The 144179-nt window shown below is 45.6% G+C and overlaps 2 long non-coding RNA genes across 2 annotated transcripts; one reads left to right on the top strand and one right to left on the bottom strand.

Moving 5' to 3' along the window:
* Window positions 1-74968: 74968 nt before the first annotated feature.
* LOC146821175 (uncharacterized) lies at window positions 74969-131960 on the top strand. The gene is made up of 3 exons (XR_014963124.1): window positions 74969-75051; window positions 93026-93173; window positions 131310-131960. It is a non-coding gene; the product is annotated as an uncharacterized LOC146821175 (long non-coding RNA).
* LOC146821176 (uncharacterized) lies at window positions 96977-102095 on the bottom strand. The gene is made up of 2 exons (XR_014962675.1): window positions 102066-102095; window positions 96977-97018 (listed from the first exon to the last, which is right to left on the bottom strand). It is a non-coding gene; the product is annotated as an uncharacterized LOC146821176 (long non-coding RNA).
* Window positions 131961-144179: the final 12219 nt, after the last annotated feature.

Raw genomic sequence — 144179 nt, 5'->3', positions numbered from 1 at the left:
CAGGTTTCTAAAAAAAGTTTATCTTTACACCAATGTTAAAAAGTGTTTTCCAGGATGGTACATTCTGCATATTGTGACAGCGATATACTGCAAATTCAACAGGCAGTGGAGGCCTGTCGAGGGTCAAAGGCAAATATGTGTTAGGATGGGAAGCAGGTTTGTGCACTGTTTCAGTATCATGCTGTAGTTCCAAAATTAGAACTAGACTGGGCTGTCCAGAAGAATACAGGGAAACCATTACAGATTCTCAGAGCACAGATGAAGAATGCCTTGGTTTCTTCTTTTTCCCTACAAAAGCTGTTGTGGCTGAGAGGGTATGTAGAGCCACCCAAAATGATAAGCTTGTCATCCAAGTAAGCATTGGTGCCACTCATGGTGTATCTGTATATGATGCAGCTGGTTTTTAAACTGGTGCTGGCTGGCATGGGAAACCTGTGGAGTTCTGTCAGGGTGTGGTGTAGTGGCTCTATTTCTTCAGGCCCTAATGAGGCGTGCTGCCATTTGTAGGCAGCCCTTAATGGTTGTTAGCTTCCCAGATACACAGTGCAAGGTAAGGTGTGTGGTACAGGTGATTTTTGAGGAAGAAAGATATGGAAACAAACAAAACAGTTGAAAATTGCTTGACTTGTACTGAAGGCATCTCTTAAGTGACTGTAAAATTAGGCAATAGGATCTGAGATAAATGTGGGTGCTGTTACGTTTACCTTTTTATTTCAAAGACTATAAAGCACAGGTGAGGTCCAGGAAAAGGGCAGCAGAGTGCTGTACAATCAAAGCATTCTTATTAAGGATTTATTTCAGACAGCAATTAGCATTCTGGTGTTTTCCATCCCAAACTTTCATTGTTAAATATGAAACTTCTAAAATGCAATGAAATGTAAGCTAAAAGCTTTTAACGGCATATGCCCATAGCCATAGCTACAAGACCCATAGCACCCTCCCCTGCTGCTGCCTTTAACATTTACAATAGTAATTGTTAGTATAAACCTACAATTAGGTGGTTCCAGGGTACATTTGCCCCCTCTCCTGGGCCCTGCTATGCTGGATCAGGGCTGTGCCCTGTTTATATAAACAGTCATGCCAAATAATGTGATACTATTGTGGACATGTGATCAATTCATTTATTGGTGATAGTAAGTAGTTGATAAAAATACAATAAAAAAGATTGTTTACCTTAAAAGTATGGATACTGTGTAAGACATTTCCGGGTCAGAACGTAAAGCACTTTACATGCATAGTAGAAGAAATACAGGTCAAATGGGATACTTTCATTGTATTTTGGTTTTGATTAATTTCCCTTGTCCTAGACCTAAAATTATATTTATAAGGGGTACCTTCCTTGTTCTATGCTTTTTTGCAACCCCACCTGCCCGCTGTGCTGCCTCCACTTAACTCCATTTTGCCTCCCACACCCTTCACTGGTAATGAGAAAAAAATGCTCTGATAGCTGCCTTGTTGCATATGTTTTTTTAACTTTTAGCCGTGTTGCAGAGTGCTGCTGCACAACATGGCTAGAAAACATTGACAAAGCCAATATCTTGCGTAGGCGAGACCTATTGGCTTTGCCAATGTTTGTCCTCATTATCACATAAGTGTGATGTACAATGACCTCTCTTGTGTTTGATTTAATAAACTCTAATGTTGTCTCATGTGTAATAAGAATTTTGTCCAAATATAAAGTTTACAGACAACGAACCTGCCTCCTGGTTCACTTATGGTAGGGCAGAGGGCATGAAAGTTTCCAAGTACATGTTTAAAAAATAACACTTTTAATAAATGCCAAACATGTTCATGACTCGGCTTGTGTACGAGCTCCGAGAGCCAAGCCAGACACTTGGCTTGCCTCTCCTTGTTAATTTGTTGGCTAGGCATTAGTGCTGCCATCTGAAGTGGGAAGCTGCCGCACTATGAACTCTCCATGATTGTGAGGGTCCAGGAGGAGATGCTCCCTTTCTCTGCATCTCACAGCCATTTTGGAGAGGTGCGAGGCCTATGGGAGAGGTCAAGTAGCATTGCAAGGATGCCAAGGGACTTGATGCAAACTAGGAAAGTGGCACCATTTGACTGCTGTTGGGGTGGTAAAATACAGTAATCATCAGTGTTCATTGTGCCCCAGTGCCACTGCACCTGCTGTACCAATAATAGCTGCACCCCTGGAGAGGACTCCACCTTCCCTGGGGCTCACATCCATGGTCCAGTGCTGAGAAGACCTGTGGAGGGAAGTCCTGAGAAGGGAAGCTCTGGGGAGGGCCCCACCATCTCCTGACCTTCACTGCACTACACCAGGACTGCGAGGCCCAAGGTAGGTGCCCGTCATCTGGCCTTTGCAGCCCTGGGGCAGTGCCCCTCCACAGTCCGCTTCACAGTCACAATACAGTGCTTGGAGGATTATGAGAGGGGACCCCCTTCTCTCGCCCTTACAGCCCTGGGGCAGTACCCCTCCGCTGCTCCTCCTCAGAGTCATAGTACAGTGCTTTGAAACTCAGGAGAAGGGGCCCCTTGTCTGGCCCTTGCAGTCCTGAAGTAGTGCCTCTCTGCTGTTCCTCCTCTAAGTCATAGTCAAGGCTACTGGAATTATACGGCATGAGAGGGCCAAATGATGTGGTAGTGTTGAGTAAATTATGCAGCAATAAAAGGCAAACTATACAGCATAATGCGGCACATTTTGTAATTTTTTACTTCATTATTTTGTCATTTTTTAGGTCGAGCCTAGAGGAGCACGCATGCGCTGAACTATGGGAGGCTTCTTGTGAGCACTCCAAACTTCTCTGTGTGGCTAGGACTTTCTCCACGCATTAGGTTGGTTGTTGCCTGTGTTATTTATTTTGCGTAGCCTGCAAATGGCTCAAGGTGGGCGCATGTCCCACCTCTTTAGCAAAAGTTCACTCCCACAGCGTTTTGCTTACTGAAGTGAGCAGCAGCGCGCAGGGTGGCAGCTGCATTCCTTACATTCCTTGCAGTGCTCGTGTACCACTCGCGGTCGTCTTGTCTTTCTCTCGGTCTTCTTGTCTCGTTCCTTGCAGTGCGCACGCACCAGTCGCGGTCTTTTTGTTTTCCTTACCGTCTTCATTGATGTTTCCCTTCCTCTGCATGTTCTCTTCATGCTTCACCTACAGACCTGCCAGTGCAGGCTTTCCTTCTCTTGTAGCCAGAATCTCTGATGTTTCCCGTACTCCACATGTTCCCTCCTCCTCCCTCCCTGCTTCCATGTGATTTCTAAGTATGAGAAAAATATTCCTGCTGTACCAAAAAACACTGCTTACAGTGGTGTGAGAAGCGGGAGTCTCTGATACACTGTATACATGCTGATGTGGTGCTCCCACAGCTGTATTACACTACGTTCTCCACGCCCTCCACTCTTGGTAGAGCTGCGCCTCATGTGTGACAAGAGGTGTGTGTGCATCAGAGGCAGTGCTAATATAAGTGACAGCGACATTAAAGATCTCCCGTAAGCAATCTCATCAGCAGCCAAGCTTCTCTAGACTTGGTGTCTGTGCGTATCGCTGTGAGTCACTGTGTCTGTTTAAAATTGTCTGTCAGTGCGCACTGGCTATTACTTGTATTGTCTACTGTGTGCTTAATGTGTGTCTCTGTGTCGCTGGGTTCGTTTGCAGCGACATTTCTCTGTCTTTCACACTTACTTAGCTGTTTACCTAGAGAATTGTCTGTTTATTGTGTGCCTGTTTCCGTGAGTCGCACCTTCACACTGATTACCTGTCTTCATATGTGTGTGTGTTCATCTCTTTGAGGATCTAGCTTGTGCAGGTGGTGTGTCTGTCAACCCACAGGCTCATCTGTTCATTCCCGTGTGTGTCTTGGCGCGACCAACAAATCCATACTGCTCTGCAGCAATGTCTGCCTCACAGAATGAGCGGTGTTTACAAAATGTTTATCATTGTAACCACCCACTGAATTACACACAGCAGGAATTAAAACATCTTGGCAAGGACACGCAACATCCTGTGATTCTGGGCAAATTACTTAATCTTCCCATGCCTAATAAAAAGAAGCATTTGCGATGCAATAGGTCTCGCATTTGCCAGAGTTCGAGCTATTGGCATTGTAAATGACAATGCCTTTTATTTATATGTTTTGAGAACCTGCAAGTGGTGCATAAAAATGTACTTTTCACTTATAATCGCTGCTTACGAGAAGTAAGGATTGCAGTAACTGAACCTTTTTTACTGCCAGCCTTGCTTTTCGTAAACCAAGACTATAAGTACAAAGCGCGTGTTTACACACCGCTTGCAGGTTTCCAGATCTCATAGTAAAAGGCATTATCATTTACAATGCCAATAGCTCACACTCTCGCAAATGTGAGACCTATTGCATCGCAAATACTTGTTGTTTGTGGCGGCCGCCACTGATGGTGACTCACTAGTGCAAGCTGCATATGTAGTCTAACGGTCCAAGCTCCGTAGGCAGCCCACTAGTGCTCACTTTTCAGGACATCCAAGTGCCAGTTTGAAACATTTGTCAGCAAGTGGAGACTTTTAAACCTGGCCACGTTCCTAGCCCACGACTGTCAGTTTCTCACAGTGCAACCAATGGGAGCTTTTCATGTGGACCGTGCAGCTATGCACATTGTTCACATGTGCAAGCTTCTCACACTGTCTAGCAATCCGATCTTTCCATAACAAGCTCTAGTGCCAGCTTCACAAGAAGCACACCATTGCAAGCTTCTCCCACTGCACACCAGTGAGTTCCCTCATTGTTCACAAGTGCCACCTTCTCTTTTCCTACAATTGCAAACATCACATGCCTCCCTGCACCGCAAGCCTACCATATAAACTTATATTACGAGTGTCACAGCCTGTCCGAGAGTGCCAACTTCCCACACTGCCCAGCAAGTCCAGTGGTGCCAACTTCTAACTAATTCCTCACTAAGTCCTCTAGGGAAGAAAATTAGCATTTGATCAAAGCAGGCCCTACCTGTCCGGATCCGCATTATCGCGCTTCCTCTCTTGCCGTTGTGCCTCCTTGTGTAGCAAAGCACTGAGTGCCAGAGGCGTCCAGAGCTGCCGAATGCAACTCAGTTTCCGCAAGCAGGCAAGTTAACGTGACTTTCAGCCAATTTGTTTGTAAGCGAAGTCTTTCAATAGGAAAGAGTTAAATATCGGGACATTTTCGCCGAGTGCGGAAGTGAAAACTAAACCAGCCCATACGTCCTAATGTTATCGCCGAAGTGGGCGCATCCTTTTTTTCTGTTTATGACTTCTCTGTAGTAGTGGCGGCACCCGTGCTTTAGCTTAAACATCTTAAGCTAAAGTCGGGTGCCAAGATTGCTTAAAAAGAAAAGTATTGTCTATTTCTTTAATTTTGAAGCAATCTCTGCACCCTACTTTAGCTTAAGATGTTTAAGCTAAAGCACGGGTACCGCCACTACTACAGAGAAGTCATAAACAGAAAAAAAGCATGCGCCCGCTTCGAGAAATGACTGCCGTGTGCCACCAATGTGAAAAAAAAAGACTGCGAAAGTGAAAGCGCGCCATGCGCACACTTGGATTTAATGAGACGCCCGGGGGACTGCAGAAAATGCAATGCAATAGAAAGTGAAAGCATCCTTCACTTCCTATCGGCAGGCATGCACAGTACAGCGCTTTCTGTCTGCACGGGAAAATGGACACAATGTGAAGAGTGCTAGGCGAGTGGGTGGGGCCTAAGGGAGACAGGGCGGACACCAACCCCACTTCCAAAGAAGCCCGACACAAAAGCAACGACAATAGATCTCGCCAAGGCGATTCAGCGCATGCGCTGCAACGCAGGCGAGACCTAATGAATGTGCCTCATGTAACGTTACTGGTGCTCGTGTAAAGCGCTCTGATACCTGATACCTTTGGGTCAAGTTTGCGCTATATGAAACTCTCTAAATAAAAAAATAAAAACCACCAACGTTTCCATGAAATCATACGATGGATCTAAGAAAGTTTTATTCTTGTAAATGTGTTGCAAGAGGCAATAAACAGTAACTTCTCCATGCCCTACGCTCTTGCTAGAGGCTTTAAAAGGAATGCCGTTCTTACAGTAAGAGTCACTGAACGAGAAAACAAATGGGGCTGAGTGTGACCCTCACTCTTCCTCCTCTCATGTCTGTCTGTGTCCCCGTCCCTCTGACTCTGTATGTGTGTATCTCTCTGCCCCTAGCTCTGTTTTTCATTATATCTATAGCTCTCTGACCTCTTTTTGCCTGTTCCTCTTTCTGGGTCTGTCTCCTTCTGTGTTATTCCAATCCTATCCTTCAAACTACCTATGCCCCTGTTTTTCTTCCGGCCCCTTTCTGTTTGTGCCTTTATCTCTGTGGCACCCTCTCCTTCTGCCTGTCTGTCCTGCTTTGGCTCAGAGCTTATTTATCTTGTTCACACCATGGTTCTGTTGACCTCTTTCCTGGTACCTGTCTCTAACTCTCCACTTTCTTCTCTTTGTTACTTTATCTAACTCTGTCACGCTGTTTGTCTCCTTCCCCCCATCTTGAGTTTGCGGCCTCTCTCAGTACCACTGTCCCTGTTGCGTGGTTTGCTCTTGTCTGTCTTCCTGTCTTGATTTCCGTACCACCTTGTTCATTGTGCTTTATGCCTCTTGCATATCTATTCTTGAGTCTCTCTGTTCCCCTGACCTCTCTGTATGCCCCTCTGTTTGCACCCCCTCTATGTACCCGCAGATATTACGCCTCTTCTTCCCTATCACCAGTCCAATCTGAAGGAACTACAAATACTAGAATCCTTGCCCCTTGAAGCAGTAGTGCATTCTGGAGCGACTTCACACTCTGGACCAGTAGCTACCTCTGAGCACCACCACCAGCCAGTGAAACTGGAGCACCCTCGGCATCTGGTGAACTTACCACCCCGGCGCTCCCACGGCCTTGTGTGTAAATCTATACTTTCAGTGAGCAAGAGTTCAGACTGTGTTTGTAGAATCGCAGATCAGATCCAACTGCACTCACTTTTAGAGCCAGGATTCAGCAGTTTAGACACATTGATACCCATTTCTTAGCTGATTTGTACAAAGTTAAACCAGAAAACCTGGACACATTGTGGCTTCATCACTTAAATTGTGTTATCAAGCAAATTATTTATTTAACTAAAAATCTTTTTGTCTTCATTATCTCATATGAAAGCACTTACAGATATGTGAGTTCAGAGTACCAGTTGTACAACAATAACACTTTAAGTACTTCTCAATGCTGTGCTATAATGTACCTATTAGTGCTAAAGCGTCCACGTTAAAGAACAGAAGAAGATGTAGCACCCAGGATAATCTGTTACGTGGCTAAATACTTATAAGATCCTGTAGGCGAGATCTATTGGCTATGCCAATGCTTGTTTAACTTGATAGCACTGCCTGGACATTGGCTGCACCTCATTAGTATGTGTTTAATACCCAAATACAGCAATAAGCAACAGAAAGTTTACCAGTCCAGCTAGAAACAAAATAGCTTTTTACTAAAATCTGCAGATTAGGCAGTAAACAATGAATTCTGTGGCAAATGCGGCAATTCTATAAGTAAGCATTAATCGCAGCGGCCAAACAATTGCATAATTCAAGTGGGCCTGGTCATAGAACAGTGCTTGGAGGCTCAAGAGATGTGGTTAGGGCTTCTCTGGGCCTTGCAGCTATGATGTAGTGCCACTAAGGTTGCCATCTGCCGGTTCTTGGCACCCCCGGTATTTGATATTTTTAGCACTTATCTGAACATACTTAAAATAGCAAAAATAAATAGAAAACACTTTTACATGTGTTCCAGAGCGACATTAACGACCTCTGGCTACCAATTAAAGTAAACTAAGACAGGAAATTAATGCTACAAATGAGTACATTTGATTTTGTTTAAAGTCCAATTTAGTTTCATGTTCAGCCCCTGTAGCCTCTTATAACATCAACAAATGGCCGTAATCATTTCTTTTGGCAGCATTGCAAACCTAAGTGCTACTATGCCTGAATGAGGGGGCTGCCTCCCCTTCACCTGAATGGATCATGTCCTGGGGGCCCAGCGGATGAGGGCACCTCAGGTGGGCCTCGGCCACAATGGCTAACACAAAAAAAATTATGAAGCCCCCCCAGGAGCCACAGGCATTCTGGTTGCCTGGAAACCGCTCAGAAAATAGGTGCACAAACCTTGTTTCTCAACCCCAGCACTGCCCTGCCCCTCACCTCCCAAGCTGTGGATCTGTCTCCTCCCCCTCCCTAAAAGTTCACCACACACAGTTTGATGTGCATGGCCCATAAACATCTTGCTTTCAGAAAATAAATGGATGGGGGAGGGGGCACGAGAGGAGCAAGCTGCAAGATTAAAGAAACATCTGCAAATCATGTAGTCACTGCCATGGGGCCCCCTGTTGGTAAAGTGAGTGCAGGGCCCTGAGAAGCTGCCCACACTGCCCATGCCTAGGAACGGCCCTGCCTACCCAGGGCAGAGTAGCACAACGCAGAGATTTGCACTGCGTTGTGTTATTCCAGATGTTTGGAGCCACTTATACCCACGCTAAGTGTCTTTGCATGGCTTCAAAAATCTGACTTAAGGTTTGCATTGTTCTTGCAGTGACGCTAAGCAGGTCATAAATGTGGCCGTAAGTCAGTGCTTAATTTGAGCCAGTGGTTTCCGGTGCTCAGCACCGGCACTGAATCAGCAACACTGGCACTTTTCATGAGCAGTTAAGGACACATTTATGGTAGGTGGGAAGAAATTAAGTAATTTGCCCAGAATCACAGGTTGTTGAGCTGAAACAGAGACTTGAACCTTGTTCCCTAGCTCCGAAGCCAGCAGTTCAGGCCATTATGCCACATCCCCGCCCAACTTTCTTGTTTAGTAGTTGGTTCTGTTTTAGGGGCCGCTAACAGAAGATATGGGGGGGTGCAAGCTGTTTCCTGACTGGATCCTCGCCATTTATTTTCTTACAAATTAACCACGGCCCTAAGCCCCCGACAACACAGCGCAAACTCGGAATGGTGTCCCCACCACAACTCGTGGAACTTTGTTGCAAGCAACTCACCAGCCTCCTGGCCGGAAGTGCCATGATGCTTCCTTGCCACCAGGCTTCAGATCCCGCCAAGTTCTATTTGATGAATGAAGGCCTTTTTGTTTCTCTATGCTGCTGGATCGCTCCCATGCACCATTAATAAACACACACAACCCATGATTCATCCCTGCCCAGAGGCGGCAGCCAGCATGACGGTGTCCAGCACAATGCCAAACACACATCCATTTAAACAAACCCTGATCGGATTAAATACAGTTGCGAAGGCTCCGTTTTCTCAATTTTCTCTGTTAAATAGCATCACTGTGAAGCCGATCATTATCTCTGTGTGCTGGACGCCTCCGGGAGCCTCCCCGGGTTACAAAAACACCATTCAACAGGAAAAAGTGTAACAAATTAGGACTGACGGAGCAAGGAGCTGTCCCACAAATGCTTAAGAGTAAACCACATTTGCGACAGTGTCAAGTAAGTGAGTTGTTTTCTGCAGATTACAGGAGTTTCAGTGGTTCTGCAAATAACGTAGCAACCGATTGCCCAAGCGCCGTGTTTATCACTCTGCTGCAAAGATAACTAAGGGACAGGATTACATTGGATTAGGTTTAGATAACATGGGTAGGGCTGTGCTTCTTCTATACAAAAAACTAAAACAAAACAAGCATTGGCAAAGCCAATAGGTCTTGCTTTTTCGACGTATTGGGTTTGCCAGTTGCTTTCGACCTGCCAATAAACGAATGACATCGATACATTGGCGTGATAGTGTTGTAACTGCATGTCCACCTGACCGGCCTCTTTATTGATTTCCCCAGTCACACGTCCAGCCACACCACCGCACGGGCGCACGGGGGTGCAGCCTGTCAAAGCCCCCAGCAGCATGGGCAGTTGCACAGGGCTCCGCGCTCGGCCCACCAACCTGGGGCCTCGCACCAGTGTTCCGCTGAGCAGCGCCCGCACCCAATTATTCATGTATGCATTTTTATATAGCGCGAACTTTACCTGAAGGTGGCAGAGGGCTTTACAATAGAACCAGCTACATTACATAAGGACTTCAGAGTACATGAATAACATAAAACGTACAAACAGATAAACTCTAAACTCATATAAGAATCAGGGGCGTAACACAGGCCACCGCTGCCCCCGCGGTGCATGGGGGGCGAGCTTGAGGGGGCCCCCTCAGCACAGTACTCAGGCCAAATATCTCTGGATTAAATCTGGAGCTGGGGCCCCTCCGTGTACCTGGCAGGGGGGCCCCCTCAACTTTCGTTACGCCACTGATAAGAATGGTAGTAAGTAAAAAAATCTACTACAGATACTAGTGATTAGAGTTAAATATATACAATTTTCAAATTCACGCAAGATTACATTGTAAGAAGCGATTAGTGTTGGACAATTATAAATGACATATTTACAGAGCATGATCTTCTCACCGTCGTTCAGTCGGGGCTTTCAGGGTGCTGTTGCACTTATGGGTGGTGATCTTGGGCCTGAGGGATCCCCGAGCTGGTTATGGCCCCTAGGAGTAGAAGGCCGGGTGGTCGGAGGCGGCATGCTGGATCCCGGGGCTAATCTTGAGCTTGTGTTGGGCTCCAGCTGTGGGAAGAGGGAAGACGCTCAGGGCAGGCGGTTCCGTGCCACGAAGTCAGGTCTCCCGCCGGGCTCGAGCACCGACAGCACTGGGTCCTGACCTCCACGGCGTAGGGTCTGTCCTCGAGGCACCCCTGGGGGACACTCTTGCTACTTCATTGCTCCTGCCGCTAGTCTCATGCTCCAGGCCTCTCTTGGTAGCATGCCTCCGGTGCCTATGGTGAGGAGTGCCTCTCTCCTGGGCCTCGTCTGCATGTATAGCGCTGCTAGGAATAGGGGCAGGAGCAAGGGCCTACAGCCTCCTTTGGGCCTCGAAGCTCGGGAAATACAGCTGCAGGGCCCAGGGAAGGGGTCCCTTCTCCTCCGGGCCTTGCAGCCCCACACCATAGCTGTGAGGCTTATGAACATTTGGCAAGTTTGGCCTTCAATTTCTCATCCTGTCTAAATGCCCACTCAGAGGCACCACATGATTTTCCTGCATTTTGGTGGCTAAGCACTTGGAACTCCATTTTTTTAAAACTTTAATTTCGAAGGACAGGCAACACTCACAATTTCAGCACTTTATGAGCTGTGAAAGAGGTGCTTGCCAGTGGCAAGCAGCAAGGTGTTACAGCACAGGAGGGGTCCTGTGTCATGCTGGTTCGAGAGCACCAACAGCGTTGAATGAGTTAGTGAAACCTATTTTTGAAATTGTTTTTGCAGTTGTATGTAGTGCTGACTCAACCCAAAGGTATTGGTGTGCTTCACATGAGCACTAGTTACACTATACAAGGACATATTCCTTTCTTAGGCACGGGGAGATTAAGTGATTTGCCCAAAATCATGGGGTTGTACCTACGCTGAGACTTGAACCTGGTTTCTGAGTTCCAACTCTGCAGCTCTCCTGTAACACCACATCCTCTTCCCTCCTCTACCTATGACCAGGACCTGTCCAGGGATTACACCCATGGTATCTATTTCTTACATTAATCGTGTTTCAAAATGCAGCCTTATTGTCAGATCAGTGGACGAGGCACAGGGAGAGTATAATTTGCCCTGGATCAAACAGTGGTTAAATTAGCAGACCTAGGAGTGTAGTGCACTGCTACTTGGGCCTAAAGCTTTATGTTCACCACTGTATTGCTTTTTGGTGACAATACAATGTGACTAGGCACCTTTCTCCTGCAAGGTAATATTCAGTCCATTTTTGAAACCACACTAGCAGTTTTTACATTGAATTGAAATACTCCCAATCTTGCCAAAAAGGGAACAGCAAAGCAATACGTTCAGAAAAATGATTGCCCAAGAGAATACAAATTAGACAAATGTGAGGCTGGGATTAAAAGCCGTGTCTCCTCATTCCACATTTCTAACTAGTCCACTAGACCACAACTGAGCTCTGAGTGATTCTGATGGCATGGTGAAGAGGCTGCCCCTTCCAGGCAATTGTCACTCTGCTATGAGCAGCCCACCATAAAGCTGAGATTAGATGTAAGATATTTTAGTTCCATAGCTAAAACATTCTCACTGCAGCAGGTCCTGTAGCAGTGGGTAGTTATTGGACAGTGTGAGTGGTAGATGCTGCTATTTACCACTGGTGTTTCAAAGCTTAAGACTATTTTATTCTATTTGAATTCCAGAGTTTCTACTTCTTCATTTTGTACACTTATTGCTCAAAATGTGCAATAGCGCACAGTCAAGGCTTACTCCAGGAGGTAGTAAAGGGATTAGAATTCAATGACACTCGATAAACTGAATCTCCAGTTGTTATTGTATTACATGGCCTGCTTTAGAGGAAGTATTTAGAATGAAACTTTAAAACTCCTCCATGTGACTCATAGTTCCCGTGCTCTCCAACAGGCATCTTCGAATATATCTACACATGCAATGTGTCTCCTCACACACTGGTGTCTCTGAAGCCACAAATTATCCTGTGAAGTCATAATGGAAAATTACCCACCCTACTGGCTGAGCCATAGCTGGGTGGACTAGGGAAGGCGATTCTCCTCCCCTGGGCCTTGCAGCACCAGACCAAGGAATGTGAGACCCAGGGATGTGGGGCCACATCCCATGGCATTTGCAACACTAGAACACAGATTTTAGACCCAGGGGATGGGACCATTCTCACCTGGGCTTCTCAGCTCTGTTTCATAGCAGGGTGGTCCAGGGCAAGGAACATCCTTCCCCTGCACTTACAGTACTACACAATTGTTGCAATGCCCATGGAAGAGGTCTTCCATATTTTGGGCCCCCTTCGATTGGACCTCGCAGTGGACCTCGCAGATCTACACAAGGTTGCAAGGCCTATTGGAGTGGAGACACCTTCCCTACTCCTCCTAGCCAGTTTGTGAGCCAGTGTAGCCAGTGCAAGGCCTTGGAGAGGGCTCCCCTCCTCTGGGCCTCACGGCCATGGTTCAATGCTATGAGGCCCATGGGTAGTGAGCTTCCTCCCTTAATTCTCTCCGCGCCTCACCATAACTGAGAGGTCCAGAAGAGGGGTGGGGGCTCACGCGGCCCTGTCCCTGGCCCAACTGAAATTGATTTACAGCTCTGTACCATAGCTCTGTGCATGGGTACATGTCAGGTGCATAGCTGTCAGCAGTGCATCAGATGAAGTGGCACTTGGCCCAGAGGTATTAAGTGCCCAATGTTCCCAAATTGTGGCTATATTTTACTGTGCAGCTAGTGGAAGATGGTGAGGCAACAATTGTATTTTTCACAAGGGCTCATGGCACTATTGCTGTGCAACTTGATCCTCTTCCATAGACCTCACAGTCATGTTCCAGAGCTGTGAGGCCCAGGAGAGGCCCTCCCTTCTCTGGAACTTGAAGCCATGGTTAGACACCCAGGGCAGGATGCACCCACCCATGGGCATAGCAGTGCTGGACCATGGCTTTGAGGCCCACAGTGGGGTCTCTCTCAGGGCTCTAGCTACCAGTAGTGCAGCAGGTGCAGTGACACCAGGGCTCATGGATGTTAGGGACTAATGCACCCATTTTATGGCTATGTGTTAAAGTCTGGCATTATTTTCTTGCATTAAGGCCCATGAATACATAACTGTGTCATTGGTCCCTCCTCCCATGCACCACATAGTCATGATCTAGAGCTGAGAGGCACAAGTTAGGGAGTCTGCTGCCCTGGGCCTTGCAATACTGGCCCATGGTTTTAATGCAAATGGGAAGAGGCCCCTCTGAAGGGCATAGCTATCAACAGTGTATTTAGCATGTGCAGTGGGACCATGGTCTTGTGGGGCTAAGGACCTCATGCACCCAAATTATGGCGGCATTATAGTATACGCTCAGTGACTACAGGGTAGTGGGGAGGAAAAATGTACCTTGCTTGCACCAGGGCTCATTGCACCATTGATATAGCACAGGCTCCTTTATGCTGGATCTCACAGCTATGGTACTCCGCTGCAAGGCCTAAAAGTGGGGTGGATGGTCTTGCATCACAGTACAATGGCTATGAGGCCCAGGGGATGAGGCCCTTCTCAGGTACGCAGCTATTAATAGTGCAGCAAGTGCAATGACACTGGAGCATAGGGTTGTTATGGGCCCAATTTATCCACATTATGGATGTGTTTTATGTCCAGCCAGGGGACGGGGAGAGAGAGAGGCCCATTTACCTTACTTCACCAGCACCCATGGCACCATTGCAACACCACTCTCTCCTGGGCCTCACAGACATGACCTAGTGCTCTGAGGCCTACAAAAGTAGGGTGGCAGGGTGCAGGACTGTTCTTCATTTTAGATGTTCAACCTGTTTCGTGCAGCAAGCTCCGGCAGGATATCAAATGTCTAACTTTTTTTTGCTTGTCATGCAAGCAGGATAATTAATAGGGGATGTAAAACACACAATTTAGCTGGGAAGCTTGGAGTATTCCATCCCAGTGGGATGCTCCAACTCTGACTCTGGGAACAACTGCTGTGCAGAGGCGTGAGAGGGGCAGCACTTGCTAACATGGTAACTGGGAAGAAGGACTTGTACCACAAAAAGAAACCTACACAGGTCACTTTATTCAACTGTTTACATGTAGGGGATCTAAAAGGAGAGAAAACTGAGAATGCAATAGCCCTTAATGAACAGCACCGATTCTAAAATGTTTACTTTAAGATAATGGCCAGTCAGCCCCTGAGATAATGGCAGATAAGGAGGAAAACGTCAATTAAGAAAATGACTTGCCCAATATCAAATAATATGGTCAAGAGGGAGAACTGAGAATTCACAGCATGACTGCTTGTTTCAAGACTCATAACTTTCCCAGTATATCACATGCTTCACCAGTTAAGAGAATAGGGGGTCTAATTTATGACATGGTGTAATAGGATTAAAATACAAAAATGAAACCAGTGATTTTTGGTAATCTCTATGCAAACATCTTCTTGGTAAAACCTCAAGCACAGTAAGTGTCCTGCTTTGTAATAATACAAAGTTGGCTTTTTTCCTGGGGTGGGAGCCCTAGGGATAGGTGGGTGAGGGTGGAGCCAGTCCTTGACTTTTAGAAGTTAGGGATTGATTCTTTTCATCAAGGACTCCCAACCATGGCCCAGTGCTGTGACATCAAGGGGAGGAAGGGCTCTCCTCTATGCTCGCTGTGGTGGACCATAGTGGGAAAAGCCGGAACTTCCTTGAGCCTCACAGACATGGCCAAGTGCTACAAGACTCGCGAAAGGGCCGTGCTCTGGCCTTGCAGTGCTGGACCATGGGTGAGAGACTCAGAGGGGCCTTTCTCTCTTGGACTTGGCAGTCCTGGTCAAGCACTGCGAGGCCGGAGAAGTGGGCCTTAGGTTTGCTTTTGATTACTTCTGAAGTTCAATCAAAATAAATTCCAGTTACTTTCCTGTCTTCAAACCGGTGTTAATGACCCCAGATCCCAGTCCACCCGTGAAATGGCTAAATACATGTATGACCCATTATATAATGACCCGCTGCCACTATTTTGTTTCTTTAAAAGCACTGCAATGTTTTAATAAGCAATGTTTTTACCTTGCAGCATAATTAATGATTTTATTGGCCAGAGGCTGGCCCCTCGTGTTATTAATTGAGGTCCACAGGCGTGACTACCCCCAATTTTCAGACCTCTGCTCTACACCATTTGTCTTCATGTTTTACGCACTTCCAATTTCAGAGATTTTGCTTTGTTGATGAGGAAAAGATTTTTTTGCTCTTTATTGTTGTATCCCAAGAAGTTCTGTTGAGATGTCTGCTCTTTTGCTCTGGTTCAGAAAATGAAAATATTGACTGACTAGAGTAAAATATTCTCACCCCCTCAAGGTTAGAACAATGACCCACTTACCAATTTTTAAGATGGCCATAAAAAAATATCATAAATGTATTACTAAGGGTGGGCGTAGTTCGCGAAGTAGCACTTCGCGAAGCTTCGCAAAGTAAAGTTCGCACTACGCGAGCTACGCGTAGCACTTCGCGAACTGCGTAGTAACATGTTCGCACTGTGCAAGATGTTGTTTTCAATGATTGCACAGTGTGGACAAGCAACCGGCACTGTGCAATCATTGAAAATGGCATCTTGCACAGTGCGAGCTGTAGTTTTCTGCTGCTCGAGTAGATTTGTACTCGAGCTTCAGCTTTCTCAACGCGAACTGGTAGTTTCTCATCGCGAGCGGTCGCGAGCATACGCGACCACTCGCAATTAGAAACCTGACCTCCTTGCGTTGGGAATTTCGCCGGGAGGTTTATTTTCCATGCTCGCGATCGCCAACTTGCAGTTGCTGATCGCGAACAAGAAAAAAGTCTCGCCGGGATGTCATTTTGCTTGCTCGCGGTCGCCAACTTGACGTTGAGGACCGCGAGCAAGCAAAAAATGACCGCAGCACTACGCAACAATATGCTACGCGTGTTCGCACTGTGCTACATGCAGTTCGCGTAGTGCGAAGTAGCGCGAACTTCGCAAACTACGCGAGCGTAGCGTAGTGCTTCGCCCAGGCCTATGTATTACCAATGTTCTGTTGCGTAGAGTTTCTCTTCGAAATGCTGGATGCCGGTGCTAAACAAATAGATGAAAGGTCGATGAATGATTTCCCAGTAATTGCTGTTCTGTCCCTCTGCTCTGTGCAAGTGCTTCACACCACCTTCCTACAGCTAGCCTTGCAACAGTCCTAACATATGCTCTTCATACAATTAGCCTTCTTCCAGTAGCTGTCATGAAATATGTTTGTGCTGCTTGATATTTCCAACCAAGGAAACACACTTACTCCTACCTTTTGTTGAAGTTTGTTTACCTGTGTTCACAGCAAGGAGGGACCATGCAAAATGCTTACAAATACTCACAAAGTTGCACATGGCCATGCAAAATGGTTAGGACAACCACAAAGTAAGTAATGTGTGGGGTTCTCTAAATCAACTACAGCGAAAAATATGACAAGGGCCTTCCTTACAAGTGGGCAGGAACATTGTGACTGCTGCCCCAACACCTTTCGGAATTCTAGGTGAGTCGGGCTTTATTGCACCCTGTGATTACGAAGGGGCATATCAAGAAGGGCTTTATCTCTGCTTTTTTGGCTTTAAAACCCAAAAAAGGAGAGATAAAACTAGCGCCCTATCAACAACAGGGTGCTAACATGAAAATTTGCATGTTAGCACCCTTTTACTCTACGCTTCCCCTTGCATCTCTAATGAGATGCAAAGGGGGCGTTCCAGAGTAAAATAATAGGAGAAATGTCGCTAAGCGACATTTCTCCTATTATCAAGAATGTCGCTAACCCTGTTAGAGACAAAAAAAGCAGCGCTAACCGCGGTCAACGCTGCTTTTTTACGTCTGGTATTTTTCAGACTTAGCCATGATATCCTATGGAAGAAGGATATCATGGCTAAGTTTGCCTGTCCCTATCAACAAGGTAACGTGAGATTATCGCTGGGTTTCCAGCGATAATCTCACGTTAGCCTGTTAGCGTGAGGATTTTTATCGCTATTGAGATAAGCGTTGCTAATAGCACGCTATCTCAGCGATAAAAATTCACGCTAGCCGGCGATAATTATCCTAGCGCTAAGTGCGCTTAGAGATAATTATCGCCGGTTGTTGTTGATATGCCCCTAGGTGAGATAAGCTACCAACCCATGATGTATTTCCTCTGCTCAAACCTTTTGGAATTTAACAGTGGCCTGAGGCCTACAACTGTCCGAACATCCAGATTGTGGTGCGGGAAGCACCACCATCTGCATATTGTGCTCTATTTTCAGTACCAACACCATTATCAAGCATAGCAAAACATTGGCAAAGCCAATAGGCTATGAGGGCTGACTTTGATCTGTTTTTACATGGAAACATAATACTCATGTATTCCTATTGCCAGTGAGAAAATTCACAGTCCCCCAGCTGCAAATATTTTCTGAGGGATCCAGTTTTGGCATATCGATTTTTGAGATGAAGGGCTGTAAGCGTACAGTAGATAAAACAAGGAGAGTTCTACTGTTTGGAAATGTCAAGTGAAAGCAATAGACACCCACAGGCACAAATATCCATTTCCAAGATGCAACGGAAATACATTTAATTTGCCTTCACTACATACACTGCTCACCATTTCGAGTGGAAAGCAGTGGTATCTGGCCACCTGGAATATCCACCATTGCCCATTTTGGCGACGTAGCTGTGATATATATTACGCTTTTATTACAGAGAATTTAGTACATCTCTGCAAGTGGACATTTATTGGACAAACTCAATTACATTTAATAACAATATTGATATTTAACCTAAATTGAAAAATCTATGCCAATCGATGGAAGTCATGTTTTTTTTCCCTGTAATTAAATACTCCCACTCACGGTTTACAGCATACGGGTGTATGTAATTGCTGGTTCTATTAACTGCTTGATTTGTTTATGTCTCGTAAATTGCCAAGACTGTAGTTTTCAAATAACTGGAACACGTTCAAAGCCAAGAAGATGGCTCTTTGAGTTCAGGGGGGCTGCTGCTGGTACCTTTTGTTTTCAGAAAGTCTGAATTATAGCAATACCAGCTCAGCATTTCATCCTTCGCAGATTAATAAACTAAATATCTTTAAATTGGGTACAAGTAATGTCTGTTATTTACAGCACAAAGAACAGCTAGAACTGCAATATAAAAAGACATTGTGGTTGTAAAGCCACCGAGCACTGCAGCTTGGTAACGTTTGCAGCAGGAGTAAATTATTTACCGCAATGCACGGATTAGCAATGCTGTGCTATCCTGAATCCCAGACTGTAAAAGGTTATATGAAAACATGCTGCAACCTTTCCTCTTTACTCATTTGCCGCACACAAGTGTGGGCAATAACACCAGTTCAAAATAGTTTGTTGAACCGTGACTGGCTTCTGCAGGATATTAAACAAGCATTGGCAGTAAAAGTGCTTCGTCAGTGAGTGTTGAGTTTATGTGCATGTATGAGTGAGTGGATGAATGCAGGAATGAGTCAATGTTGGAAGAACTGATGAATCAGTGTATGAATAGATGAGCGAGTGAGTCCATAGATGGATGGGTGAAGCTGTGCTGGGTTGAATGGGTGGGTGAGTGAGTACATGGATTGATGAATAAGTGCTTCGTAGGATGAATTGTGGAGTGAGCGCATGGAGGGATGAAGAAAGGAGTCTCAGTATAAATGTGTACATAGCCTGGGACACGGCTTTCTCTCAAAAGAGCAATATGTAATGGGCCTTTTTTCTCAGGCCATCAAACATTGTTACAACCCACCATGTATAGATGTATTTGCATACAACAGATAGTGTATGTGAATGAATGCCCAGAATACGGCAGGAATTGCCAGTATGAATCCAGAAGTCAGAACCGTCATGCTATAGATGTCAGGGCCAGCAATGTGCTAGCAGTGGGCACCACGATGCCCATAATGTGCAAACAATAACTACCGCTGTGGCAGGGTCAGCATTAGCCAAAAGTGGGCTTCATCATACCATGAATGCCCACAGTATGCCAAGAATGAATACCACTATACAAGCACCACCATTTAGTCAGGGATAGTATTAATTATATCTTGGAATGCAACAATATACTAAGAATTACTGCCTTTTCCGGGCCCAGAATTATTTAGAGGTGGTTGCCATTATGCCATGAGTGTCAAAAACATGCCAGGAACAGTATTGCACTAGGAGTGGTCAGCATCATGCCTTGGGTGCCCACATTCTGCTCAGGAGTTATCATCATTATGCCAAGAAAATAAAATTGTGATAGAAACCTGCAGTTGTGTCTCTATAACTGAACTTAAAACACCCACACAACACACCCACAGACCTCTCTCTCGCTATCTCTCTCTCCCTCTTTCTTTTATCAGAGTGTGAATTAAACATTACTAAGGTCTGCGGTCTTTGAAGCGTCTCAATCTCTCTCGATCTCCACTTCACACCATTTTCATCTGCAGTTTCTCAGTTAGACACCACCTTTTCTCGCAATATCTTTCTGAAACCCTCCATCTGCATATGTCACACCTCATCTCCTTCCCCCTCAGCACCCACTTTTCATTCTCTCCTGCATCTACTTCTTTAGCTCTCCTTCACTTCACCACCCTCCCTCACCCAATGCTCCTACTCACCTGTAAGCAATGCATTTTCTTTAACTTTCGCTCTGATTTGTTTGGACAACTGTGAACCTTCTTCACACATTTTCGCACAGAATCACAATTACAATTGACACACCTGACTGAACATTGCTATGTAGGTGCTGCAGGGATTTTATGAGCATATATTCTGAACCCCTTTATTACCCAGTGAACTCTGTAAGAAATCCGCACTGCCTTTCCATACTGGCCCCTTATCACATTTATCCACAACCTGAACGCGCACACAGGCACTTAGCAGTGACTCTTCTCATAGAACACACTCGACAAGATTACTATGCTGCACAGAAAACTACAGAAGCACAATATCTCATACCTGCCAACTCACACGGTGCCACCGTGTGACACACGATATTGGCTCTCATCACAGGGTCACCTGGTGAGGAGCCAATATTACACAGTGACAGAGAAAACAAGCTGAAAACCACTATAAATAGTGGGTTTCCAGCTTGTTTTCCGAGGCTTTGAACAGCCGGCGTCCATTAAGGAGTGTGAAAACACCCCAGGACAAGGGCACTAGCCTCAACAAGGTTTTTTTTTTTGGGGGGGTGGGGTTGGGTGCAGAATGGGGTTAAAAAGTGCCTCTTTTGGACCCCATCCATCGGGGGTTTGGGTGCAGGATGGGGTTCAAAAAGGCCTCTTAGGTACTTCTCTGGATGAGGCCACGCCCCCCTATAAGGCCCGCCCCTCCTAACAGTAAGATTTTGATTCAGGTTGATAGGTATGATATCTTATTAAAAAAACAAATACTCTTTGGAGATTCCAGCTTAAGTAATGTAAACAGAACCAATATCACAAACGAATTTGAAGTTGCCAGGCTGAGTGGGTGGTGTCTGTTTTCCCAGTGGTGGGGTACAAGTGGGGGGGGAGGACTTTACGGTGGGGCACCAGTCCCACCCATCCCTTCCCCCTATCCAGCGACTATAGTAGAGACATGGTAAGCTCCATGCTGCTCTTTACACTTCACCTCCAGTGCTTGAATTGAAATCAGCAGGGTGGCAACGTCACAGGCGTGTGCTAAATCAGCAGGCCATTAACAAAATCAAGGTGGCTCTTACAGAAATGATTAGCTAATACAGGCAAAAGCTGTTACATATCATAACACATGCAATCTTCATACTTTGTTGGTGCTGTGCCCCCGAATATCGAGGTAGGAATCTTGATGGCACCAAATATCATGAACACAATGGGGCAGATTTATGTGGGACTTGTGCCCCTTTTACGCCGCCGTTGCGTCACTTTTGTGACGCAGTGGCGGCGTAAACCCTGCGCCACGTTGTGCCCCATTTACATCGTGACGCATCTATGGAGATGCGTCACGGTGTAAAGCCCTGCACCACGTGAAACCTGCGTCAGGTTTCATGTGGGCTTTTCGACACAGGGGAGGGGCGTTCCATCGCAGGAACGCCCCTGAAAAGTGACTCAGTGAAATCGTTAAGATTTCACGGAGTCACTTTCCCAACGCTGCGTCAAAACCCTGCGCCTGCTTGAAGCAGGCGTAAGACTTGACGCACCATGTTAGGGATAGGGTAGGTTGGAACAGTGCTGGAGTTGCGTCATGCTTGCGACGCAACTTCAGCACTGCGCCAACCTTACGCCGGCAGATGCGTCACGTATCTGCTTGTCCTTGCGCCACGATGCACCTCATTGTAAATGCGGCGCATCTGCGGTGGCGCAAGGGCAAACTTGCGTGACGCATCTTCCCTGGCGCATCCATGCTGATTTGCAGGGATGCGCTAGGGAACATAAATCTGCCCCAATATCTTTAAAAAAAAAATATTTTTATTAGAACAGGAAAAATTGATAAAATAAATAGTTTACATGTCAATTTACATATCGATAGCAAGACCAGTAAGTTAATCAAACATAATCAACAGTTATAAAAAAACATTCCACATTACAATTTCTCAATGGTAACCCATAAGGAACCAGACTCCCACAGTCTCGAACTAATAAATCCTGACTTAAACTTTTAAATAATAAATTATTACATTAAGCAGGATTAATAAATAAAGTGCAAAGTGCCAAGTGCAAATAATTTTTTTTTTTAACAAATATAGAGATACCATAATTTCTTCAAAGTGCCTCGTGCATATATAACCTATTTTTAACTAAATTATTCTTCATCATCATGTTTCATCTATGAACCCATAGGGGAAAAAAAGATCACCATATGCCCCTGAATCTTACCACAGCTCCTGTATGTTTGGCATAGGCCTCTTCTAGTCTACAAGTCCTGGTCATTTTATTAAACCAATATTCAATGCTAGGTTGTGAACTGGTTCTCCAGTTTTGCACAACAAGTGATCTAGCAACTGCGATAGCAATTAATATAAAATATTGCAGATTTTTTGTAAAACATTTCCCTTCTCCTGAAGAACCAAATAACACCAGCATGGCTGACGGACTAATTTCCAGAGATAGAATCAAGGAAATTTCTGCAAAAACCCTCTTCCAGAAATATTGTAAATCATTACATTCAAAAAATATATGTAGCCAACCCCCTTCACCCTCTTTATTACAGCGAAAACAATTATTCGGGCAGGTTTGAAACATTTTAGACAATTTCAGGGGTGTAAAATATAGCAACCATCTAGATAGAAAATTCATTCTTTTAAAATTGGCACCTCTGAGAGCTTTATTAGCAAGATGACTAAGCTGTTTCCACTCTCTGGTATTTAACTTACAGCCTGTCTTTGAATGATTTTTTTGGAGCTCTTTTGTCAGGATCTCTTCCGAGTTGGCTTTTTGATGAAGTAACTGATACCAACAACAAACCCCTACCATTTTATCTACGATCTGTTTAACAATTGGCCGTACCGTCTCATCTAGCATTGTGTAATTAATTTTAAGGAAGTTGGATATTTGTGCAAAGCTCAGGGCCAACGCGGTATTCGGTGTAATGGCCGGGAAATAAACCGTTTCCCAGTTAATCAAAGAATCATGGTTATAGAAACCCCCGAGCTGGAGATAACCCAGATCTTGCCAATCCTGAAAAAGCCCTCTGGAGAGTTTGAGACCGCCTACTACCCCATCCTGTATAGTGGTGTAAGCATGAAATAAAGGGACATCTCGTGATTTAAAAAATAACTGCATTCTTTCAGCCATTGTGAAGATAACCTTATATCGCATTTTTAGGGGGATTTTCGCGTAGGAACATGGGGAGTCCAATGGCGCTTTCATTCACATACGTATCAATTTTTTAAAAATCAAAAACAGAATTCTCCTTATCCAATTGGGAAAATAAATTAAGTAAAGAAGCCTGATAATATGTTAAAAAATGTGAGAGTGCTAGTCCCCCTAGAGTTACATCAAGTTGCAATATAGAGAACTTAACCCTAGGTTGTTTATTATTCCAAACAAACTTCCTTATCAATTGATCCAGCTCCTTGAAATAATAATTCGGGACTTTCATGGGCAGATTAATAGATAGAAACAAAAACAGTGGAAGGACCGTCATTTTAACCATTGAGACCCTCCCAACTAAGGACAGTTGAAGCAGAGACCAGTTATCAAACAGCTTTTTGACTTTCATGAGCAATCTAGTGTAATTCAAGGTAAATAATTGCTCAAAATCATTAGTGACATGTATCCCCAAATATCTAATTGGGTGCGGAGGATTTAGATGGATGGCAGGTGGTAAATCCAAAGGAGTCGTATTAATAGATAACATTTCGGTTTTAGCATGGTTAACTTTATATCCTACAACTTGCGTAAAGTTTTGAATTTCATCCAACACATTCTGGTGGTTATCTGCCCCAGCTTTCAGATATAGAATAATATCGTCTGCATAAAGCTTAATTTTTGCAATACCATCAATGGGAGGGACGATTATTATGCTCTTCCGGATCTTCTCAGCTAGGGTTTCGATAAACAATGAAAATAGGAGAGGAGACAACGGGCACCCTTGACGGGTGACACGTTTGAAAGTAACCTTACCATTTACTAAACCGTTAATCATGATTGTAGCTTCTGCCCCTCTATACATTTCTGTTAACATCCGTATAAGTTGTTGTGGAAAACCGAACTTCCGTAAAATAAAAAATAACGCACTCCAGTCTACCAAATCAAATGCTTTTCCAGAATTCATCATCATAATCACCCTATCAGTCTGATTTATAGAAAAGTAATCGATGGCTTGCATTAAAAAATACGTATTCGATGCCAATAAACATCCAGGAATAAAACCATTTTGATCACTATGGACCACCTGTTGTGCACAGGGAGCTATCCTTTTTGCCCAGATTTTCATAAGAAATTTATAATCTGTGTTTAACTGACTGATAGGTCGATAAGAGCTTGGATCCAAAGGATCCTTATCCTTTTTAAAAAAAAACTATTACTATCAATTCCTTAAAACCTTTGGGAATATCTATACCATCCTTAATTTCATTAAACAATCTTACCAAAAAAGAAAGTAGTTCATCCTGAAAAACCTTATAAATTTCTAGAGGAATCCCATCTGCTTCACTAGCCTTGGTATTAGCCATACCCTTTAGTACTATTTTTGCTTCAGGGATTCCTATTTGAGAGCTCAATGCCTCTGAGAGCTGTTGCGATAGCAAAGGAAACTCCAATGAATGAAAATATCGCCCAAGGTCTGCCTTATCCACCCCCTGCGTTTCTCCATAGATATGGTTAAAATGTGCACAGAACACCTCGCCTATAGCCTGCTTATCATCTTCTAGGAGACCTGTTGCTGGATTTTTTATTTGAGAGATTAATTGTGCAGCTTTTTGTGATTTAGTGGACCAGGCCAAGAATCTGCCAATCTGCTGGCTCCCCTCGTAGAGTTTTTGTTGGTAAGCCTTATTCCTACAATTTCCTCTATTAAGAAAAAATCTTTTAGATTCTCTTTTGCCCTAGCTAGCTCTTGCTGCTGGGCCTTTATTATGGGCGCTGAAGAATCTGTAAGAATTATCTTTCGTCTAGCCCCCACCCCGGTTATTTGAAGTGTAGCAATTTTATGTCTCCATAGGTTATTAATTCTTGCCTTATAAGAAATAACCTGGCCTCTAAACGTGGCTTTAAAGGCCTCCCATACCGTAAATAAAGGGGCCGTATTTAAATTGTATTGAAAAATCTCCTTGATAAACCCCCTGGTTTCTGTTAACCAGATCGTATCTTGTAGGAGGGATTTATCAAATTGCCATCTGGGTCAATTTTTCACACTCTTATTTAATAATAATGTAAAAGAGACTAGAGAGTGGTCTGAAAAAGAATTGGTGACTATTTCTGCCAGACCCCTAGCAACTAATTTATCCACTAAAAAATAATCCAAACGTGAGGCCGATCTAAATCTACCAGAGTAACAGGTAAATTGCGAGAGAGTAGGATAAACTAATCTCCAGGGATCGGATAGTGAGAAATCTTTTGTTAGGCTATTAAATAATTTTGCAGTTTGGGGTTTAAGTTGACGCTTCCCTTTATTTGAAGAATCCAAGGCTAAATTCTGAGTTAAATTAAAATTACCGCCCAGAACTAATATACTTTCAATACTTATTACTAATTGATAGATTTGGCCGAGTGCTGCTATATCATCCTCGATAGGGCCATAATAATTTACCAAATTCAGCGTAGTTTGCTGCAGCTTAACTTTTACCCACAGCCATCTGCCTTTCCCATCTCTTTGGGCATCCTTAACTTGCCATTTAAGTGTGTTTGCAAGTAGAATCCCTACCCCTCGAACAGCTAAATTGGCAGAAGAGAAAAATGCCTGTGAATACCTTTTGGGAAATACTATCTTTGGGTTATTAGATCTGAAATGAGTTTCCTGTAAGAAAACAATCTCAGGGGAAAGAGAAGTAACCCAATTTAAACAAGCATTTGCAATGCAATCGGTCTCGCATTCCTGAAAGTTAGCGCTATTGGCATTGTAAATTACAGTGTTTTAGTTGTTTTTTGGATTCCAATCATTTAACACTGGTGTTACATAAGGTGAAGCACTGGAAAAGCCAGTAGATCGGGCCTGTTAACTACAGCGCCTTGATGTTTCCATCCATGCTCTCACTCAATTATCTGTACATTGTGCCCCATGCTTGACCACACATGCCAGGAACATGAACTCCATGTGATGCAGAATCAGCAGACTGGAAGCAAGCACCCCAAGAATGAAACAACTGTTCTTCCCATAAAGGAGAGCAATTCCACCTACAGTCTTCAATGTTTAGAATAGACAGGCTCCCTTTGGTTTACCCATTTGAGTGAACATTAGACACGTTAATGAGTCCTTTATTCTTTTGCATGACTTTTTCTTACACAACCACAACAGTTTGTCCTATTTAAAAATGAGAGCATGGGATACATATCAACTAAAAGGCAATCCTGGAACTCACCCGACTGAAGCTCAAGAAAACAAGTCTCAAGTGATTGCAGAAAATATGGTCATGAGGAAAGTTAGCTACGAAACAATGTTGTTTCTCATTTCTGGACAACACTAACAAGTTGAATGCCAAGAGATCAAAGTGAAGACCCGCCTGGAAGAGAGAAACGTACATGGCTATTAATCTGCATCAGAAAACTGCCACGCTAAAATACAACACAAGTTACGCTTCTCTCAGGCACGATGTGCAGTTTCAGGTTGAGGAATGTTAAATTCAGAATGGACGTTCACGAGGTTGAGTTTAGGTTAATAAATTTCAAATTGCTTCACAGGTCAAGAAACGGAGGATATGCTTTGTCATTGGACAGGGAAGATGCAGAGACGAGCAGGGATCAGCCACAGTGCCCTGGTGCCTTAAAGGAGCTAAAGAAGTATAAAGAGCTGCAAGTCAACATGCACTTGAGAAGCAGAGAAAACCTTTTAAAAGCATCATTTTTAGACAACTGCTAGACACAAGCAGCTCAGGCAACGCTTCCTGTTTCTGACTTCGCTATCATGCTATACTCCTAGCGGTAGTGCCGATACACAATGAGTTTCTACACATGCTATAATAAAATCAATAACCCGATTTAGTACCTGCAAGATGTGCTAATTGGATTTAGCGGTGTGACCAAGGTTCCCGCTCCACGACTGCAGAAGGGACGGCCAGAGGCAGGCACTATCTTCTGGATTTTAATACGGCACCTGATGTGTTTTGCTATTTGTGCGGAACATGTCTGGAAAAAAATTAACAGATAGCAATCCCTCTGCTTGCATGGGTTCTTACTAGAACAATGGGGATATGAAAAAAGTAGTGGTGTGCGCGCACCACATAGGAGCGGGGGAGGGAGCGCGGCAGCGAGGCGAACGCGCCCTGCTACACGTGCTGGCCACCAACGGGAATGGGCATTGCAAAGGCGGGACATGCGCCCGCCTTTGCCCAATCACGTGCCTTTTTAAAAAAAAAAATACGTGAAAGCCTGCTCACACGAGCAGCTTTCAGAACCCCCTTACAAGAGGTCTAGCACTGCGCGAGCAGTGCTACGCACTGCAACGCTAGGCGCAAGACCTAAAAAGCATCACTTTTCCATGGGTTAAGTAGTCCATTAACATTACAGGATACAATTTTCACATTCTGCATTTAAACATTTCATCTGTAATTCTAAATATTCTTTTTGAAAGACCCAGGTAACATGGCCTGCATTGAATAAAATAAATCTGTTAAATCGATTACCTTTCTCATGTTCATTTTTTCCTGTATCTATGCACCTCCCACAAAAAAAAAGCCAGGAACCCTGAGCCAACCCCCCCCCCCCCCAGAAATGTGGTCAACCCTTCTGGCCCCGCATCCCACATCTCTCCCTCCCTTAACCAATGGGGGGCCCTGTAGCTACACCCTAGGTGATCTGCCCCCAACCCAAACAACAACAAAGGAGACCTAAGTACCCCAGTGAACATAAATCAAACATAGATCAAATTAAACAAAAAACGACACAAATTCATCTTGACGTAGTAATCTCACTCAATAACTCCTGAGCTTCTACCCGCGAAAGCATATGGCTCTTTTCTTTAGGCAGCACCCTTAGTTTAGATTGTTGTGCAATGGATGCCTGCGCTCCTTGTGCCTTAAATAAATACAAAAGTTTAACAAATTCTTTACGCCTGCATACTGCTCCTGCAGACATGTCTGGGAAAATTCGACAATTAGTACCCTCGCCAATAACAAACTGTCTCTGCTGAATAGCTTTCATCAGGATGTTCTCTTTAATTCTATAGTCAGCAAAGTTAATTAGAATTGTGCGGGGGTATTTAGAGTTAGGGATAGGATAGGCTGGGACCCGATGAGCCCTGGTTAATGTCAAATCCCCAGTAAAATCCGGTAGCACTTTTTATTTAAGGAGGGTTTGAACCCAGAGGAGGGTATTAGTCCCCTCACTCCCCTCTGGCACTCCCACGATTCTAAGATTTGAACGGCATGAGTGATTTTCCATGTCCTCCAGCTTATTCTCCAGAGCAGTCTTCTCCGCCGTCACAGTATTGATTTTCTGAATTGTAGAACTCATCTGATCCTGTAATAAGCTATCCTTGATTCTGCCTCATCAAGTCTAACGGGAATGTCAGAGCGATCTCGATTTTTTCAGCCTAAGATGAAACGCGGCAGTCTCGAGTGCCTGGGATTTTTTCATATCTCTGATCTCCTCCAAAATGAGATTAAGCAAAGTCTTAATTTCCACCTGTTGCGTGTTACCCCCGGTAGACGAGAGTTGCGGTTCTTCTTGTGGAATTGAAATCTCCACATTAACGGCTTGACCCACCGATTCCGGGCCTTTCTCCATTATTGCACAAGAATTTTCCGATATTTGTTGTAAACTCTCTTGAAGCTGCTCCGAGATGGATTCTGCAATGGAGGCCTGCTGGGGAAATGAATGCTGAACAAATAAGGCCGATGGACTTGCCTGGGGGATCAATATTTTTCCCCCTCAGGTTAGAAGGGTATTAAAGATATCAGAGATGTTATTAGGACCTGGGAAGGTTAGGAAATATTTAACCTCTCAGAAGGAGTTCCTGCTGACTCTTCCCCTGAGGTTACTGGCAAGGCTGTACTTGGACATGCAGAGTCTTGGGTGGCTAACGGCTGGGTACTCTTCTTAGTAAATAAGGGAAAATCTTTAGAAACTTTTAGTTGTGTCTTTATGGTTCCAGGCGTGGTCTCACTCAGTTCGCAGGACTGGCCCTTTTCCCCTTCATTAGGACCATCACTCCTTCCCCCTTGCTGCGGCTGTAGCTCGAGCTGAGGTCTCAGAGCTTGAGTTTAATCCTGAGCAATTATTCATACCCGACTCTTTGGCCAGAGTTCGTGCACCTTTTGTTTGTACCAGGCGTTTTTTGGCTTTCAGCCCAGTCGCCCCATCCATCTTCGCTATGGCATTGGCTTGTTTCTGATGTCTGCCCATCTTATAGATATATATATATTTTTTTTTTTCCCCTTTTCTCAAAAGCCTCAAACCCCTTGTCAGCCAACAAGTACTGCTGTTAGAACTAAACAAAACAAAAAACCGCACTCTCGCCTCTCTGGCGTTTCCAGTTGTTCCCAGTCCTTGCTAACAGTCCTTATAATCTCCTTCAAGCTCCTTACCAACAGTCCTTATAAGCTTCCCAGCAGTAGCTTAATGTCAGAAAAACCCAGCACTGCTGCAAAATCTTTTGTGCCTAAAGTGCCTCCAGCAAAAATATAAATTTAGACTGAGCAGCGCATTTTACGCTCTTACCGAGCACGGACATAGCAGCTGCCACCTGCCAGCACCCACCAGCAGCCTCCGGCAGTTGTCACGACTCTCATACCTCCTTAAAACTTGAGGAAATTCAATCTCTGTATGCCCAGGCTGCCGTATCATCAAAGTCCCGACATAGCAATTAGGCACCGTTAGGCTCCTTAACACCAACGCTCAGCTTGCATTAACTTGTTTCCGCCTTTCCAGACCGGTAAAAGTCCCGGCCGCATCTCGGAGCAGTCCACCATTCTGTTCGTCACTGCCGTCTCCTCTGCAGTGGGCGGGACATCAATCACCTGCACTAAGGAAACGCGGGAGTCTCCATAGCGGTGATCATCATGCACACAATATCGAAGAACAAAATATCAAAAGCTAAGTAAGTATAGATTTTCTCTACCTAATTCCATGTATATGATCCTTGGTGATATATATATCTTCAAGCTATATAAATATGGAGTTAAAATAATAAAATCTATTCTTCTCTATATACGCTTATCGTTCCATATTTTGTTCTTCGATATTCTGTCCTCAACATTATTGTATCACGATATCCCTAGTCTTGATATGCCATAGTACAATCTTCAGTGCCATATGAATTTGCAACAGTACGCTACAAATAGATAAAAGAAATGGTTCATTGAAAAACTACAAGAAAAAGTATTTGCAGCAGTAAGTATACACAATTTTGAAAAATACATATTTTATTTGCTAATTCGCCTAAAAAACGCAAATTTGAATTTTTTGTGCAGCTTCACACTCTTGGCTTTTCCAATAAGATTATGGAACTGAAGCTCAGGTAGCAAATGAGACTGCCAGTCGAAGGGCACAGACCACCCCACAACTAAGACTAAGCTGTACAGTAAACAAGTACATAAGGCAGAGAGAGGGAGAAATTCCCTGGAGAACTTAAGTATTCAGTGAATGCATGCCAGAGGTAAAAAAGGCTAGGTTTCATGAGTTCTCAGCCCATCACATAGGCTCGGCGAAACCTTGTAAACCTGGTAAGCACGCCTGCTATGCCAATGACGTACCCTTGTTAAAACAATCGCAATAGACTATTGCACCACAGAACATTACATGTATTTGCCTGCAGATGCTCTTTCAAGACAAGATACCACCGCACCAAAAACAGACACCCTACGATCAGCAATTATTCATCAATACCAAATCATACGTGTCACTCTCACAAACGCCTTTTTGGATAAGAACAGACAGGCAATGCCTTTACCTACAATGATTCACGGGCAACAACATGTACGAACCACGACAATTAAAGAGGTGTTACCCTTCCATGGAAGCCTGCTGTACATACCTACCAAACAACTTCAAGACTAGGGGTGGGCGGAATTTGCGGAATTAACCTTCGCAAATTATCGCGAGAATGTTTAAAATTATCGCAAACAAGCAGAAATATCGCGAAGATGCGGAAGTTTTTTTCCGGCATGTTCGCGAGATTTTCTGCATGGTTGCGGGTCGCCAACTTACCCATGTGGTTGCTTGCGGGCGCGGCCATCTTGTTTTGAGTTGTTCTCGCGGTGCATGATCGCGAGAAGAAAGACGTGATCGCGCGACGCATGACGTCACTGCGGGCGCGAACTGTCGCGAGACAGCGCAAATGGCTAAAAACAATACAACATCTCATGGAGAACGCGACCGGATCAAGAAAACTTGTCAGCGAACGCAGGGATTCAGGTAAGGCGATCGCGCGCGCGCGAGAATGTATCATTTTACAGCGCGAGCAAGAAACAAATTATCGCCAAGCTGCGGAAACCGGAATTTTTTACATTTTCGCGCTCTCCGCGGAACGCAAAAATGTCAAATTATCGCAATTTCCGCGAACGGAACGAAATTTTTGCCCAGGCCTATTCAAGACAAGTCTTAAAGTGATGCCATGATCATCCCTTGGCTGGACATCCAGGTCGATCAGAACATTAGACCTAGTCAACAGGAATTTCTGGTGGCCAAGCTGGAGAAAACAAACCATAACATATGTAACAGCCTGTGATTTGTGCAGCAGAGCATAGACAGATAGATCAAAAAAATCGTGGTCTGTTACATCCACATTCCACAACAAATGTGGAAAGATATATCCTCAGATCTGATTACGGGCCTCCCAAAAGATTGGGATTAAAATTCCATACTATTAGTGGTTGACAGACTACCTAAAATGGCACATTTGTGGCCTGCTCAGGTGTCCCAACTACCCCCAAATTAGTCAAACTACTTCTCAGTCATATTGACCGTGCCCACAGCCTTACAAACACCATAACCTCTGACCGAGGTTCGCAGTCCCCTTCATGCTTCTAGAAAGTCTGGTGTTCTATGCTACAAATACGCAGTCATCTCTCCACTAGCTTCCACCCTGAAACTGATGGACAGACTGAGAGAGTCAATCAGGACCTGAAACAATATCTATGATGCTACATGTCACATCCCTCAGCCTCTTGGGTGTCACTGCTGTGGGAAGGCAAATTTGCATACAGTAATCTGAAGCATGCAGCAACACAAATGTCTCAATTGTTTGCTAATTATGGACAACACCCTCATTATATGCCCTTCTTATCTTCACAAGTACAAACAGATCTGCCTATGCTCTCCCAGCAATTGCAGCACATATCATTCCTCACAGTCAAGCTACGCACCAGTTTGCGTTCCACAGCTGCCTGATTCGAATGATTTGCTGACCAAAAGAGACAACCTAGGCTAAGCTTTCAAGGAGGGAAACTAGTGTGGCTGTCTACCAAACATCTCCGCTTTAAACAGCTACATACATTTCAGCATCATTTTCTAGGGCCTTTTCCAGCGACTTAAGTCATCAAACCAGAGGCTGTGCACCTTCTGCTCCCCACTTAAAGACAAGTACACTCAGGGTTTCACTCCTCCTTACTGAAGACTACAAACGCGTATGCCTGTTTCCACCCATCGCCTGTAATGGTGGATGAACCTGGAGTAGAAGTGCAAGCTCTCAAAGGTGTCCAATGACGCAAAGGTGTCCAACGACGCAAAGGCAAGTTATGGTATCTTGTTTCCTGGAAACACTATGGCCCCAAAGAAGATTCCTGGGAGCCCTTAGACTCCATCCATGCACCACAGCTCCTCTGCCGTTTCCATGCGTCTACTCCTGTGCCTCCGCCTCACCTGTTACATGGGCTTTGTGGGTGATGATCTCACCACTTCTCAGCCCATCACCCGGTCTCAGTGAAAACTGATCAACCTGTTAAGCACACATGGTATGCCAATGACTCACCCTTGCCAAAACAATCACAATAGACTATTGCACTACAGAACATTACATGTATATGCATACCCCAGAATGTTACTGCCAAACCTACAGTATAGGCTAACTGTCACTAAGATATGTACAGTGCCATTACCCTGTCACGTAATCACGTGAGACTCACAGGCTCCCAACCACCATGTTGGGTATGGCAGCCTATAAACACGGGCTGCACCCATTCCAGAGCGCTTGTGATTCTGCGCTTGTCCGGCAGCAGCATTACCCTGCACAACCACCATAGGGTGACCGCTTATGCCAATGTTTTTGTTTTGAATTGGAATGGCATTCAACAAGAGTATACAGAGCATGTACGACTTGAGTGCTTGTAGGCACCTTGTCTGTATTTGTGGACAACTTGTAAACAATGCGTGTGAGGTGCACAGAGAACTGTGATGACGCCATGTTGTACTATGTCAGCACATTGATTTAAGAGCCCGTAAGACCTCACGATCAGATAATCCAATCTACCTGTGTTAAGCAACAAAAGCACATATGAGTTATATAAAGCTCAAGCACCTCTACTCAGGCCTTCACTTGAGAAGGTTAATGACAGGAACTGGTTGGCAGCACCCCCATGCAAGTGTCTGCAACCCCCAAATACAGTTGCCCACAACCTTGTAACTGAAACAGATGTAAACAAAATATTTCAGAGAGTACCAAAGGATGCTAAGAGTGGGGTTAATTGTGTGGTGATAGTTGTAGGTGGTCGCACCAGCACTCCTTTTTATAGGAATTAGGACTTATTTTTAATCATCAGACTTTGACCCAGAGGAAGCAAGAAAAAGGTGTAAAAGAGAAAAGGAACGAGAAAGAGAAATATATGAAAACAGTGACAATGGGAAAAAGAATGAATAAAAAGGGCCAGCAAGAGTGAATTTAAATGCAGGAAGTATAGGGTAGTGAAAGTTGAGATAGAATCCTTACCAGGCAGCCTTAATGTTCGGCAACCAAAACATTAGTCAGTGCTGCAGGTTGGCACCTAAGAAAACGTTGGGTCCCTGGACTTATTATTCATGTATGTTTTTGTTTATTTTCAAAATTAAGCACTGAAGATGGTAAACTGGATACCAAATCCAAACCACCCCCCTTCATATTGGAAATAGTACTAATGATGTGATAAAGGCGGCAGATGCAATGTGCATAGTGTGGGGCCACTGCTGGCAGAATTAATTATCTGAAAACCACTGAAAGATTTATTAGATTTATTAGAGGGGTGCCACAAAACACCAAGAGGGCTTCATTGGTAAGTCCTCAGAAGCACAAGAAATTTCAAGAAAGAAGAGGCAAAACATTGCACACATTTTGGAAAAACACTGAAAGCAGAAACAAGATCATAAGGCCATGTCTAAAGAGAGCAACCTTCAGTATAGAAAGCCAAATAATATACAGAGATAAATGCATATTGTTTACTTTGACAGTGTGTACATATTCTTGTGAAACTCATCCATGAATATAATTTATAACTTAGCTACATCTCATTTTCTACTTGATTGGCCCGCCCAACTATGACAGCCTTTGTTGACTAAAATTAGTAAGCACTAGGAAACCACTGAAGTACATTTATACCCAAATCATGACAGGGAGGCAAGAACCACTCTTCCTGCACTGTAGTATTAAGTAAGCCAATCCTTCTGATCAGTGGTGACCGTCTGAGTCCATGGTTCAGGAAGGATAAAAGTATAGGCCAAGCAAATAAGCAATAAGGGACACTTGTGAGGCAGCACACATGTTATGCTCCATAATCATTATTAGGCATATATTAATCTGTGTGCAAATGTGTGGCCATATATGTAGACAGAGGTCACAATTTATATAACTGAAGTATAACCATTATCTTGTTGTATACTCATGCAAACTAAAGGGAGACAGACTTTACAACAAAACTGTTACAACGCATGCCTTTACATCGCATGTCCTTGCAACGCAAAAGGTGTGCAGCAGTGGGTAGAAGGTGTTGGATTTAACTCCAACACCTTCCCTACTGTTGCACACACTGGAGTTGGAATAGAAAATTTATCTATTCCAACTTCCAGCCCCCTCGACAGAAAGTCGGAGTAAAAGTATGCGTTGCAATGCAATGTAATAGCATGCGTTGTAACGTCACCTATTCAAACTAAATGATCATTTAAAGTTGTCCTAACTGTGACTAGGCCTCTGAGGCCTAAAGATTTCATTGCAGATTTAAAGTTGTTTTTGAAAATGTGCTGTCATATTTTCTTTCCCTTGCATGAACATGATAACCTTGAATAGCTATGAAGAGGAGCTCATTGTTTGCTTGGAGAGAAGTTAGTTTAATTGATAGCCTGTTGTGATTTGCATTGTGCGTAGGGGATGTGAAGATCCACCTGTGCTAGGCAGTCTGGTCAGTGGTTACTTCTAAGGTTGTGCAGCTGTGCGCACCTTTCTTTGAAGATGGGAAAGAGGGGAGTTTACCTGCATCAAGAGGATAACCTGATTGGCTCCATTTCCTCCTTCTTTTCAGACAATTCCGCCTAAAGGATTATTCTCATCGTCCTTGATTCCTCCTCACTTCGTTTCTCCCCTCTGGACTCCTGAATTCTACACTCTCAAGATCATGTTGGATCTCACCCTTTTGGAACTTTCGTTGTTTCTACTCATTTAAAAGAGGCAGTCTGTTTGGCGCTCATGCCTTTTAAATCATCTGTTCACTCCATTCTAGAACTGTTTTCTTTATGACTTAGTGCGGCTGCTTGTGACTGCATTAAAAGATAATGCATAATGTTAGCCACCATGTCTTTAATGAAATCCAGATTATCTGGTCATGCTAATAGGAGAATCTCAATTTGCTCCATCTTTGCAGAATACATGGGAATGAGCTCTGAATGAATGGTATTATTTTATCTGTGTGTCTTAGTTTAGTTAGGGCAGATCCTATCTTGACTTCACTGACGGAGACATTTTCTTAACTCTGCTACTGAAGACCCCATATTCATAACTTCTCGAGTTAGACTCTTTTGAACTTTTCTGCATTTCCCATGAACCTTAAATTGGTTCATTTGAGGCTGACACCTTCTGCTTAGGATTTCCCCTTTACCACTTTCAGATGCTTATTGTAGATCAGAGCAGTTCCTTTATGGAATGAATATATTTTCTCTTTTGCATTGTGTACTTTATAATGATTTGCGTTTTCCTTTACTTGATAGATCTTGGAGGACTGGTTAACAATGCTGAATTTCATGCTTATTTGATCGATTGATTACTGAATAAATTAAGCTTGTAACTTTGACTAATTTGCTAATAAACTTTTATGATTGAAATCCATCCTCTCTGCTGTTTTTGTGGAGCCAAATTGGTTTCATTGTAATTTGAAATTGATTTTCTGATTTAAGTTCACACGGTAGACTCGCAGCTAATAACTAACGGTTCATATGACTAATGGCGCAATATGTTTGATGACTTTACCAGATCCAGAAGCTATAGAAAATTGTGCTGCATCACTTGGAAACCCAATACCATTGCTTTCTTTTACTTTTAACCTGAGGAGATTGTAGTAGGAAATATCAAACCCCGAATATCGAAGGGACAGAATATTGAAGAGAAGCCCTTTTCTCAGTCTCCTGCGAGAATGAAGACCATTCTCAACAACCAGACTGTAGACATCCACGACAAGGTGGACATCACCTCGAAAGGGCGCACTGTTATTGTGAAGGGCCCCCGGGGAAGTCTTCGCTGGGACTTAACCCGTTCCGTGCTCATGACGGAACCACGCCGTCATGAGCCACGGGCGCCGTGTGCTCGTGACGGAGTGGTTCCGTCATGCTGCGGCCGTTGGCGGCCGCTCCGCCCACGCGGCGCTAATTCCCCGCCTGTGCGGGCGATTAGCGCAGTGGGTGGAGTCATGACGGAACCACTCCATCATGAGCACAGCTCAACCGTGACTCATGACGGAGTGGCTCCGTCAGGAGCACAGCGCCACCGCACTGCCCCCAAACCCCCCCCAGCGCTGCGGCGGAATTCCTGCGGCAGCCAAGGGGTTAAACCATATTAATGTTGACAAATGGTGGGGTAATCTCAAAGAGCTGACCATGGTGCGCACAATCTGCAGCCTTGTGCAAAACATGATTAAGGGTGTGACATTGGGCTTCCGTTACAAGATGAGGTCTGTGTACGCTCATTTCCCTATTAACGTAGTAATTCAGGACACTGGCTCGCTAGTAGAAATTCGTAACTTCTTGGGGGGAAAAGTACATCTGCAGAGTGCGCATGAGGCAATGCATTAACTGTGTACTTTCTCAAGCCCAGAAGGACGAGTTGATTCGTGAAGGGAATGACATTGAACTGGTTTCAAATTCAGCTGCCTTGATCCAGCAAACCACCTCTGTAAAGAACAAGTATATCCGAAGGTTCTTGGATAGTATCTATGTTTCAGAGAAGGGTACTGTCCAGCAGTTGGAAGAATAAGCTTGGTGTCTATGCCACCAACTGAAGAATTTATGTAAGTATAAATGGTCTGCCAGAGTGGCATCAAAAAGATCTTTGTGGTGCAAAATAAAAATAAAAATGTATTCTTCCTTGATAGGGAATTGCACTAAAAGTCCACACATACAGACATACGTTGGAGACATATATATCACTTTAGATGTTGAGTTAGGTATAGAAAATGTATATAAACTTAACTTTCAATATTTGTCCCTCAATATTGTTGTAACAATATTCTGTCCTCTCTATACCCAGGAAGCAATATTCCCAGTCTACATCGCTGAGGAGGGGGACCAGGATTTCTAGAAATGAAAATGATCTTGAGAAACAAAATCATGTTCCTTCTGGCACTGCAAATAAGAGGTGGAAAGAACCTAAACGCTGCAAGAAAAACTTCGACCACAGCACATGGGTAGATGAAGTGTTCTTCTGTGCATTTCATGTGGTTGAACTCCAGCATTATACTTTGCCTGAGTCCCTGCTAAAGAGAACTACCCTGCCAACTTTAGGAAGCATAGTTTTTACATAAAGTGCACGCTAAGTGGGTTCATACCTGTGCCCAGCAGGTGATCCATATTCCGAACCCACTCCTGCTCAGAATACCTATGTTTGTCAAGCAAGTTATATTGGGGAGCAGGTTTGCACAGGATTGCACAGGCCAGGACTGACGCATTCGTACCAGAGCTTGTCTCCAGGACTAGATGCATATCCTAGGACTCACCCAGATTGAAGCATTCAAGATATGGTCCTTTCAAGTCACCCACCTAAGAATGATGAAAGGCTGAGATCAGTCGGTTATTACATACTGAAGAGACATTTAGGGCCTGATTTAGATCTTGGCGGACGGGTTACTCCATCACGACGGTGACGGATAACCCTTAAATCGAAATATAAATCCCATTATATCCTATGGGATTTATATTTCGGTGGACGGGATATAGGTCACCGCTGTGACAGAGTGACCCGTCTGCCAAGGTCTAAATCAGGCCCTTAGTCTAAACTTTTAACAAGAATCGGAATACACATTCATCTTGAATGTGCCCATCATTTCATAATTTGCACAGCCACTAAAATTCAAAGTGAGCAATGCTATGCAATGAGTATTCATGCACTTGGTGCTGAACACACTCTTCCACCAGTACAAGCTAATCATAGTCTGAAGAGATTTGACTGTCAAATCTCCTAATCCAGGCTTCCTCCCCAATAGCAACCAGTATTAGATATTCTTAGTTCCCCTTGACTAGAAATCCTATGTAGAAATAGAAATCTTACCAGCTGCCCTGCAGGATAAAGAGAAGCTGGAGGATCCTCACGCCTGAAGGTACCCATGCAATGAGAGAGATGCCAGAAGTTCCCAACAAACGACATCAGAGACCCATGCCCAGCACCAGAGCTGAAACAACAAACTGTGACAGACAGCATAGTAAGTGATTGGGGAGATGGGCCTTATTTTTGTCCAGTGATTGTTAAATTGTTATCTATTTTAATCAGAAAAAAGGTTTGTTTCTGCTTGAGGTTAGGAAATAAAAATGTTTCTTCTTGAGGTTAGTAAATGAAATGTGTGCATGCCTCAAAGGATTGGACGCACCTCATTTAGCAATGACAGTAATGAGAGATGAGTATGGTATTTATTTCTCCCAGCAGTTACATTGACAGTAGCCTAGATTGTGTGTGTGTATATATATATATATATATTCACAGAAAAAACCATAGGTTTCAGGCACGTTATAGTTAGGAATTAGCATTTAAAAAACCTCAGAAATTCACTGAAAAAAACATAGGTTTCAGGGGTGTTATAGTTAGCTGGACTTTTCACTTGTACAAAACCATTGAAATTCCCCCGTTATAGTTAGTTCAGCTAACTATAACTCGCGCGCCCGCAATGCACTGCTGATGACGTCACATATTACATCACTCATGACATGGTCAGCGACATCACTCATGACATCACTGATGACATCTCAAATGACATCACTGATGACATCACTGATGACATCATCCAGTGAATGTGTGTTTTTCTGAAAATTAAATATGTTTTATATATGTATATCTCAAGGTCGATGGAAGAATAAATGGGTATATAAGTGTCTAAATGGATGATTTGTTTTTGAAAAATTGATTGTATAACTGACTGATTAAGTGTATCATAGTGAATACATGGCTTAGTGAGTAATGTTTAAATATGTAAATATCTGTATCAGTCTCTCACTTTGTGTATAAGTGGCTGCATGGGTTGGTGATTAGCTACATGGGTGTCTATATAGGTTATTAGTTGGTTTTTTGAGTATCAGTCTGAGTGTCTGCATGGTTCGTGGGGGGTATTACGTAGTGCATAGGTGCATGAATGAGTGACTCACTGTTTGTATGTGTTGAAGACAGCATGTGTGCAGGACTGTATGGGTGGATGAGTGTGTGTATGGGTGTGTTACTGAGTGAATGACTGTCTCAATAGTGTCTTTATGAGTAACTACATATGTTTTAAACTAGTATATGTGACTATTGGTGTATATAAGTGAGTATATGTGAGAGTGAGAGATTGAAAGAGTTCCTGTATGAATAAGTATGTGTTTCTATAAGTGATTGTTTAAAAGACTAAGTATGTGTAAGTTTCCGTAGAAGTAAGTGTGGTGGTGTGTGTATAACTGTATATGCAAGTATATGTATGTTTGATTCTTTATTAGCATGAGTGACTATGTGTGTGAGTAACTGTATGGATGAGTGGCATTGTGTAACAGGATGTATAGGTGTATGAGTACATATGATGAGTGAGTACATGTATGAGTGGCTGTATAGGACTGTTGGTGAATGAGTGGATGTGTATGTGGATCTTAGAATTACTGAAGAGGTTGTTGTAACTGGTATTGGTATGTCCATTGTTTTGAAAATTTTAGTCTCTATTTTTGAATGTGTGTATCAAAGGTTATATTAGGGTGAGAGGAGGTCTGCCACTCTATCACAAGGATGATGTCATCAGTGATGTCATCAGTGATGTCATTTGAGATCTCATCAGTGATGTCATGAGTAATGTCACTGACCATGTCATGAGTGATGTAATATGTGACGTCATCAGCAGTGCATTGCGGGCGCGCGAGTTATAGTTAGCTGAACTAACTATAACGGGGGAATTTCAATGGCTTTGTACAAGTGAAAAGTCCAGCTAACTATAACACCCCTGAAACCTATGGTTTTTTCAGTGAATTTCTGAGGTTTTTTAAATGCTAATTCCTAACTATAACGTGCCTGAAACCTATGTTTTTTTCTGTGAATTTCAAAGGTTTTTTAAATGCTAATTTCTAACTATGCCTACAGAGATAGGACATGTGAAGAAAGAAGAAAAAATGCACAGAAAGAAAAAAAAGAAGTGCAGAAAGAAGCAACAGAAGTCCTCAAAGACGAAGAAAAGTGCAGGAAGAAGGATAACGTGCAGAAAGAACAAAAAGAAGAGCAGAAAGAAGCCTTGTTGCAAAATCATCCTGTACCCTCAACTTTTTCAGACGGATACTGGTGGTAACTGAGTCTGACTAACCAGTCCTAGAGCCAGTGCTATGTTAAAAGACACTTAGAATACAGTGAAAACACCTACATACACTAGGGAACATTATGCGTTGGGGTCCCCCTGTGATTAGCATGACCTCCTCTGTAAGCCCCTAGTATATAATAGGGCAGGGGGATTAAAACTACCTCTTAAAACAGGCCCCAGGGCGTTTTTGCACACGTTAACTCAGGCCCCGTCCCCTCCCTTCACCACTGTATAAACATGCCCTGTGTCCCTTTTTAGTTGGGAGATTAAGTTCATTTGAATCCTGAGGGTCCCTAGGGTCCAACTAGCCCACTAGGTACCTCCAGTAAGTGCCACAGAGCTGCGTTGCAGAGAGGTGTAAAAAGTGGCACGGCCTGGACCACTTCTTTGCAATGCAGCTCAGTGGCGCTTACTGGAAGCACTTGGTGGGCTAGTTAGCCCCCAGGGGCCCTCAGTATTGAAGGGAAATTATATCCCTAATTTAAAACGTGCCATAGTGCGTGTTTGCACACGTCACCTCAGGCCCCGTCCCCTCCCTTCACCACTGTGTAAACGCGCCCTGTGGCTGTTCTAATTTGAGAGATTAAGTCCCCTTGAATCCTAAGGGTCCCTAGGGTCAAACTAGACCACTAGGTACCTCCAGTAAGCGCCACAGAGCTGCGTTGCAGAGAGGTGTAAAAAGGGGCTTGGCCTCAGAACACCTGTCTGCAGCGCAGCTCCCTGGCGTATACTGGAGATGCCTGTTGGGCTAGTTGGCCCTCAGGGACCCTCAGTATTGAAGAGGAATTAATTCCCCAACTTACAACTCGCCAGGGGGCGCGTTTGCAGAGTGCTGCAAGGAGGGGGCGTGGCCTCCGGCACGATGCCAGTCTTTTATTTATTTTAATTTTTTAAGAAGGGGGGCTGTGTGGTTCCCCTTCTTATTCTAATTTATTGGCCCTGATGACCCCATCCCCCAGGGCCTGTCTCCTCATTATATTTTTTTGACCCCAATCCCCAGGGCCGGCCACTGTTTTTTATTATTTAAAAAAAATATATATTTATAGACACACCTAGGACATGCTGGACAAACCGTACGTACCTATCACCATGACGATTTGCGTGATATTCATTAAAAGGCGACTATGCATACAATGAATCCACGTGGAATGTACTTACACCACTAGTGAAGCTCTGACATGTCTGATGCCCTACCGTGCCTAATCCCGGTAGACACCCTTGTCGTTTATTTATACAAACATGGGTAGCTATTGACGGGCACATTTAATACACATGCACACCAAGCCATTCAAAGGGGATTCAACAAAAATTAGACCAAAACTATGCAAGAAACCCCCCTCACGGTTAATAAAACACACATCCACTGCCGGATGTGTAATACTTTTTATTTTACTCTCTGGAAAGGGGACGAACATCACTTTAGAGTCACAGCACGCTCCTGGCAGAGCCCAATGCTGTGTTACACCCACCATTGCCTGCTGAGTGCCACACACCTCTGTGTTGTATACCACTAGCTAGTGCATATGCTATGACACTCTCTAGCCCATGTGCACTGTAACACCACCCAGTGAATATGTCATGCCACACTTGTCTTCGCACGGGTTATATTGCCCCATCTAACGTGCCTTCCTCGATGCCTATGTTATAACGCACAGTGCTATGCCATACATATTACAATCTGGGAATCATATCTTTGTCACAGTGCATATGCAACGTTACACTCCCCAGCACATATTTTATATTACAACTTTAGAGACTAGTTAGGTTACACAACACTGCCCTGTGCATATTACACTCCAAGGCGCATATCGCATAGCACGCGCTAGTGCCTGTGCTATCTCGCGCTCTCCAATGAATCTGTCATTGCGCACAATGTATTGCATATTATATTTCACGCCCGGTTCATCTTATATCACACTTTTTGGTGCATAGTTTATACCATACACTATATCTAGTTTTCATTTTCAATCGTGCTCTCACGACTATGTTCTATATAACACTGTGTTCACCTACCCTTTTCACGGGCATTACATTTTGTGATAGGGGTGGAGGGTCAGGGGGTGTTTCTGCCAAGTGAGCCCGGAGTCACAGTCACAAACGTCCTCTTCTTCCTGAATAAAAGTGAGATTATGCTGCATACTTGTTCATATTTTAAGTAGTTCGCACGGACACACGTTTTAAAAACAATAAAGTTCCTAATACCCGCCTTCTCTGAACAGTTAGCTTGCTGCCCCATCCCCTTCCTCCCTATCCTCTGTTGTGTGAATCCATGGACTAGCCTCCTCCCTCCTGCCATGCATGGTCTGATGTGCTGCCACTGCCCTCAATTTAGTATGATGTACCAGTCCACTCCTCCTGCCCTCCATTGCCCAATTATATGCCCCATCATTGACCTCCTGCTTAAACTCTGTGCTTAGTTTGCTGCCCCTATTCCTTCCCCCTGCCCTCCGATGTCTTTGTGCATGCCCCTGCTCCATCCTTTTTGCCCACCATGTTCCATGGACCTGCCACTCCTATCTACTCTGAGTGTTCTGTTGAGCTGCCACTCCCCTCCCACCTGCCTAGCATTGTCAGATGACTGTAACCTGTCCCTGCCACCTCCACCCTGCCTGTCCACATGCCATGCCCCTATCCTCTTCCTCCTGTCCTACATGGTCCAATGTACTGCCACACCGTTCTGCCCTCCCTGGTCTGTTGTGCTGCAACTGCTCCTCCTGCCTGCCCCGTGCGGTCTGTTGTGAGGCCCCTTCCCCTGAACTTTCTTGTCTGTGCACAGGTCCTGACCCTCCCTTCTATCCTCCATCGTCCTTTGTGCATGCCCCTGCACCCTCCTTCTTGCCCATCATAGCCATTGTGCTGCCACTAACCCTCCCACTTGCCATGCATGGTCTTCTGTGCTGCCATGGCCCCTCCCACCTTCCCTGTGTGGTCAGTTAGCTGCCCCTGACCCCCTCCCACCTTCCCTCCATGGTCTGTGTGTATGCCATCACAGTCTCACTGTTGCTCTTCATGGTGTGTCTTGCTTCTAGTGCCCATCCTGCCTGACCTCCATGGCTATCTTGCTGCTCCTGCCCTGCCCCCAGCCCTCTGTTTACATGTGCAGACCCCTACTCCCTCCCTCCTGGCTTGTCTGTTCCATTGTAATGCCCCTGATCCGTCCCTCCTGCCCTTTATGGTCTGTTATGCTGCAGCTTTCTCTCCTGTCTGTCCATTATGGTTAGCTAGCTACCATTGCCTCTTGCCCCTCTGTTCTCTGTTGTCCATGTACATGGTCCTGTCCCCTCCCTCTTGCTTTCTATGGATTGTTGTGCTGCACTCCCGTCCCGCATGCCCTGTGTGGTGTATTGTGCTGCTGCAAACCCTGATGCCTGCCCTGCAGGGTCAGTTTGGTGCACCTCTCCATGTCCCTCCTGTCCTCTGTTATCCAAGTCCATGTTGTCCCTACCCCATTTCCTTCCATGATCCAATGTACCATACTTGCGAACATTTTGAACTTGGTAAGAGGGAGATTTTGAAAAAAAACTGGGGTATTGATTTTCCCCTTTGAGTTACATTGAAAAAGAGGAGATTGTAGACAGGAGACAGATCAAATAAAGCCCATTTGAGCTTAAAAACATTGGACGTTTCCTGGCTGAATCGGGTCTGTTGGCATGTATGGTTGTACTACCATTGCCTCTTCCTTCTGCCCACAATGGTCTATTACATTGCCACAGCCTCTCTTGCAAGTCCTGTATTGTTGGTTTGTTGCCCCTGCCCCCCTTTCCACTGCCCTCCATAGTCTGTTGTGCTGCCACGGCCCTTCCTGCCTGCTCAGTGTGGTTAAATTGTTGCCTTGGCACCCTCCTACCTTCCTTCAATTTTCAGAGTCCGTGCCCCTGGCCTCTGCCTCTCAACAGTATCCTAATGAACAACTAGATTGCTAACATTCTATATTTATTACAAAAGTGTGGAACGCCTAACGTCATCTTGATGTAATCAAAACTGTAATACCTAGAGCATTTCCTTTAGAAATTACATATATGAGAGGGTCTTATTGGCATCAAAATTATGGTTAGTGCTCTAAAAGACTAAAATAAGGACATATTTTCTGAGTTTTCAAATAGCGACAAAGCACTTTTAAATTATTTGTTATCTTTATGTTTTTTTATCCAGTTGACCACTTGATTAAATGTTTCACTTAGGGGAGAGGATGTGGTGTTACTTCCAGAACTGCAGACTTTGCAACTGGGGAACCAGGTTGGAGTTTCTGCTTCAGCTCGACATTCTATGATTCTGGTCAAATCACTTAGTCTCCCCATGTCTACAACCAAAATGAATTTGTTCTTGTATGATGTAACCAATGCTCATGTAAAGCACTCCAATACCTGACAAGTCTGCACTATATAACACTGCAAAAACACAAAATAATAAGTGTTTTGCACACTTCTGTCATTGGGCTATATTTGGGCTACATCTGGGTAATTTTGGGCTACATTTGGGCTCTTTTGTCTCCGGTGGCCATCTTGGGAGATTTATTTGTTATGAAGTTTCCTAATTTCCTCATGTACTGCAGTCTCCTCAGTAGGAAATGCTTTCAGTTTTTTACTTTGATTCCATCATGAAGGTATTCAGATATGTCACACATTTGCCATAAATTCTGAATGTTAGCACTCTAGTTGCTCATTAGATCACTGTAGTAAAACTACTGTTCACTATGGAAGTCTACTCCTGGTATTAAAAGTACATGTTTCAGTCTGCATGTCAGAATTTTTAAATGAAATAGAAGAGGATTTGAGAAGTCACTCAAAATGTGCCCTCATTTTCTTTCTTCAGCATTAATCATAATTTCTATGGCAAAATGAACCCCCTCATTGTGTTCCTTTTATAATTAAATGTTTTAAGTGTTACCAGTTTATTCCAATCAAGATGGCTTCAGGTGTGCCATACTTTTGTCATAATGAAGACAGTAAATGCTCTAGTTGTTTTTAAGAACACTCTGGGACATTCTGTCATTGGGCTATACTTGGGGTACATCTGGGTGATATTTGGGCTACATTTGGGCTCTTTTGTCTCTGGTGGCCATCTTGGGAGACTTATTTGTTATGAAGTTTCCTAATTTCCTCATTTACTGCAGTCTCCTCAGTAGGAAATACTTTCAGTTTTTTACTTTGATTCCATCAAGAAGGCATTCAGATGTGCCACACATTTGCCTAAAATTCAGAATGTTAGCACTCTTTTTGCTCATTAGATCACTGTAGTAAAGCTACTGCTCACCAGGGAAAACTGCTGCTGGTATTGAAAGTGCATGTTTCAGTCTGCATGTCAGAATGTTTTAATGAAATAGAAGAGGATTTGAGAAGTCACTCAAAATGTGCCCTAATTTTTCTTTCTGCAGCACTAATCATACTTTTTATGGAAAAATGAACCCCCTCATTTTGTTCCTTTTTAAATTAAATGTTTTAAGAGTTACCACTTTAATCCAAGCAAGATGGCTTCAGGTGTGCCATACGTTTATCATAAGTAGGACTGTTAGCGCTCTAGTTGTTCTTTGGAACACTCTGGGGAGCTGCAGTAGAACACAAAGGAATCAACTGACAGTCTCTGCCCTTGTTGGATGTACATGTTTTACTGAGAATGTCAGACTTCATTCTCACATGACTGAGAAAGATAATGTGAATTTACAGAAAATAAGCTCTCAGTTTAGCTTATAGATCACCTTCCAAACCTCTGTGGGAAAAGCATGAGAAAATATTTTTCTCTCAATCATGATATCCCAGCAGAAGGCTTTTTCACATGGTGAAATCACCTTAGAACATACCACAATTCCTAAAATGAGTATGGTACCATCAACAAATGATTTATAATGTAACTAAAGTCTTAATACCTTCTATTAACTGCAATGCTTTTTAATGAGGTGCTATCATGTATATTGGTCCCAAGATGGCTGCCAACACTTCTTGGATGAAGTGCTGACAGCCAATCAGATCTCAGGATGAGATGTGTGGTTAGGCTCCGCCCACATATATATATGATTTTACTTTTGATTTTCTCAGGAACTACTGAACAGATTGACACCAGACCTTTCGGGCTGTACCTTGGACTAAAGGTCCCTATGGAAAATTGCATGGGGAAAACGCGTTGTGCGACCCCCCTTTTTTCTCATCCCCCGCTTGACGAATCCCCCCGAGACTTTCAGGGTAGGAGCGGAGCGGAGTGCCCCACCTATTTTGAAAATTTTGCGAGGATTCGTCAACCGGCGCCAAAGTTATTCCAAATAGAATGTTGCGGATTTCCTATGGAAACACGGTCCTAACTATAACTATCTACTGGCGACCGCCAGTAGATAATATATATATATATATATATATATATATATATATATATATATATATATATATATATATATATATATATATATATATATATATATATATATATATATATATATATATATATATATATATATGTACAAAAGGGTTGCCCCTCCGTTGAGGCAGACGGCGTACAGTTGTGAAGTCAAGCACTTCATGGCACAACACAAGTCTCAACACTTGCCTACGCGTTTCGGGCTTGACGCCCTTCTTCTTGGGCAAACAGCAGCAGAATTGGCAAACGAATAACTTCAAGAACATCCCCTTTTATTATTGGTCACAGCCATTACACACAGGTGAGTATCCTGCTTGGAATTCTGGGACTTGAAGTTCATGAGTAAACCCCCAGTGGGTCGCTGCCATCTCTGCTAACCGGAAAGTTTTTTAAAGAAACTAAAACCATCACGCTCCTGTGTGCCTGCATGTCACATGACCTCCACCTGATCACGCCATGCCATCTCAGTGAACAGCTGCGGACCCCCTTGGATCCCGGGGTGGTGCTCCTCGTGACCCAGGCAGGCCACAATTATTTGTACAAATGGGTTGCCCCACCGTTGAGGTGCACTCGCAGGCGGCGTACAGTCATGAAGTCAAGCGCTTCAGGGCACAACACAAGTCTCAACACTTGCCTACACGTTTCGGGCTTGACGCCCTACTTCTTGGGCAAACAGCAGCAGAAATGGCAAACGAATAACTTCAAGAACATCACCTTTTATGATTGGTCAGAGCCATTACACACAGGTGAGTATGCTGCTTGGAATTCTGGGACTTAAAGTTCATGAGTAAACCCCCAGTGGGTGGCTGCCATCTCTACTAACCGGAAAGTTCTTTAAAGAAACTAAAACCATCGGGCTCCTGTGCGCCTGCATGTCACACGACCTCCACCTGCTCACGCCATTTCTGCTGCGGTTTGCCCAGGAAGAAGGGCGTCAAGCCCGAAACGCGTAGGCAATTGTTGAGACTTGTGTTGTACCCTGAAGCGCTTGACTTCACGACTGTATGCCGCCTGTGAGTGCAACTCAATGGTGGAGCAACCCTTTTGTGCAAATATATATATATATATTCACTGAAAAAACCATAGGTTTCACACATGTTATAGTTAGCGGAAATTTTACTGATAAAAAACCAATGAAATTCCCCCGTTATAGTTAGTGCAGGCAACTATAACTCACTTATTTGCCCATGTCTTCTTCCATACATTTTTAGCTATACATATATTACAAAAAATTTTTTTTCATAAAGACACATATGTCATCAGCAGAAGATTGCGGTCGCGTGAGTTATAGTTGCCTGCACTAACTATAACGGGGGAATTTCATTGGTTTTTTATCAGTAAAATTTCCGCTAACTATAACATGTGTGAAACCTATGGTTTTTTCAGTGAATTTGTACGGTTTTTTAAATGCTAAGTTACTTTACGCCATTCGTGGCGTGTGCGCCCACTTAACGCAGTTCGTTCCGTGCGAGCACGGTGCGCTTCGCTCACCGTGCACGCACAGTGAGCACGCGGTGCGCTACACGCACCGCGCGCACTCTTTACGCAGTTAGTGCCGTGCACGCACGGTGGGCACACGGTGCGCTACGCGCACCGTGTACCCACGTTACGCTAGATGGGCCCTGTACGCACGATGCGCTTCGCGCACCGTGCGCACATGGAGGACATATGATGCACTTCGTTTTGAAAGGTAATATTTTAATTTTTCGTATTATTTATTATAAGCCATGCAAAAATGGTGCCCTTCGGGCACCATTTGCACACGGGGTGGAGAGAGTGTGGAGAATTTTATTTTTTATTAATTTTTTTTTTTATATTTTAGTTTAACTCATCGACCGTAAGCCATGCACTATTAGTGCCCTTCGGGCACCAATTGCACACGGGGTGGGGATAGTGTGGATAATTTTTTTTTTTTAATAATTTTTTACCGTACGCGTACGGTAAGCGTAATCGGCAAAATTAGCGAAAAAATAAAAATTCCGTTTTTGGACTTGGGGGATCTTTGGGGACTCCCTCAAGATTGCTATGTGTGTGGGAGCTGTCTAAACAGCCCCTTTACATGTTTTTGTGCTTTATATTTTAAACATCACTCTCAGTGCGAGAGAGAAAATGGCGGCCGCCGCTTCCTGGTTTCGGCCGATTCGAATGTTTACTAAGATCTAAGAGCCAATCAGAATCGCGCTTGCGCACGCCACCGTACGCGTACGGTAAGCGTACCGTAAGCGCACCGTAAGCTGGCTCAGATATATATATTGATTTAAAGGCTATTTTCTCAGAATCTACTGAACAGATTTACACCAAACCTACAAAAGGCACTTCCTTGACCTGAGGACTACCTCTCTGCCAAATTTCTAGTAATTCTGTTCAGCCGTTCGGGCTGTAGCCCTGTCTAAAGGTCCTATGGAAAAATGCATGGGAAAAACGCGTTTTGGGACCCCCCTTTTATCTCAGCCCCCGCTTGACGAATCCCCCCGAGACTTTCAGGGTAGGAGCGGAGCGTAGCGCCCCACCTATTTTGAAAAATTCGCGAGGATTCGTCGACCGGCGCCAAAGTTATTCAAAATAGAATGTTGCGGATTTCCTATGGAAACGTGGTCCTAACTATAACTACCTACTGGCGACCGCCAGTAGGTAATATATATATATATATATATATATATATATATATATATATATATATATATATATATTCAGTGAAAAAACCATAGGTTTCACACATGTTATAGTTAGCTGGACATTTTACTCGTAAAAAACCAATGAAATTGCCCCGTTATAGTTAGTTCAGCTAACTATAACTCGCACGCGCCCGCAATGCACTGCTGATGACGTCACATATTACATCACTCATGACATGGTCAGTGACATCACTCATGACATCACTGATGACATCTCAAATGACATCACTGATAACATCATCCAGTGAATGTGTGTTTTTCTGAAAATGAAATATGTTTTATATATGTATATCTCAAGGTCGATGGAAGAATAAATGGGTATATAAGTGTCTAAATGGATGATTTGTTTTTGAAAAATTGATTGTGTAACTGACTGATTAAGTGTATCATAGTGAATACATGGCTTAGTGAGTAATGTTTAAATATGTAAATATCTGTATCAGTCTCTCACTTTGTGTATAAGTGGCTGCATGGGTTGGTGAGTAGCTACATGGGTGTCTATATAGGTTATTAGTTGGTTTTTTGAGTGTCAGTCTGAGTGTCTGCATGGTTCGGTGGGGGGTATTATGTAGTGCATAGGTGCATGAATGAGTCACTCACTGTTTGTATGTGTTGAAGACAGAATGTGTGCAGGACTGTATGGGTGGATGAGTGTGTGTATGGGTGTGTTAGTGAGTGAATGACTGTCTCAATAGTGTCTTTATGAGTAACTACATATGTTTTAAACTAGTATATGTGACTATTGGTGTATATAAGTGAGTATATGTGAGAGTGAGAGATTGAAAGAGTTACTGTATGAATAAGTATGTGTTTCTATAAGTGATTGTTTAAAAGACTAAGTATGTGTAAGTTTCCGTAGAAGTAAGTGTGGTGGTGTGTGTATAACTGTATATGCAAATAAATGTATGTTTGTTTCTTTATTAGCATGAGTGACTATGTGTGTGAGTAACTCTATTGATGAGTGGCGTTGTGTAACAGGATGTATGAGTACATATGATGAGTGAATACATGTATGAGTGACTGTATAGGACTGTTGGTGAATGAGTGAATGTGTATGTGAATCTTAGAATTACTGAAGAGGTTGTTGTAACTGGTATTGGTATGTCCATTGTTTTAAAAATTTTAGTCTCTATTATTGAATGTGTGTATCAAAGGTTATATTAGGGTGAGAGGAGGTCTGCCACTCTATCACAAGGATGATGTCATCAGTGATGTCATTTGAGATGTCATCAGTGATGTCATGAGTGATGTCACTGACCATGTCATGAGTGATGTAATATGTGACGTCATCAGCAGTGCATTGCGGGCGCGTGCGAGTTATAGTTAGCTGAACTAACTATAACGGGGCAATTTCATTGGTTTTTTACGAGTAAAATGTCCAGCTAACTATAACATGTGTGAAACCTATGGTTTTTTCACTGAATTTCTAAGGTTTTTTAAATGCTAATTCCTAACTATTACGTGTGTGAAACCCATGGTTTTTTCAGTGAATTTGCAAGGTTTTTTAAATGCTAATTCCTAACTATAACGTGTGTGAAACCTATGGTTTTTTCAGTGAATTTGCAAGGTTTTTTAAATGCTAATCCCTAAATATTTCGTTTTTGAAACCTATGTTTTTTTCTGAAAATTTGTATGGTTTTTTATATGCTAAGTTATGTATTTTTAATTAAAGATATTTTTTTTATTTAAATAAAATTACTTTATATTCATTTATATATTATCTGTATTTTTTTATAAATTATTTTTTTAAATAATTCAATTTGGATATTTTTTTTTATAATTTTTTTAATTATTTAATGTCCTCTTTTATTTTTATTTTTTTTATTTATAAATTCTTGGGGTGCGCGCTCTGAGCGCGCACCTAGTACTATTTCGTATGTTTTTTATGAATTCCGGCGTACGTTATTTACGTACGCAAATATACTTATTGGTGCGCGCTGGGAGCGCGCACCCAGTACGTATGCGTACGTACGTACGCATGCGTCCTATGCCCTCGACGCGGTTTACTTCCGCATACGCTAAAATTACGCGCAATAACGGTCGCGTATACGCGTGTTAAACGTATGCGCGCTAGGTGCGCGTATATGACGTATGCACCTGCGCGTTTACGCGTTCGTGCATACGTCATCACGGGGTGCGCGCACGGAGCTTGCGCAGTGCGCGCACCTCGGGTTTATACATAATAAAACAACAGTTCTTATTGGTTATCATTACTTTCAGTTTCTAATTGTTTCAATACCACACCCAATCCCCTCATGGCAAGTCATGTGATCAAGAATCATCACTTATGATTGGTTTGAAGTACTTTCTGTTCCAGATTCTTCCCAAACCACACCTACTCCCCTCATTATTAGTTCTGATTCCTTTGGAGAAGGAGCTATTCTGTTGTTGAGAGACAATGGCTGAACAGCAACCTACTTCAGACAGTGACCAGGACACTCTTGAGAGGCAGAGGAACAGGAAGCAGAAAGACAGCTTTGTATGGCAGTTTTTTACTTTTCCTGAGAATGAGAAAAAGGTAAATGCACCAAAAGTTACATGTTTACTTTGTAAAAAAGTCTTATCTCGTGGGAATCCTAACAAGAAATATTCTTTTAGCATTCACACTATGTTGAGACATGTTTACAAAATGCACCCAGCATCTTATCGTCGAGCTTCTGGAGAAAACCCTCCACCTGCTCAGCCGACGACATCAGCAGCAGCTCAGCCGAGCACATCTTCGGCAGCTCAGGGGAGCACTTCAGCTGCGATGGTGCCTTCACCTGTTTCTTTACCTCTTGTTGGTCCACCTTGTTTGGCGAGGTTGTCTACACGGTGCACTGATTGCGGTTCTCTTATTTCTGTGGGGGAGACCAGTCTTGATCTCCTTCAGAGAAAATTTGATGCGCATTCATGCACTAGGCCATAGATGTTTTTTTCTTTTTTTGCGTTTTTCTCTTCCTGTTTCCCTCCATTAACTCAAGGGCTCTTTTAAGAGCCACTTATAAACTTAACCAAACAAATTTTTTTTTTGAAAAATTTTTGGGAAATGTTTTTGAGGTGCGCGCACCCTGCGCGCACCCAAGGGTTTTTTTTTTTTTTTTTTTTTTTGAGAGACTCCCCCTTTCCATCTTATGCAACTGTGAAATCACCAGAGCAATACGCAATAAATCTCTGCCTATAATTCCTATTTGCACACAGAGTCATGTTTTCACATTAGTCACAAAACGAAAAATCTTTGCCAATTTGAATGCACACTTACTGCTCTTTTTTGTTGGCAAGTGAAAATCACTTTTACAGACTGACACATTATGAATCCACTTTTCAGATTTTTTTAAATGCACATGTCCAGACTGCTTTTTCAGACCACAAACCATGTGTATGCTGGGTGACTGCCTACACTCCAGCAAGGGCAACCAGCCTTAGTGATGCTGAATGTATTTGCATTACAGACTGAAACCTCAAAACCCCACAGCACATTATCAGAGCCAGGACCTCTGTTCTCTACACCTCTCTCCACTCAGCAGAACCAGATAATGGCAATCTTTCCCTCTATTTTTCCACACATATACATGTTAATTTCAAATCTCACTGCTTCCCCCTTTTTTTCAAATGTAATCACACATTTCTATTGCTTGAAAACCAACCCTTTTCCAAAAGTACCCTTCCCCCTACTTCACTTCTGCCTAGTTCCCTTCCCCCAACTTGACTTCTGCCTGCTACCATAGCAACAGCTCATGGAACACTGCTGTGTGGAGTTAGGTCAGAAGTTCGCCACACAATGTTTCAATTCCACAGAGCAAGAGTGCTTGACTTTTCAAACCTTACAGCAAATCCATAGTACTGTTCTTTGGTAACACATTTTTCTGAACCAATACAAAACACGCTTCTATTATTTTACACATACAGCCTAGTTTTTAGTGTAGAATGGTATGAAACAGCCAATCAGTTCTTTTTTTTTTAATAAAAAATATGTATGCCTCCATTTCCAAACTGTCTTTCATTTCTTTTTACCATTCTACTGAATTACACCTCCTGAGTGCATCCAGATCTCCTTTGAAGATGTTCACAGTGTGGATTGTAGGACACAGCTATGTCTTCTGGAGTGAAAAATTTGCAGAGAAAAGAGGTATGGTGAGAGACCTTGCTTTGCCAAATGTAGACATCAAGTGGATTGGTCAGAGAGGGTTAAAGTGGCACCAATTAATGCCTTTGGTGAAAACCTTTCAACATCTCCCACAGCCTAACCTTATTATTGTGCACTGTGGTGGTAATGATCTAGGCACTTTAACTGGGGTAGGTTTGGAAATGCTTATTAAGGACACCTTTGTGCAATTGATGTCGCTTTTTCCACAAACTGCCTTTGTATATTCTAACATATGCCAAAGGAAAAAGTGGAACTGGTCCAAACAATTTTGTCCGCAGATTGACAAAGCAAGGAAGCACGTCAACAAATCTATTTCTGCTTTCCTCAGAGACTATGGTATGGGTTCCATTTACCACAACAACTTGCGTTACGACATGCAAGACATTTATAGAGGAGATGGTGTGCACTTCAATGATGAAGGGAACAGAGTCTTCCTCTTGAACCTCAGACTCTGCGTCGGTACTTACTTGTAGGTACCGAAAAACAAACAATAAACACAAGGGCTCTTTTTAGAGCCACCTTATATCTAAACACTTAAATGCAATTTTTTTAATTTTTTTTTTTTTTTTTTTTTTTCCGGGTGCGCGCAGGGTGCGCGCACTCAGCGATATTTTTTAACAAAATATTATTCTTTTTTTTTGCCCTACAAGGTCCTACTTTGACCCCCTTACAATGCCTACTGGGTCTATTTCTACCCACTCTGCCCCCTTTTCAACTGCTCCCCCTTTGTTTATCACCCCCTCTTTATGCGATAGACAAAATGGCGGCCGCCGCTTCCTGACTTCCACCGATTCGAATGTTTACTAAGATCTAACAACCAATCAGAATTGCGCTCGCGCACGGCAGGGTGCGCGCACCCAGCGCGCACTCTGCGCGCTTACAGATATATATATTGATTCAAAGGCTATTTTCTCAGAATCTACTGAACAGATTTACACCAAACCTACAAAAGGCACTTCCTTGACCTAGGGACTACCTCTCTGCCAAATTTTGAGTAATTCTGTTCAGCCATTCGGGCTGTAGCTCGTTCTAAAGGTCCTATGGAAAAATGCATGGGAAAAACGCGTTTTGGGACCCCCCTTTTATCTCAGCCCCCGCTTGACGGATCCCCCCGAGACTTTCAGGGTAGGAGCGGAGCGTAGCGCCCCACCTATTTTGAGAAATTCGCGAGGATTCGTCGACCGGCGCCAAAGTTATTCAAAATAGAATGTTGAGGTTTTCCTATGGAAACGTGGTCCTAACTATAACTACCTACTGGCGACCGCCAGTAGGTAATATATATATATATATATATATATATCACAGGTTTTCTTCTGTTGCTTGGCAGGGATTTCCCCAAAGACGGACCCAGAGAATCAGTGCAAATTGATTATTCCTCACACGTTGCCATTACACATTTCGGCTTGCTTGAGCCTTGATCACACTATCTATATATTACCTACTGGGGGTCACCAGTAGGTTGTTATAGCTAGGACCTATTTTCCATAGGAAATGCGTTTTTTGATTTGTCAATATCTTTGGTGCCGGTTGACGAATCTTCGCGAGATTTTCAAAACGAATGGCCTACTACCGTCAGCTCCTGTCTTAAAAGTTTCGGGGTGATTCCTCAAGCAGGGGTGAGAAAAAGGGGTCCCAAAACACGTTTTCCCCAAATTGGAAAAGGCTACAGTCCAAACAGCTGAACGGAATTACACTTTAAATATGGCAAAAGGGTAGGTCTTGGTCCAGAAAGCGACCTTTTTTTTAAATGGTGTAAATCCATTCAGTAGTTGCTGAGAAATTAAAAAAATAAATATTGATATCTGAGCACCGAGGAGGGTTCGAAAACCCTCCCAGGTGCGAGCTTCACTATGATTTGCTGCCAACACTCCAAACCAGAGTGTGTTGGCAGCCATCTTGTGACTCGGTAACGGAGTCACAAGAAATCAGAAAAAGAGGTTGAAAAACAAGAAAAGGGGGCAGGGTACTAAACACCCTCACCCCCTAGGCCGGCACAGGGGGTCCCACAAGGATCCTCAGGGCAAAAAAAAGCATTTTTTTAAAAATTATTTTGGCCGAATTCACTCTGGGTTCGGGAATCCGGCTGAAATTATAAAAAAAAAGAAGCGGAAAGAAGCATCGAAAGTGCAGAATGAAGCAACAGGGGTGCAGAAAGAGGCAAGAGAAGTGCAGAAAGAAGCACATAAGGTGCAAAAGGAGGCAATAGAACTCCAGAAAGTTGCATAAAGAGGTAAAAGATGTACAGAAAGAGGGAACAAAGGTGCAGACAGAGGCAAGAGAGGTGCAGAAATAGGTAAAAGGGGTGCAGAACGAGGCAAGAGGAGTGCAGAAATTTGCAAGAGAGGTGCAGAAAGAACAAGAGCAGTGCAAAAGAACCAACAGAGGAGCAAAAAGAGTCAAGTGAGGGGCAGAAGGAGGCAAGAGAGTTGCAGAAACAGGCAGAAAAGGTACAGAAAGAGGGAACAGCTGTACAGACCGAGGCAAGAGAGGTGCAGAAAGAGTGAAGAGGGGTGCAGAAAAGCCACAAGGGATGAAGACATTTGGAACAGAGGTGCAGGAAGAAGCCAGAGCAGTGCAGAAAGAACCAACTGAGGTGCAGAAAGGGGCAAGAGGGGTACAGAAAGAGGAATGTGAAGTGCAGAACAAAGCAATAGAGGTGCAGAAAGAACCAACAGAGGCGGAAAAAGAGGCAAGATAGGTGCAGAAAGGGGTAGGAGAGGTGCACAAAGAGGCATGAGGGGTACAGAAAGAGACAGGCGGGGTGCAGAAAGAAGCAACAGAGGTGCTGAAAGAGGCACGAAGGGTGCAGAAAGAGACAAGACAGGTGACGAAAGAAGGAATAGAGGTACAGAAAGAGACAAGAGTGGTGCAGAAAGAGGGAAGATAGGTGTAGAAAGAGGCAAGAGAGTTGCACAAAGAGGGAAGAGGGGTGCGGAAACAGGCAAAAGGGGTGCAGAAAGAAGAAAGTGAGGTGCATAAAGAGGCAAGAGAGTTACAGAAAGAGGCAAGTGAAGTGCAGAAGGAGGCAAGAGAACTACAGAAAGAGGCAATAGAGGTGCAGAAAGAGGCAAGTGAGGTGCAGAAAAAAGCAATATAAGTGCAGAAAGAAGCAACAGAAGTGCAGAAAGAGGGAAGAGGGGTGGCGAGAGAGGCAAGAGGGGTGCAGAAAGAAGCAAGACAGGTGCAGAAAGAAACAAAAGAAGTGCAGAAAGAAGGAATAGAGGTGCAGAAAGAGGCAAAAAGGGTGCAGTAAGATGTAAGAGGGATACAAAAAGAAGACTCCCTCTGCACCTCTGTTGCCTCTTTCAGCACCTCTGTTGGTTCTTTCTGCACTGCTCTTGCTTCTTTCTGCACCTCACTTGCCTCTTTCTGCACTTATCTCGCTTCTTTCGAAACCTCTGTTGCTTCTTTCAGCAGTTCTCTTTCCTCTTCCTGAACTTCTCTTGCTTGTTTCTGCACCTCTGTTGCTTCTTTCTGCACCCCTCCTGCCTCTTTCTGCACCCCTCTTCCCTATTTGTGCAACTCTCATGCCTCTTTCTACATCTCTCTTCCCTCTTTCTGAACCACTCTTGCCTCTTTCTGTACCCCTGTTGCTTCTTTCTGCACTTCTCTTGCTTCTTTCTGCACCATTCGTGCCTCTTTCAACACATCTGTTGCTTCTTTCTGCACTCCTCTTCCTTCTTTCTGTGCCCCTCCTGCCTCTTTCAGCACCTCTGTTGCTTCTTTCTGCACTCCTCTTCCTTCTTTCTGCCACCCTCTTGCTTCATTCTGCACCTCTGCTACCTCTTTCTGCACTGCTGTGGCTTCTTTCTGTACCTCACTTGCCTCTTTCTGCACTTCTCTTGCTTCTTTCCACACATCTGATGCTTCTTTCAGCAATTCTCTTGCCTCTTTCTGCACTTCTCTGTAGGAAGGTGGAATCTGACTACATGGTTGCCCCCACTTTTTTCCTGGTGTTTTGATGGTTTTTGACTTAGTTTGGCTGGGAACCTGCTAATCAAATCCCCAGCCTACCTGCTTTCTCTTATAAATTGATTCCATGTACTTTAGGTACACTCCAGATTGTATTCTGGGGTACCCTTGTGAGTCCTTAGTATATGGTATACTATGTACCCAGGGCATAGGTACCCCAGAGGCCTACCAGGGGCTGAAGCATGTATTGTGCCACCCCTGGAAAGCCCTTCAAAATGACACCACAGGTCTGCTACTGCAGCCTGGGTAAGGTGGTGCATGCACCCCTTACTGGGGTATAGGTTCACTATACCTCACCTATCACTGCACATAGTAACCTATCAGTCACCCCTATGGCAGGCCTTATCAATCCTGAAGGCAGGGTGCTTGGTTATATGTGAGAGGGTGCCCTGCATGAGCTGAGCCCCTCTGCAGCCTTCGGAATCTGTTCTCCAGGGTTGTTAATGGTGCAGCCTGACCATATACTCTTAAGTGCCTTATATCTAAAATGCTTAATGCTAACTTTGGACTGGCTGCACGGAAACATGTCGTGTTTGGTGTCAAACACCTTAGAATCATAATCCCACATCAATTCCTGATGTCAAGAATATGATCCCACCCTTCTAAAGGGAGAGACATGACAGCACCGGTATACCCGGTACCAACTTAACTGAGCCCAGGCATCACAAAATGGATGCTGCAGCCACAGACACGGTTCTGGCCTCCTGCTGGTGACCGAAACTCTGGCAGGGGAGGCCTGGACAATAGGTTTCCTGTCACAGGGAGGTGTAACCACCTCCCTGACAGGCTTATGTGTATTGGGGCTGGGTGGGAGCACTCTCTGAGTGCTTTGAAGTCCTGCACTGGGGGCACATTTGGTGTCCCTGTGCATAGTCCAGCTCAAACCGGTTCAGGGGCTTCCAGCCCCTTCTCTGGCGTAAAACTGGACAAAGGAAATGCGTGTAGCCACCCCTCTTTCCAAACCCTCCCATAGGTGGGTCCCCAGAGCTAGTCCAACCCTTTCCTTCGGTATAAGTAAGAAACCCCTGGCAACAGTACTTTGGATATCCCTGGACGAAACTCTGAAGCTGAATCCTGGAACTTCAATGCTCTACTAAAGACTAGAGGACTGAAGAAATCTCCCTTGGGGTCAAGGAGTGACTCCCCTGCTTGGCAGGCACCAACAAAGCACTTTTCCGGTCTGCATCGCTGAAGCTCCCGCCGGACTCCAAAGTATTTGCAGCCCAGGAAGAGGATTTTGAGACATCTCAGTGGCCAACCCAAGTCCCCAGCAAAGCTGAGACCCGCAGCCCTCGTGAGTAGCATGGAACTGGAACTCCTGGTAACCGGGCACTTTTGCAAGTGCATTGACTTCTCGACGTCTCTTGAAGTTGTGCTTGGGGTTATTTGTAGCCCCCACCTCGAGCAGAGAATCCACTGAAGATTGTCAGCCTAGTCACCCTGGGTGACCCATGGGCCACCATTTTGTGCTTCCTCTTGAGGTCCCTTCGCGATGCCTGGTCCGTCAACTGGTGGGTCCCTGTGAAGGTAACTTTGATTTTCCTTGGGCTTCTCTGGTTGCTGCAGACGTGCTCTGACTCCCCACTGTGTTGTGAGTCCCTCAGACCTTGCTGGTCTGCACTGAAGCATCTTTCTCTTTTCTGTGTGAGTTGCTGTTGGCAAGGCTTGTTGTGTCCATTCCGGGCACTGATACTGCAGCACTCGACATCCTTTGTGGGACAGCTCTAATCCAGCTTCTGGTTGTCCTCAGCGCCTCCTGGTCCTCGTGGCTGAAGAGTCAAGCTTCACCTTCTTCTGCTGAAATCACCCGCTTCAGTGGGCATTCGCCTATCGTGCTCACAATCACTGGTAATTGACCCAGACTCTGTCCCCTTTGCTTTCAGGTTCTTCTCGACTTTGATCCAGGCTTGGATCTCTTCAGACACTTCGCATCTTCTCGGCAGCAGCACTTCTTTGCCAGCTCCCATTGATAACGACGACGTGACCCTACACCATTTGACACCTATGCACCCGGCTTCCCTGGGTGAGGTAACACAAGTACTCCAGTGCTCCCGTGGGTGCTAGCCCTAGAACTTCCTAAGTCCCAAAGGGTTTGGTCTTGACTCATTTCTAAGTGTCCCTAATCTTTAAAAATCTAACCGCGACTTTCCCCATAGAAGCTAACGGGAGGGGGGGCGCTAGAGGGCGCCGGACCAACATGGCCGCACACCTGTGAGGCTCTCGCCAGCCGGGCGCTTTCATGCTTCACTATTCCATCCTGCATCGAGGAGCCACAGATTTAACAGGCTCGACTGTTGGGCCTGGGACCGGTGACTGCCCACAGTGATTTTGGAATCAATCCGACCGACGGTTCGGCAGAAGCGACCGTCGAAACTTCCTGCGGCTGCTGCTGCCACTCGCCTGGAACGTGGAGGCCGGCTGCCACGCATACGCTGCATCGGGGATCCAGCGTGCGCGCTAGGCCGCGAAACGCGGCCGACAACGGAGGAGGAGATCGGAAGCCTGCGCACATACGGGGGTACTTGTTGGCCCTCGCGGACCGCCCGAAGAGCCGGTAAGGCGGGGGCATGCTATGGCCTTGCGGGAGGTTTTAGATCCTTAAGCAACCGCCCTGAGACGATTCTAGGCCGAGGGGGCCGACGGAGGGAGGACTTGTGGGGATCGGCGTAGCCCTGCCCCCCCGTGGCTGCAGTGGAGCCTTGGTTGTGACTGCCCCCGCCTCTGAGCTTGCTGTGAGGTCGTGCCTGCCATTTGTATTGGACCCGGACGGGGAGTGGCAGATTGAGGTAACCTTGCGGGGGGCAGTGGTCGCGAACGATATCTGGCGCCTTGCTGGGGAGCGGCGCTGCCGGCCCCCCGCGTGGGACCCTCCCCTGTCGACCCTAGTGGATTGCGAGTCGCAGCGCTGACCGCGGAGGGGATTGCTGCATGCGCTGGAGGACGGCTCGAGCTGGTGGTCGGTTGGAGGGGTGCCCGGCTAGTGCTGTCGGCGGGGACCGAGGCCTTCCTCCTGGCGGGGGCCCCTGACTCTGTCGCATTGTGCTGAAATCCTACCATCTTGCTGCATATCTATGGGCTCCCCGTTTGGCGGCCATTAGGAGTGAATCCTGCTGAGGAATACTTGACGTGCTGTCCGGTTCCTACACGGCCGCACGCACCCAGCCATTGACTGTCATACTGAGTTTGCTCCGTGTTGGCTACCAGGATTGAGGACTCGGTCGTCACCTGCCATAATGGGGAAGACTGACGCTAAGCAGTCCCGGCTCCCATTCGAGTCCCAGAAGAAGAAACCCAGGGCCTCACCGCCGGGAGATGGAGAGTCTGAAGGGGGCGACGCTGAAGAGGTGGACTGGAAGGCGCTCCTTTTGAACATGCAGACCAGCCTCACTTCCATAGATTCTAAGATTGATGGCATGTCTCGTCGTTTAGACTCCGTAGTGCACAGACTAGACCAGCAGGAAGAACGGGCCAAGGAGGCGGAGCAGCGGATTTCGGAGCTGGAGGATGGGGCATCGGTCACCACCGCCAAGGTCTCGCACATGGAGAGACTATTGAAAGTCATCGCCGACAAGAACGAGGACTTGGAGGCGAGATCGCGTCGCAACAACGTAAGCCTTATTGGTCTGGCGGAGTCTACCTCCGTAGGGAAAATTGAACTTTTCGTTGAAAAACTCCTGTCTGACCTCTTTGGCGCAGATGCATTCTCTCCACAACTGGTGGTGGAGCGGGCTCACCGCACTTTGGGCCCCCGCCCCGTGCCAGGTGCGCCCCACGGCCTGTAGTAATCCGCTTCCTAAATTACAGAGATCGGGACACTTTGCTCCGACTGGCCAGGGAAAAGCAACCTGTCCTCTATGAAAATACCACACTGTCCTTCTTCCCGGACTTTACACAGTCAGTGCAAGAGGCACGTCGCAAATTTGGACCGGTCAAGAAACGACTGCTGCAAAAAGGACTTCAATATTCTATGTTATACCCGGCCCGGCTGCGGGTGGTCCACCTTGGCAGACCCCATGTATTTCAGGATCCGTCCCAAGTTGAACTCTTTCTGAAGGACTGCAAAACATCTTCCGAACCAACCCGATCCCCATTAGAGAGGGATGGTTCCCGATCCCCCACTTCTGCCATTGACTGAGTTGGGATTTCTAGCTGTTATCATGTTACATTATTGATACTCCCTGGGTTGGCCTTTTCTTCCTATGCCTTTCTGTTGAGGCTTAGTGCTGGTCACGCAAATACCTGTGTATCTTAGCCCTCTACTATTGAGCTACCACTTGTTAGGCCTTGCTGGTTTAGTTGGTTCCTCGATGATGCTTACATTTGAATGCGATCTGGCACCAACCTCCCCCCTCCCGCGTTTCCGCTGGACCATGGCTCCGGGGGATAGCGGGTGCGATATCGGGGGAGTGGGATGGCGGGTCTGGACCCCTAGTGTCCCCCTCTTGGGTGTTCCCCAATAAGTAAATGTTAGGACATTGTAGGATTGTAAGGGGTGGGGGTGATGCCCGACATGATTGGGATGTCGGAGTGGGTGGGTGGGTGGGTCCTCGAGGGAATGTTCTGGGTTTGTTCTTTTTTTTCAGCATGAACGTTGCACACATATTTTTTGAAGTAACACAGTATGCCACCTTTTGTAGACAACTGAACCTGTGGAATTGCTGCCTAAAGGGCCTCTTCACCTGTACTGCCTCTTTTAGTAAACGTGACCCACGCCACGCGCGCTGAGCGGGGAGGGGGGGGGGTTGCTCACTGCTATTACCTGGAATGTCAGGGGACTGGGGGACCCGAGAAAGCGACGCCGAATCTTGGGTGCCTTAGACAGGTTGAATGTCCAGGTTGTATTTCTGCAAGAGACTCATATGGACCCCTCCACGGGAGCACCTTCGCTGCCAGATGGGCTGCTCACTCGATTCATGCGCCCTACTCCTCCTATGCAAGAGGCACTACTATTCTAGTAAAAAGAGGCGTTCCCTATGTTTCCCTGGGTACTGCAACAAACCGAGAGGGTCGATATTGTTTAGCATGGGGCAGGATGGGTGTCGAGACTATCTCCCTAGCCTGCTCTTATGGTCCCAACTGCGATAACCCGAGCAGCTTCATTACTCTCTGAAACAAGATCCGAGAGGTGGGATCCACACATCTCATCTGGGGGGGGGATTTCAACGCTGTCTTAGACCCCGCTATGGATAGGTCCAACCCCTCTATACACCACTATACTAACACACATAGATATCTGAGGAGCATATGCGACACTCAGGATGTCGTGGATACCTGGCGTCATTTACACCCGACTTCCCTGGAAGGCACGCACTGGAACAATGCATATGCAACATGGGCCAGACTGGACTACCTTATGGTGAATAGAGCCTTAGCCCCCTCCCTGGTGGATGTGCAGCATGTCGGCCGAACGTTCTCTGACCACTCCCCGGTAATGGCCAAGTTCCGTTTACAGGACATTCTAGGTAGATCCCCCACGTGGCGACTCCAGCCAAATATCTTACTTGATGAACTGTTCCGTGCTGAATTGTCTCAAGAACTAGAAGACTTCCTGTCCCGTAACAAGGGGTCAGTAGACCGAGTGGCCACCTTATGGGAAGCGCTCAAGGTCACAATACGGGGGTTTTGCATCTCTAAGGGCTGCGGGGTGTTGAAAGCCTTACGCAACACGCTACATACATTAGAGTCCACACTCCACGCCCTGGAGACTAGCCCAGACTACGCCGACCATACAAATACACAGGCAAAATACCGCGAGGCACTGTCGGATTACATGGCCACCGCTGACAGAGAGGTAAATTTCCAGGGCAAGTATTTCAAGGCTCGTACATACGGGGAGGGGGAATGACCCGGTAGATCTTTGGCGGGGGCGGTCCGCCCCCTGAGAGGCTCTAATTTTGTGTTGTGGATGGAACTCCTATACGTGACACACACTCGATTTTGGAGGCTTTCACTACACACTATTCCACACTTTACTCTACTACCAGAGTCGGCGCACTAGATATGGACGATTACCTGAAGGAGCTCACGCTGGGCTGGCTCTCAGACCGTCAGCGGGAGTTTCTGGCGGAACCGATAGGCCTGGAGGAGGTTAGATATGCGATTAATCAGATGGCACCAGGGAAGGCCCCGGGTCTGGACGGGTTACCCATGGATTTTTACAAGGCATACATAGACATCTTGGCTCCGGTACTCCAGGAGGTCTTTCTGGAGGCACATGAGTCGGGCACACTCCCTCCATCTATGCAAGAGGCACTGATTACCTCCTTATTAAAGCCGGGGAAGCCACCTCAATTCTGTGACTCCTACCGCCCGCTCTCTTTAATTAACTGTGACGCCAAAATCTTGGCTAAAATACTGGCTAATCGTTTGCAGTTGTTGTTGGGAGGCTTGGTGTTGTCGGATCAGGCAGGCTTCGTCCCTGGCAGGGCTACCTCCAATAATCTCAGGACGCTATTTTCCATCATGCACAATGTAGACCCGGAATTGCCGTTGGTGGCGGTCTTTTTGGATGCCACCAAGGCCTTTGACTCCCTGGAATGGGACTATCTTAATTGTATTTTGCGTAACATGGGAATGCCCCTGGGTTTCACGAGCTGGATTGATATCCTCTATGACCGGCCGGTTGCGAGGGTGGGGGTGAATGGGCGCATATCGGAAGCCTTTGGGGTGTCGTGTGGTACCCGTCAGGGGTGCCCCTTATCCCCGCTGCTGTTTGCGGTGGCGATGGAACCGCTGGCTGCCCGGCTCCGGCAACACCACCGAGATAAGGCTCTGCGTTGTCTTCAGCGAGAGGTGCTCATCTCCCTATATGCGGATGACATCACGCTCTACATTCGTGATCCTGCTACTAACCTAAATCCCATCCTCCGGGAGTTTATTCGCTTCGCGGGTATGTCTGGTATCCATATCAACTGGGGGAAATCCACTATATTTCCGCTGACTGCGGCCGCCCAACCGTTCCCTCTGGACTACCCCCTACGATGGGACATGGATGAGGTTCGATATTTGGGCATACTTCTCTCTCGTGACCGCGTGGAGCTGATGCGGATGAACTATGGCCGCACAATGACCATGTCCAAGCCTGCGTGACCAGATGGATCACGCTACCCCTCTCTTTTGCAGGCCGCTCTTCCCTCATCAAGATGGTGGTTCTCCCGAAGATCCTTTATCTTTTTCAGAATATCCCATATTACCCAGGCAAATCCTTTTTTCAACTTCTGAGGTCTGAACTTATCCGTCTGGTCTGGGGAGGGAAGAAGCCGCGTCTTCGTTGGGAGGTATTGACCCGCCCGTTCGCGCAGGGCGGTTTCGACTTGCCGGACTTTGAGATGTACTATTATAGTGCACAAGCTCACTACGTTTATCATTGGATTCGCCCCACTCCCTTCCTACCACAGACGGCTGTGGAACACTGGCTGGTCGATCCTATCCCACTGGAGGGAGCAATATTGAGTACACCAGAGACGCGAACGGTGTACCGCACCACGGTTTCGAGTTCCATTCTGGCGTGGAGATACATTGCGAAGATAGCCCGCGTTGCGCTGCTTTATTCTCCACTACTTCCCCTAGCATACCATCCCCAGCTGCCACTTTTGCAGGAACAATTGTTTAAGAACTTTATGGCTAAATTCCGCATTAAGACATGGGGGGACCTCTATCAGGACGGACACTTCCGCTCCTGGTCGCACATGTCCGCCGGCCGTGCTCCTACTCCCATGGACACATTCCTCTATGTCAGGCTTCGTAGTGGTATTCGAGCATGGACGGGGGAGTTTCCTGATGAGCCACCCACGCTGGAGCCCCTGCATCGGTTACTCAAGGCTAACACTCCGGCGCACGCAGTCTCTATCCTATACCACTCTCTACGCACTACACCAGATTCCTTGCCTTGCAGGGCGCGCACCAAATGGGAGGAGGAGCTGGGCTTGCCCATAGATGATGACCTCTGGAGCTATTGTTGCTTACAAACCGAACAAATCTCCTCTAGCAGTAGGTTCAGGGTAATTCATTATAGGTTCTTACATAGGCTCTATTGTACTCCGGCTCATATGCATAGGGTGGGCCTCAGGGAAGGGGATCTCTGCTGGCGCTGTTGTGCTCCGGCGGCGGACTTCCTTCACATGGTATGGGGGTGCCGGGAAATAGCCAACTATTGGCAAAAAAGTGTACTCCGGTCTTTCGGAAATGATAGATGTTCCATTGTCACCTTCTCCAACGCAGGCACTCCTGGGCTACACAAAAACTATAAAAACACCGGTCCGTAGATTTGCCACAGTCGCCCTTCTCATGGCAAAAAGACTGATAGCCTGTAGATGGGGGAGGGGCAGAGCTCCCAAGTTTAAGGACTGGATCAGGGACATGATACACTGTCAAGATACTTTACTTCGATATGCAGAACTCCTGCCCTCCGCATCTCGACCGACTGACATCTGGGGACCCCTTCAGACATATCTATTAGCGCACCCACAGACGTAACAAACCTATCTGATCGCTTAACCCCTAGTCTTCTAAGACACTACTTCTAAGACACTACTTCTACGATGTCGACCCAACTGATGGGACGGGAGCGGGAGTTGGGTCGACGGGGGTTGGGATGGACGTCCTCTATTGTTGTTTCGCCCGGGGTGGAACTCCTCCTGTTCCTTTGCCAGGCACTATGCTGGGATGAGAGGTGGGAAGGCCACTACACGTGACTATAGGTTGCCTCGCTACAACTAGGCATATTCCTGTGGGAAGATCATTCAATGCAAAATGTTCAGTTGGTGATGGGATATGGTCTTTCGTGATGGTATACTGACTTTCATTATTTCCTATGCCGCAGCCGGCCCCTGGAGGGTTGTAGGCAGGCAGCTGTGTTCACGTTCACTTTCATTTTCGTGCCAAGCCGCCGGCCACAGGATGGTTGTAGGCGTGGGGCTGTGTATCCCGTGTTCATGCTGAATAAAGGTTTTGGAAAAAAAAAAAAAAAGCTAACGGGAGCTCGTGGCTGTGTTCTCACACTGCACACGGCCCCTGTGGGTCCCCTGTGTCACTACCTTGGGTGGTTCCTTGGGGTTCCAACGATTCTACAGGCTCTAGGCCTTGTGTCCAGTTAAGTCGTGGTTCTTATACCACTATTTTAGTATATGGTTTGGCACGCCCCTAGGGCCTGACGTGTATTTGTGCTATTTTACTGCAATATTTGAAGTGTAACTTATATGTTTTGACCTCTAGCCTCATAAAGAGACTAGGAGGGTGTGTTTAGAAATAAATACATATATTGTATATATGTACCTGGTGTGATTGTCTTTCATTTAGCCACTCAAGAGATTATAGACTGGTACAACAAGCTGTTTTACATTCCTTCAAGACTTAGCCCGAAGGCTGCTCTCCATAGCTACCACTAGGATAGCTTTCAATAAAGGTTGTCTTTAACCTATCATCAATAAGGGGTTATATGGACTGGTACAGGGTGCCCACTATAGCTAGTAGACAGCATATACCAGGCCAACTTCTCACATTCTCTCCTTTCTTTTTGAACCCCTCCTGCCTCTTTCTGTACGTCTCTTGCCTCTTTCTGCACCTCTCATACCTCTTTCTTTACTCCTCTTGTCTCTTTTTGCACCTCTGTTGGTTCTTTCTGCACTGCTCTTGCTTCTTTCTGCACCTCACTAGCCTCTTTCTGCACTTATCTTGCTTCTTTTTAAACCTCTGTTGCTTCTTTCAGCATTTCTCTTGCCTCTTTCTGTACTTCTCTACCTTCTTTCTGTACCCCTCCTGCCTCTTTCTGTACCTCTCCTGCCTCTTTGTGCACCCCTCCTACCTTTAGCTGCACCCGTCTTGCCTCTTTTTGCACCTCTTATGGTTCTTTTTGCACTGCTCTTCTTTCTGCACCTCACTTGCCTCTTTCTGCACCCCTATTTCTGCACCTTTCTTGCCTGTTTATGCACTTCTCTAGTCTCTTTCTGCACCTCTGTGTTAGAGGTAGCTTTAATCCCCCTGCCCTATTATGTACTAGGGCCTTACAGGGGAGGTCATGCCAATCACAGGAGTACCCCAACCCATAGTGTACCCTAGTGCATGCAGGTGTTTTCACTGTATTCTGAGTGTCTTTCAGCATAGCACTGGCTCCAGGCCTGGTTAGTCAGAGTCAGTTGCCAAAATTAGAAGTCAGTAAAAAGTTGGGGTCACAGGATGACTTTGCAACAAGGCCTTTTTCTGCACCTCTGTTGGTTCTTTCTGCATATCTCTTGCTTCTTCCTGCACTTTTCTTTGTCTTTCTGGACTTCTGTTGCCTCTTTCTGCATTCCTCTTGCTTCTTTCTGTGCCTTTCTTCCTCTTTCTTCACATGTCCTACCTCTGTACATAGTTAGTTAGACATTATCATTTAAAAAACCTTAGAAATTCACTGAAAAACCATAGGTTTCAGGGACATTTTAGTTAGAAATGATCATTTGAAAAAACATAGAAATTCACTGAAAAAACCATAGGTTTCAGGGACATGATAGTTAGAAATTAGCATTTAAAAAACCATAGAAATTCACTGAAAAAACCATAGGTTCCAGAAACGTTATAGTTAGTTGGACCGTTCACTTGTACAAAACCTGAGAAATTCGGCTGTTATAGTTAGTTGAGCTAGCTATAACTTGCGCCCCTGCAATGTACGGCTGATGACATCACATATTACATCATTCATGACATGGTCAGTGACATCACTGATGACATCACTGTGAAGGTGAACTACCGAGGTAGTATGGGCACCTTCCTTTCTTCCTGTAGTGAAAAAAGGGAAAAAAAGAGAGAAAAGAGAATAGTAACGTTAAAAACAGTAGTGCGCGACAGAATCATATGTACAATAAAACATAACTAATGTATGTGCATTGCATAATCCCTTGGAGACTAGGGAGAACTACAGAGAGCAGAGAAAAGCATGTAAGTTCCATACAAATGTATTCGTAACTCTTCATCAAGATTTAACCCGCCAGGGCTCTTCGCCTGAAGATCAATTAAATATGTGGATTCACATTGTCTAAATGTCAGTACCCTGTCGCCTCCTCTGAATGGTCTAGCAATGTGTTCTAGTACAAAGAAGCTAAGCAGAGCACAATTCGAGAATTGCTGTTGTTGGAAGTGTTGTGCCACCGGATATTGCTGATCTTTATTAGTGATCGCCATCATGTGTTCAAGTACACGTTTCTTAGCTTGATGGATGGTACTGTCAATGTACTTTAATTTACATTTACAGTATCATATTACAAGTTCAGTGTTGTTGATCACAATTGTGAAAGTTTTCGCCACATGGAGGAGGACACGGAGAAGAGGGCTGTTTGCGCGAGCACCAGGGATTAACGTGAAAACACCATCAAGTATTAATAAAAACACAAGCAATGAAGAGAAAATTAAGAAATTGGAAAAACTAAGCAAAGTAGAGGTCTCAAAATGGTGGGAAGGCATATCCTTGCAAGATTATATTGACAAGGATATTGTTCCCAGAGGTCTGCGAATCTACACCATTCCGTCGTATGAGAAGCCCAATCGTAAAATGCGCGAGGAATGGGCGAAAAATGCAGCATCAAGTTCTAGAAGGGTGCTAGAAATTCTTGCAAAGTACGCATGGACATATAGAGAGACACTCCTGCTTGATATAAAGAAAATGAAAGAGGATCTCAAGGGATGCTTCGATCCAGCAGTGTTCAACAAAGAAATGGAAGACATGAGAAAAAGACTTAAAAAACATGAAGAAGAAATCAAGGAACGCAAGCAATGGAAGCTTCATAGAGACTGTGAAGATTATGAACATGGTCACATATTGACATACAGCAGAAAATATGATCACATCTACAAAAATCAAATGCCAAGCGGAGGGCTTCCAGCCAGAACATCAGAAAGCTCAGTGTCAGAAGAAGCATCCATCAGTGGTAAGTAGATCGACAATTCTGCTACATCAAGCAATATTTAGTCTGAAAGAGAGCAGGGTACCAGACCTGTTACTTTGTTAGACGAGTACAGGCTGCTATGTCAGGGCCACCAAATACCCAGGGGGACACCAACGACAAAGCCCATGGGTCAAAGAGGACGAGGCAATGGAAGAGGCGCAATAAAGAAAGACGAAAGAGAGTCAGACAAATGTGGAAGAAGAGGCAGAGGACGGGGGCATATGGGACAACAGCCAAAAAACTCCACGACAACCGAATGATGGACACTGAAATGGTGAATAAAACAATAATGAACCTATCAGACAGACACATCAGTGATATAGGAAAAAGAACCCTCTGCTTAAGACTGTCTTTCTGCCCCTCAATTCCCTTTAACTATCCTGAGACTCGTATCGACCTTTTTAAATTTGTACGTAAGAAAAATGTAACACCATAACCTTTGGTAAAACTTCAAATGCAAAAAAAGTATTAAATATGTGACCATTACATCAATAGTTATTTCTGTGTTGAAAGAAAAAATTTATTAATTCGGAATGATATCTATTCACCACAATCAAATGACAATTGTGTTTGGGGAAATACATAAACAGTCCTGAGAAATCAATGGGGATCTTCTGTTATGGTCCCTTCAGCAAAGGTGCATTGATCAAGCACATTTTGACCAAGTTTTCTGACAGAAAGCACTGTCTCCATCAATTCATGAATGGTCCCACCATGTGATCTAGTCCTATTCACCAATTGTGTGCTCCAAGAAAAAATATTTTTGTGGCGGTGACCCCTATATGTCCTTCATAAACACACTGCACTTGCTGCATCCCAAGTGACTCTGACGGAATACATATTACATCTCTCAACAAAACTTGGCCTTCTCCACTGAATTCTGCTGACACTTGATGAAAGCCCAATATTTCCTTGGATGAAGGCCTATCACTAGTGGTTCAACCCTCTCTAACACACACCCCAAAACATCCTCATAATTCAAGTCCCCTTAGTAAAACTTTTCCCACTCTTCAGGTTTCATACTACCATTACTCTCCTTAGCAGTATCTGTCTAAGCAACAAAACAATCATCCTCAAACGAACCACAGTCCTCCTCTTGATCACTAAAAGCAGCAACCTAGAGAACAAAATCTGCTCTGACACTGGTACAACCAATGGACATGCACTTTTAATTTTTACATTTCCTGGTAGTGAACAACTCTACATTTGTTTTTCAATTCTGCAATGCCTCTCCCATAGGATAACATTGGTTTAACTTATTAAATGTAATAAGTGCTAACTTTCAATTGGGATTAAGTGAGACTGTTGAGTTTGGTGTCTTAAGAATTGTAATTTAGACTCTCTTTAATGGTAAAGGTGGATTTGAAATCAGAATTCTGAACATTACACTTTTTGAATGTTGCCATTTTTTTTTCCTAACCATTTGGTGCCTCCAGCCTGTATCCTTGGTCACATGACTAGGTGTAGCTGGTAACTGGTCTTTGTGTATTGCTCTCAGACTGTGAGACAAAGGGGAATAGGTGTTGGCAGGTTGGCACATCTCTGACTTGATGAGGGGAAGGAGTTGTATCCTACGACACTTGCACATGACAAATGGTTTGACACTAGTCTTTTGTGACCCCAGACAAACTGGGGCCGGTGCAGAGAAGCAGGACATTCCAAACACCCCATGAGGTGGAAACCTTAGAACCTTCTCCTACTTCAAAGTGGGCACCAGGTATAAATAATGGATCCTCAGACCCAACTTTTCATTAAACCTGTGGAATACTCAGAAGGACTGCTGTGCTGCTCCGCAAGAAGGACTGCTATTCTGCTGCCTTGCTGCCTGAGTGAAAAGGACCTAACCTGCATCTTGAACCCAGGACTACCAGAGTGACTTTAAGGGCTAGTTGGCTGGCATCCTGGTGTCATGGACGCCTCAGCCACCCTGTCCCCTCACCCTGGTTTGCCATGTGGCAAACAACACTTCCAGGGGTCGCAATGGTGATGGTATTGCTGCCACCTACTCACAGCCATCTGATTGGGCTTCTCAAACATTGCTTGGATGAACCGTGCCAATGTCAAGAAGGCCGCCATCCTCAAAGACTAAGCTAAAAGGAATGCCATCCTTGGATGCTAGGTTAATTTGGCCGCCATCCTCGAGTTCTCGTGTGGTTTCTGAACTCTCGGCCAGCCATTTTTCTTCCTGCACTACTTAAGGGGACTGCTGCTGTCAGCGTGTGCCTGTTATTCTGACTTCTCTGGGCCTGACAGCTCACAGCACATGAACACCCAGAAGAACGGAACCTCCAATGCTGTTCAGCAAATCACTGGTGAGCGCTGCACGGGCTATATGGGCGGGACAATTCCTCACTGTCTTGGCGGCATAGCAACTTATCACACACCTTGGTGTAGGAAAAGAAACGGTAGGAAATACCTTGATTCTTCTTGATAACGTATTCTTGGAGTGCAATCCGAAACTAACCTTTGGGGTACACATTCTGGCATACACTCTGATAGTTTAAACTTCAGTACAGCATATTCTAGAACTTGGTCTTTTGAGCCTCAGGGTGAGGCAACTCTGAGTGGGTTTCAAATTAATTTTGAATATTGACAAAGACTGTATTGAAACTTGAGCACAGATTGTGTGTGAATCATATTATAAACTGGTGCGTACGATATCCAAGTTGTGATAAAAGGTGTGCTGTCATTAACCGTGATGTAATCTGAGACCTGTGTATTCTATTTTTTCTATTTCTAATTGCATAACTCCTGAATTTAAGGAAAAGCAAGCCAAGCCAAAAGTGCTTCACAAGCTATGGTGAAAAGTGTGTGATGACTAACCCTGATGGCATCCCAATCGTGTATGTTGTATGATTACTGATTATGTAACGATTAGTCCCGATGGCATCTCAGTCTAGAGTGAATTTGTTATTACTGATTACATATCTCCTAAAGCTAAGGAGAGGCTAGGCTCAGAATGTAGTAAAGGTTTGGTGTATATGTGTATTTTCTTTGCAGGTCTCCTACCCCTCAGTACCCTTCCTAATTTCCCTTCCCCTCGTCTAGCCACTCTGATGCTCTGTGGTATATAAGCCAGAGTCAGAGCTGCCGGAAGGTGGGCTTCTTGAAGGTACTGCTCCTGAGGATCACCTGGTCGTAACACCTGATCAGAGGGACAGAAAAACGCTCCAACCACCTTGAATTCAGCACCTGGACTCTGTCTGCTGTGAGTCCTACCCCCCAGGTGGTGTCACCTCAGACCGAGACCCTTGGAAGTGGGCCTGAAGGTACTCAACCGTTCCTGTTGGTAGATTCCATGCAGCGCAACACATTTTAGTGCAGCTCCACCTAGAAACTGCTGCAGCGCAACGCATCCCAGATCTCCTAGCACAGCCTGTAGACTTCTTGAAACCGCTGCTGCCTGATGAATCCTCAACACAGGCCTTCGCATCGTAAGCAACTCATTGATGCACCCTTGACAATGATGAAGGACTTCGCATTGGAGCCTTGTAGCTTCTTCGGACCACCAATGCGTGACGCATCTTTGATGCAGGAATTTGCATTGCAAGCCCCTCGTTAACAGCAACCTCGACAATGACGCAGGACTCTGCATTGCAGCCCTGCAGCTTCCTCTGAACTACCGCTGCGCGACACATCCTTGATGCGGGATTTTACAACACTCCTAAAACTAGTATTTAAGATACCTTATTCAGCAGGCCTGAGCAGCTCCCTGCATCAGGTGTGCAATCCATTGAGGCTGGCCTGAACTTGTGCTTCATGCTTCTATGCACTATGTTCACTTAAATCTTTAAAGTTGCATATCTCTAGTTGAACTGATTGAATTTTTGTCTTTTTGGTCTCAAATAATGTATTAAATCCAAATCTATTTTTTTAAATTGTTGTGGTATATTTCTTGTGTTGTGTTTTCACTTTGTTACTGTTTGGAGTGCTGCATAAACACTTTACACTGTGCCTCTAAGTTAGGCCTGACTGCTTTTGTGACAAGCTGCCAGAAGGTTAAGCAGATATAAATTTGGGGTTTGCTTGTGTTTCACCCTGACAAAAATTGTGGTTGCTCCTTGAGTAGGGTTTCAGCCCACTCAACCAGTAACCCAACTTCCTACATTTACCATTTCACATGATTATGGTGTCTGCCGATAAAGTACAGAAACACAACAGTAGCCAGTTGACTTTGTAAAATGGTGGATGCATGCTGACTCTGCCTGTGCGACGATGAGGCCAAATTGAAGTACCAATGCGTTCTATGCACAGAACAATTTCACTTTCAAGATGGTTGCCAGAGAATGTGCCTTCAAGGTCAGGGGCCATATGGCACTTCGTAGTGATGCAGGCCATGAACTACTAGTAGGACAGAGATATGCCAAACTTACAATAAATGTGTCAATGATCTAGTGCTTTGAATCCAGGCTTCACAGTCTGTACCAAATTTGCCGCACACCCACTTTGCTTCATACCTCTTGTACAAACAAGCACTTTCAAGACTGTTTAGCCTCCGGCAGCTCTATGCAACCATTACTGCATACGTTATTAAGGTACAGCATTTCCTTTGAGTACTTTCCTCAGCACCAGGCTCCAGTCACAAGCCAGCACCAAATGTGGTGTGGGAATGCACCCAAAATGAGGCAAACAAAGATGCTCGCGAGACTTGAAGTACGTTTAACCATCGAGCGGGGAGCAGTGGCGTAACAAATGTTGAGTGGGCCCCCCTGCAAGGTACCTTTAAACCGGAGCTCTCAGGCCTGAGTACCTTGCAGAGGGGGTGTTCCATAATGGATTGCCTCCCCTCGGCAATGTGCTCCCCCTAAGCATGAGCGCATGCCTATTTCTTCGCGCACGCGCATGCATCAACAAAACATTCAGGCTGTATATCAGGCTATCAGGATCTGCTCCCCAGCGCACAAGTCAACGCGCATGCGCGGAAGCATTGCCCTGCGCATGCGTCTTTGTCATGTATTCAAAGCTCCGGTGGCAACGTTACCTATTGTGGTTACCTAACCGTTACCAGTGATTGTGGATGTTGGTGCGTGGTGGCCGTTCGAGGAAGAAAAAGGTCTGTCTCTTCCTTTTCACGCCTATATATAGATAAGGTTCGCCCCTTTGTGGCCGTTCGGGACGGGCGGGTGGGCAGAAAAGACTTTTCCTTCTTACGAGAAGACGAGTACAGTGTCAGCTTCCGCTCTGCTGCTGGCAGCTGCCCCCATCTCTCTCTCTTTCTTCCTCTTCCCCCTCTTTCTGTCTGTCTCGCTCCTTCTCAGTTGCTGAAAACCGTAACTTCAAGCTCTTACCCTATCTTTCCTTTAATTGTTCCCCTATGAAATGGATCCAAAAAAGAAAGAAACTCTTTTACTGTAAATGTCTTTTTCTGACATTTTACTATTGTAAAGTGCAGCCTCGGGCAGAGAGAAAAAAACGTCAGAAATACGAAAAATAACTAAATAAAGCAAGCCAGAGTGGTCGCAAAGTGGCCAGATTGGTTGTATCCACACCCAAACATATTGGGGCTACTTTACAGAGTTTGCCAGTAAAACGCTTCTTTCATTTTCTCATCTTTTTTTGAACAACGGGGCCTATTTACAAAGAAGTGACAGAGCAGAGGCGTTAGCCTTCTTGGCTAACGCCGCGCTACGCCACTTTTGAAACGCAGGGCTGCACCCTATTTACAACAATATGGTGCAGTCCTGAGTTTCCCCCTGCGTTTGTCGCTAATTTCAGCTGCCTAGCGCCAACAGTCACTCTTGCACCATAGTGCAAGGGCGCCTGTGCTGGAGGGAATGATTGTTCATGTTCAGGAAGGTGCCCCTTCCTGCACATAAACATTCTTAAATGGTGATTTATAACTTCTATGTGTGCTGCTATGTGCAGCACATATAGAAGTTGCAACGCGTCAATTTTTACATTATTGATTATGTGCAGGAAGGGACACCTTCCTGTACATAAACAATCATTCATGGTCTTATGCTGTTTTTATGTGAGCTGCACAATGCAGCACACATTAAAAAACAGCAAAATCGAGGAGAAATAAAGCATTTCTACTCGTTGCGCCCTGTTAAGACCACGTTGTTCCTGCTTACATTTATCATGCTTTACTTAATCTTGCATTCCATATGAGTAATTGCTTTTTGTAAGATGTTATTACTTTTTTCAGGCAGCATATTACTCTTGTCTAGTGCATAATTTGAATTGAGTCTCATCCAGGTGTTTATAGCGGGTCAGTGCAGTGCGAGTTTCTCTCAGTGGGGCAGTATGTTGCTCAGTGGGGGAGAGGATGTGGCGCTATGGCTAGAGGTATCAAATTTAGAACTGGGGAACCAGGTTCAGCCTTCACAACCAGCCCACCAGATCACTCTACTTAGGGAGCACATTCCCATGCTAGACCACAGAAGCCCCCGTCAGACTGTACAAGTCCTGTTGTCTTCGCACCAGCAGGTGTACCCTAGCGATAGCAAGTGTGGGTTAACCTCGAAAGCCTGTCCATCACAATCCGTGCTGAAGTTCACCTCCAGTCTTGCGGGCAGGCCTACAAAGCAGCGCACCCCAGAGTGACAGTGACTCTGTCACAGGACCCTTGAAGCCAGTCCCCCTCACCCATTGGTATCTCCATAGGCCTTGTTTCAGCAGTAGTAGCTGCCACTCACCATGGATCGGCAGTGCAGGATTTGCAAGCACAGCAAACTAAGTTCACAAACTTCACGGTCTCTGCTTCATGCACAAGCACTTTTAATATGGGCTGCCTGCTTTGGGGCCAACAACATTATGCAGCAATGGAGAATAAAATGATGCCGCAGTCTTGACTAAATTAAGGCTGCAGCGTAATACAGTATATTTTCTGATACTTTATTATTTTTATATGTACTAACAGTCTCTGCACATATTTTGTCTCATTAGTTCCAGTGTAACATACAAATGCAGCAGTGAGAAAGGTGACCAGTCAACCTTTTGAAAGGGCCAACCACTTTTCAGCGACATAAGTCAAATTGTTTAGTTACTTTTGATCCGTTTAAGCTACAAACAATTTATTAGTTAAAATCATCAGATTATGCAGCAGAGGATGTATTATGTGGCAAATATGGCAAAGCCATAATTATGTTGAAAATATTTAAAAACTAGGATATATTGCCGTTCATGTTTGAATTGCTCTTATGGAAAAAGGGAGAAGTGATGATGATGATAGAAACTGCATGGCTCGGACACAACTGGGTTGTGATTCCACTTTGTTGCATATTTAGGGCATTCTGTGATTGGAAACATATCCCACTTTTTGAATATATTTTAATGTCAATAGCTCATTAAATCTTTAATAAACCAGTGTATCCATTGGTTGAATTAAATAATGCAATAAGTTGTAATTGGCCAGTGAAATGCCAAACAAATACGAAAAATTGGGATGTTTGGCTCTTTCTGGCCACACCTCTGACTCCACCCACTGACCCATTCCACAGGTTATTCCCGCCCTCTGATTCTCCGCCCACAGTTCCCCTACTTTTTTTTCCCCACTTCGACCACTGTGAAAACCACCCACTTGTTGGAAATGTTGTCTTTATATGACAGTTTTGAATTCCAAAGTGCAGCCTAGCGACGGATAGGAAAAAAGGTTCAACATAATTAAATAAAGCAAGATCGAGTGGTCGCAAACTGGCCAGATTGGTTATTATTCACACCCAAACACATTAGTGCCACTTTTACAGAGTTTGCCAGTGAAGCGCTATTTTTTTTTTTTGGTATGTTAGTTTGAACAATATTGTTTTCCCCGTATGGGGAAGCGCACCATTCCTGGAGGTACTGCAATACTTAGTTGGCATGTGGAGTGGAAATTGTTTAATGTGATCTGTGTCAGCTGTTTTTCTCACTTTAGTTTATAAAATGTGTACCGCTGCTCTGTTCAGGGATGTGGTCTTTTTAAATCTTACTGCTGTCATGTTAACTCTTGAGGCAAAAATACTCATTGATTTCTGAATAATGTAAAAAAAATGTTCACCACGTTGTTCCTGCTTACGTTTCACTCGCGTTACTTAAACTTGCATTCATTTTAAGTGTTTACTTTTTCGAAGGCTTTTTTTTTTTTTCCAGGCAGCATATTACTTTTGTCTAGTGCGTAATTTGAATAGGGTCTCATCTAGTTGTTTATAGCGGGGCACAATAGGGTTGTAGCTAAAAGTACTGCAAGTTTCTCTCAGTGGGTCAGTATGGTGTTCAGTGGGGAGAGGATGTAGCACTATGGCCAGAGTTGTTGATTTTGGAACTGAGGAATTATGGTTCAGCCTTCATGACCAGTCCACTCCCCAGAGGGAGCGCATTCCTATGCTAGACCTTAGAAGGCCCCACTACACCTTAGGAGCGCTGCTGTCTCATAGCACCAACAGGTGGACCCTAGCAGTGGCATTTGTGGGTTAACCTTGAATGCCTGTCCACTAAAATCCGTACTGCAGTTGACCTGCAGTCTTCCGGTCAATCCTACGAAGCAGCACATCCTAGAGCAACAGTGACTGTCACTGAGGTCACAGGACCATTGATGCCAGTCCGCCTCACCCTTTGGTACCTCTATTGGCATTGTTTCAGCAGTGCAACTCACCAGGGATTGTCAATGCAGGATTTGCACGCACACCAATCTAAGTTTGCACGCTTCAGGCACAAGCACTTTTAACTAATTGTTCTAGCAGGGAAGCCAGGAAAAAATAATAAGTTTTCAGATTTTTACATTCCTCATTCAGCTACCAGATTATCATGTCTTGCCCTCTTACACTTTACATTAAAGGTTAATTTTAATAATGTGTTTTTCTTTAATTTGTGGCGCTTTAGTTTACAGCGTGTGACATCCAAAAGCCACAACGAAGCTCGGATTATTTGAGCTCTGGCTCAAAGCTCTCAGTGGCTCGCACACATTTTAGTTTAATCTCACACCACCTGCACTCGGTGGGAATGTGGATACTGCCAAAGTGTTAATTATCTTCCCTGTTTGTGAGGGGAAAAGTAGGCCAGGAAATCAGATTTTATAGGGAACACTCACCTAGAACAGCCTGGTGTGTACTGGGTGCAGTGAAACTACAAATACTGGTCCTGCCACTGTGGGACGGATCACATAGACCGCCCTTTAGTTATGTGGTCTGCTGATATGATTCCTTACTTCCCAAAATTCTTGGTCTTTGCAATGTTTGTAGATTGTCCGGTATTTTAAGCCATCTTTCTCATTGTTGTTTATTTCCCACTTTTCCTTTGGATTGTTTACGACTCCCAGCCATTGCCACCCCTGTTTATTTATTATTTGTCCTGTATCTGACAAATGGGAGCATTTTGATGTTGTTGCCATGTTTAGTGCTCCCGTACCGAGGGGGTTGTGACACAGGGCGGGAGCGTGGCCTGTCGGTAAACGGATGGTGCGTGCATTCTTTTAAATGGAAACCTCTTGAGAAGGGCGACTGATAAATAGGGGCCTGGGGGAGGAGGGATGTGACGTTTCCCTCATTGGAAAGTCTTTCATTAACTCTTCAATACTCTTGTGATTCAGTCGCACACAGAATTCTATTGAGTGGTTGACTTGCATCAATGCACTTGCCTTTCTGTCAGTGCATTAAAAAGGCTTCCAATGTGTCCATAATTGTTTCCTGAGGCAAGCATGAGTTCCTGAATCAGACTGTATGACCCAGTGTGTAATAATTGTATAGCTCTTCAATCCCTGGCGGCACAGCACCCCGGATAATGTGCTGCACAACTGAACACTTATAAGGTCCCAAAAGTGCAACCTATTGGCTATGCTGATGCTTGTTCACTCCAGTGAACTCCACAAAGAGCTGATGACTCACCTGATGGTTTTTGGTACAATCTGTATATAAAGTCCGCACTCTCGTGCTCCAAGTACTGCACCAGGCGACACATTTGTCCTAACAACTGGCTTTATTAATTTTACTTAAGGGATGCCTGGCTGCCAAGAGGATATCAACCACCTTTGGAGTAAGATCAAACATGTTCCGCTGTCGCCGCTCAATCTCCATGCACGAACATGGATTTTTCAAATGCCTAGGCTGGGAACCCAGCCCTTCTAAAGCAATAGCAGGTTCTCCCGTGGACACAGCCACATCAGTGGACAGATATTCAAACCCAGGAATTCTGATTATCATACCCTCCGTGCCCAATTGGGGTCCTCTGAGTCCAAGTTATCCAAGTTGGTCCTAATATTCTTGAGTGTGAGACAGGAGTGGTATCGACAGGAAGGCAAACAGGAGTCTGGTCGGCCGCGTCTAGGAGGCCGGCATCCAGGGCTCTGCCTTGGCCTGGGTCCGCTCCTTCTTGAGCAACCGCCATCAGGCGGTTCGGCTCTCTCAGTTCTCTGCTGACGAGGTTGAGGTAACCTGTGGCGTCCCGCAGGGCTCCTCCTTATCCCCCCTTCTTTTTAATTTATACCTTACCCCCCTTATTCGCTCTTTACGAGGCAGCTGTGTCACCGCGTTTAATTATGCGGATGACATCCAGCTGGTCTTCGATATTAACTCCACGGCCCAGTCTATCGACAATTTTCAAACTACTCTTTGTTACATCAGTGACTGCATGGGGGCGAATCATTTGAAACTTAACCCTGACAAGACAGAACTCCTGCTTGTCGGGGGTACAATCAACCCCTGGAACTCCACCTTTTGGCCCACAAGGTTGGGCACCCCCCCTAATCCCGTCAGCTCAGTGAAGAGCCTTGGGATCATCATTAGTAATGATCTCTCGATGAAATCCCAGATTGGTGCGGTGGTGTCTTCCAGCTTTTTCCAGTTGAGAAAAATCCATAAGATTGCCCGCTTCCTGACCACCGAAGCCCTCACCCTGGCATTACTGGCGCTAGTCATCTCCAGGATAGACTATGCCAACTCCCTCTATGTTGGCATACCAGTATACCAATCAAAGAAGCTTCAACTGGTCCAGAACCAGGCAGCACGGCTCATTCATCACCAACCCAAACACCAAAGTCCTTTGTTGGTACAGGACCCTTGTTCATCTCTTCACTTTTGCACCCATATGTTCCTTCTCGCAACCTTCGTTCCGCCCACCTGGCTCTACTCCAGATCCCAACCTTCAAACGTAAAAAACAGGGAGGACGAAGGTTCTCATTTCTTGCCCCTTCCTTTTGGAATGCCCTTCCACTAAGTTTAAGACTGGCCTCCCCCCTAACCCACTTCAGGTCTCTCCTAAAAACCCACCTGTTTCGCATAGCCTATAACTACTCTCCTTAACCCCTTGGACTGTTTGTTTTCTTTTCTCTTTGCTTCCAGCGCCAAGAAACCGTCTGGTGTTAGCCGCGCTTTATAAATTCTTTTTACATTACATTACATTACATTACATAAGGCGGAACGCACATCTGAGTGAGAGATGCCTTGGAAATATTGTTCTGCAGAAGTGCTGACATTGCTCGTTCTTGATGGTGGCAAATAGATCAAGCCAAGTTTCTGCCCATTCGTGGAAGAGAACCTGCCGTTGCCTCCAGGTGTAATTGCCGCTCGTGATCCACTAGGCGCTGTCTGCTGAGCCAATCCGCCAAGACCTCTGGCCTCCTGGTCAGAATACTGCTTTTCCCCTCATGCAGCACCCCCGTTGAGTGCCTGCCCCCAGCGCTGCAAGGTTGGTGCTCGAGGCTTCTGTGCCTCCTCCCGCTCGTCTCTGCTTCTGTGCCTGATTCTTTCCTCCTTATTCTTGTCTTTTAATTTTTCTTTTCCTTTTCCTTTTCATGTTCTTTTTTGCCTTTTTCTTGTTCCTTTATTTATTCTTCCCAATTCCCCCTTCTTTTTTTTTTCCTGCGTTTTTCGTCGCTGCTGCCCCCACGTGTTGGCGCTCCCGCCTCTCAGCTGTCCCACCGTCCCAATATTTAATGGCAGCAGTGGGTGCACCAAAGGCAAGCCGGTCTGCGTCCCGACCAGTGCCAGGGACCCTGGTCCTTCGACCCACCAGCACTACAGCTCCCCGATCCTCTACGCACTCAATGCCAGCCAAGACAACTACAAGCATTCTTCACTTATCGACACACACAGACCTTTTACCTGCTGCCACTGTCGGCACTTCTTCGCCTTCACTGAGACCCAGGACCCACCTCAACCCACCCGCCACAACTCCACTGCACCCCAAACCATGCAATGAATCTTCCTCAACGTGGACTCCCTCCACAAACATATCGTTGACCTCCTTGACAGCACTTCCACTGACGTCGCCTTCCTCATAGAAAACTGGACGAGCGCCGTCTTGGGACCGGACATCGTGATCGCAATCCCTGAAGGCTCCAACATCACCCGGAAGGACCGCCACGGAGGAGGCATCGCCATTGCTCACAAATCCAACTTCCGACTGAGCACCTACACTGACGGGCCCACAGACATGATGGAACACCTTCACTTAAAGATACAGCCCAACCCGACCGCCATCTTCCGAGGCACCCTCCTCTAAGGACCCGCACACCTTTCTCCGACTCCATCACCAACATCACCCCGCATGACCTCGCCTCCACCGACCTACACCTTGCAGGGACACCTCAACTTCCACGTTGACAACCTCCAAGACCCCAACTCCTCCTCCCTCCTGGACAACCTCATCAACATCGGATTTAAACAGATCGTACCAGAACCCACACATTCATCAGGACACACCCTCGACCCCATTTTTACAGCAGGAAACTCCATCACCTTCAGCCCCACCACTCAACTCCCATGGATGGACCATCATTGCGTCCACTTCACCTACAAAGCCAACATCACTCGCAAATGTCCACACCAGCTCCAATGCAGGAATTGGAAACCACATCCCCGATGAACAGCTCCCGCATCCCTCATCTGCTCTGCTCCCACCACCGTGGACGACGACCCAACCACGCCTTCTTCCACCACAAAATTAGAACAACCTCCAGGACAACCTACACGCGGAACCTACACCCACCATTCCCTACACCATGCGGCCTACAATCGACAGCTGGACCGCCCTCTCCATCAATGACACCCTGAAGACTATGAAGTCAGTCCACTCTGGGGCCCCACTGACCCTTGCCCCCACCACATCTCCCACAGAGCTGCCAACATCATTGACCCACTGAGCTTCTACGAATCATCAACCGCTCCTTCGAGACCTCCTTCCCCGGTGACTAGAAACACGCCAATATCAACTCTCTCCTTTTTAAAAAAACCCTCAGCGGACCCCACCAACCTCCAAAAACTTCAGACCAATCTCCTTACTCCCTTACCCGGCAAAAGTCATTGAAAAAGTCTTCAACAGCCAGTTTGCCTCCTTCCTAGAAGAAAACAGCATCCTCGACTCGTCCCAATTTGGCTTCACGTAAAATCACAGCACCGAAACCGCCCTTCTCGCTGTGACAGACGACATCTTCTCCCTCCTCGACAGAGAAGAGATTGTGGCCCTCATCCTCTTGGACCTCTCCGCAGCCTTCCACACTGTATCTCATCACTCCCTAGCCCAAACACTACATGATGCAGAAATCCAGAACAAGTACCTATACTGGATCCTCTCATTCCCATCTGGCAGTATGAAGCAGGTCAGACTCCCACCCTTCCTCTCGTATCCCACACCGACCATCTGCGGAGTTATCCAAGTATCCTCCATCAGCCCCACCCTGTTCAAGATCTACATGGCCCCGCTCGCACCCATCGTCGGATCCCACGGACTCACTATCCAATAAACCCAATATCTCCAAACACAACTTCCAAGAAGTAATGGAAGCTGTCGCCAGGTGGATGAAGAAAAGCTGCCTACAACTCAACGCGGACAAAAGTGAAGTACTCCTCATAAGCCCACACCCAGATGCCTGTAATGACTCCTTGTGGCCCCCACCTTCTGGAACCCTCCCTCCCCCACCACCACACACGGAACCTCTGAATCATCCTGGACTTAAAACTGCCAAATAAACGCCTTGTCCTCCTGTTTCCACACCCACCGTTCCCTACGAAAGACCTTCAACTCGATTCCTTTTGAGCACAGGAAAACTGTCATCCACGCCCTCCTCAGCAGCTGTCTGGCCTACGGCAATGCACTCTACGCTGAGATCAACAAGAATCTTACCCCAAACAAAACGTCCAGAACGCCTGCACTAGACTACTACTCAACCTACTTCGCCACATCACCCAACACCTGCGGACACTACATTGGCTCCCCATTGAGTATAGAATCCCCTTAAAGCTTCGCCCACAAAGCCCTCCAAAACACCAGACCTACCTATCTTGTTTTACGCACCCCAAAGATCCCTCCGGTCAGCCCAGCTCTCCCTTGCTATGGTGCCGCTCATCAAGAAGACTAGAACAGGAGGCAGTTCCTTCTCCTTCCATGTGGCCAGGGTATGAAACATCCTCCCACCTCACCTCCAACAGACGCCAACACTCTCCAAATTCACGCAGGACCTCAAGACCTGTCTCTTCGACTCAGTGAACATCCGGGACCTGCACGTGCCCCCTGCCCCTCCGAGCGCCTTGAGACCCTTCGGGTGAGTAGTTGCGCTTTACCATCCTTGATTGATTGATGGCCCTCTACTCCAGAAGGTTGATGTGGGGCTGGGACTTCGACAGAGGCCACTGATTCACCCCCCCCCCCCCCCCCATCTTTCACAGATCGCCACTCTCAAACCAGAAGCAACGCATTGGTCACTGTCCGCTCTGGGTAGGGAAGGCTCTACTGCTGACTCAATCACAGTTCAGTAAGAATCACTGAAGATCTTTTGCAGTGTCTTCCAAAATATCAATTTAGTCTGAGATGTCCCCTTGATATTAAGCCCACTGAGACTTCCGATCCCGCTCCAGAGCCCACATTTGCCACTTGATGTGCTGGAGGCTATCAGTTCCCCAGCCTTAGAGTTGGCCTTAGTCCAGTACCACAGTGTTACATTGAAGGATGCTACTTTGATGTTCAAACATGTATGTAAATATGAGTACTAAAACATGCGGCCTAAACCTGTATATTATTTTTAGCTTTGTACATCAGGCTTTCCATCCTCCTGTTAAACATTGAGGGATTCTGCTTTGTGAGGTTTGAGTGTGGCAAGCATAAGCCATGTGGAGCAAGTGAAGTCTCTTCACAATTCACATAACCACACTTCTTGTTGCTTTGTTTTCCATGGAAAATAATTTCGTGTTTGTTGGTATTCCTCTCTGCATTTCTTTAAAATGCGGAAGATCTTCACCTTATTCTTAGATTTTCTCCTACACGTTGTACATTAACTGTTGCACCTTATGTGTTTGAGCATGACGGTTCAGAATCCACATGCAGCAGATGATTGATCTTCAAAATTCCTCCAACTTTATTTTTTAAACATGGGTATTTTCAACTTTTTACATTAGATTTTCGCTTGCCCATTCCACATGAAGAGTTTTTTAGATTTTTCTCTTGCCTGTTTTATATTGGGATGCTGCTTTGTATCTGCACATCTTCGCCCACAGACACAGGCCAGCACGGACGCGTAGGCCGTTGCTGCCGATTTCGATTCACCACTGAGGCTACGCGGAGCGACCTCTGCCTCGGGTCCAGAGAGGGCCCTGTAAGACCTGGGACACTTTTCTTGTCATCTTGCTAGGGCTGTGGTGCGTCCATCCCTGTTCTTCTCCAGGTCTCTTCTCCCCTCTAGGAGTTATTCTGAGCTCTAAGAGCAGCCACCTTCTCACGGTTCTGCTCCTGCTGCCTCATACCGCATATCCTCATTATGCCTCGCTCTTTCCTCTGCCTGTTTGCTATACTGCTGTTACCTCCCAAGTGTGCCGCGTTCTCTCGTGCCTGATTATTAGATATCCTAGTGTTCCGTGCTCTCCCTACTGACCTGCCGGTAATACTGTTTACCCCTTCATTGTGCTTTGGCCTCTCCACTCCTTATTGTTAGACTGTGTTTGTTAAAAATCTGGTACATTGTCTCCCCTCATTATTTCTCTCTCTCACCCCTCTCTCTCTCTTCCCCCTCCCTCCCTCGTCACCAACTCTACCTGTAGGAGAGTAGGATCTGCTTCTTATAGTTACCCCCACTTTTTGCTGATGTTTCACTGTTTTTTGACTTATGCTGTGGTCCTGATTGGCAGGATCCCAGTCAGACTATCTGATTTCCCTCTAAATTGATTCCATGTACTTTAGGTACACTCCAGATTGGATACTGGGGTACCCTTATGAGTCCCTAGTATACGGTACACTATGTACCAAGGGCATAGGTACCCCAGAGGTCTACCAGGGTCTGCAGCATATATTATGCCACCTCTGAGCAGCCTTCCAAAATGACACCACAGGTCTGCTACTGCAGCCTCAGTAAGGTGGTGCATTCACCCCTTACTGTGGTATAGGTTACCTATATAAATTTTGATCACACACATATAAACCTATAAGTCTTAACAATCCTGAAGGCAGGGTGCTTTGTTTTCATGTGAGAGGGTGCCCATGCATGAGCAGATCCCCTCTGCAGCCTTCGGAATCTAATCCCCAGGGTTGTATGTGATGCAGCCAGATCATATACTATTAAATGCATTATAACCTCGCGGTAAATGCTAACTTTGGAATGGCTGCACAGAAACATGTTGTGTTTGGTGCCAAACACTTTGGAATCATACCTCCCTGCCAGTAACTGGCGTGGGAGGTATGATTCCACCCTACTAGAGGGAGAAACATGACTACACTGGTACCAGCTTAACAGACCCCGGTGCACCACAAAATGGATGCTGCAGACACAAGTCTGCCCTCCTGCTGCTGGACGAAACTCTGGCAGGGGAAGGCCTGACGATCGGTTTCCTGTCACAGGGAGGTGTGACCACCTCCCAGGCAGGCTTTATTGTATTGGGCCTGGGTGGGGGCACTCCAAGAGTGCTTTGATGTCTGCACTGGGGCACGTTTGGTGCCCCTGTGCATAGTCCAGTTCAAACCGGTCCCAGGGGCTACCAGCCCCTGCTCTAGCGCAAAACTGGACAAATGAAATGGGTGTAGCCACCCCTCTTTCCTGACCCTCCCATAGGTGGGTCCACAGAGTGTACAATCCCTTCCTTGGGTATAAAGTAGGAACTCCTGGCTACAGGACTTTAGATATTCCTGGAAGAAACTCTGACACTGAATCCTGGATCTTCGACTATCTACAAGACTAGATAACTGAAGAATCTCCCTTGAAGTAAAGGAGTTACTCCCCTGCTTGTCAGGCACCAAAAAGACGCATCTGTTCGGAGTCCTCAGGAGCTTCGGAGATGCCAACAGAAGACTGTTGCCACACAGGAGGTGGGTTTCCAAGCGTCCATGAGGCTTACATGATTCCTCAGCAAACATGAGACCCGTAGCCCTTGTGGGGACCGTGCAACCCGAACCCCTGGACACTGTGACCATTTCCAGCTGCACACTCTTCCCGGCATTCCCCGAGGCTGTGCTTTGGGCTACTTGTAGTCCAGACCCCGAGCAGCGATTGCACTGAAGATCACTGGCCTACACTCTCCGAGTGTTCCGTGGGCTGTGTTCCGTGGGCTGGTTCCAAGTGTTTTCTCTCAACACCCCTTTCTAGATCTCTTGTCCGTTGACTTGTGGGTCATTGAGAAGGGCAACTTTACTTTTAGCAGGCTTTCCTGATTGCTCCACAAGTTCCCTGACTCTCCATTGCTTGGGGAGTCCCCTGGACCTCGCTTGTCCCCACCGAAGCCTTTGTTCTCTCACCACGTGGGTTGCCACTGCCAAGGCTTGTTGGTTCCAATCCGGTAACTGAGACCCCTCACTGGACATCCTTTGTGGGACAGCTCGCCTGCGGATCCTTGTCGTCGTCGACTTCTCCTGGTCCTCGTGGCAGCAGAGTCCCACTTCACCTGTCTTCAACTGAAGCACACGACATCGGTGGGCATTCGCCTATCTTGCCCCTGGTCACTGGCTATTGACCCAGACTCTGTCCCCTCTGCTTTCAGGTTCTTCCCATCTCGGATCCAAGCTTGGATCTCCTCGGACACTTCTCCTCTTCACGGCAGCAGCACTTTACATCATCTCGCCATTGAAAACAAGGACGACTTCCGACACCATTTCACACCCATGCACCCGGCTTCCCTGGGTTAGTTAACACGAGTACTCCGGTGCTCCCGTGGGTGTTGACATTAGAACCTTCTATGTCCAAAAGGGTTTGTTCCTAGTCCTCCTCTAAGTGTCCTTAAACTCTAATTTCTCAACCGCAACTTTGTCATAGCATTGTACGGGGCTCTGTAGTATATTGTGCTTATTTACTGTGTTGTATTGATTGCAACATATGTGCTTTGACCTATAATCTCATAAAGAGATTAGTAGGGAGTGTTCAGAAATAAATACATATATATATATATATATATATATATATATATATATATATATATATTTGCTCCTCTGTCGGGGGAAGATTTGGAAAAGGTTTGAACGGCTTGGTTCCGGCGTGGAGGTACGCACCACCAGCAAGTGTGCCAAATTTGCCCGACCTTTAACCATTTTTGTTGCCCGCGAGAGTGTAAGGGTGGACTGGCGCTACCGAAGACTGTCTCCGGTATAGATCCAAACATCCTTGAAAATGGGTTGAACACGGAGCACAAGTATGAGCTGAAATTAACAAATGTTAATAATTTTCCAACAACGAGGAACCGCCCACTGGAGGGTATGGACTAAAAACTGTTCAAAGAACCACAAGTTCCAGGATGCCTTTCGAACTGTGATCGCGCCCCCTAGAGGGCTATAAAAATAAATTTAGGCAATCATTGTGCATTTGAGCAGTGCCGTGTGTGCTTGGTCTACCTTTGAGAAAGGTCTTTGTAAGACCGAAACGCGTCCGGATTGCCAAAATTATTAAAAAGTGAAAAGCCAACTGTGCGAGTGTGCCTCCTTTGCTCCTCTGCTGGGGGAGAGTTGGAAAATATATATATATATATATATATATATCACACACCTGGTGTAGATCTCCTTTTATTTGGTTATTTAAGAGATTATAGACTGGTAAAACAAGCTGCTTTACATTCCTTCAAAACTTATCTTGAAGGCTGCTCACCATAGCTACCACTAGGATAGCTTTCAATAAAGGTTGTCTTTAACCTATCATCAATAAGGGTTGTTTGGACTGGTGCAAGGTGCCCACTAGAACTAGTGGACAGCATATACCAGGCCAACTTCTCACACTATCCACATAGCCGTACACACGCCTGACCCCATTTTCACGTCCAGAGACCTGGTCAGGTTCAACCACATCTCGCAGCTCACCTGGGCCAACCACTACAGCATCCACTCCACCATCTCAAGACTTACCAACACTGGCACCATGCTCCCCAATTCCATGCGCAGAAACTTGAAAAATATAGCAGAACAGTGGAACAATACTCTCAACTCTCACCTCCCACAATAAGCTGTGAAAAACTTCATAGAATCCATCGACATAATTACCACTGCCAAGCAAGCCAGATCCAGATAACTTGTCAGAAGAGCTAGCTGGTTAATCGCTGAGCTGAAATCCACCACATGCAACTGTTGGCAAGTAGAAAGAAGTGGCGCATCAGCAATGAGATGGGGAGTCGCACCACCTTCAAGACAGCTCTAAACCAGTACCACCCCCTCCTGATAGAAAAAAAGAACGCTCTAGCTGACCGCATAGAGCCCAGTACAAAACGAAGCAAGGAGCTCTTCGACATCGTGAATGAGTTCTCTAACTCCCCAGCCACCAAGAACTACACCACCCACTCCATAGACATGTGACACCCTGACTAACTACTTCCATGACCAGATCAGTCAACAACGAAAACTTCAAAAGCCTAACCCCCAGCTGCCAACATAATCAGCCTGCTCACACCCACAAACAGAAACCCCCAACACCTGCTCACCAATTGGGACCTTCACAATTCAAGCCACAATCTCCCTTATGAACTCTATGTAAAAAGGTTTACCCACAGACCACTGTCACCACCCCGCCTTCACCCTCAGGAGCAAGACTATTGGCGACAAGCTCAAAGTCCTGAACACCTTCGTTCCCTCAGCATTCTTCCCTGAAGACTGGAGACACGCTTAAGTGCAGCCCCTCCAGAATAAACCATCTGTTGATCCAGGAGAACTGAAGGTCTACCGGCCCATCTCCCTGCACCCGTTTCAAGCAAAGGATCTCAAAGACATTCAACCAGCTACTCGCCAAACACCTAGAACACAACAGTCTCCTGGACTTCTCTGAATCTGGATGCCGAATCAAACACAGCAGAGACAGCCCTCATTGAAGCCACCAACGACATCGGGGCCTTCATTCTCTTGGGCGTATCAGCTGTCTTCAACCCAGTCACCCTTCACATCTTGATCAACAGACTTCACCACATCAGAATCCAGTGAGACGCTCTTAAATGAATCACCTCTCACAGAAGAACTCAGAGAATCCTTCTCGCACCAGTCACCTCTGAGCCGGAGAAGATATGCAGCATCCCACTTGGATCGGTCATCAGCCCCACTCTCTTCAACATGCACATGACCCTCCGCCCGTTCTCCCCCCCCCCCCCCCCCCCCCCGGCAAACACACAGTCAGATCGCCCAGACTCCACATCATCTCCTGTGCCATTGACACCCAGATCATCTTCACACTGTCCGAAGACCCCTCCCCCCACAGACAACTTCCACAGATGTATGAGAAACGCAGCTGATTGGATTAATGGCAGCTCTCCCAAGCTCAGCACACATAAGACTGAAGTCTTCATCTTTGTGGACAACACCTCACCATGAAACAATGCATGGTGGCGTGCTTAACTTGGCCCATGCCCCGCCCCGACAGACCATGCCCGCAACCTCTGCGTCATCTTGAACAGCCATCCATCTATGAAGAAACAGGTAAACGCAGTCTCATCCACCTGCTTCCACACCCTACCCAGCTTGGCAAGATCTTCAGTTGGCTCACATTTAACACCAGAAGGACCGTCATGCAGGCCCTTGTCACCAGTAGTCGGGAACACACTCTACAAAGGAGTCACCGCACATCTTCTGAAGAGACTATAGACAATACAAAACTCAGCGGCAAGACTCTTCCTCATCTCGCAGACAGACCAGCATTACACTCAACATCAAGAAACTACACTGGCTCCTGTTTCGGAAGAGATTCCGGTTCTAGATGCTGATCTACTCGTACAAAGTCCTGCACAACGAAGGACCAGTATACATCAACAAAAGCATAACCTTCCACTAACAGACCAGACACCTGCGATCGGCTTCCCTCTTCCTCGCAGACAAGCCCTCTGATGCCCCGTGGTTAATAGTCGAGGACGCTCCTCACACCTGGTGGCAAAAGCTTGGAATGACCTTCCCCTGCACCTTCTGGCCGTTCCGGCAATTCAGAAAATGGCTCAAGTCCTGGCTGTTAAAATGAAAAGAGCACCACAAAGCAGTTCAGCAACTCCAGTGCGTTGAGACCCTCACAGGTGAGATGCCTTGCTTTATAAATCCTTGATTGATTAAGAGGTCCTAGACTGTCCCCTCAATTGCTCTGTGGCACCTGGATAAGTGTAGGGAACTGCAGAAGCCTGAATCCTGCTCTGTACCTACTCAGAGCCTTGCACAGCAGCAATGACTCTCTGTGGTCCACCTCTTGGATGCCTTTTCAGGCTGCTCGAGTCATGCGGGCCGGTTGGGGTGTGCCTATACCCTCCCAACGTGAATATGGCTATGCTGTTGGAGAGGGGCGTGACTAGCTCCCACAGCTGGCCCAAAGACAAATGCACCAGTACATTGAACCTACTGTAGATACCCGGTGGACCGCAGAGCACCTCCCCATTAATAACAATAAACAGACATGCCCATCATTCTCAAAGCAATTCAAGGCGCCTGGTATCAGTAGAGACAAAAGTGAATGAGGTCTAGGTGGATGTCACCCTCCTGTGCCAATATACTCACAAAATAGCAGACCGGTTGACTGAGGCTGAAGCCGGGGTCTCAACGGTTGAGGATGAAGTGACGATCCTTAAACTCCAGGCCTCCAAGTTGCTCTCCACAATGGATATACTGGAAGAACGAGCACAGGGTGCTGAAAACCAATGCCTGAGAAAGAGCCTGTGGCTCGTTGGGTTCCCAGAAGGAGTTGAGACCTCAGTGACAGACTGCTTTCTGGAGCAATGGTTCCATTCTTGTGTCCCATTGGATAAGCTGTCTCTTAGTTTCGTGGAGGAGAGGGCGCAGCGGGTCATGGCTAAATGTCTTCCCCCAAGGATTTTCTCATCCCATGATGGGCCACATCTTCAACCACCACTGTCGGTATGTCATCTTCCAGGATGCTCAAATCACCAATATCTGCGCTTCACCACCAAGCCCATGTTCTTCCCAGACTACACCTGGGCAGCCCAGCAATGCAGATGCTTTCTTTAGGTCGTTAAACAAACTTGTGGCCCTTCAGATCCAATATATGCTCCCATTCTCGGTCCATCTGAAAGCTATTTTCAACCCGTCCACCTATTTCTTTGAAATTCACCAACAAGCATGGAAGTGAGCGATGGGTACTCTGGCCCACCAGAGTTGGGGAGGCAGCAAACTCTAGGACAGCTGGGTCCCCCGTGAGCTCTCTCAGGTACCCCTGGGGAATGAGAACCCACTCAAGGAGAGACAGACCGAACCAGCACAGGTGACTATGGTTATTGAACCCATCTCCTGCTGGGAGTCCACCAGGAGCTCTGGACCCAAAGGCGTCGCTCTCAGGCACCCCCACTCTCTTTCAGACTAAGATAGCGATCATGAGCCAATCAATTGAACCCTGGCAGGTGGAGAGGTGCAGAATGCCCCAGTCATGGATAGCCAACCATTGCTGCAGACGCTGTGAACTATTCTATTGCTATATTGCTTAAAAATGTTTTGGATGTGGGGTGGAGGGAGTGTTTTCCTGTGTTCTTTTGTTTTATTGTATGAATTAGAAATTGTTGTCGGCCAGTGTGATCCTTCAATTGAGCAACAGGGAGCCTCCGATGGATCCTGACCCACCCTACTAGTTTCTTTATGTTGAAATATTGGGCGACAGATACTTTATAGTTGTAAGTATGTGCTGGAGGTGGGGCTGTTGGGTGGGATGGGTAAGTGTTCTGTGTTCCTTTTATTCTTGTTTTCTTTTGCAGGCATTTAAATCAAATTTCGTCCACTGCGGGCACTCTCATACAAAATGCTCTACGGCTCCACTAAGTCTATCCCCCTTTGGACCAGGAGGCCTCTCATGAGGAGAGGGGCCAGTTCACCACTTTCCAGTACAGCCCCCAAATGGCTAAGGTAATTTCCTGGAATGTAAACCATGTCCTCAGTTTATAAGAGATTGGCAGTACTTTGCTATATAAAGCGGTTTAGCAACAATGTGGTCCTGCTTTAAGAAACGCATCTTTTAGGTTCCCACTGTCCCTTCGCATCATGTTTGGCTATGACTGAGTTTTTTAACTGAGTTCTTAAGAGGTTCACGAGGGGTCGTGATCCTGCTGCATATGTCCTTCCTAGTTGCGGTGTCCTCCTCATACATTGACCCACAGGGGAGGTACATAGGGATGGAGGGCCCTCTAGAGACTAGACACCAGTACTTCATATCGGCCTACGTTCTCCAACAGAGGTTGCACTGGACACTACAGGCTCTCCAGGACCTTGTGGTGCCTCCCAACCCCCTGGCCTATCTGATTGGGGGTGTGGGTTATTTTTAATGCCGTCCCAGACCCCAGTCTTGATATTTTCGAGGCCCTTTGCCCAGGCTGAATTGCGCGCTCATCACAACTTACATTGTAGGCCAACTCAATTGGCCTATGCGATGCTTGGAGATTATGTAACCCCTCACAAGGGCTGTACACTTGCGTGTCAGCAGCGCATAAACTGGGTCAAAGACCTTGAGACCCTCATTGTTGAAGCATCTGTGTTCTACAAATCATGATTGATTTAATCCGTCTGACTTGGCTCCCAGCCAGTGACCTCCCTTGTATTACAATGCAAAAAGATCCTGACCTGAGTCATCTCGGAACACACACCCCTCTTTAAAATGGAAACCCTTTTGTGCACCTTATGACCTATGTAGCGCATCAACGCCTGGCATCTAGTAGACCAAGACTGTATTGACTTTATAGAGCACTAAAGATCTTCTTTAAGCTCAGCTGTAATACTGTGGCCTCTGCTGGAACCCCTATGGGCGTCCAGTAAACCCACCCTGAGGGGGTCTGACCAAGGGATATGTAGGGGGAAAGAAGACACGCCAACTGGTACAGGTAATGGATTTAGGAGCCCATATCCTCTCCTTGGAGTGGTGGACCTGTGGCTGCACCTCGGCGACATTGAGCGACAGCTGCAAGTCCACCACTCTAGATAGAGGATCTGGACTGCCCACCCTGAAACAGATCTTCCTAGAGGGAGTGTGGGAGAGGGTTGGCCCAGCTGGTCTACGAGCATAGATACAAATCTAGCAAGCTCTTATTTTGGCTGGCAGCTTATGCTGCCTCGACTAGAACTGTACCGGCCATTTGCAATTTTCATGGAACCCTTCATGAAAGTATGCCCGAGGTTGCTCATGTAATCGCAGTGTAAAAAAGACTTGTAGGGTGCAACCCCTGTACCCCCACAGGAGTCTGCATTCCCACTGCTAAAGGAGATTTCCCATGCACTCGATTCCCTGCCTTTTATAGCCAAAAAACTTGACCAAAAGATCACAACTGAGGAGATAAACATGGCAATTTCAGCTCTCAATTTGGGAAAGACCCCTGGCACAGACTAGTTCAGCATGGCATTCCTTAAAAGTTACCCGACCCGTTCGCTCCATCACCTACTGGCCCTCTAAACTGAGGGGGCAGAGCATTGATCATTCACCCCAAGACCTGGCACTGCCATTATTGTGGTGATTTCTAAGGACAACCAAGCCGCAGAAGATTGCTCCTCGTATATGCCTATCTCTCTCAAAAACGCAGACATCACATTTTTTCGAATGTCCTAGTGACTACATTGTCAGACACTGAGTTACCTAGTCTACCCAGACCAAATGTTGGTTCATGCCTGGCAGGAGCACCCGCTGTTGCATACGGAGGGTACAACTCACCCTGCCCCAGGCGTGCCGATTGAGCAGCCCCCCCTACCGAATTGAATTTGAAACGGCCTTTGACACTGTTTTGTGGACCTTCTTGGAAGCTGTGCTGAAGCACGCAGTTTTTTTAACTTACTACTTTGGGCTCATCAGCCTGCCATACAATGTCGCTGCATCCAAGTCCAGGTAAACTGAGTCCTATACCCGCCCTTCCCAGTAGTCAGAGGCTCCAAACAGGTCTGTTCTCTGTCTCCATTTCTTGGCTTAGTAATTGAACTCTTGGCACGTCTTATCAGATGCGACTCCCAAATTCTGGATGGCTTTAAGAGGAGGATCCTGAAGAGCGCACAGCTCTGTATGTGGATAACATCCCATTACTTCTGGTTTACATGCAGTCTTTCGGCCCCAGACACCTCCACCTATATGGTGAAGCCTCTGGTCTGCAGATAAACATGAACAAGTCACTGTTGGTACCAGTTGAAGACACAGGAGGACATTCCTGGTGCCCTGCGATCCCGATATGCTTACTCCTTCAAATAGTTTGATGTATGTATATTCTACACCTCCCAGCCCTGGCTTGGACTCTTAATTTTCAGCCCCTTTACTAAAACCTTGACTAGGGACCTGTAGAAATGGGGCATCCTGCCTTTAAGCGCTATGGGGCGGGTAGCTTTATTTAAGCAGATGTGCTTCCCGCTTTTTGTATGTCATTGTGAACTTCCATCACACAATCCTTCGAGGACAGCCCTGTTGTGCCTTTTGGAGGAAGTTGGTTGACTGAGACTGGAGAGAACCTTTATCGGCATGGCCATAGAGAGGGTTGGCCTAGCTGGTCTACGAGCATAGATACAAATCTAGCAAGCTCTTATTTTGGCTGGCAGCTTATGCTGCCTCGACTAGAACTGTACCGGCCGGATGAACGCCTCCTCAGCGCCCGACATTGTCACAGACATTGTCACAGCCATCCCGGACGGATACAAGATCTCCCGGAGAGATTGCGTCCACCAGATTGGAGGAGGCATCGCCATCGTACACAAGAACACCATCTGCATCACGACCAACTCCGACGACACCTTCACCGCCGCCGAACACCTCCACTTCCAGATACACTCCGACCTCAAGACGACCCTCAGAGGCACCCTCATCTACAGACCCCCGGGACCACGCGCATAATTCAGCGAAGACATCGCAGACTTCATCAGCCCGCACACCCTCCCCTCCGGTGACTACATCCTCCTAGGGGACCTCAACTTCCACCTGGAGAACAACAAGGACTGCAACACCACCACCCTGCTGGACAACCTCGCCTCTCGGACTCAAGCAACTGGTGAACAGCCCCACCCACTACGCCGGCCACACGCTTGACCCAGTCTTCTCATCCAGCAAACACATCTCCTTCAGCCACTCTACCGGACTTCATTGGACTGACCACAGCTGCTTCATAAAAACCACGACCCACCACCACCTGCAACGGGTTCCTCGCCGAAGCTGGAGCAAGATCGCCGCCGAGCAGCTGACCACCTCCCTCAGCCGGAACCCTCCCGCCAGCACAACGGACCCTAACGAAGCAGCCAGCAACCTCACACAGTGGCTGACCGCCTGCGCCGACGACCTCGCACCACTGAAGAACCCTCCCAGCTGACCCGGCAGCAAGAAAGCCCCCTGGTTCACCGACGAACTCAAGGACTCGAAGAAGAACTGCCGCACACTCGAGAAAGCCTGGCGCCACGACCAGATCAGACAACATGACCGCCCTCAAGCACGCCACCCGCAGGCACCACCAGCTGATCCGCACCACCAAGAAGACAGCTTACAAGGAAAGACTGGTCAACAACGCCCACAACAGCAAGGAACTATTCAGCATCATCAAAGAGCTCTCCAACCCCAGCGCCGGAAACAACGACATCACTCCCTCACAAGACCTCTGCAACTCACTCGCCTCGTTCTTCCACCGCAAGATCGCCAACATACACAACAGCTTCGGCACACCAAACACGCACCCAACCAACGCCCCCCACCACCACCACCACCACCACCACCCCCCCCCCCCCCCCCCCCCCCCCCCCCCCCCCTCTGTACCTGGACACCGGTCAGCACCGAAGACCCCACCCGCGCGATGAACACCATCCACTCCGGATCACCTGCCGACCCCTGCCCCTACCACATCTTCAACAAGGCCGACTCCATCATCGCACCCCAACTACGGGACATCATCAACACCTCCTTCCACACCGCCACCTTCCCGGAGAGCTGGAAGCATGCCGAGCTCAGCGCCCTCCTGAAGAAACCAACAGCGGACCCACCGACCTCAAGAACTTTCGCCCCATCTCGCTCCTCCCTTTTCCGGCCAAAGTCAAAGTCATCGAGAAGACCCTCAACAGACAGCTCGCCGCCTTCCTGGAGACTAACGGATCCCTCGACCCCTCGCAGTCCGGTTTTCGAGCTAACCACAGCACCGAGACCGCACTGATCGCAGCCACCGATGACATTAGATCCCTGCTCGACAACAGGGACACAGCGGCCCTCATCCTCCTGGACCTCTCTGCAGCATTCGACACTGTCTGCCACCGCACCCTAGTACAGCGCCTCAGCAACATCGGGATCCAAGAGAAGGCACTGGATTGGATCATCTTGTTCCTCGCCGGAAGAACTCAGAGTCCGCCTCCCCCCCCATTCAGATCCGAGGCCACCGAAGTCATCTGCGGCGTACCACAAGGATCATCCCTCAGCCCAACCCTCTTCAACGTCTACATGAGCCCCCTCGCAGCCATCACACGCCAACACAACCTCAACATCATCTCCTATGCCGACGACACCCAGCTGATCCTCTCCCTCACCAACGACCCCGCCACTGCCAGAACCAGCCTCCAGGAGGGAATGAAAGACGTCACCGAATGGATGAAGAACAGCCGCCTGAAACTGAACTCAGACAAGACGGAAGTCCTCATCCTGGGATCATCACCCTCCGCCTGGGACTACTCCTGGTGGCCCCCCGCCCTGAGCGCCACTCCCAAGCCTACGGACCACGCACGCAACCTGGGCTTCATCCTGGACTCCTCCCTCTCGATGACCAGACAAGTCAACGCCGTCTCATCATGCTTCAACAACCTACGCATGATCCCTAAGATCTTCCGATGGATCCCCAACGAAACCAGGAAGACGGTCACCCAGGCACTCGTCACCAGCCGACTGGACTACGAGAACACCCTCTACGCCGGTACCACAGCTAAGCTTCAGAAAAGACTCCAACGCATCCAGAACGCCTCCGCACGACTCATCCTGGACATCCCCCGACACAGCCACATCTCCGGCCAACAGAGAGACCTGCACTGGCTCCCCGTCAGCAAGAGGATCACGTTCAGACTCCTCACCCACGCACACAAGGCTCTCCACGACCTGGGCCCCAAGTATCTCAACAACCGCCTGACCTTCTACACACCCACACGCCAGCTTCGGTCGACCAGCCTTGCCCTTTCTGCCGTACCACGCATCCGCAGAGCCACCACCGGAGGAAGATCCTTCTCCTACCTGGCAGCCAAGACCTGGAACTCACTCCCCATCCAACTTCGGCTGACCAAGGACCATCTCTCCTTCAGGAAGCAATTCGAGACCTGGCTTTTCGAGCAGTAACGGACCCCTCTCCCCCAGCGCCTTGAGACCCTCCGGGTGAGTAGCGCGCTATACAAATGCTATGATTGATTGATTGATTGTTGGGCAAAAAAAATATCGCCCGTAACTGGAAGTCGCTGGAACCATGCCTCATTCGAGGGGTAGAGGGGGTGGACTGGTGTGCCAGCCATGAGAAGCCGATTTACAAGGCCCTGTTTTGCCAACGAAATTATAAGATGTGGAGCGGGTGTTGGATAAATCATGGCCTGAATGGGTAATGATGTTGATGATAATGTATTTACTATGTCTATATCTCCAATGCATTTTTTTTTAGTCTTGTAGAATTTTGTGGAAAATGACGAAATCTGAGAACTTGGGTATAAAAAAAAGAATGATGCTTTAAATTCCCACAGTTTCCTGGATAAGGACAATTTGTCCTAGTGCCGGCAGTGTTAAAGTTAAAGTAGCTGCCACCCATGGGCTGTGCACCACAAAGTTTTATCTTGCCCGCACCACAGGAGACCTAGCTGCAGGCCCAGAAACATTTGGTAGTCTGGCTTATAATTCTACAGCGGCTGGTGCTGGAAAAGAATAGCCGCCTATTTGCAACCATCTCTGGACTTGGATCTTCACGCTGCTCTTCAGAGTTGACAGTAAGTTCCTTTGGTTTCTGACAAAGATTTTGAGTGCGTCAGTGTTTACAAAGTTTATTGAGCAGATGCACTTATTGTGTGAATCTCGACCCACGCTGGTGTTCAAGATCTCCTCTTGCAAATCTCAGGTGTCTTTCACACACTCAAGACGACGTCCCAATTCTGGTCACATCACTGCCTAGGGTGACATCCTGGTCTTCTCCAGCAGCAGTGTACCAATGGCGATGGCCCTTGAATCCCCATGAGCCTTTCCTGGTATACAGAGGTTGTGTTACTCGCCTAAGGAGGCAAGCTTCTTGGGGTCACAGCTATAGCCCTATTATTTCAACATCGCTGAACCAGGACAACTGTCCCTAAGTTCCTGTTGCTCACTCTTGTGCAGTGGTTGTCTCTCACATTTATGGCAGCCCTATAGTCTCTGATGTATTGTTAAAACGCGATGGCCCTAAAGTTTCAGTCCCCCCTTTTCTAATTCAGGGGTCATGTCTCGCATGCAGACAGGTAGTCCGATCGGTGCAGTGGTCCGGATGCACCCTAACCTTTCATTCTGCCTCTCAGATTCTTGCACCATGACTTCTAGATCTTGCTACTGACTAGCTCTGTCCTGAACCTCAGAGTTCACTGGTCTTGGGTTAGGTAGAAGGTTGTGCACTAGGTGAGAATTCTTGATTCTCTTGGGTGATGTTTCCTCAGCAAGCATGGGAGATTGGACGACCCTCTGGGTCACAATCCTGGTTGCAATAAGCTGAACTTTGACCAAGTCTTCGTCTCAAGCCTCCTATTTAAATATTTTCCATATACACTGTTAGATTTTGTCTCTCTGCTTTTTATGTTCGTGTAACGGGTCGCCTATTTGCAAATGCCCACATCTTATGACACTGTAAGTCATCTATCACTAAAGAACAGTCTTCAAATTTGGGAACTCCCAACACAGGCCACCTTGATTTTTTCATCAGTGATATGTGGTTTTAAAGGTTACCCGTGACATTGTTCCCACTCGTTGTGATTCCCTTATCAGTCCTATAGTCTTCGACAGGTGTGCTCAGGCCTCCTTTGACCAGTGATTCCTTACGAATGAAAGAGTTACCTTTTGAAATGCAGGGCAGACCCTTGCTCTCCCTTCACCCTGTGTTTTCCCTTCCTGTGTGAGAAAATGCAATCCACATTTCTATTTTTAAGATTTATTGATTGACATCTGAACTTAGTGTTGTTTACTGTTGATTATTATTAGACTTTTTTGACTACAGTCTGTCACATGACCTCTTCAGACTTCATGGCAGAAGACAGAGTGCAGGAGTTGCTACGCTTATTGCGAGAAGCAAGGTGCCTTGATTCCCTGTTGGACATGGGAGCGATCTCTGTGTCAGTTCGTCCGGCTAGCCGCCGCAGTATTGGCATGCACTCTAAGTCAGAGCCAGGGGACATTATGAAGCCTAGGTAGTTGGATGGGCCGCTTGTGGGTTCAGGGAGGGCCTCTGAAAGCAGGGAGATGTCTGAGTGAAGTGAGGGTGGCAGGATCGCAGACAAGTGGCATAACTCAATGCACTTACAGTGCAAGATGCTTCCCGCTTGGACTCATGGCATGCAGAGAAACAGAGATAGCTAGCATAATGAAGCGCATGTGGGGGTTGGGCAAAAGTCATGGCAAGCGAGTCCGGGCACAGAGGTGTCTTGCCCAGGGTAGTAAACAAAGACTGATGCATTGTGGTGCGGCCACAGAAGAAAGCAGGCTAAAGCAATTCACAGGCAATGTTGCACAAAATAAGGTTACAGTTCCTCACATAGGGTGAGGGGGTGATATGGCTGATAGAAGGGTGGGTGTACTGGGATTCGGTTGCAGCGGGGGGGGGTCTAAGTGATCAGATCTGAATGCCATCAAACACCCTGAAGGGTGTCCAGCTTCATCATTGAGCAGCTCCACATTGGGCTGATGATGCAGTGCCTGACCGGCTCCTCAGTGGGGTTCTTTAGCTTTGATCTTAGCCGTATTGATGAATTCAAGTGAGTGGGTGTAAGATAAGGGTGGTGTCTCGGTGACCGAAAATAGCCTAAGGAGTGTCGAGGTTACTTTTACTAAAGTGGTCCCCTTGACAAAGTAAAAACAATGGAGCAGTCACGGGTAATGATGTACCAAGATAGCTTCAAAAAGGGTGACGTGGGATCTGCCTGACGTAGGCCAAGCACATAGTCCAAAATAGCTAGGTGGGCCTCTTTGAGAGTTCACTCCCAGCCTTTGCTAGACATGGTGGTCCCCTCACAGGATGACCAAACAGAAGCTCATAGGGACTAAATACCACTGCTTTCTGTGGCACTTCTCTGTAGGTAAAAACCAGACATGGCAAAAGGACATCCGTAACCTTCTGAGTTCATCAGAGAGTCTCGTGATCATACCTTTTTTACATTTTCGTGAATACGATAACAGAAAGCAATCCCAGAAGTACATCAGTGTTGAGCAGACAACGCAGTAATATAAAGAATGCAAAGCATCTACTCAGTATGTTACATGGAGATACATCAATGCAATTAGGTGCATAAATAGACACGATGTTTGATCAACGACGAGCAGAATCTAGTACTCACAGGGCTACAACACATGCAGTGAATAACAGGGTTGTTGTCCAATCATCCCACAGGGTGAAACCCTTGTCTCAGTCTGCACCATCAGTCAGGACCATCCCCTTCAGTCACATCCATCTCTTTTCCAGCGCCGGAAACAACGACATCACTCCCTCACAAGACCTCTGCAACTCACTCGCCTCGTTCTTCCACCGCAAGATCGCCAACATACACAACAGCTTCGGCACACCAAACACGCACCCAACCAACGCCCCCCACCACCACCACCACCACCACCACCCCCCCCCCCCCCCCCCCCCCCCCCCCCCCTCTGTACCTGGACACCGGTCAGCACCGAAGACCCCACCCGCGCGATGAACACCATCCACTCCGGATCACCTGCCGACCCCTGCCCCCACCACATCTTCAACAAGGCCGACTCCATCATCGCACCCCAACTACGGGACATCATCAACACCTCCTTCCACACCGCCACCTTCCCGGAGAGCTGGAAGCATGCCGAGCTCAGCGCCCTCCTGAAGAAACCAACAGCGGACCCACCGACCTCAAGAACTTTCGCCCCATCTCGCTCCTCCCTTTTCCGGCCAAAGTCAAAGTCATCGAGAAGACCCTCAACAGACAGCTCGCCGCCTTCCTGGAGACTAACGGATCCCTCGACCCCTCGCAGTCCGGTTTTCGAGCTAACCACAGCACCGAGACCGCACTGATCGCAGCCACCGATGACATTAGATCCCTGCTCGACAACAGGGACACAGCGGCCCTCATCCTCCTGGACCTCTCTGCAGCATTCGACACTGTCTGCCACCGCACCCTAGTACAGCGCCTCAGCAACATCGGGATCCAAGAGAAGGCACTGGATTGGATCATCTTGTTCCTCGCCGGAAGAACTCAGAGTCCGCCTCCCCCCCCATTCAGATCCGAGGCCACCGAAGTCATCTGCGGCGTACCACAAGGATCATCCCTCAGCCCAACCCTCTTCAACGTCTACATGAGCCCCCTCGCAGCCATCACACGCCAACACAACCTCAACATCATCTCCTATGCCGACGACACCCAGCTGATCCTCTCCCTCACCAACGACCCCGCCACTGCCAGAACCAGCCTCCAGGAGGGAATGAAAGACGTCACCGAATGGATGAAGAACAGCCGCCTGAAACTGAACTCAGACAAGACGGAAGTCCTCATCCTGGGATCATCACCCTCCGCCTGGGACTACTCCTGGTGGCCCCCCGCCCTGAGCGCCACTCCCAAGCCTACGGACCACGCACGCAACCTGGGCTTCATCCTGGACTCCTCCCTCTCGATGACCAGACAAGTCAACGCCGTCTCATCATGCTTCAACAACCTACGCATGATCCCTAAGATCTTCCGATGGATCCCCAACGAAACCAGGAAGACGGTCACCCAGGCACTCGTCACCAGCCGACTGGACTACGAGAACACCCTCTACGCCGGTACCACAGCTAAGCTTCAGAAAAGACTCCAACGCATCCAGAACGCCTCCGCACGACTCATCCTGGACATCCCCCGACACAGCCACATCTCCGGCCAACAGAGAGACCTGCACTGGCTCCCCGTCAGCAAGAGGATCACGTTCAGACTCCTCACCCACGCACACAAGGCTCTCCACGACCTGGGCCCCAAGTATCTCAACAACCGCCTGACCTTCTACACACCCACACGCCAGCTTCGGTCGACCAGCCTTGCCCTTTCTGCCGTACCACGCATCCGCAGAGCCACCACCGGAGGAAGATCCTTCTCCTACCTGGCAGCCAAGACCTGGAACTCACTCCCCATCCAACTTCGGCTGACCAAGGACCATCTCTCCTTCAGGAAGCAATTCGAGACCTGGCTTTTCGAGCAGTAACGGACCCCTCTCCCCCAGCGCCTTGAGACCCTCCGGGTGAGTAGCGCGCTATACAAATGCTATGATTGATTGATTGATTGTTGGGCAAAAAAAATATCGCCCGTAACTGGAAGTCGCTGGAACCATGCCTCATTCGAGGGGTAGAGGGGGTGGACTGGTGTGCCAGCCATGAGAAGCCGATTTACAAGGCCCTGTTTTGCCAACGAAATTATAAGATGTGGAGCGGGTGTTGGATAAATCATGGCCTGAATGGGTAATGATGTTGATGATAATGTATTTACTATGTCTATATCTCCAATGCATTTTTTTTTAGTCTTGTAGAATTTTGTGGAAAATGACGAAATCTGAGAACTTGGGTATAAAAAAAAGAATGATGCTTTAAATTCCCACAGTTTCCTGGATAAGGACAATTTGTCCTAGTGCCGGCAGTGTTAAAGTTAAAGTAGCTGCCACCCATGGGCTGTGCACCACAAAGTTTTATCTTGCCCGCACCACAGGAGACCTAGCTGCAGGCCCAGAAACATTTGGTAGTCTGGCTTATAATTCTACAGCGGCTGGTGCTGGAAAAGAATAGCCGCCTATTTGCAACCATCTCTGGACTTGGATCTTCACGCTGCTCTTCAGAGTTGACAGTAAGTTCCTTTGGTTTCTGACAAAGATTTTGAGTGCGTCAGTGTTTACAAAGTTTATTGAGCAGATGCACTTATTGTGTGAATCTCGACCCACGCTGGTGTTCAAGATCTCCTCTTGCAAATCTCAGGTGTCTTTCACACACTCAAGACGACGTCCCAATTCTGGTCACATCACTGCCTAGGGTGACATCCTGGTCTTCTCCAGCAGCAGTGTACCAATGGCGATGGCCCTTGAATCCCCATGAGCCTTTCCTGGTATACAGAGGTTGTGTTACTCGCCTAAGGAGGCAAGCTTCTTGGGGTCACAGCTATAGCCCTATTATTTCAACATCGCTGAACCAGGACAACTGTCCCTAAGTTCCTGTTGCTCACTCTTGTGCAGTGGTTGTCTCTCACATTTATGGCAGCCCTATAGTCTCTGATGTATTGTTAAAACGCGATGGCCCTAAAGTTTCAGTCCCCCCTTTTCTAATTCAGGGGTCATGTCTCGCATGCAGACAGGTAGTCCGATCGGTGCAGTGGTCCGGATGCACCCTAACCTTTCATTCTGCCTCTCAGATTCTTGCACCATGACTTCTAGATCTTGCTACTGACTAGCTCTGTCCTGAACCTCAGAGTTCACTGGTCTTGGGTTAGGTAGAAGGTTGTGCACTAGGTGAGAATTCTTGATTCTCTTGGGTGATGTTTCCTCAGCAAGCATGGGAGATTGGACGACCCTCTGGGTCACAATCCTGGTTGCAATAAGCTGAACTTTGACCAAGTCTTCGTCTCAAGCCTCCTATTTAAATATTTTCCATATACACTGTTAGATTTTGTCTCTCTGCTTTTTATGTTCGTGTAACGGGTCGCCTATTTGCAAATGCCCACATCTTATGACACTGTAAGTCATCTATCACTAAAGAACAGTCTTCAAATTTGGGAACTCCCAACACAGGCCACCTTGATTTTTTCATCAGTGATATGTGGTTTTAAAGGTTACCCGTGACATTGTTCCCACTCGTTGTGATTCCCTTATCAGTCCTATAGTCTTCGACAGGTGTGCTCAGGCCTCCTTTGACCAGTGATTCCTTACGAATGAAAGAGTTACCTTTTGAAATGCAGGGCAGACCCTTGCTCTCCCTTCACCCTGTGTTTTCCCTTCCTGTGTGAGAAAATGCAATCCACATTTCTATTTTTAAGATTTATTGATTGACATCTGAACTTAGTGTTGTTTACTGTTGATTATTATTAGACTTTTTTGACTACAGTCTGTCACATGACCTCTTCAGACTTCATGGCAGAAGACAGAGTGCAGGAGTTGCTACGCTTATTGCGAGAAGCAAGGTGCCTTGATTCCCTGTTGGACATGGGAGCGATCTCTGTGTCAGTTCGTCCGGCTAGCCGCCGCAGTATTGGCATGCACTCTAAGTCAGAGCCAGGGGACATTATGAAGCCTAGGTAGTTGGATGGGCCGCTTGTGGGTTCAGGGAGGGCCTCTGAAAGCAGGGAGATGTCTGAGTGAAGTGAGGGTGGCAGGATCGCAGACAAGTGGCATAACTCAATGCACTTACAGTGCAAGATGCTTCCCGCTTGGACTCATGGCATGCAGAGAAACAGAGATAGCTAGCATAATGAAGCGCATGTGGGGGTTGGGCAAAAGTCATGGCAAGCGAGTCCGGGCACAGAGGTGTCTTGCCCAGGGTAGTAAACAAAGACTGATGCATTGTGGTGCGGCCACAGAAGAAAGCAGGCTAAAGCAATTCACAGGCAATGTTGCACAAAATAAGGTTACAGTTCCTCACATAGGGTGAGGGGGTGATATGGCTGATAGAAGGGTGGGTGTACTGGGATTCGGTTGCAGCGGGGGGGGGTCTAAGTGATCAGATCTGAATGCCATCAAACACCCTGAAGGGTGTCCAGCTTCATCATTGAGCAGCTCCACATTGGGCTGATGATGCAGTGCCTGACCGGCTCCTCAGTGGGGTTCTTTAGCTTTGATCTTAGCCGTATTGATGAATTCAAGTGAGTGGGTGTAAGATAAGGGTGGTGTCTCGGTGACCGAAAATAGCCTAAGGAGTGTCGAGGTTACTTTTACTAAAGTGGTCCCCTTGACAAAGTAAAAACAATGGAGCAGTCACGGGTAATGATGTACCAAGATAGCTTCAAAAAGGGTGACGTGGGATCTGCCTGACGTAGGCCAAGCACATAGTCCAAAATAGCTAGGTGGGCCTCTTTGAGAGTTCACTCCCAGCCTTTGCTAGACATGGTGGTCCCCTCACAGGATGACCAAACAGAAGCTCATAGGGACTAAATACCACTGCTTTCTGTGGCACTTCTCTGTAGGTAAAAACCAGACATGGCAAAAGGACATCCGTAACCTTCTGAGTTCATCAGAGAGTCTCGTGATCATACCTTTTTTACATTTTCGTGAATACGATAACAGAAAGCAATCCCAGAAGTACATCAGTGTTGAGCAGACAACGCAGTAATATAAAGAATGCAAAGCATCTACTCAGTATGTTACATGGAGATACATCAATGCAATTAGGTGCATAAATAGACACGATGTTTGATCAACGACGAGCAGAATCTAGTACTCACAGGGCTACAACACATGCAGTGAATAACAGGGTTGTTGTCCAATCATCCCACAGGGTGAAACCCTTGTCTCAGTCTGCACCATCAGTCAGGACCATCCCCTTCAGTCACATCCATCTCTTTTCCCGCTATATAGTGCTGATACAGACCCCAAAAACGTTTAGGGCGATTCTAGGACGATAGTAATTCACTATACAATTCAGATTGTGTAGTACATTAAACCATATCTTTTGACCAGTCTTTGACAGTAGGAGCTGGTCCTCGAGCCCAGCGCATCGCAACCCTGCGTTTTGCAAGCAGTAGACCCATGTCTATTAATCGGCGTGTCTTTCAGCAGTCGCCTTGTACAACCCGGCAAAGCCAATAGTGGGTCCAATGGCAGTGGCAACCCTGTGATTTTGCTCACCATGCGACAAATTAATCTCCAGTGGTTCGCAATCACTGGGCACGACCAGCGGTATGCAAGAACACAGCTGGCGTGACTATACACCGCTCACATTCTGCAGAGTCACGGAGGGCATATCTGTGCAGCCTGTCAGGCGTATAATAACCTCTATTAAGGAACTTAAAATGTATGACTCAGTGTATCCCTTTCAAGGAGACATTCTGCGTGACCTCACAGCAATATGGCCAGGTGATGTCATGGAGACCCTCCCCAAGATCATTTTGCCATTCCAGCTAGCCTTGCTGAAGTGATTCCTACGATAGTCCAGTGATATGTTCTAAATACTGGAGTCTATCTTACTAGGAGATTCCGTACACAGAAGGAAAGAAAAGGAGGCTATCTTGGGCAGTTCCGTCATGTCCTCCCCAAGTGTTCTGCGAATGGCATGCCTCACCCTGTGAAAGTGAAACTTCACAAGCGGTGTGTGAACATGCACTTCCGCCTCATTATCAGCTCATCCTCTAGCCGTGCCTTCAGAAAGTAGCTCCCCAATTTTAACAATGTTAATTGATACCAGTGCTTGGACCACCTCTCTTTCACGGTATGCTGGCAGCCAATGGCATCACTCCAGCGGGGTTGAAGGGAAATACAAGATAGTGGCCGCCTGCCTTTTTAACAAATTTTGACATGCATGAGTACCCGAATTAACGGAGTCCAAAATACCAGCTCGCCTGAAACAACAACAATGAGAGAGGAGGGGGCCCAGCCGCAACCATTTCAATCTGTACATGTGGGAGGCCACTGGTGTACCCAGTGGTACGCATGTGAACCTTGTTCCACAAAATAATTTAATTCCAATTCCGGGGCCCGCCTCAACACTACCTGCATGAAAGGATTTCACTGCGTCGAGAGACCTCAGCAGCTTTGGTTTCTGGCTTAATATGCAGCAGCTTTGGTTTCCGGCTTAATATGCTGTATTGTTCCAAACTCAGTCGGTAGATTGTATGTCGAGGTATGCCCTGGGACAAACCCTGATTGTTCCGGACCAACAAAGAAAGCAACCAGCGGGCCAGCTGGTTAGCTAAGATTTTAGCGAAGAGCTTGGTATCCACATTAAAAAGTGACCGGGGCCTAAAGGATGAACATTCATTAGGGAGTTTGTCTGGCTTTAATAATGTAACTGTTAAGGCTTCCCTCGTTGAGGGGGCATTCCCCCCACCCCCTATCTCCTCAAAAAGAGTAATCCGGTGTGGAGTAAGCAACTCCTTAAAGAAAGCAACAGTAAGGCCATCTTGCCCTGGGGTGCTTCCAGCACACATTGCATTTAGCGCAGCAAGCACTTCACCGGCATCTAACGGCCTCATTAGGTGCTCCTTATGCTCATCAGTCAACCAGGGCATCCAAATATGTTCTAAGTATTCTTTGATCGCTGCATCATCAGCAGTCACTCTAGAGTGGTACAGATAGGAACAGTACTGATCACACTTATCTGCTATTGCTGTTGGGTCTCTCAGTAGCTCGCCACTCTGCACGCAACTCAGACACACAGCCCGACTCACACCAATCTCTCAGCACAGCTTCTTACACTGAGCCCGGCCTTTCCCCTCCCCATATGTTTTGGCAACTGCGTATTTCCCCATGTGTTTAACCTTGCTGTCAGCGATTTCGTGGTACTCCTCCAATGAATTTAATTATTCCGCTACCCGAGCATCCCAACTCACCAAGGCCTCCTGCTCTATCTCGATCAACCAAACGATTCTCAAGGCTAGCCAGTGTAGGAAACTGGCTCTGTATATACTATACCAAAGTGAGTTATAGTGTGCACAGAGTCCAGTTGAACCTCAAAGGTAGGCAGAGGTAAAGTTAGATAGCACCTCACTCTCTATTTGTGGTAGTGTGGTCAAGCAGGAAGGCATTATCAGAGCACCATGTTAAGCATTTGTTGCACACACCCAGTAAGCAAATTAATTCAAAGACTGAACTTCAGACCAATTGGTTTTGTATAAAATTACTCTTTGTTATTTTATTTCCTAGAACCAAGTAAGCCTGGCACAGGTAAGTTGATAATTACTTTGCAGTAAATATACAGTTTGAAATGCCGTTGCAAATGTACTTTGGAATGGTTACAGTTTGAATTAATGGTTATGCAATACTGTGAACTGCTGCACATATACTTTGTATTGATCTTGCAGTTAAAATTACAGGCAAGTTATTTTTACGTTACTTTCAGATTTCTTTTTAGATTGTTTTCTACTCCCTGTGATATGCCTAGCTATCACACCGGGACATTTCCAAGAGAAAAAGTAAGTTAAGTCAGTTTTGCACAATTGTTATTTTTCAGGTTTCCATACAATTCAACTCCACACTTGGAACATTTTTCAGAGAAAAACAGTAAATAGGTTCCTATGGAGAGAAATTAAGTTAATGGTTACCAGGTAAGTAATCGGTCTTTGGAGTTGAGCTTCTGGGTTAGAACAAGGGTTCCCCCAGGGTCAAGGATTCACTCTCGTTACACCCTCAGCGGCACTAGGGCGGCCGGGTTAAGAGTGCTGAGGCACAATATTATCCAATGGGGGATGGGGGTTCTCCGGTTGGTGGCTGCTGGCTAGCAGGCCAGTTGGCTGTGTGAGCAAAGCTCCTGAACTTTAGCTCAGGGCAAATGGGGAAATAAAGGTGCACCCTCAGCGGCACTAGGGTGGCCGGGTGCAGGGTGCTGTTTCGACGTCAGGCACCCTGTTGTTTGCTATGGGGAACCTCCGGTTTGAAAAGGCACTGCAGGGAAGAAGGTCTTCTGGGTGCGACCACCACTTCAAAAGGTAAATTGGGGTTTGGCTAAGCACCGTTGGTTGGGCCACCCAAGGCCACGCGGCGTCGGTTGCTGGGTTGCCTTTTGGGGTCCCTTTTGGGGTAGGATCTTCGTACCAGCTCCTGGTCGCGGTTGAGGGGTCCTTTTGGATTTAGGTTGCAGGCGTCGGCTGGAGGCTTGAGGCAAGTCGGGCATCACTGGATCTCGGGTCAGGATCACCAGGGGGACCACCTCGTGCTGTTTGCCCACTCGAGCTCCGGCCGTGTACGGCGGGTGCAAACTTGTGCGAATTCTCAATTTCCGGCCGATGCCAGAGATTGCAGGTTGACAAATCCGGTGTTCAGGGGAGACAAAGTCTTTGTGGTTGAAGGCAGGTAGGTCCTCCGGGGTTTTCAAGGTTGCTGGCTGCAGGACACAACAGGATTTTGCAGGAGCAGGTTCGAGGGGGAGACAGGCCGGTAGGGCTGGGGCCAAGTCAGTGGGCGTCTTCCACTTGTGAGGTTCTGCACGGATGTTCAGTCCTTCTTCTTCTTCTTGTAGTTTCATCTTGTTTGAGGAAGCAAGGTTCAGGAGTGCCCCTAAATACTAGATTCAGGGGCGTTACAGTTTGTTAAAAAGGTTGCGACCAATGGCTCCCTTCCCTGTGGTGGGTACTGCCCCTATTATGCTACCCTACAGTGGGAGGGGGCATAGGCCTATCCCTGGTTAGCTGGGTCCCCCCATCTGCAGGATGGCATGGACTGAGATTTGTGCTTCACCTCGCTTCCCCCACCTGAGGGGTGAAGTTGGCAGAGGTGGGCACACCTCTCTCCTCACTTGTTGTTCCTGCCGGTTTTCCCGCCCAAAGTGGGGTTCTAAACCACTGGGGGCCAGTTGCTGAGAGCAGCAAGTGGCCTAGGGAAGCTTACAAAGGCGGTAAGCCTTTGACGCTTCCTCTTCGTGAACCCTGCCAATCCTGGGGGAGGAAGCTTTGTACCTCGTCCCAGGATGTACATTGTTTCAGGCCCCAGAGAGCAGTAAGCTCTTGCCACAGGGGTCCAGAAACATGTTTGGTGGTGGCAGCTGAAACACTAGTGGTAGGTTAGTTTTCAGTGGGCATCTCTAAGATGCCCTCTGTGTGCATTTTTCATTCAGTCCCACACTGGCATGCGCGTGTGCTTAATGTGCTGAGAAGTTTGATACCAAACTTTTCAGTTTACAGTGTGGCCATTATGGCGTTTTGGAGTTCATAATGACAAACTCCCAGCACCATATACTCTTAATGGCAGCACTGCACTTACAACATCTAAGAATGGACTTAGACACTGTAGGGGGACATGGCTCATGCACCTGTATCCTCACCACTGGTATAGTCCACCCAGCTAGAGGGGAGCATGACCTATGCCAGAGCAGTGGGTTGCAGGCATGGCACAAAGAGAAGTGTGTCATGTTGACTCTTCACTTTGTTCTGCACCAAAACACACAGCCTGCAAAGGCAGTGTGTGAGTGAAATGGTACAGGACCTCTAAGGGTGGCACAATAAGTGCTGCAGCCTTTAGAGGCCTTCTCTGGTCACAGTGCCCTGGGTACCTGTGGTACCATTTACCAGGGGCTGACCTTTGGCCAGAGATGCCAATTGGGTTTAGGCTTCAATGCAGTTTTAGGGAAAGAACATAGTCCCTGGGTACCTGATTAGCAGGAGCCCAGGGCACACTCAGTCAAAGCACATCATCTATTCAGAAAAAGTGGGGACAACCATGCAGAAAGAGGGCACTTACTCGCAGCCAGTCTCCCTCTAAGAGAACAGAGGACCCCAAAACGCTTGGACATGGCTATCCCCTGTATATAGACTTTTAAAGTCTCCCATACTGTATAAAACTGGCGAACAGAGCCAATATTTGTTTCAAAGAAGCTCTCTATGTCCGCAGCCATCTCGGATTTGAAGACCCTGTCTAACAACGAGTATGGCGGAAACTGCCATGTGAAGGGAGCAGGCCTCTTCTCAGGTCTCTCTATGTCCAGCATTATTGGTGAGTGATCTGAAAAGGAGTGGGGGTGAGTCAACCAGGCGCAAATCTGAGGATACAAAGTTCTAGCGACCAACCAATAATCCATTCTGGTATGGAGGTCATGCAGGGCTGAGTAGTGGATAAAGCCCCCGGCAGCCGGTGAGAATGTCTGCCAGACATCCAGCATATTCAACTGAGTTGCCACATCAGTAATCACTATCCGCAGCTGAAGGGCAACGAGCAGGGCCCCAGGATCGGTCCAATGCCTGGCCCAGCACGCAGTTGAGATCCCCACACCATATTTGCGTTAGAGAGGACTCCCCTTCCAGACCCCCAAACAAGTTGTGATAGAATTGGTGATTATCGTAGTTAGGTCCATTGATCTTAACTAGAAGTATGTCAGCTCCCTGCCCTAGACAGCTAGAGATCACAAACCTGCCCCCTTGGGTCTGCCTCAAGCACCTCCAAATGTATACCTGATCTGGGGTTGACCCAGGTGAGCACCCCCATGGCATGCGTAGTGAACCCCGCCGCATGAAAGGTACCATGTAAACGCCTAAGTGTAAGCATTTTACTATCTATGGGCAAATGGGTCTCCTGTAATAAGGCGATATCAATCTCGTGCCTAGTAAGATGAGATATCACCTTTCGCGTCTTTCTAAAATCATTAAGGCCCCAAATGTTCCATGTGAGGAAGCGAGCTCTATTGCCCTGGCTCTGCGTCATTTCAAGTTACATTAACTAGATCTGCACTATCTATAGGATCCATGCGTCTCCAACCCTCTCTCATATAACAGTGCATTGTTATAGAATTATGTAAGTACTGTATGCATACTGTTACCAGCTCACCGCTTGGAAATCCACAAAGTCAGAAATAAGACGTGGCCATTTGAACACTGTTTATACACCCATCGAGCAACAGTTAACTGGATCCCCTAAAAGTTGAGGTAGTCTCACTGTCACCAACTCGAGGCCTTCCTGCCAGGCCAGAGAGGACCATTCGCAAGCTGCGGCAGATCTAAAGTCTCAATGTCGATCTCCATCAAAGCTGACCGCATCCCCAAACAAGCATCTGAAGTTATCCCCTCAAACTCTGGGCAGCAGGCATCCATGAATCACCTCTAGTGCACTTCAAACAGTCCATATGTTACATACCTGTTCAGAGAAATGTAAGAAAACCAGAGGACAACCGTGTTATACTTGCCCCTCCATATCAACCCAAACGCCCCGGCCAGCTCCTCAGTGTCTCTTCTCCGTCCATCAGTCTTGATGTACTCCTTGTTGGCCTTCTGCAGTGACTTTGGGTCAGTGAAAATCTTTGATCCGCCATCCACGATGACCCTCAATTATGCTCCCATAGGCAACTCATCAAGGGAGCAAACTGTTGTCTTTCCTCATGCACCCTCATGGTGAAGTCTGGGAAAAGCAAGATCGAGGAACCCTCAAATTGTATATCGAGTCTCTCTCTAGCTTGCCTCAACGCAGCATCCCTGTCCCTTTAGTTCAATAATTTAGCAATAACAGGATGTGGGGGAGCACCAGGCGGTTTCCTAGGACCCAGGGAGCCTTGGGCACGACAAATATGGCTGAAAATGTGTCGCGACCCAGGAGTGTCACCAAGAGCTGCTCAACTAATGCCTCCATATTGCCCATTGCTGGAGATTCAGGAAGGCCTGTGATGCGGATATTACATCTCCTTGATCTAGCCTCCAAATCCTCTCCCTTGTCCTGCAGGACGGTAATGAGCTTCCCCATCTGTTTCTGGGCATTAATTGTTTCCATCTCAGCGTCTTCAGTTTCGAACACCAGTCTCTCCGCCATATTTAGGCGCTCACTATGCTCAGACATGCGGTCCATCCGGTAGGCCAGAGAGTCACTTTTGCCATTTATCGTAGACCAGCTTTTCTGTCTTGCCCTCAAAATTTGATGGATATCACCTTCAGACTCCTCGGTGTTATCACTCTGCACATCGGGAGACTTGTCAGCGCCTATATCCCTCTGTTTCGACTTGCGCTGCTCAAACTGCAGCTTAGACTGTGATTTGTCCATCTTGCCCATAGTCTTTAAATGTCCAAGCCCCACCACAGCTGCCACAAGGCTCACAGTCTCGTAGTACTCTGCCCACGTCAGCAAGGGTCCACAAATCAATCCGCTCAATATTCAGGTCCAGGCAAGAGTCCTCTGCTTAGTAAAAGCCTACACGGGTAGCACAACAGGGATACAAACAGGAGAAAACCATAGGGGGAAAGCCCAATCCCTGAGTCGTTAGTAGATCGTAGCAGTTGATAGTGGGCATGGGAACTCCCTAATCTATCTTCTGGTGCCAGACAGGACAGAGTAACAAGGCCCTCTGTGTGCAGCGATAACGTCTAAACATGTCCCTCATCAGCCGGCCAGCAATTTAAGTCTCCCCTCACCGATCCCTAGCAGTCTCACCAGGCCTCCCCCAGCAATCTGGAACCAGTATAACAGGGCCCAAATTGCTATCGCTGCAATTGCTGTCAGAGAGGCGGCTGGGGGCCGTCCACCGGTGTTTGCAGTGCACTCCCTGTCTGCCAGCAGGAGCGTGCTCGATCCGGGCAACGTCGTGGATATTGCCCAGCCGCTGACAACCAGGACCCAGCACCACCCGCCGTCCACCGGTTGGGCACAAAGATCGCTCACGTCCAATGTGGGCACACGGTTGCGGTTTTGGGCTACAGGGCAGCCATGCAGAAGCGTACCACACCTCGCCGCAAAAGCAGCTTGTCCGTGCCCAGACCGGTCAGCAACGAGCCAGATGCCGCCAGCCCCAAGGATGCCATCCGAGCAAGGTATGTGCTCCGCTCACCAGCGGAGGTCAGTACGGGCCACAGGCCCTGAGACTACTGGTGTCCGTGCTGCCACGTCTCAGCCGGTAATAGACTGCAGCACTCGTCTTCACTAGGCCCTTGGAGGCCGCAGCGCAGCCCCGTCCACCAGCAACTCGGACAGACACGATGAGCACGCCGATGGGCAATGCACCTCAAGTGCTTTACAGAGCGGCAGCGAGCATGTAATTTGTTGCTTGGATGTTGCCGGATTCCTGCCGGATAGTTACGATTGCATACGGAGCTCACCTAGAAAGCGGCCATCTTGAGACCAGGAAAATGAATTGGTGGGTTGTATGGACTTTGACTATGAGAAGGATAGCCTGGAGGAGGACGAGGTCTTGGGCAGTCATGTAATTGATAAGGCGTCACAGACGTGGTGGCAGCAAGGGGCAGGAAGGTCAGTGGGTGCTGGGGGCTGGATTTGTTAATCAGTGTCCACCTAGTGTTTAACAGGTTTAAGACACAGTATTGTCCAGATCCACTGACACCAGGTTGGCGGGCAGGTGACTTCTACTGGCAAGGCAACAGAAGCAAGGCAGCAGACTACGGAGCGGGTACTGACTTTAATGCCAGGTGAGGATGTAAGTGCCACTTTCTCTGCCACTGTTATGTTTTCAATTGTGGTGGAGGCTGAGAATGGAAAGTAGTAAACAACATGTCTACAGATGTACTGGTATGTTAAGGACACTGGGTTAGGCACGGAGGAGCGAAGCTCTGATACAAAGGAAGAAGGTACGCAAAAAAAGGAGGCTGTACAAAGAGATGGAGGATCTTGTGCACGGACAGGTAAGTCAGCAAGAGAACAACGAGGGGGCAAGGTCAAACACGGGAACTGATGCTGTGGAACAGATTGTGATGAGAGGTAGAAAGGTACGGTCAAAATAGCGGAGTTCAAAGAAAGAAAGGATTTGAAAAAAGTTTTCATACATGGTGACAAAACAGATGGGGGCACACAATCTGTTGTCCACCACAGAAAAGATCTGGCAGGGATTATATGTCGGAATGTTTAAGCTGTTGCATAGGGAGCTGAAAACTACAGAAAGGTCCAAGGAGGAAGAATATGACCGGTTCACTGTTAAAATATCGATGTAACATATCGCAGTAAAAATATTGAATACCAAAATATCGACTACCCAAAACTTGAACAGGTAAGTACAAAAATATAGATGTAAATAATATAGATTTTTTTTAAATATATATAACCAAAAATATAATGTATTAAATACGAATGTTATTTTTAACCAAACTAATTAAATTTAATTGACATTTTAACTAAATATTACAAATAAAATTAATTTAAAAAATATAAACACACAAACAATAATTTATACATATATTTACTTAAAAATAATTTAACAATTATCTTTATTGAATTTGTAAACTTTTAAATTACATAAACATAAAATTAATTATATCAATTTAAAATTTAAACATACCATTTTATAAGTAATTCTAACATTTAACTATTATAAAAATAATTACAACATACATTTCACAGTAAAATAAATACAACAGTAGGGAAAATGTTGGATAGCGGAGGGGTAAAAATTACTATTCCCACTCCAGTGACTGCAACAGTAGGAAAAGTGTTTGAAAACACAGGGGTAAAACTTACTATTCCCATTACAGTGAGTGCAACAGTAGGGAAAGTGTTGGATAGTGGAAGGGAAAAAATTACTATTCCAACTCCAAAGAGTGCAACAGTAGGGAAAATGTTGGATAGCGGAGGGGTAAACATTATTATTCCCACTCCAGCGAGTGCAACAGTAGGGAAAGTGTTGGATAGCAGAGGGGTAAAAATTACTATTCTCACTCCAGTGAGTGCAACAATAGGGAAAGTGGTGGTGGTGTTATATGGTAGGGAACAAAATAAATAAATTTATGTTTTAAATGTTTTTTTGGTTTTCAAATTTGAACGTAATTAATTATGATTTTACAAATTAGTATAAAAAAAGATTAATACACATTTGTTGAATGCACATTCTTTAACACTATAATATGCACAACACACCGAAAATAAATTAAACAATTACCAAAATTACTTATTAATTTTTTTTAAACTAATTATTGATTCCGAAATTTAAAAATAAATTACTTCTCACTCTTCTCATCATTTACACCTATAAACACCACAACACCCCTAACATTAATTGCACAATTACCATAATTAATTACTAATTAATTCAAAATAGTTAACTAATTAATTTATCAATTAAAAATAAACTACTTCCCACTCTTCTCACCATAACACAAATAATACAAATACAAACAATTCTTATACAAAAAATACATGCATCACAAACATAACATATTTACTAAAATACATAACATTAATACAAAAATTGACATTTTTAACATCTATATTTCTGCAAACTATATTAAACACTTCGATATGTTTTACATTTATATTAAATACACAAAATTGATATTCTGCATCACAATATTTTTCTTTCGATATTCTTGACCAACAATATTTTTAGCACGATGTTCTGGCTCGGCACCATATGACCTGCCCAAACGACCTAGGGTTCCCATGACAATATGAAACTGAACAGCAGTATTTTTGCTTTTCGCTAGTGTATATTTAGAAAAATCTCCAGAGCAGAGTGTGGTCCTATTTAAAAAGTTGGATGTTGGCAGATGCTTGCTCTGTATATGGTATACCACTTAGGGGCCGATTCCGATCTCGGTCGGAAGGGCACCGAATCGGGTTACGGCATTAACGAATCCGATTCGGAGGCTGATTTTCAGTCCGAGTCGTACACGGGTCGAAGTACGATGCGAACAAGCGCGAAATCTCCGTCCGAATCTTTTCCGGTTCCGAACCGCTCGGTACAACATGGTCACAAGCAAACCGTGGCGTGCAATGGAGACGTTTCACGACTGAGCTAGTATGATGCTCGATTCGGACAGCCAGATCGAGTATGAGCGTCCGGCTTGCAATAGCTCCCGGAGATGGACTTCGGGGGTCCGCGACGGACCCCCCCGTCACCCGCAGACTTACAACTCGGACACAGGGGGAGACCTATGGGTCTCCCTAACACAGGCATGTACGGTTCGGATGGCACCGACGCGTACCCACTTTAGGGGGCGCACTTGTCCGCGACGTACCCATTCAGTCAATGGGAGCCCATGTACGACCGGCTCCTTTTGACTTCTATGGGAGTTCGACTGAACCTAGTCCGACAGCATACGGCCGCATCGTACTTGCTCGGTCGGACTGCAGGACCCCGGCTCTTTTGGAAAACACTCCGGATCTGTCTCGGTCGGATTGCTGTCCGACCCGGATCGGAATCGGCCCCTTAATTGTAAAACTCATTACCCAATGTACAGTGTTAACGCATTATTTTTTTCTACATTTTGTAAAAGTTTTTCTCTTTTGCATTAAGGAGCACATTCAAGGACTTCATCTTGAAGTAGATTAGTGGTATAGTAATAATAATGTTACAAATATACTTTGCATGTTTTTCGTGTTCATCCAAGGATTCAGATGTTCAAAACGTTTTAAAGGGTTTCAGTGTAAGTACAGCCAAACAAGGATGGGTTCCAGGACATCTGGATAACTACATAGGGGGTTAATAACACACTCCACAGGACAACATGATCAGTGTCCAGGGCTGTTCCTTAGACTATGTAAAAAAAAAAAAAAAATCAAATAGACCTAGTATTTCTGTACTACTATTAGGTCTTGGACACAATGTCTACTCATGGTCTAGCCATCATTAAATCAAGGAATTGTGCTTTGGAAATTACATGGAAAATCACTATTGAAGAAGGGGCCATTATTCTGGCTGAGTCAGGTGTGTCGCACAGGCGTCGTAAGGTTCTGGATGTGTTACCTATGGTGCTTTTGAAGTCGGACATGCTCTCTCCTCCTTGTGAAGAGCCTTAATTAATCTACAAGTCAATATTAGGAAAATATTAAACCTATTTTGATTTGGCATTGTAGGAACCTGGATCTCTATATAGTGCACCCAAGTAAGGTATACTATGTAGAGTTAAGATGACCCTTCTTGCTTTACAGGGCTCAAATGACGACCACTACATGCTCTATTTTGTGGCAGTGTGGGTGGGAAGTTTAGGCTTATCAGAGGTTATTGCTAAGCATTTATATCAATTTAGATACCACAAACTTCGTATATAGGTATGTACTTTCTGTGTTATTGATTTTAGCAGGTAAGTCAAACATAAAATGTATTGCGTCTTTACGTGTAATGCTTTCCTATGAGTCGAATAACATTTACTGCATACAGATACTTGTAATGCATTTCCGTGGGACCCATTTCGTACGTGACACGTTTGAGGGATCAGGACCAAAGTTTCATCAGCCGGTTGGTCATATCTGCCCTGGTGAGGGTTCGCTGACAGAATATCGACCGCAAAATATTGCGATACATAAATATTGCAACCAACATATCGATTACAAAAATATTCTCATCCTATGTTCATAATCTGAAGTACAGAAATATCAACAAAAAAAATTTATGTAATTACTAGCATTATACTTAATATTATTTATTTTATGTACTTTTAAAAAATAAGTTAAATAATAACATTCAACAAAGTGAAACACATTAATAAATATATAATTTTTTAAACTAATAATTTTAATTTATATCAATTTCAAAAATTATATATTCTAAAAAAATACATATACTAATAAAATCTTTACTAAAACACCATTCTAATTAAAAAACAAAACAACTTTTTAAAAATTTGGTAAAAGATATTTCACTCATGAAAAAACAATAAATAAAATTATCATAATTTTGAATAAAAAAAACCAATTGAAAAAATATGTCATAAAATATAACATTTAATACATATACTATTCACACTAAAATGTATTTAAAACTATGCAAACTATTATAATAAAAATAGTTAAACGTACAATTCCCACTTTACGCAACGCATTTAGTAATATTTTTTTTTTTAAATCTCCCTCCAATAAATACGATAATAGTGAAAATGCTTATATTTCCTGCCGGTAACCACGTTACACCTAGTCCTACTCCCATTTATCTCTATTATGCAATCAGGCCCGTGTGCCTCGTAGACACACTCCCCTACCAATATAAAAAGACATCGGCCAGTACACAATACCTGTATGTACCAAGCCAACATAGCCAGTTGGCCGGGCCACCAGGAGGAAGGGTGAGCCGCAGTGGAGATAAGCGAGAGCAGGACTAGGAGTAATGTAATTACCGGTAAGTAATATTACCTCCACGTCCCTCTTGCTTATCTCCATTACGCAATGAGCCATACCAAGCTAAGGAAAAAAACAGGCCAACGGTCCAAGCATCATCCCAGAGCACCACAAAAGATGCCCAAATGAAGGGCAAACAAACAGAAAAGATAGGCCAGTCCCAACACTGTGGACCGAATCACGGAGGTACGCCCGGCCTCAAACACAGGAAAGAAGATGACCCACAGATAACGAGCCGAGGACCCCCGAGCCTGCAAGCCGACACAAAAGGCAACCCGAAAACAAAAGGAAGAAAGCCAGCAGAACCAGAAGGTGCAACACCCACAGATAAACGCAACAAAAGGACCGGTACAACAGACCCAGACTGATCAACAGACCCCAGCATTAGGACCGCTAAGCCCCTAAAGTCCAGCCGGAGTGCCAGAGAAACAGAAAGGAACCACGAGCACACCACGTCCCAGCCAACAGTCGACGCAGAGCACCGTAAGACCAGACAGACCCCCAAAAGGCACTCTCACAGAAGAGGCGACCAAAGCCGAGAGACCAAGGCACCATCGTCCACCATGCTCCATCTGCAAGACGCCCACTTGGGAAACACCCGAGAGGGCACCAGGAAAAAAGAAACCACAAGGCCACAGTCACCAACGGACTCGGAGATTCCAGACCCACCACCAACTCCAATAACAGAGGGACTAAAGGAACAGGACAGGCCGGAGGCACCAGAAAACCAGACTCACATCCCACTGAAACCGAACCCTGGAACAAGTCCTAGAGAGAGAAGCCACCAAGAGGCCCGGAGGTCAAGTAAACCGCAGAGCAACCCCCCCACATCCACAAACCAAAGCGGTAAACTATGTAAAAGAGGCGCCTGAACAGCCCCTAGGGCAACCCACACCCAGGTGATCACAGGATATAGCCCGGTCGCCAGGAACCAGAAAGGCTCAGAGATCACAGCGGACCCCCCAAACAACGCAGAAGACATGGACCAACGGGGACGTGCAGGAACTTAACCAGCAAAAAGAAGCAGGAACGAAGACCCAAGTGCCAACGGCAAATGTCCCTCCCCTGACCCAAAGCCGGCAGAACCAAGGGGGCCTGCCAGGGTACGGGAGCAGGGAGGCACTACAAACTAGTTTGGAGGAAAAGACGGGAGACCCGAACAATCCAACACACCCACTAGAAGGAAAGGCAAGCCCCCAGCAGGATTACCCACGGCAACCAACCAGCCACAGGACAGGTGCACACTGGCCACCCCAGACTAGGCACACAGCCAGAGGGACCTTGCAGGACAGCAGAAAAACAGACGCCAATCTCATCCAGGCAGAAACCACCCCACAGAAGGAAAAGAAATGGGGTACTGCATGCAGGAAAAACCCATGGGATGCAGGCAGCCAAGCTAGAAAAAGAGCCGAGAGAAGACCAACCGGACCAGGAGGGCAACCAAGCCTGGCAACCTGGTAAACCAAACAACCGGACACCAAACATGGAACCAGCAGGCCAGGACAGCAGAGGAGGCTGTCACCGATGCCCCACGAACCCGAAAGAAGCAGTGGCAACAAGAGGGGCCATGAAGGAACCAGGCAAGACCTCTGAACTCCTGTTCAGGGACTCTGCCCTCTGCCCAAGCAGCTCCGCTAGTGTCGCTGTCGCTGCCCCCTCACCTCGCCTAGTGATTAGGTGTGGTGCCTGGTGAGCGTTGATCCACCAGGATTCGTAATTGTGCCTGTATTGTAATAGTGATTCTGATGGATACATCTGCCAGTGGATTCCTCACCTTGTGAATATCCCCTGCGCCAGCATTCCACGGAACTTTTCTTTCCCAGCACTCCACGTCGACGTGGGCGACGTCACAATGCATCGGCTCCGCTCGCGACTCCGATCGACGTCACCGGAGCCATAAGAAGCCCATGTCAGCGTGATGACGTCAGTTCCTTTTTTTCCGCGCCTTCGACGCGCAACGTTTTTTTTCCAGTGCTAGTTGGCTACTTTGTAGTTTAGCCGTGTTATTCTGTTAATTCGAGTATGTCTTCATTTTTGAATATATTTTTTAAATTATATTAGATGTGGGTTGTGTTGGAGATTTTGGGTGCGAAGTTAAGTTATTCTTGATTATTTAATTGAATAAAATGTAAATTGTGTAACTATCATATTTTTAAAGGTACATTTTAGCGGCAGGTTTAGTTTGTAGGTCAAAATGGCTTGGCAGGTAGTTAAATAACTATTTGGTAATTAATCTTTATTAAAATGTTCAATTTAGTGATAATTTGCAAAATTCTATTTGCACTTTTTACATTGTATGTTTGGTGTTTTTGTGGTTGTAGGAGAACAAGGTGGGAAGTTTATTTAGCAGCTAAATTTAAAATAATTTATTTGATTTATTACTTGGGGCCACATTACGATCTCGGTCGGAAAGTAAACCACCTGACTTCTTGTCGGATACGGTTCCAACCGACTCGTGGTTAGCTGTTACGCCTGACTGATTATTATGCTTCCGAACACCGTTTGGAAGGACTCACATTGACTTAAATGGCAGCCTGTGTTCCTACCAACAGCACAGGTGCCTTTATGGGGAAAATGGGTGTTTGCAGAAAACCTTGCACCCTGTGGCGGTGACCACACTGCATTATTTTACAGGGGGGTTCCTTGTCTACCCCCTTGACTCCAAACCGGAGGACTCAGGATGAGGGTGGCCCTACTAGTCACTTTACCACAGCCTTTTCGTGTCGGCCCGACTCAGACATGCTGTTTGAAGCCAACATCGTTATTGCTCATCTGGAAATGCAGTCTGTAGGGTTGTATGATGCGGGTCTGACCGACATGAATGCTCCGAGAGCTGATCATAACCGATTCGGAAAGACCATTTGGTTTGAAATCCCACCGTGAACATTGTAAGTGGTCGGAAGGTTTCTGACACTGTATAGGGGAATCCAACTGTTGGGAGGCGGCTTTACGCCTGACATCGTAATGAGGCTGTTAATTGTAATTGAACACTTAAAGGTTATCAAAACCGGCATGAGCGTTGAGTAGTCATCTACCCGTCGCGTTACCAATTAGAGTGCCATTGTGCTAATCCTCCCGGATAAGGTTTAACACACCTATTTCTGAAGCTAATTCTGCCGCAACTAGTTGAATTACGGATCGAAACTTTCAGTTTAAGTATCCATGCAATAGATGGTTGGAGGCGTGTTTTGGGAGCCACGAATGGTGACGTGTGAGCCAGTAGCTCCGCGCCGGCCCAACAACTTTAATGCCGTAATCAAGCCCTAGCCCGCAACGCCCGAGATTGAAACGGTGGCGCAGGAAGGGGAAAGTCTGCTGCATCAATTGAGACGCTTTGATTCAAGGCGAGAGGAAGAGACGCATTATTACGAGGCTTCATCTGCCCCGTCGCCACTGATCGCAATATAGTGGCAGTGATGTGTGGATGTAGAGATGTGGCCCTCCCTCCCTGCTGGTAACATGAGGTTGTGTCTTGTTGAGGGCCTGAAGGACTGCTGAGCTGACTGCCTGGATCCCGTGAACCACACGCTTTGCCGAAGATCAGGCCGTGAGTGTTGGGAGCCTGAATTGGTCACCGTCCCAGAACCAGTTTGGGAGCGGAGGGCTGAGGCCTGCTGCTGGTGCGTACCACCGGATCTGCGACGGGAGGGAGGAGAGATTAGCCACTTGATTAGCTCCTGCGACACCGCCTGCACCGGAAAAAGGTGATGCACCTTGGGGAGCCGCACAACTGCCCAAAACTGCATCAGTCCGATCTGCCTGAGGGGAGAGTCCTGTACTTGTCTGCAACCCTCAACTGAGTGAGAAGTTGAGCCCTGCCCCAAACACCTCGTAACGAAAGTAGGACTTGGGGCGGGTGAGGTGGTCTGCACTAGAGACTTCAAACCTCACCGCCCAGTTGACAATTTTGCCCAGGTGGAGGGAGGCAAGACCTGACAGCCCTCCACAAAATCAGGGAGATGCAAGATACTGGGGCCTGCAAGCTGGAAAAATCACTGGACGCCACTAGTGGGGAAATGCAGCGGTGTTCCTCATTGGACCTAGTAACTGGAATGTGAGAGTACTCATCCAACCCCATGCGTGGCCTGGAGGGGCAGGCCTGCGCCTCCCATACTGCTAAACCTCGATCTCCATCATGACCCCCACAACCTGTGGAACTGGGGGGTGGGCTCAGAGGACAGAGATCTAGCCCTGCCTCGGATACACCGCGGAGGAGGGTCAGCTTGAATTGTTAGGGGCACGTCCACTCGCATAAGCCCTTGGGGACAACTATACATTTTGTTTGTTTGGAGTTATTGCCCCTTCCCCCCCGTGGTCGACAACCACCCCCTTGGTGCCTGGAGATTAGCCCCGCTGATGACACTCTTAAGTACACGATAAGACCCTAACATGGGTAAACCCAGTACGAAGGCGTATAAAGGTGCAGACCCTCCACAGGTCTCGGAGGCAACGCCATCAATGGCCGACCCAGTACAAGGGTGACTAACTAAAATCCTGGAAGCGATAGTGGACACCAAACCTACCTTGCACAGGGTCCCTCCTCGCCCCCCACACCCCCCCTCGCTCCCCCACCACCCCCCGGCTTCGGGGCGCCCAGCACACGCAGTGGTAGCGAAACCCCTGCACTATAAAGATCGACATCCTACTGCAGAAGACACGTACGGATGGCCCATTCACCGTGGACAACTCCTGGGTCTCAAGTTTCTCCGACTACGCCACTGAACTACAGAGAAGATCAGCCTCATATTTGGCAAAAAAAACCACTTTGAGATGAAGGCTTACAATACTCTGAAGTTCCCAGCTCGTCTTCGTATAATACTAGATGGGAAAAATTACTTTTTCAGCCTGGGAATGGTTTGAATCCTACAAAGGTGATAAAGACCCAGGTACAGTCTTTGAGCGCCCACTAACTATAGCGTAACCAGGAAAGAACACAGACCCATTCAAGACGGAAACCACCAAAAAGACCGAGCCCACCCCAAACTGTGAAGGAGAGCTGCAGCCCTACAAGCGGTGGCTGACCTCATGAAACCAACTGACTGTCTCAGAGCCCGGAACTAGATCCCTCAAATGAAATGATAGCTCAGATTCGGACAATTACGAAGCAAATAGTGCCATAATGCCAGATGTTACCGCTAGAACAGGTGATGACCTATAGCCAAGTAGAACCTCCACATTAGGGGTCCAAAAGGAGAAGACATCATGAATCGTATCACCATGACAAAGGACACTACTGCTGGAAACGTTGAATGCATGGACTGGCATTGGCTACGTCGGACACAGGACTTCGTGAAATAAACAGTGGTTTGTCCATCAATAGCCTGCCCCTGTGGAAAGCTCCACCCACCCATGGATGGAGCCTGCCGAAGTCTTGGACAATTGGCCTATAGGTTGGGCGGCTGGCCGTTGCCAGGCTGCTCCGGGGAGAAGGGAGTTTTGGTTTGTGGGAATTTTAGTTTTCATATCCATGTTTTGGGTTTTTATGTGCAAGTGGGGCCCTGGCCCATCGCCTCTGTGTGTGGAGGGAGGGGAGGCAGACCTGGATGCCTCTATTCTTACAATGCCCAAGGAAAGGCTTACACTATAATGTGTAACATAGAACATTAGTCGAATGGGCTCTACCGTCAAGCATCACAATATACATAGATATCTGCGCATGAGGGGGTGCAGATTGAACTCCTCCAGGAAACACACACTACCTGTGGGTAGGGTGAGAAGCTGCGCAGACGATGGAGAGGGCAGGTATTTGCAACCTCTTATTCTGCATACGCGAGAGGGCCATTGATTTTGATCAGAACTGGCATACCATTCGAACCCTTGCACGTACTGTTTGGTAGAGAGGGTAGATATGTAGTGCTGAAGTGCAGAATTTATGGACAGGAACTCACATTGGGTAGTATACATGCCCTTAATCAAGATCAAGTGCAGTTCCTCCGTAGGCTTTCATGCTCCTTGACTGCGGTGCTAACCCCAGCGTACTACTGGGAGGGGGCTTCAATTGTGTTGCTGACATGGTTCTAGATTGCTCTCACCCCCCACTGCCGAGTGCCCAAATACATAAAACTGCGGCGGTGTTCCAAGATTGGAGAGGACACTGGAGGACATGCCAGAGACCGAGACTACTCATTACTCGCCCTTACATCACTTGCAAACAAAACTGAACTTCTTCTTGGGTACACTGGGCCTGAGTCGCTTAGTAACACACAGAATATTTGGGGCGGACGCTTTCTGACCATAGTCCCCTTTTGCTAGCAGTCCAGCCGGAGGAACACCGCCCGCCAATTCCAATGTGGCGGTTGAACACTCTGGGTCTTTAATATACTTGTTTCAGAGCGACCATAGGCACAGCTATAGACTTCTACTTCGACAGCAACAGACAGACTGCCTCCAATACACTGATAGAGTGGGAGGCTTTCAAGGTAGGACAGAGGGTGAAATGTGTGGGGGAAACAGTGGGAGCCCAGAGGGAACTTCACCTGGAAAGTGGACACCTAAGAAGGTGACCTACATAGACAGGAAAACTAACAAGGAACTAGAGTAGACACATCCAACTCCCTCAAACATGCACGTCATATCAAGCTCTTGACCGACAGCTGTGTCACGACTTTAGGAGTTACCTCACCTAGGTGCAAGAAGTAGTTTGGGGGTTGGGTAGGTTGTGGCTTGGCTATTTTAGCCGGAGACGCGGGGATCCCCAAACGCAAATTATACCTCCTGAGGGCGACCCATTTTATGGTCCGTAGGCCCTTCATGCCTTATTTTGTGACTACTATTCATCACTAAGGCACCTCCCCTCATATACAGAAGGAATTCCTGAAGTTGCTGTGCCCCCAAATCCTTGATGACCACATAATTGACATGCTGGTAGGGCTTCTGACAGTCCCCGAGATCCGGGCTGTGAGTAAAGACCCCTGGACCTGACTGTCTCCCGGACGAATTCGACTCAACTTACACTGCACAGCTTCTGCCGCAATTGGAGAAGCTCTACGCAGAATCCCTGAAACTTTGATGCCTGCCAGAGACCACAGGCGATGTGCTGGTCATCCCCCCTCCCCAAAAAGCCTAAACAGGTGGCATAAGTCGAAGACTTCTGGGCACTTTCTATGTTAAACATGGATTTCAAGATCGTTGGTAAAACCCTGGCGCTCTTCCTCCTACCCCACGTGCCGACCCTGGTTCTCGCTGACAAGAATGGATTTATTCTGGCCAGGAACACATCATACAGCCTGCGAAGGATGTACTTGATGCTGTTCCATGCAGATACTTGTTATTTACAGCATGCAGCCTTCTTGTTGATAGATCTCGAGAAGGCCTTCAACCTCATGCAATGGGACTACTTGCTTGAAACTATTAGACACATGGGTCTGGGGGAAAGCTGGGTAAACTGGGTGAGGGTGCTTTATGAACGTCCCACAGCTAGGATACAGACAGGGAAAACTGTCCCACAGTATGAGATCTTCCGAGGAACACAAAAGGGATACCCATTGTCACCTCTGTTGTTTGCACTGTCAATGGAACCATTGGCAGCATCTTTCCACCAAGGCGGGGAGGGACTAGGCATCCCATTAGGGGGTAACACTCATAATATCTCCCTGTACGTAGATGACTTATTGATATACCTCAGTGACGCAATGGTGTGTACCAATACTGCACTGCGCCTGATAGAGCAGTTTGGATTGCTGTCTGGCCTCAAAGTTAACCGTGGCAAAACTTAACTCTTCCCCATCTCTGCCAATGTGATTCACCCATTCGATTTTATGGTGGGCATTACTGGGCCCCCACAACCTTCAGTCATCTGGGGATTCCGGTCTTCCACTCGATGGACTACGTACGTGAAGGTAATCTTGGCATGGCCCTCCGGTCTCCGAGATCAAATGTTTCCTTCTGGTGCACTCTACAACTGCCGATCATGGCCTGGGTTTCCCTTGCAGAAATGGTCATGCTGTCTCGCCTGCTGTACTTTTTCAGCAATCTCCCCATAACCGTTCCTGCTTCGTCGTTTGGACAACTAGATGCTCTACTGCGAGATATGATATGGTAAAAAGGGAGGAGGCGGTAGCCCTGTCGATCCTACAACGCCCACCCGCGGAGGGAGGACTCTGAGTGCTTAAATTCGAGCTCTACTTTTTAGATTCTCCACTCCAGTGGCTGGTGCAGTGGTTGGCAGATATGGGCACAGTAGGCACTGACCAAGGGATCCGTACGTATCTGATGCTGGCAAAGATGCTAGACGCGGACAACACCATCTCATCTATCCCTGCTGCAGACCACGGCTCTACGCTGCTGGAAACGCTGCCTCTTTAAAGAATGAAAATCTCCCCTATATACCCCGGCCCTGCCCCTGGTGGGCCTCACCCACGGGAACACCAAGCAGATACTAACCCCAGCAATGTTGAAGCCCTGTAATAATGCCAGACCATAACTGGTGGGGCATTGCTACCAGCAAGCAACCCTGGCTCCATTTGAAGACCTACTTGAGAGCTACGACCTACTAACAGGCCAAATCTTAACCTATGAGATAATACTGCGCACCTTTTGAGGACTATGGGAGGGAGCCAACAGAAGCTTAAATCACACTCGATATTACACTCTGTCCTTACATTAGGCACTGCAAGACACCAGGTAAAATGGTTCTATACATCGCAACTGGAGATGGTCTGCACAACCCTAACGAAACTGCGCACCTGTTGAGAGACTGCTCTGGATAGACACATCACAGACCCAGAATGGTCCAAAATGTTGCCATACCCTAAGAAATTGTTACGCAATACTAGATTGAAGTACACACAGTTCAATTACATAAACATGACACCTCACAAACTTCAGCTTGCCTTTGGAGACACTGGATACAAATGGCAAATATGCGACTGTGCAGACGCAGACTTTTTATACATGACTTGGGATTGTGGCCCACTACGCTAGTTCTGGGAGGAAACAATACAACTCATGTGTGCAGCTGTGGGGCGCATACTTTAACCTTCAATGGGAGTGTTCCTGTTGGGGCTCTTTCCCTGTTCTCCTAAAAGGAAATTGGGAAACCGATTCCTAGATTTAACCCTGGTCTTAGCCTGGAGAAGAATAGCACTGGCCTGGGAATTCGTACATGGACCAGCAATGGAAGCCTGGAAACACGATGTAACCCATTGGGCGGGGGCAGAAATCATAGTACTGACGAGGTAAAAGGTGCTTGGATTGTGGCAACTCACCCTTGCCGACCTCCGGAAAGATACTGGAGGCATGGGAAAACACAGACCGAGACAGGTGCGACATAGGGGGGGAGCGAAGAGGGAACACATACGAGCGGCGAGGAGGATGACCAAAGGTATGACGCCTAAATGAAAACACTGAGTTGACCTTCATAAAAACACTACTGCAAACAGACCCTGATATACCACACGACAATGGCCAGATAGGGACTGCACACACTGCCCAGCTCACACATAAAACTTGGGGACACTGTGAACTTACGGCCCGACATGTGGATAATGACCCACTGGTGGTCTAGCGCTCACCCGGCCCCCGCCTCCCATGCCCCACACACCCTGCTTAACTTATTAGCAAATACACAACCCTTGGCCCCACTGCACAGTTAGTTAATTACATAGTATGATTCACGAGTTGTATAGTTTTTTTATTAAATCTGTGAGATATTTACAGACTGGCATATAATATGTGATAGTATACAATAACCGTAAAGTTTCAGGCAAAATAAGACTAACATATGAGACTATGATTCATGTGTAAGAACTTTAATGGATAACCTGCTCTGTGGCTTCTTCGAAATGTAAATAAAGTTAGTACAGGACGATTTTATATATTCTATATGCCAAATAAGTGCTGTATAGTGATATATCACTAATTGCTGAACTATACAATTATGGATGTATATTAAAATAAATGCCAATAAAAATGTTTGGGAAAAAAAAAGGTATCCATGCAATAGATGCCTGGACTTAGCGGGGACAGGGGCGGAGAAGGGAGGAAAAACGTACTTCATGCAAAACTCAGTCGGGCTTAAGTTCCCACCAGAGTGGGTCTCTTTAGTTCGAGTGTGACGTGCTGGTCAGGTAACCTGGCAGTGGTTTGTATTGACAGTATAGTTAAAAAACCCTGGAAAGCGGCCGGTGACTAGAATGCTAACTGCAATCTGGTACGCTAGTGCGTCTAGGCATGTAAATTAGTACGCGGATTCACCAGCAGCAGCTATGGAGAGCCGTTCTATACAGTGGACTGCTGTGTTGTGCACATGCGTGAGTTTAGCAAGTAATTTATTGTGTAAATTCAGAGACCCAGTTACCTTAGAGCGGCACAATACATGCTGCAGCTATAAGGGGCCTTCCTCAGGACCCATGCCCTACATACCAAAAGATAGCCCTTACAGAGGTGCAAAGGACCTTGCCAATTGTGGCACAATTAAGCATTTACATACATTTTTGGGAAATAATACCGGCACTGTGGCACCTGGTTAGCAGGAACCCAGTGCTCTTCAGTCAAAGATGCATCAGATATCATGCAAATCATGGGGCTAGCCATGTCCAAAAGGGGCACTTTAATACAGGCCTTTCCAAAAAAAAATCCTCAACATGACTAGGGGCCTGATTACAACTTTAGCGCAGCAGCAACGGCATAATGCAGCCTCTGCTGCACAAGCACCGCCGACCGTATTACGAGTTGCAAATGTGCAGCTCGTAATATGGTCGGCAGTTCTTTGGCCTTTTCCATGGTGATGCACCCCAATAGGAACTGCCAAAAAGTTCCAGCAATGCATGGGCGTTGACTTCCATGCTGTGCTGGAACTGTGGGAAATACAGGGGGGGGGACATGTTTTGCCCCCCAAATGTACACCCTGTAGTACTAGCAGCACCAGCTTTTTCATGGTGGGCCTGTGCCATGAAAATGCTGGTGGTGCAAGAACTAAAAAATATGCTGCCTCGGACTGCGCCAGTCCCTGCTCAGTATATTGCGTTGTGGCGCTGCAGCACCACCGCCACTGTTCCCTGGCGCAGCTTGTGTTCCACCGGCGCCATTACGACTTTGTAAGTTGTAATCTGCAGTACAGTGAACCGTCCCCATCCCTCACCCTCCTCCCGTGCCACCGCAAGACGGCCAGACTTGTAATCAGGCCCTTAGTTAGCAAAGCTAAAACTTTTGTTATGCCTAATAAGCAAACTGTCTAACATATTTTTGTTTTATTTGTTCCCTTTTCCCAGCAGGTACTATGTATTTAATTCTTCAGATGGATACATTTACAATGCTTTCAAACAGAAGAGGCAACCTTACTAAAGCAATAAGGCTTTCAATGTAGTTATTAATGATCTTTGGAGTATTAAATGCAGAAGTATAACCCCATTATGCTCTTAGTGGATCGAATAGAAATATCATGATACGTAGGAGGTAGAATCTTAATGTGTTTAAAATAATATAAATATTTGTTGTGCTCATTGTTCTGGTTTTAAAAGTAAAAGTTTAATTTCATATTTATCTACCAATTGTAGCACCCTTTTTGTACAAAAGTGAAAAGATTACTGTAAACATTTGAAAAGTGAATTGTGGTTTTCCTTTATACTGTCTTGGGTGTGTCAATCATTTTTGAATATGCAACTACAAGGTGATTTTTCCTCGTCATCACTGACAAAGAGAGTCTGGCTTTGCGTAACAACGGAAAAAGGTCCATTTTCAACATTTAAAATAATGTAAATGCATTGGAAACTACTGCCATTTTTTAAAGATTTTTTTTTATTGCAATAAAGGCTTGGTTTTTTACTTAAGGTGTACATATATGTTTTTTTTGCAAATTTTCAATTCATCATCTAATTTCAAAGAAATAAAGAAAAGTGGTGTTTATTTGTTTCCTGTTGCTCACTCTAAAATAAGGTGTTTCGCTGTAATTATTATTTATTCATAATGATTGTGGTTTAATATTTAAATGTCTGTTAAAATCTCACTGTTGTATTCATTTTTGCCCTTAAAATAAATTTCAGTTAGTATGTAAAAATTAAGTATTACCTGGGTATTAATGTACTACCCCGCCCATTACCCCTATATCCCTTATATCCTGTCACTAAAGGTGAATATAGTAGTGCAATTAAATTATTGAAGTGTAATGCTAAAATTAAATGTATTTAAAGACCAAGGGGCATATGACGAACTCTATCATATACCCTCCAACCTTAGGTCAGAGGCTTTACGACGATATCGCCTGTTTTATTTCTGACCAGCTGATTACAATGCAGCCGGTCAGAATTGAAACTGGCTGGTCATTACAGCTGAATTGAGACAGGCTCTAGGAACCCATTGGCCATTCGGAGACCGGACTGTAGTCCCATAGGAAGGCGTTTCCACCTTCAGTATTAGGATTCTTGTTTTCCCACAGTCTTTCTGACGTGGGAAGCCTGATGGAAAGCGAGTTTGGGGGCCCCGTTGCCCTTGCTTCTCCACCTTGAGGTTCCTGCCAAGGAGTGCAGGGATTAACACAATCTCTGATTGGGAGTTTGTGTTATGCTCGGTTTACGGGTGTAACACAAGCTCCCATAGAGAAACCGGAGAATGTGACCGTGCATGGTGCGGTCTCATCGTAATAGCGGTGTCTGACATCGTAATCGTGTCCCTAGTAATTAGTACTCTGGAATTAAAATTTATGCCTGGGTATTAATACAATTTCATCTCCCGTTACCATAATATTATTTGCACTTTGTCCCTAAAAGTGTTAAATTTGGGTTTAAAAAAATGTATGTTTAATAATTTTTTCAGTTAAAAGCCTATTAATTAGTACACAGGTATTAAAATGAATTCTCTTTCCTAAAGGTGAATGTTCATCAGTTCCAAAATATATTTAAGTTTAAAGATTAAATAAGGTATATTGTGGTGACATCCACAGGTGCTCAGGGTTTCCAACAAAATAAAGACGGAGGAGAAAAACCTAAAATAAAGGCTTACTCTCTGAAATGGCTTCCTTAACCATAGTAAAAGGATGGTTGCACCCCAATGTACAGTGTGCTACAAATATGGGCACAACAAGGGTAAACGCAAATGTCCCATAAGGGCACACCCCTCTACCTGTGGGCAGACACCTGGGTTGTCTAGTGTAGTGATCGTGATGGAGGTAGTCACAGTTACTTTTGGGGGTGACAGGCAGAGGTGACCCTAGTTTCCATGGATGATAGAGGAATAGAACCATAATCCAACATGCCTTCAAATGCTTCCAGATATGGGCAGTGGGACACCATTAAGAGGTGGAGGCTCTGTGAGACACCGAAGCCAGCATGAAAACTGTCAAGTGTTAGCTGTTGACTGCAGAGCAGGTCCTAACAAACACATTACACAAAGTCCTAATTTTCTGGCACCCATGCGAAACATCTACCAGTGTCTCCAGTCCCATTTGAGGGGTGGGGGATCGTCATAGGTTTGCAGGTCAATGTTGTTAACATACAGCTTCACAATATAAGCAAAGTCTTGAAATAGAGAACGCAGGATTGACGCTCATGGTAGATGGGGGGACATGGCCTTTCGATTGAAGCTAAGCATGGATTAAAAGTTATTAAAAAGCTGAAATGCTCCAAGCTCTGCTGGGTTGAAACAGGTGAACTCCAAGTGGGTGAGATAGCAGATCAGCGGTTGCCAAATCTAATGAAATGTAACTTCTATGTGAGGTAAGTTGTGGAAAAGTTGTTGCATCACCATCCCCTCCCATGGGCGGTGAAACATTAAATTATTGGGAGGGCAGTTGTATTTTTCAACTATATTAATACCAGCTGTGCAGCATTCAGTATGTGGCTAATAAGCTTCCAGTCAGCGTGGGTTATTGCTTTCAAGGCAAGGTATTGCACACCTAGTGTAACTGTGGTGGTAAGAGGCAGGGAATGGTTCCCCTATGGTGACCTTGTTCCAGAATCACTTTCCAATATGTGGTAATGAGGCTGCAGGAGCATCGGAGGTGGTAAGTATATCCCACTACTAGCACACACTGATGGCAGAGGGAAGATGTTGATGGGTATATGCTGGACAAGTAAGCTGGTGTATAATACCATTGAACCATGATCTTGTAAGCCATTTACCTGTGGGATAAACTGCGGTAAGTTTTAGGAGTCTCACCAAAGGGTTTCCTATTGCTTAGACGAAATGCCCTCTATATTGGAAGTCTGCAAGAAAGTTTGAAATCTGTGGGTTTGAGGGGGTGTGGAGTGTTGAATGGTCCGGTATATGTTGGAAATTAGTCCCTTAGAACCGTCATGTTTGCAGTCATTTTTCAGATGGAATATACAATATGGTAGCCCTATAATAATTAGAGGGGTGCAACACTCAATGATACAGCTGGCGATACTCCAGCCTGGTCGTTTCAGGGTGATGGTAATCAGCCTTACATTGGTCAAAAAACGTTATGGAGGCTCCCACAAAGATCAAATTTGCATGCAATCAGACTGAGGGGGAGGAGAAGATACTAAGCCCCTCCATTATTCCCAATCTGTCCTATATGTTGAGCACTGTTCTAGTGGGCATAGCTGTTCAGACTGTTTTTGTGCTACCAACATAGACATATATATACACACACACACATACCTATAGGTGCTGCACAGTCGAGCGTGCTGGCATAGCCATGCTAGAACCCGGATTGTCCGGCAGGCCACTGCCAGATCCATGTGGATCCCATTTTTCACACTCTAGCGGACCACCCAAGACATGTAAGTGGGCGGCCAAATAGTGCTAGAGAATATTAGGGCAGACCAGTCTACCGCTTTCTCTAGGGAAGAGTTGCAGATCTTTTGGCTGCTTCCCATTCTGGATAAAAGAGTGAATGCCCTGTTGTATGTGAGTGTTATAATCTTGGGTGATATGAGTAGGCAGGGACTGGAAAAAGATATATGGCCCATGGGATGACATTGATTTTTATGGCATTAATGTGAACCACTTAAGAAACAATGAAGGGTTTCCAATGTCTTAGATCTGCTAGGATGGACCTTCGGAGTTACTGCCATTTGGTCTGTGTCTAAGAGGACCGCGTAGGGCTAGATTATCACCCAAATATCTAATTGCGTTGGGTGCCCATTGTAACTGCGTTATGGCTTGCAGAGTAGGGAGGTCTTGCCCGGCTATAGTTCGATTGAGCATGCAAGATTTAGTAATGTTGATTTTGAAGACCGATACCGCCGCAAATGTGGCACGTCTGTCAACTATAGGCAGTAGAGAGGTAGTGGTCCAACAGAAGTAAGCAAGGGATGATTTGCAAACAAGTTAACCTTATGATCTCAGCCACCAAAGGAGATGCCCACAATAGCAGGATTGCAGCAGATGGAGATGGCAAATGGTTGAGCTGCTAGGGCTTAGAAAAACCCGCTGACCAGCATTTTTAGCATGTATCTCGTCTATAGCTTTATTGATACCACTAGAGGTCTTTACGTTGGTAGGCATAGACTTGACTGTGTTCTAGTTTAGTTATAATACACCCTGCCAGGGGAATTGGAGAAGGAATTTTGTATAGTCAGTAGTTATCCACAGGTAACTGAATTCAGGTACCTTTTTCACTTGTATTAGCAACCTTTTCCTTCCCTTCCACAGAATCATTGCATACGTTATCCTCAAAACATGGTCTAACCTGCACTTTGTCGATAATACTCTCTGTTAAGCGGATGCACCTCCTTGATGTGGCCTTGGTAGCAGTTACCTTTCCCCACACAGAGCATGACTAACCCAGGGACCAATTAAGATGCGGCCTGTCAGGGCTGCGAACATCGAGCGAAGAACTACAGCCCAGATCGTATTCTCGTTTTTGATTCTGTACAGACAGACCCTTTTCAATAAATTAGTTTGAAAGTGAGTCCAATTTGTTTTTGAAAATATAGTACAACGGGCATTGATAGCCCGTCAGCCATTCAGAAGTCCTGCAGTAATCACACCCCCTGCTATATTACTGTCGAGAAATTACAATGGCGGATTACCACTGCCATTCTGTGCAGGCCTTTCTGACACTGAAAAGCATTGGGAATCTATGTTTGTGGCCCCCCAGGATGTACAATATGAGTGAAAGGATGCAGATTGGCAACCTAGGGGATACCTGTGACTCACTACTTTAGATCAATGGATACAATAGGCGTTAAATTAAGGTACCTGCGCCCGGGTGCAGAACTGAAATGCACCCATGATCTTTACAATGAGAGCATGCATTGCTTAATTAATGCAAGCTTTAATTGTAATGCAAAGGATTGCGACCGAACAAGGTTGAATGGCATTGCACTTGCGGAGCTGTAACCAACTCCAGATGGTCATTCAGTTACTGTTCATAACCAATGTGTGATGGTCTCCGGTCTGTCAGGCATCGGAATATGCCCGTCAGACAGGATTGTGTGGGTGCTGTGATACTTGCAATTAAGACAAATCCCACAACCCAAGTAGCCACTTGACACAGAAAAAAAATGGTGTGACCATCCTGTTATTGAATCCCTGGTGCTCAGATCATTGTGGACACAGATAGAACCAATGGGTAGATATGTCTAAGTAAAAATATGGACAACAAATAAGGTCCTGAAAAAATGGTAAGTTTTCTGCTTTCGGATGTGAAAAAGTGGGCTTCCTTGCCAAAATTCACAAACTACCTCTTTTTTTTGGCAACCGAGATTTGCAATGTCTAGAGTGCTCATGGTTGTGTGTTTCTGTGTGGGAGGGACCTTGACACAGATGGTAATTTGATGGTGCTACCCCAGCGGAACAGATTCCTGTTATCTGACATTAGAGATGTTAATGCCATGACAGATCCCTGTTGAAAGACACACCAGAGAGGCAAAGACCACCCTTTGACCTTATGCCTCCAAAGCACAGGTTTCCATATCGACTAATTTTTACTCCCTAGCGCGCTGCTTGTTAAGGTAGATTTTACTGGAAAAAAAAAAACAATAAATCCTCACCTTAAGATCTCAGCAAAAATATTTAAATATGTAAAATCTATTCATAATATATATTAGCACAGAAAACCACAGAATCATTGAAGTTAATTGTTCGTTGCTACTAATAGCATTTGAGCAAATATATATTTTAGTTTATATGAAAATCTCAATTGTAAGCATAAAATAAGGCAAATAAGAACACAAATTTAAATACCATGCAAATTATATTATGGTTTAGAAAAATATCTATTAAATATAATTAATTATAGAAATTCGCAGAAAAACACACATATTTAAAAATATATATATCTATAAAACTATAAATATAAGCATATATATTTATGTGTATATATATAAATGTGAAAATATATATATATGTGGGAATATCTATATATATATTTTTTTTTCAACCAAAAAAACAATAAAGTAATAATTTAATTAAAGATGTAGATTCAAAGTTAAAACTATTATACAGTAAAACGTTTTGGCAATTTTGTTTGATATTGAATTGTATATTAAATCACAAAAAAACTTTAAAGAAAAAAAAATTACATAATAAATGAATAATTTAAGAATTGAAAATTCTTTCTAAACCTAAACGTAATAATAAACTTTTTATAAATGTAGATTATACTATACAATCTGTCAATTGAAAGATATAATATTCACACTAAAAGGTATTAAAAAATAGTAAAAATTTAAATATTATAATGTGTAAAATGTACGCAAACCACAAAAGAAAATCACACATTAGTAACAAAATAGGATTTGTCGAGGGGTAAAAAAAAGTATTTCGATTTCAATAAGCACACAAGTAGGAAAAGAGTTATTTGACAAAGGGCTAAAATTTAATATTGAGACTCTAGTATGCGCAATAATAGGGAAATAGTTGTATTGCCTAGGGGTAACTATTATTAATTACTACTCCAGTAAGTGGAATATTATAAACAGAGTAACTTATTCAAACAATGTATAACATGTTTGAAATAATACTAAATACACACAAAAATTACATGTGAAAATACATATCAAAATATGATAATACACAAAAAATATAAATATTTCAAAAACTATATAATATATATGTGTTATAACTCTAAAAACAATGTGCATGATTATAATATCGGTAGGACCGTCAGTATCTGTAGTACTTTGATCTCTACACACGGGCGAGAGCCACATTAGGATGCAGTCCGAAATAATTGCCGAAGGATCAACCAAGCCAAATCTTCCAATTGCCTCAAGTAAAACAGCGGACGGTACGATTGAATTCCACCGCAATGGATTATGATGCAACATTCTGCCAACCACTTTGCTTAGCTTGTGCTGACTTAAAAAGGCTGGTGGAACATTGTTTTGGGGGTACGTATCGGGGGCTGTGCCACCTATGGGCCTCCGCAATGTTCAAATCCTTCCATGGTGCAACACCTAAACATACTTGCATGCCGTGCCTGCCATGTGGTACAGGGATGTTTAAAAACAGGCCTCCTTGGATTGAAGCTGGTGATGCGGTACTTTGCAATGCTTCAGTACAAGCCTTTATAAAATAGACATGTTTAGGAATGACTGAAAGGCAGTCTGATGATAAATTTGGTATGGTGGGACTAATGAGTACCTGTTGGTCCGTCACATTCTTGCAACAATGGCGGCAGGACAGTCTTCCAAATGCAATCATAATAAGAAATAATGTTATTCACAAGCCAAATCACACGACAATAAAAATATACAATAACCAAATATTGTAAAAAAACAAGTAATTCTAAAAACCTTTATTATTTTTTTTAAAAATGTATACACTTTACATATACAAAGTACACAAAAAGAATCGTAAACAAAGTATTCAAATGATGTAATATACACGTTATTAAAATTGTAATATGTGAATCTATTAATAGCAACTAATAATATAACACACTATTTCTAATTATAAACATACATACAGTTAAGAGGATAGAATAAAAAATCAACCAAAACATAATATACAAATTAAGATAATATTCAGTGCTGTTTAGATGATTACCAGTTTAATTATTATTAGTTATTAACTAAAGCGAATGAATTATATTACATTAACTTAATTTCAATAATGTTCCGACAAATGCCAAACGTCACACCGATTATATCAAATAAACATTATCACAAGTACAGAATAAGAATAAATATTTAACATTTCATTAGTTAATAGGGATCAACATGGTATTTAATGATTAAAATTACATTACTTCAGAGGGTTTAAACATACTGGAATAACATATTGTATTAGAGTCGCTCAATCAGTACATTTGTAGAGCCCACAACTTACCTGTGAGGGTGTCTCGACGCTGGGGGGAGGGAGGGCGTGGATGCTGCTAATGCTCAAACAGCCAGGTCTTAAGCAGTCTGCTGAAGGCCAGCAGGTCCAGGGTCTGTCGTAGGCTTGTGTGGAAGGTGTTCAAGGTTTTTGCGTCGAGGTGGGAGAACAATCTGCCGCCGAAGGTCGATCAACAGATGCAAGGGACTGTGGCGAGTGCGAGGTCAGCATAGCGAAGCCTGGCGGTTCGGGGTATAGAAGGTGAGTCGTTCATTTAGTCCAGAGTTGTGGATTAATTTGTGAGGGTGGGTGAGGAGACTGAAGGTGATCCTCTTGTTGACTAAGAGCCAGTGCAAGTATTTCAGGTGGGCTGTGATGTGGCTGTTGAGTGGGTTGTTGAGGATGAGGCGTGCAGAGGCGTTCTGTATGCGTTGTAGTAATTTCTGGAGTTTAGGTGACGTTACTGCGTAGAGAGCATTGCCGTAGTCCAGTCTGTAATTGACGAGGGCATGGGTAACTGTCCTTCTGGTACCGGGGGGGGATCCAACTGTCAATCTTGCGGAGCATGCGGATGGTCTTGAAACATGAGGAGGAGACGGCGTACACTTGATGGGTCATTGACAATGAGAAGTCTAGGATGATTCCCTGGTTGCGTGCGTGGTTAAAGGGCTTCAGTGCAACTCCTGGTGCGGACGGCCACTATGAGTCATCCCAGGCAGAGGGGGTGGATCCGATGATGAGGAACTCCATATTGTCCGATTTCAGTTTAAGGCGGCTGTTTGTCATCGGTTTGGAGTTGGCCTTCATTCCTTCGTGTTGGTCGATTTGGCGGTGGTGGGGGCCTTGGTGAAGGAGAGGATCAGATGGGTGTCGTCAGCGTATGAGACGGTGTTGAGGTGGTGCGATAGGGTGATGTTGGTGAGAGGTGCCATGTAGATGTTAAAGAGTGTCTGGCTAAGGGACGATCCTTGGGGTTTGCTTGTGGTACGTATTACAGAATAAAATCAATAAATTTTCAAGCTAACCTTGAAAATCAACTAATAATAATAATTACATTCAAAATCTTTGAATAAACATCATATGCAACTGCACAACACAAAAGACTGAGCAAAAAAATAGGGGTCTAATAGGATAGCAGAAAAATGGTTGCCTCAAGGCCGGCGGTAGCAACCACCAAGCCAGCGGCGGCCATCCGTCTGCGAGCGAAACCCGAAAAATGGATGGTCACATTAGCATTGCGGTGATAAATTCCACAGGCCACTTTTCCGCAGTTAGCAGTCCTCACGCTTGCATGGTGGGCAGAGATGGACCGCTAAAATGGTGCATATGCAGGGGGAGGCTCTTCCGGCACTATTATGATGACAGCGGAAGCCAGCCTTTCCCCAGCATTGGAACCTCCATTGAAAGGATGGCGGAGACATGTTCCGGTGGGCCAATTGGCTGCCCCAAATGTTTTGGGGGGGTGTGGGTGCGCTGGGGGGCTAATATGTACCTGTACCAGGTGGCAGGCACTGTGCAGTGCCTGCCACACAGTGCATGGAAATCAGGACATACCCCTTTTGATATTGCCTAGGTGCTGCTGGCAGCAGCAACCAGAGCAATGTTAAAGGCCAGGATTGTACCGCGGAGGTCGGATTTGGACTGCGGAGCATACTAATTGGACCGTTGGTAATGCCGCGGTCCTTGTGGGCGGTCTTTTTCCGCTACCATGAAGGTCGGGGTGATTTTGCGACCTGCATCCTAATGACCCCCATTGTGAAAAATTGTAGTATTCAATTGACATACATATTTCTCAAATAAATAAGTAATACTATCCAAAACATAATAATTAACTTCAATTCATTACATACCTTCACTATCTATACACCTAAAAAACACATGCCGCTAAATAATCTTTATTCATAAATAACATTTAATTATATAAGCGACAATTAATGTTTATTTATATTTAATACATTTTATATATTAATAGTTTGCTGATGAATTATAATTTATTTACTATCCACCCTAAATGGTTATGAACCACACAACCATTGTGTATTTTAACATCACAAAAATAATAAAATGTAATTAAAAAAATTAATTACATTTTAAAAACACTAATAGAGATAAAAATAAGAAAAAACATTTTATAACAGATAAAGTCAGAAAACATATTAAAAAAAAATCTTTAATATTCTTAAATTTCAAATTTATGTAAAATATAGAAATAATTTCAATAATACTAACAACTGTATTAATTTAATCAAAAGCAATAATTGTGATTCTTATATTCTAGCACAAATTATTTCTATGTGCCAATATTTAATACTCGATGTTTATGCATGGCAGTATTTTATGTAACATATTTTATTCAAAAAACAAAATATATTGAATACCTAGATTGTAGTGAAGCATACATCTGAGAAAGAATGTGTGTTGCTGTAACTTGAACTGTGTCTCCTGTAACCCGACCAGGAGCCCTTGATTAGGACCAATATACAGTACAAGGCACCAGAGGACAAGCATTGGTTGGGTCACTAACTGAGATTCTTTTTGGTATTAGAATGCTGTATTAATTTGCTCTACACAGGTACTCTGTACAGACAGATATTAATCCGTGAGAGGAAATTTGTTGAGAAACTCAACTGCCTGCAAGCCAAGTTGGTTGAAACAATGCAAGTGGTTGACTGACATGATCATTTGCCTGAGTATGGCACATAACAGTTTACCAACCCACTCAGTACATATTGAAATTAAAAAAACCAAGATCAATAGAATCACTTATTGTAAGGAGTTAAAAGAGAAAATAAATTTTTTCTTCAAGCTGCGAATTTTAATAAAAGGATAAAGGCTGGATGTTGATTTGCTGCAGAGTTTTACCATGCTCAGTCGTGTGCAATGATAAAAACAATAAAATAAACGTGATATGCCAGTAACTGGCAAGCAAGAAAAATTGCGTAAATATGCAATTATTAGCAAGGCACTTACCTACTTAACTAGGCAATAACCTTCTTTAACAAAACTAGTGTTTCAATAAAATTCACAATTAAATTTCCAAGAACGCAACTGTGAAGGACACGGGAAAAAATAAATTTTTCCAATTGCATTCAACGAACAGACTTAAAACATTATAATGCATTTTTAACATCAAAATGATACTGTGTATATCCAGCATCCCAGATAATCGTGCATTATTAAGTAGGGGGCTTATTTCCTTATTTGCATGCCTATCAAAAAATTGATGTAAAAAATATAGATCATTTAAAAAAGGTTAAAAAAAAAGCCAACATATTAATTACCTATACCTTAACAGGTAAATTCGATAAATGTTGGAAAAAAACTAATTGAATTTAAAAATATTGTTCTGAAAATTATATATGTATGTGTATATATATATATATATATATATATCTAATATTTTATATAGATATTTTCTATATATATATCTGTGTGGGAAATAAATTAAATATATATATATATATATATATATATAATTAAAAAATTCTTTTTTTATTAAAAAATAAAAGTAATAAACTTTTAACAACATATACCTCATAAAAATGAAGGTAAAACAAACATACATAATCAACAATTGTATAGATATTAACTTTAAAAAAAAATACATTTTTGTTTTTTTAGTTTTAAATTTATTTCGAAATATAAACACACACACACACATACACATATATATATATATATATGTATATATATATATATATATATATATCTCTTCAAACCTTGTTTCGCGATATCCTCTGCCTCAAAAGGGTGGCGGGCTGCCAGCAAGGACGCGACCCTTAGTATTCCATCAATCAATCCTTTGCTCATAAAGATTGCGCCGAGCCCCAATTTGTTTGTAACAGCGTGCTTTATTCCATCAAGTTTGTGGCAAACAACTCCCGACGCGTTTCGAAACCCTACGGTTTCTTGGTCACAAAGAAACCGGAGGGTTTCCAAACGCGTCGGAAGTTGTTTGCCACAAACTTGATGGAATAGAGCACGCTGTTACAAACAAATTGGGGCTCGGCGCAATCTTTATGAGCAAAGGATTGATTGATGGAATATATATATATATATATATATATATATATATATATATATATACACATTTCAATAACATAAAAATAGTAAAAAATAAATCTAAAAGTCTTTTAACTATAATATAGTAATACAGTCAGTGCAACAGTAAGGAAAATGTTGAATAACAATGGAGTTCAAAGTACTATTCCCAATCTATGGACTGCAACAATAGTAAAAGTGTTGGATAGCGGAGGTGTTAAAAAAACTTTTCACAATCGAGTACGTGTATCAGCAGGTGAAAGTGTTACATAGGGGAGGGGTAAAAATTACTGTTCACACTCCAGTAAAGGCCCGATTCTGGTGCGGGTTGGAAAAGCTTCCCAAACAAATCTTTTGGGAAAACGTTTCCGACCCACTCGGATCGGGAGAGTCCAGCCGGCAGAGTACGATGCATCCGGATGCTTCCAGATACCATATGGTTGGACTCCCCTGGACTTAAATGGGAGCATATGTTCCTAACCGCATCATAATTGGACCCTTGGTCAGGAAAACACGTTCCTGATCCAATTTGGAAGGAGCAAATGCCATTAGGAGGAATTCCTAACCGCATCAGTGGTGAAAGTGTTGGATAGTGGCGGGGTAAAATGTACTGTTGCCAACAAAATGAGTGCAACAGTAGGGAAAAAATTGAATTTGCGAGGGATAACATTTACTATTCCCACTACAATAATTGAAACAGTAGTGAAAGTGTTGGAAAGCAGAGGGGTATAAATTAAGCTTCACAATAAAATGAGTGTAACAGTAGTGAAAGTGTTGGATAGCGGAGGGGTAGAAATTTACAATTAGAAATGCAATGAGTGCAACAGTAGGGAAAGTGTTAGATAGTGGACTGGTAAAAAATAATATTCGAACTC

This window comes from Triturus cristatus, chromosome 6 (genome assembly GCF_964204655.1).
Source record: "Triturus cristatus chromosome 6, aTriCri1.1, whole genome shotgun sequence".
In the NCBI taxonomy this organism is placed as follows: Eukaryota; Metazoa; Chordata; class Amphibia; order Caudata; family Salamandridae; genus Triturus; species Triturus cristatus.
This window is presented reverse-complemented; position numbering and strand designations above follow the sequence as displayed.